Source organism: Harpia harpyja, chromosome 7 (assembly GCF_026419915.1).
Source record: "Harpia harpyja isolate bHarHar1 chromosome 7, bHarHar1 primary haplotype, whole genome shotgun sequence".
NCBI classification, from domain to species: domain Eukaryota; kingdom Metazoa; phylum Chordata; class Aves; order Accipitriformes; family Accipitridae; genus Harpia; species Harpia harpyja.
Window position 1 is genome coordinate 30,905,703 of NC_068946.1, and position 121,896 is coordinate 31,027,598.

The following is a 121,896-nucleotide window of genomic DNA, read 5'->3' on the forward strand; positions in this document are numbered from 1 at the left end:
GATAGCTTATGTCCATACATTTTGTATGGTTTGTTCAAACTTTTATGTTTTTAATATTTTGTACCTTCTATGAAAAGTGGTTTGCTGCTAGGTGACTGTGCAAGTGAGATTTGATAAATGATCATATATTAACATTATGGTTGAAACAATAGACAAAGGGTAACCGGGGAGATAATTACAAAGTCTAGTCAAGTGATTAACTAGTAATTATTTGTAAGTTTTGCAGTTCTTTGCTCTTATGACTAGATGTTCCTGTACGCTAGATGAGAACAATGTTGAAACTGACCACATGTGATTGAAACTGCGTTAAGCTTCAAGATCAAAGAACAAGGACAAGAATAAAGACTTCAAGGACAGCCAGCAAGAACTTCAAATGGGTCGGTGGTCGCAAAAGCAGCCCTTCGACTCAAATGGATCCTTCATTGCGCATGATCGGATGTAGGCAGTACCAAGATAATCAGTTGCAATTATTTTTATGTATATGTATACTAATCTGATTAATATGCAATTAGTTATTCTATATAACCTGTTAGTGCTAAAGCTGTGGTATGCATACTAGGTGGAATTATCCCCCGTGCATCCAGTGCTGCAATAAAGAATGCCTGCTTTCTAAAACTCCAAAACAAGTCTTAGAGAGTTTCTTCGACCGGCTTTTCGGTATCAGTAAGAATTTAATTTACGATGAAAATATTTATAAAAATCATGTGGTGTTAATAGGTGGGCTGTAAAGAAGTTTGGGAAGATCAAGCTCATCCTTTGAAGGCAGTTAATCAAATATCCTGCAAACAGAAGAAATGTTAATACAGCAAGAAAGAATAACTCAGAGAAAGGGGTTTAATTACAGAATACTTACTAATATCAGATCAAGTGAAAAAAAAAAAAATCTCTGCACACCTGTGAAGTACTCTTGCATGCTATTTTTATGCCTGGAACACTGAAAGCAAGGTTCTAAAACACAGTTACTGCAGATCCTGCTGCATTGACAAGGGATGACTTAAGGTACATCATCTATCTCTGCCTTCTGAAAAGACTTCTGCGTAATGAAAGGATGACAGAGGACTCCTCAAAAGTTTCTATTAATTTAGGCCAAGTTCTGGGATTCCTCATTGAAATGTGGCTTTTAATCTTTCAACTCTCTCCTGGAACTGCTTATGTTGGATTTCAAGCTCTGTGGGGTTAAAAAATGGAGGCAGTGAAATAGTTTATTTTTAAAACTTTCTCTTGATTTAGCTAAAGATATAGAAAGCCCACAGTAATTGTATAACTGGAAAAAAAAAATCTGAATCTAATATTCCATCTTGCAATTTAAGAGAATTATTTAAGATTATTTTTTTAAAATCTGAAGAGTACTGTAAAACTTATTGCATGATTTTAATGAACGAATGCAAAACCAGACAAATATGAAACATTAAAGATTTGCAAATACATTATTATTATTATTATTATTATTATTTTAAATTTATTTGATATACATCCCTTTTATCTCAGGGCCTGACACGATGCCTTAAGAGTAACACCCTTATTTATGGTTGTTTGCAAATTAGAGGATAGGAACAGACTGGAGCAAAACCTACTGCACAGTCAGTGACACAATGATATCTTCTGTAAACCTTTTGTAAAAATGTCAGTGTATTTTTAATGTTACTAGTCAAAACCTTAATTTGAAAGTTGTTATTTTGCATTACATGAATTTTACCTCATTACTCTAGCAATGTTACTGTTGCCAGTGAGGACACAGTACTGTTCTTGGCCATAACATTCAGGCAAATTAATGTGATGTCTGAAAGCGTATCCTGCAGGACTCTGCCTCAAGCATTCTAATATTGAAATTGTGTTAAGGTTAAAAACAAAACAAGAACCTCTGTGGAATTTTAAAAATGTAAGAAGCTTACAGTTGGACTTGGTTTGACATTTTCTTTCTCCCCCCTCCCCTAATCCCATTACATATAGAGCGTCCCCAGTGTAGCTTTGTGTCTGACTGCAAATTTCAACTATAGTGCTTGCCTGCCTTTTCTTACACACTGTGAGGAAGATCACAGGAAATTATACCAGAAAATCTTGTATCCACCATATCATTAAACTTCAATTTGTATCCTTTTTCAAACAAAGATGGTGATTATTGTACTGGGCAAACCTATTTTCAAGTGTGAAATTTAAGGTAATTAAGCAATGGGGATCCTTAATCAAGGCAGGTGACTGCGGAGTTTGCTAGCAGGCTGATACTTCAGAAGAAGCTAGTTTGAGAAATTGGAAAAAGTGGTTAAAAAAAAAAATTAATCCACAATTCAAAGGAAAAGACTTTTGTCCTGGCAAAAGGATCCCTTGACATGTTACTGGATGCTCTGTGACAGATAAAGCTCTTGGAAAAAATACATCTGAGAAACAGGTTTGTTGGCGTGATCAGCACTGATGCTGATGGCCTATGGTAAATGTGTATCTGTAAAAGGGTCATAGAACCTATACCTTGCAGGTCTAACACTGACAGCAAGGTCACAGATGGTTGATTTAGTGATTTGTTTTGCAGCAATACTGCAGTTTTAAAGTGAACTCCTGACTGTGTTCATTCACTGCATATTAGTTAGGCTCTCAGAGCATTGTTTTATTAGACACAATTTAGTCTTTAGAATAAAACTAATCTGGAAGCTCAGATGCAAATGTGATTTAAAATGATCTGACACTTAATGTGACATTAGGTTCCTGACCAATGTGTGTGTCACCTTCCCACAAGCTGTTTCAGCTTATACCCAACACAGACATATCAGTAGCAAGATCTTGAACAATGTGGAGCTCTTTCAATACCCTGACATAGTTCTCTTGCTACAAAGGGACAAACGCCATGTGTGTCTTTGCACTTACTGTTGATTGTCAGTCCCTAATTCATTCTTGCAACTCTCAGCTTCCACTTTGTCGTTCATCAAGACTTCTCCTGGTTCTCTGGTCCAGTCTTTTGTCTTCCATCTCCCTGTTTGAGTTCCTTCTTTTTCTTATCATCCTTTTTTAAATTGTCCTTTCTCCCATTTTACACTATTTTACCATGGTGAAAGCTACATCTTCTGCCTCCTGCTGAATTCCAAGAGGAGAAATCTGAGGTCCCAAGATGGCTGATCATTAATCTGTGTGGTAGAAGAACCAGAAGCTGCTTGGAGCAGACAGCAGAACAGTTCAGCGGCTTTCCTGAGGGTTTGCTACTTTCATGACTGCTCTGGGGCATAAGAAAGAAGCAGTGCTGTGTCAAAGTCAAGGGAGTGAAAGCAGTGTTCTTGAAGACAATGATTGCACCTTGGGCGCAGCATTGCAGCCACACACCCTGTATAAAGAGCCTGAAGAGTCTGTCAGATAGGAACATGCTGCCAAGGTGGGCTTTCAGATCCTGAGATGACAACGAGGGAGACTCCAAAGGAGTGTGCACCCTCCAGATATGATCCAGGGTCCTTGTCCCTGGAATCTGCAGTAAAATCCAAAAAGGACATGCTGACAGACCACTTTTTGGTTTTTTCCTACTACAGCCAGGTAAAGATACTGATTTTTCTATACATATCTTTGGGGGAAGGAGAGCTTCTGGTGATATTACTGCACTGATTGCAGTGGTGTGGAAAAGCGACACCCAACTCTGGTTTGACAGCATGGGCTGCTAGGCTTTTGAAATCAATTCCTTCAGGACCTTGAGCTGTGACAGAAATCTTCCTGTAGCAGCTCCCTGTTGCATAGCACTTGCCCAGGTCCTACGCTGTGTGGGATACCTGGTCCTGGTGCCCAAGTGAGCCAAATGTGCAGAACACCAAGATAACATAGCTCTCTATTACTTAAGGTCCTGATCCATGGACTATTTGGTCCTCTCATGGGAAAGGGCATGAGAACATCTTGGTTTCTGGCATGTTTGTGTGCAGAGAAGGGGCGATTTCTGCAACTGTAGAGGTCTAGCTGTGAGGACACTCTGGAGCAAGAAACACGGGCAAAGGGGACTGATGGCCCATCACGGGTTGGAAGAGCATTGTCATCCCTGAGTAGTATTTCAAACAAAAGCTGAAGCCTGTGTGTTAAAAATGAGAACTTCTAATCTCTCCTTTCTCCTGTCACTTCTCTGAATGAACAGCTGCAGGCTCTCATGCCTACCCTGTCCACACCAGCAGCAGAGAGCAGACAGAGATGGCATCTTTTCAGTAACAAAGACCTATGGAGCCAGTGGCAACCCCTCAGAAGAAGGCAGAAAAAAAACCACTTTTCAGGTTCTGGAAGAAATCAAAAACACCAGCTAAGACACAGGAAAGGTGATGCTGTCCTAAGGATGATACGATCTCACCAGCCTGCACTCAGTTTCCCAAGCTCAGAGCTTCTTTGCCTGGTAGACTGCAAAAAAAGCCACTCCAGTAGAAAGGAGTACCAGAAAAACCACTTTGCTTCAGTTTTTCCTCAAAAGATGTCCACCAGGATAAGCATACATTCATTCCAGATGATCTGCCCATGGGATTAAGTCTACTGCTCCCCACAATGGTGTCTCATAGTACACAATGCCATGCAGACAGCTTGGTTATCATGGTGTCACTTGGAAGCAGCATGAAGAACGGTGATATATATAAAGAGTCTGGGTACCAAGTTTCTACCCGTTAAACCTCTCCTATTGCACTGAACCACCCGCTACTGCAGACAGCAGCATTCAGATCAAATGAAGTTTGAGCAACTGGGCCCAGAACAAGGAACAAATCACCTATTCCTGGTGATTGTACAACAGCAGGAGTTTTTGCTATGGATGGCAAACAATGGCTCTGAAGCATGTAAATCCATCTTAGCTGCTCTTCAGTTAGTGTTGAAAGAGTACTGAGGGGGAAAAAAAAAAAGTTTTTTTTTAGTTATAGGCTATGCTTCCTAAATGTACATGGGTCTTGAATTCTGAAGTGTTATGTGCTATCCTTTGTAGAGTGTGAAGGGTCACTTAAACAGGGAATGGTGAGGGAGTATCCTGTGGTCACACCCCTCACCTGCTTAACAACGAAGTTTCAGACAAATAAGTGGTTGGGGGGGGGCAATATTTCAGTACTTCCTTCTTTTTAACCTCTGCCAAGTATGTCCCAATTCAGCTCGCTGTTTGAGGTACCATGATCTGGAAGAGGGAAATGTGTGACTAGAATATACAGAGGAATGCTCAGCAGCGTGAACCTTCAAGCAGCAGAGTTATACAAGATGGACTTATCTTTTTAAAACAAAACAAAGCACTGCTATTTATAACTTCGCTGATAAATGACTTTTTTTCAAAAAGGATTCTAAAGCCTCGTGGTTCTTTAGCACTTAAAATTCAACTCCCCTGCTGAATTTTTCTTTTCTAGATAAACCCTCCCCAATATCAGATGTCTAAAGTAATGTGCTATTAGACATGTGGCTGTATAACATACTTCTGAACTGGTTCTAAATTTAGCTATAGGAAATTTGGGTCCATTTAAATCAACTCTTCCAAACAATAGCAACAATACAGCTTTAATGTTTTGGTGTGGTTAGTATGATTATATCTATTTAATTAGTCTCCTGTTAAATGAATGACTCATACTGATCTTCTTGTATCATTGCTGGCTGATTACTTTTGATAAGATTGAACAGAGATGTTTCGCTCTTAAAGGATGATCCGAAGAACCCGGTTACACTGATGTAACTGTCTCTTTGAAGAATCTGTGATTTTTTAACTGATGTTTTTATTTCACAAGTTTAACACAGACATCTGTATTCATGCATAAACATTAAAAAATAATTAAAGGGAAACAGTCTTTTAATACAGTTAAATTGTAAATGTAAGCTAAACACAGAAATTAGTGATACGGGGCAAAACTGTCATTGTAGTTAACTTATTAGTGGGACAGTCTGCAGCTGCCTTGAGACTCTACAATCCACATCTTAATCTTTCTTCTTTACAGGGAGAAAGTGTAGCCTGTCTCATATCTATTTTTGGTGCAGAGTGCATATACCACTGTGCTAACACACCACATCAGGAAGGAATTTCAAATGCTCCCAAGGAATTTAGTAACAAAAGTCCTGCTGGCTTTCCTCACGTGCACAGGCGAGGGAACATACTAATCCTGTAATAAACTGTTCTCTTTCTGCTGCTGCTGCTGCTGGAGCCTGAACAATGGACTAACTATCTAATGTCTCTTCATTCTCCTGACAGAGTTGAATACACTGGGCCACCGTTTTGTTTGTTGACAAGCTAGCGATTGTAATGTTACGTGCCATCTCCTGAGCTGTTAAAACTGCTTCACTTCTGTATTCATCAGAGTACAGCTCCATAGGCTGTGCAGCATTTGTTTTGGACAACACCCAGTGAGACAGAAATGTTGAGCTCCCCCAGGGGCACTGATGGGGTAAGTCCACTCTCCAGCTGATTCTGAGGAAACTGAAGTGGAGATAGCCTCTCTGCCATTTCTTCAGTAAACTTAAGAGGACATGGTGGTCTCTTCACCCGGGATGTGAGAGAGAATGAGATGCGATCACTTTGCCCTTCACGCTTGTGTATTGTTTTCTGTTTTGTTTAATCTTTTCACCCCATTCAACAGTTAAAATTTTCATTGTTTATATTTTGACATTATATTTACACTTGTATAGTCATCAAATCACTTTTTTTTTTTTTTCAGTCTTTCCTGTAGCTGTCACTTTAAGGAAAGGTATAAATCCCACTTGTGTTTTTTATTGGCTGTGACAGCAAAATAACATTAAACTTGCAAAGAAAAATTATACCAAGTAATTAATGTGTTTGGATTTGGAGACATCTGTTCAGATGAGTTGGCTTAGAGGTACATCTGTTAATCAGAGCTGCCAGTGGCTCCAGAATTATCACAGGCACCTGTGCTCCTCTCTCCCTCTCTTTCTCTTCCTTTCCCTAAGGTGCTTTTTGTCCTCTTCCTCCAGTTTGTTGTTGTGTGAAACCTCCTCAAGCTTATCTGCAAGTAAAGAATCTAAAGAAATAAATTTTTTGTACACTGTTCCATTTAACAAGGAAAGGAGGTTCTTTCTGAAAGCACTAAAGTTTTAACTCATTCTCAGAAAAAGAAATTTGTTTTGCTGCAGGGGTTCTTGAGTAGATATCCCAACACCTCAGTTCTCTATGCTGCCCATCTTGAGTCATGTGCTAAGATAACAAGATAAGAAGAAAGCAGATCAGATGAGCAGGTTACCACCAAGTTTGGCTTATTATTTCTATATATTTGAAAACAATCAGGGTGATTGTACACTCTTCAGGAATTAAAGTAACATGATGCCTAGTGAATAAAAATGTAAGCAGTCCCTGTGTGTCAGCATTCCTCTTTACCCTGTATATAAGCCAGGTAACGAACAGGAAGACAGTTCTTTAAATAACAAATGCTAGAAAGAATGGTCTCTGTTTATATAACATTTAGAAACTGGAGTTCTAAATTTAAAGGCTATATGAGCTTTCTTAAAATAAGAGCGGTGGCTGAAGTGATATAACATGTGGTTGTACGACCCAGTTAAATTTGGTGGATCTCTTCTATCATTTAATAAATAGTAGGGATTTAGGTACTATTTTAACAAGTGCTAGGTACAAATAGCACGTATACTTTGTGGAAATCCTCTAGGATCCAAAAAGAGGGATATAGGGAAGAGAATGCTTTGGGATGAAAGAGTGGGACATGAAAAATTAATGAGCAGTGGACTGAACTGTATCAGCTGTCATCGCTTCCCAGGTCTGTTTACTGTATGGGTTCTTTTTTTAAATGTTGTTGTCCTTGGAAGCAAACAAAGAGTGATTCTGCTGTTATCATTGCACTGAACTAGCAATGTTAAAACTGTTTGCCGGTTTCTTGATCTCTGATAGGCTGTTGGCTTTACCGTTAGCAGTGTTGGTTTTTTTCTTTCACGGAGACATATTCAGTGTGACAGGGATGAATGAGGATACCTTTGGTTTTGGTCTTTTCTCTGCTTCATGTGACAATGCTTTTTAGGTAGCTTTTTCTTTTCATGCTGTTTTCTTATGGTGGTGTCTTCAGGACTGGTGGTGAAGGAGCAAGTGTAGAAAGGTTTTTGTTAGGGTGATGCACAGGAAGAATGGGAAGATACAAGCTGTAATGTTTCATTATACTTATAAGTTTTTAATTAAAACGAATCTGGGCACTATCAAACAATAGTCCAGGCAACACGGACCACGGTTTGTTCTTACCATTTTTCCTGGGTGGAAGCGGAGTGTCTTTTACCCCTTGGGCACTCTTTCACAGCTGTTTCATTGCACTATACTGAGACTTCTGTGCCGGCAAAGACAGCACACAACCCTCTTTTGGGGGCCACTAGGGTCCTGGGCTATTTTAAGGCTGCCTTGTCTTAAGTTCATGGACTCTAAGCTGACAGGGAAATGGTTTCCGCCTGTGCTTCAGCTGTTACCTACCTGAAATTAATCTCATTTACCCTGGCTGGCCCTTTCCCTCCCTCTTGCAGATAACAATAACCTCGCTTTTGGGAGCGGGGGGAGTTTCCTCCCCTCTCGGTGTACCTGCCTTGCCTCAGTAACTTTGGCAGCAGAAGCTCCTCACGCTCATGAGGGGAGTGAGGCTGGGCTGCCCTTCTCCCCTGGGTGGTCCGGGGGTCGTGGGAGGACAAACATCCGTGGGCTGTGGCCTGTGTCTGAATCTCATAGGGCTGCTGGGGGCAGCGGAGTAGCTTGTGCTATTCCTTGCTCTGCCTCTGGGTGCTAGGCAGTTAGTTTGTGCCTGGCCCCCACTTGTCCCGCCTCTCCAGCCCTGAGTAAAAGGGCGATGTCTGCAAGCACCTCTGTTTCCTTCTGTTTTCTGGCAGTCTTCATAGTGCGGTTCTCTGCAAGCAACACTTCTTTCTAATTAAGTGTTACGGAAGAGATGGTATTACAAGTTACTGTTGCGTACGTGCCATTCACGTACTTTTTGACCTCTGGGAAGAGGCATCTCTGTTTTCTGCCTTCCTCCCCTGATGGCTATTGGTGCTGGGATGGTTTTTATCACACGTGGTTTTGGTTTTTAGGAATGACAAAACTTGGTTAGGATTTCAACCGGGTTGTCATCCTAGAAACTTACTCAACCAGTGTAGGGTAAAGAGGAGCCTCTTCCGGGAGAAATACCTACCTCCGGCTCAACCCTCGCCCTTGTATGTGACCTCCATGGCTGCACAGTCCCCTCTTTATGAACCTGGGGAGACTTACGGACTGCTTGCTTTCATGCCTTCATGCCATCATTCCTGACGATACCTGAAAATGCTGCCTACTCAAAAGGTAAGATGGTAGGAGCCAGTAAAAAGCAGCAACCAGAGACTTGGAGAGGTCTGACATCTTTTGTCACTCATTCAGGTGGGGCTGCCAGAGGGAAGCAGTGTTTATGTACCCCTTTCCAAGGCACACAAACCCCATAGGTTTGAGGCATGCTTCCTTCCCTCCCTTGCTGTGTACACCTGCTCTCCCAGGCGTGAGACAAGGAAATGAAAGGAGACCTGTTACATTTACAAGCCAGTCAAAGTGAAGGACCTCACATCTTTGAGGCTGCAGGGAGTGAACTATGTCTCCCCCAGGGGCATTTTCATAGTGTAATGACAGGTCCAAATCTCTGAACAAAAAGCAACTTATCTCCAAGAAAGATAGGCCCTTTTCCTATGCATAACTGTCAAAACTGTGATTAGCACACTTCCCTTGCCACACGCGAGAAAAAGCTGCTGATAAGACATGCTCCATGTTGAAAATGAAGTGAGTTTTATCACATTTACCTCTCAAATCCTTTTTACATACTGTTATTACAGATAATACCTGACATTATTTACACTAGAGAGACTTGATCTTTTTTTCTGTTTTCCTGAGATTGTTTCCTTTGTTCATTTGTTCAGTTTCGTTGTTTCTTATGGACAGCTGGTGAATGCTAGTTTCCTCTTGTCATTCTTACTCTCGTCTTTCACACAGCACAAGCAAAGGGAAAATATTTCTCTCTACTGACACAGATAGCCTGCCTGCTTCTGGCTTCTAGCAGGATTTTTGTTTGTTTATTTCAGACAGAGGAACAGATAACAGATATGTAAGTAAACAAGACTGAGAAAGGCATGCTTATTAAATTTTGTTTCCCTGGACACAGCTGAAATGGAATGCCAAAATTCTCAGTTTTTTCTCCCAAAGTTGTGCTATAAGATCTTTTCTGATACCTCGTTACCTTTTCTCTGCCTGCTACTCTGATGTTGCCCTGTCTCTATCTTGTATGCTTAGCGTAAGCCAAATAAATACAATATCCACGCATTTCTTATCAGACATTTTGAATCACTCGGCTCAGCTGCTGCCAATCTTGCTTATGGTCAAATTCTTGAGTGTGGTGTTTTTCCATGATTTCCAGCTGTCAGCACTATGAAAAATGATTCCTCATTTAACCTGAGTGAAAAACAGCTCTTATGTCTGGCTACCCTAGTGAGATGATGGATTGGCGCAACTTGTGCCATGAAAAAGTACACTTAAAATGTGCTTCTGAGAGAATAAAAACTCAAGGACACACTTTGACATAGCACCAATATTGGTTTGTAACTCCTTTTATAAGACTAACGAGGTCAGGCTGTTTTTTTTCCAATCAGTTTTTCCAGGAGTCAAGTCCTGCCTGCAGGGTGAAAAATCCAAAGTCACTTGTCTTCTGGAATGTTTTTTGGACATCTTGACTTTTTAGCAAGTTTTGTACAATGGATCTATCTTCTATTCAAATCAAAATAGGGCGCTCTGTTTCAGTTTTGAGATTTTCTTCAGGGCTTCTACACTCCAGTTTTTGTGCGGCCATTAAATTTCAAATGTTTTCTGCCATACCTATTACACGAATACCCACATGAGTCTCATGCGTATCTAGATAACGTTTCAGTGGTGGGGTTCTGTGGGCCTCTCACAGGTGTTACAAGGAGTTTCAGAAAACTATATGACATCTGTTCCCTTGTTGGCTGCTTGAGGGTTCATGATTCTGATTTGGCACAAGGGATGGAAAAATTGTTTTGATTTGCCAAGCCAATCTAGTTCAATACAAACCACTACAATGCACTTCTGGATACCCCATTTGAAACTCATGGTTTGAAGATGGGGATCAGATTAAGTTTATAATCTGCCAACAATTGGAGGGGGAGGGAAATGAACAAACAAACAAAAAATACCAGACCTTGACACATCCATTCAAATTCCCTGTAACTAATCTAAGTTTCTTCCAGTCCAAAGTATTTTAGAATTTTCTTCCAGATCTTGGTTTCATTGTAGGTGTGTCTGTTCTAGTTTGCAATTAGCAAAACTAGTTTATATAAAAATGTATGTAAATGTTACATATTCTTAAACAAATCAAGCAAGCAGATGCTTAGAGGAGAGTTATGCATGTAGTTTCTTGGGTGGAATTGTGTTTCCAGAGTGACCTGCAAACCTAAACACCAGTGTCACTTTCTCAGCTGTTGAGTGGAAGGAAACCTAGCAGCTGCTGTCTCCTACTGTAGGCTACTTGTGGCACGCTCTGGACTTCTGGTAATAGAATTAATATGCCAAACCAATGCTGTGATTTAAATGTGTCTTTTAATTTCTCTGCACTGAATAAAAAACTTAAGTGGAGTTTAAACAATTATTAGAGAGGTCTTCCTTATGCTCATTTAGAACAAAATGAAGACTATAGAAGCAATTTATGATTAAATTGAAAAGCAGGTAAATTATCTTAATCTTAGGCAGGAATAAAACACTCCTTAAGAATTCACACAAAGCACTTGGTTTTCTTCTCTGGTTGTTAAGGTCACTATACTTTTAAATATACTTTTAAATATTTTTGGACCCAACGGTAGAATTATGTCAAGCAAATATATTCAGTAACTAGTAAATGAGAAAATATTTTACTTGTAGAATGTGAAAATGTAGATTGTATAGTTGCATGTTTTGAAACCTCAAAACACTGGGTTTTTACAGACTCAACAATAAATTTTTTTCTAGCTGTTTTAATTTGAGAATCTCTTTTCCTTCAGATGTTCATGAAAGAAGCCCTTCACACTTCAGATGGTGACAAAAAAGAACAGGCAGCTTAATGCTACCAAACTAGGGGTGTGTCAAATCTCTTTCAAGAATGATAAACTCAAAGGACTTGTCTATTTTTAACCTCCTGTTCTTTCCTTTTGGCAGACTAATCGGTGTTAGCTGAGCTGTTTCACTGAATGAATCCAAGCAACTCTGTTGTTTTCTGAAATGAACAGTGAACCTTGCAAGAGCATTTCAAGTCTGCTTTAATGTATGAAGTCCCATTTTGAAACACCATGTCAAATGAAGCCAGTTCGGAGCAGAAGCTTTCTACGACAACAGTCAGTTCTGTTGCTGTTCAGGCTGGGGATGCCAGTATTGTTATAGCTGTACTTAAGGTAAGGCAGCAACTGCTAACATGTGTGTGGTTGGCTTTCTGCTACTCAGTGATTACTACTTCTTTTAAATGTTCTGTGGAAATGAATAGTTAGCGTAAAATGATAAGGCAAGGTCATTTAATCAGTTAGTATTTCATAGAGCTTCCTTGGGAGTTAACACTTGTGTCTGTTCAGAATTTCCATTTGTGGTTTCTTTTTTTTTTTTTTAAATAGAATAAATAATCTGGCCAAAATATGTAGGCTTTTAGAGGCAAGAAATTCCTCTTACTCTTTTTAAAAAGAGATAAATGCAGAGTGCCATGAAAATGTGTTAATTAGCCTGATGTTACCTTTAATCGTAGTTGAGACTCCTCAAGAGTTATTTTTAAACTATACTCAGCAATAATTTTACATAATAAGTAGTCTACCAACTCCATAAATGCAGATCGTGTGTCATTTTTTAAAGTATTTGCTGGGGGAAAAAAAGCCTAAACCTGATAATGAGTGGTTTATTTTTGAAAGTGCTGAATTCATATTCCCATGTGTTTTAGCAGAAGCCCTTGTGTGTATATAGTTGCGCTTAAAAGCACCTAAAGGCCTGTTCTGTGAGCTAGAATCCGCACCTACAGCTTGCACAAAATTTGGCATGGGGAGTAAAGCTGGATGCCTAGGTACTGAATCCCAGCTGGAATTTACTGGCAGTTTGATTCTTCGTTCTCCAGGCAACTTGGAGTACGTGCTAGCCTCAGCCACTAGACTTTGTAATGCACAATAAGGTGATAGTGAGTTGGGCTGTCACCGAATTAGGGTGATTATTCAGGATGGGGTTACCTCAGTTGTGCCGGTGCGAAGGTTCTCTCCTATCAGTTCTCACCCTTCCTGGGAGACTCTGTCTGCCACCACAGGGGAGTAATCTTGTTGCAAGGAGACTTAAGTTTAGGGCGAAGACATTTATTTTTCCCCTGCATGCTGTGGGAACCATACTAGCCTCCAGTGACCTCGCTGCTTCGTTCCTTATCACCATCCTCGGCGAGTCACACTTCTCAGGCTGTAGCAGTTCCGCAACACAGTGAGGAAAGAATTAGCTATGCATTGCTGTCAAGCTTCCTTTCTTTGTGTATCCTCCAGGAGACAATGGGACATTGCTGTCTGGGCTCTTATTCCAAAGGCTACTAAGTGTCCCTGCTGCTAGTTGTGCAATCTCTCCCTGTATATATTCAGTATACAGGTGTGTTGGATCTGCGTGATAGAAATAAGATTTGGGGTTATGGTCTTTGCATCTGCTGGAATATATTTGTGCCTTCTGCCCACTCCACCACCCACCAAGTTTCCTTAACTATTTATGTGATCTTCAGCTGAAAGGGGAGATGAGTTGGAGAAACCTTTTTGGCTCATTGTGATAATCTTACTCTTCAGAGGCAAAACCAAAATCACAGTAGCTATTGGATAAGACTAGAGTCTGGGATTTTGATACTTGTTTCAAATGAAGTGAAGTTTCTATTGTATCCTCTGTGTCTTCATTCTGCAATTGAGTACATGTTTATGGGTCCCTGTGCTCCCATTACCATGGAAAGTATATGTGACCTGAGAGTCTGTGTGAGTAAATAAATGAAGGAAAGCTTGTGTTTTCTGAAGGCTGTAATTGTTTACTTGTTACAGTGTGGAAAATGGGTGAAGCTTCAGCTGGCTGAATCAACACCGAATTTATTAGAAATTGGCAGCAATCAAGATGAGACTAAAAAACTACTGCAGGATCACGAATTCCTCCTAGCTAAACTTAAGGTAAGATGTGATAGGACCACACAAAAATCCATCTAGTCATTCTAGTTCAGGTACAACAGTTGACATAGCTGCCTGGGCCTCCTGTTGCGACGTGGTTGCTAGGTTGAACTGCCCATAGAAAAAAATATGTTCGGCCTTTGTCAGTGTAACAGATCAAAGTTAGGCCTCTGCGCTGGAAAAATAGGCTCAGTGTTAATTACTATTTTCTGACAACAGCAATAAAGATGCACTGTTTTTTCCACTTTATACATTACTGCCATGTCAAGTGAAAAATTCCTATAGCCCTCCGTAACTGCTAAATATAACAGAAAGTCAATTTTTTTTTTATTTTATTCTCCAGTCTTATGAAAAGTTTGATTACTTTAGAACAGCTGTAAACACAAGCAAGCTCTTCATAAGTGTGAAGTAGATATTCCAGGCATGTTTTTATTGAATATTAATTGATCTAAGTTACAATAAGAATGATATCGTAACATTAAATATTCTTGTCTTGAGCTAGGAAGATTTTAGCTAAGAAACAGACCTAAAATCAGATTTTAGCATTCTTAAGAGCAGGTTATAACAACAGTGGCATTTGGACACAGAGTGACATGCTTGCTTGAAAAAGCTGAATTATTTTAAATGTGGATGTTTAACACTGAGAAGAGTCTAAAGGCACCTAAGAAGAAATTTTGTTTTCATGTTTTGATAGGGCAGATTGAGTTTATATCTGTAGACAAATAAATTCCTCTAAAATTTTGGAGCTGTGCACAGCAACTTATTTTCATAGATTCCAACTATTTCATTTTTTTGAGATTACATACAATTCAGATCTGAAAGAACAAACATGATCTGGATAGGATCAAGTGCATTTGATTTAATACTAGAGAGTATGTGCTTCCCCAGTCATTATAAATCTCAAATGTATGTGATCTAATTGAATACAGTATATAGAGAATGTAATCTAATATGGTGCATAATGTGGATTTTGAATAATATGAAGAATAACATTACCAAAAAAACCCAAGCCATCCCAAACCAAAAAAACCCACCCAAAACCCAGAGGGTGGTTCTGCTATCTTTACTTATGCAAGTGCCTCATCTTTATTGCCATCAGTGCTACACTCAGGCATTCTTGGAACAAGCTGCTGTATCCTGTTTGAACAATTCAGAATTAGCTGAGTTCTTACACAGGGACAACAGGAAGAAGCTGAGTTTTGTCTCCTAATTGTCAAAAAATAAATTTTAAAGAGTGGAAAAAGAAAACATAATAATTCCAATCTTTAAAAGAAAAACAAAAGTTCAAATAACAGTTTACTATCAAGTCAAATCTTAAGTGTTATGTATTTATATTAAACATTGTTTGCTATGGGGAGGAAAATAATATATTGTTCTAAGAGAGAGCTTGTAGGTGTTACTGAAAACTTGTGAGGACATGAATAAGCACAGTAAAACAATGAAGTCCTCTCCATAGACTCCAACTGAAATCATTATACTAAGAAAACAGGAAGGAAAAAAAAAAAGTGTGATAGATGAAATCTCTAGATGCATCCCCAAGCTTCTATTCCATTTTTGGTTTAAAATCTTTAAACTAAAATTAAGTTTGGGGTACGTTTCTTTTCATTAAAAAGCTACTTAAATAGTGAAAAAGTTAAATAATCCAAAAGCATTTCATGCTTTCTGATGCTCATTCAAATGTTTGCCTTTCTATTCCTATTAGTCTAGATGCATGGAACCTTAAGTTTGTTTTTTGTTTAGCAGAGTTTACCTTGTTTTCTGCTCACAATAAATAGTAAAATAATAAAATAATCACAAATATTTTAGTTAATATTGATGAAAATGCTAAAATTTTTCACTCCTATTTGTGAGGCCTTGTGACTGATTGCTTGAACCTAGGTGACTGATCTTTATTTGGATCCCCAAAGCTTAATAGATTATATCAGATCAGAAAATTTATTATGCATAAACTGTCAAAGAATGCTTGTCATCCAAATATATCAGGAACAAATACTTATTATTTCATGTTTTATACCTGATGTCCTTGCAAAATTCAGCATTGATTAATGAACATTCTATAAAAGGATTAAGTTCAAAATGACTATTTTTTCCTCAATAATTTAAGAGCTGCAATTTCATTATAATTTGTACTGACTGTGCGTTTTTCAGACATGACATTTTCTGTCTTATAGTAAGCTGTTAACACTTGTCAGTAATTATTCAGTCTTAAGTAACTAAATCCACTCATCAAAAGTTTTTACAAGAATGATTCTCAGACTTTGAAGCAATTTTTTCCACTTAGCATTTGTTAATGAATTATGCATTAGTTATGTGAAGATGGATAAAGAGGTAGTAACGTTTCAGTCTTCCACATTTATGGACACAAAGATTTAGTTACTTATGAGAGGACAAAAAAGAATTTAGAAATGTGGGCAGGAGAGGGGTTGAAAAGATGACACAAAATTGCAGTTGTTAGATGGTCCTTGTTTTGATGGTGTCCAGTATATGCAATTCTATTTGATCTTTTACTCTCAGTGAGCAACATAATTTTGAAAATTTTAACAATGATTAATTATACAAATATATGAACATTCTCCCAGCTGTGGTTTTATCCAGTGCAGTTTTTAATTCTTCCATATCAGCCACAAGTTATTCTTTTCAGTGACTACCTTGTTCCAACTGACTCTATCAATGATAGTCTATGGCAGCTTATAATGTATTTATTTCTGCTATTAATTAGATCTTGGCATTTGGAATGCATTATAAATAGTCTAAAAAAAGGTACAGATAAAACTAACGTCCTGTGGACAAGTAAAACTTGTTCCAGTTATGTGGCAACATTGTGATATTTTATCTCAGGTTTACGTATCTTTTTAAAACACTTATGTGCAACTGTATTAATGTAAATAAGGCATATAGCAAATCAGAAGTATGTTGTTAGAACAGCACATATATGAAAATGATGTCTTCCATAAAATAAATTATTAATATCCTTCAAAAAAAGAACTTTTAGTTCAAAATAGGGTATTTATTACACTTAATATTTGTCGATCATGATCTGAATTGCTTCAGTGATTAAACTTGTATGAATCTGAAGAGTTGCCAAATACCATATTAACCCCATTTGTTTTTTATCAGTCTGTAACTTTACAAAGTAAGAAGATTAGAAAGTTAATTATAGCAAGAGGGGAAAAAAAAAAGTTGTGGGTTTTTTTTTTTTTTTCTACTATGCTTCTTTAAAAAGAAGTGAGGATGGAATCGTTATGTTTTTTAATTTTAAAGCTAGAAATGGCTTACAAGTGGAAAACAGTATAATTAAGAATTTCCCCACTTGGATCCCCAGGAAATAGATACAATTTTGTATATTGTGAAATTTTATTGTTGTATTAAAAAAGTGGAAAATAAATCATGTTTCCTGACAGATACCAGTACTGGATATACATATGCTTAACTTTGCTGATTAGTTCAGTCCAATTCAAAGTTAAGCATTTGTGCAGGACGGGCACAAATTCCTGAACCAGCAATGATTTGAATGTGAAACTAGTCCTGCTTAAGGGAAGAATTAGATGATTAATACTAAATACAACTTTGGAATCAGTGCTGAAGAACCTATGGACTTTTAGAACATAATTTATGGAATAGTTGACCGTGCTGGTATTATGCCATGTTATTTTGCAATCTTATTCTGGGTTTTGATCATCCTTTTTATTTTTAGCTTCATTATTCTTATCCCAGTATAGGTATTGTAAGTTATAATGAAAATATTCAGGCCAAATTCTTTCATTGACTTCATACATTGAGGAGTCACAGGTGTAAGTAAGGACAAAATTTGGCACGGTGACCAGTGATCAGTTTATAGTACTTCTGATGCTAGAGGAAAAGGCATGTAATCCAGCTCACTACTCCAGGGAATTGTTTTTGACTCAGCAATGTTAACAGGAGTTAAAAAACCCTATACAACCAGTATGACACTCAACAAGGCACATAGTACTTTAAAGGATAATAGGAACAGACTTGTTGAATAAGAAAACAGTAATTTTTAGAACATTTCTTTACTGCTTTTAATGTTGAGAATTATTGTGATAAAAACTGGTGTGTGTACTTCAGGGCATTAGGAGAAAACATCTGAAATAGGTTCCTTTGATAGAATGTACTCTATCTTACTCATTACTGATTTAAATTTGTTCCATTGAATTTGGGCATTGGGAACAGCCTACTATTTTAATAAAAAGCAGTGCTCTTGAAATTTCACTTATATGTATAATATTAATGTACTTTATAGAGAAAATGATTCTATTTGGTTTTTGTTGAATTGTCATACTGACTGCTAGTAGCCTGGAAGATTAATGAAACCTGTTTTGCAACAGTAATTTAAGAGGTAAACTGTAGTTCAGTTTCTTAATTTTGTTCAATGATGCCTAATTGATGAGGAAATTTTGTATATGCTTGTCGTCATTTGTTCTAGGCAAACTTAAAGATTTGTTTTCCTTTGGTCATAGATTTGGTGTCTGTGTTAAAGAATTACATATTCTTTTATAATTGATGAATTTATTTGACAGGTCTAGATGCTGCCAACACTTACATGTATTCATTATTGCCGGTTCCATGAACTGAAATAAAATGTTTCTTTTGAACAGGGTTAAGAATTAAACATAAATATTTTCAGGTTTGGAATCACAGCCTTTTCTCTTTGTGATTTGACCTTTCAGTAGTCTCAACTAATATGTTCTGATTCTAAACAGTTAACATTCTGTTTTGCTAAATTAGACCATATCAGCAGTAACAGTTTTGTTGAAAACATTAACTTCTGTGATTTCATGCAAGTCGCCTTCCCAACATTTGCCTCATCCTTGTTTACATGACCTTCAACAGGTTTATATGTTGTGGAAATGTAAATATATGTATATGTATGTTGATATCTCATTCTTTACAATTTCAAAAAAACGTGAGAAGAATCAAAACCAGAAAAACTTGAGAGACAAAGCTTCCAGGAGGTAAAATTATATTGATTGCATTGTGCATACACCTTTCTCTGCCTTTTTTCTGTTTCTGTAATTCAGCTGTTTCCAACAGAAGCCCTAACTGGAGATAACATGTTGTCTTAGTGTTTGAATCTCCCAATATTAATGCTTTCTGGATCATTCTACAAAAAAAGACTGTGTGTGCATGTGTGTTGCCACGCTTTTGGCTATGACAATGTTAAAATCCCCACTAAGACAAACAGCAGCATTCTTGGTTTGCTTCCAAAGTTCTGGTTTTTATCATAAAAGAGACTGTGGCAGAACCGCCACAAAACATGAATAAATCTAGCCTATAAGCGTAAGTTTAAAACCAACACTGTTATTAATTTGGCTCATGAACCTGAAGATTGCTCCAAATTATTTTATTTACTTCAATTCACAGAGCATAATTGCAAAATAGTAATTTATATGCTAATATCAAAGAAAAACAGATTAAAAAATTATATTCTTCAAAAAGCAATAAAATAATATGCTCATTTTTTACATTTGATATCTTTTAAATAAGTCTTTCAGTTATTTCAAGTAAAAATATTTTTGTAATGCTTATTTTTCAGTGAATTTGTTATGGAAGAAATTATTTGTTAATATCTTCTGAATTATTTGCATTTAATTATTGGTGTCCAAGAGTACAATTAGCAGTAAAGTTCAGCTGCATTTTCATCATAAAGCAGAGCTGATTTTTGCAAGTGATTTGAAAAAAAAGAAAGAAGGGAAAAGGTAAGATTTAATAAATATTTTTTTCAATGTTAGTTCAGCTCACTCACCAGTTTCAATATTTGCATAAAAAAAGTTCCCACTGAAATAGTATTTGTCTCAAAATAGTTTTATGTCTGCTTTCTGGGCTTCAAGTTAATAACTATTTGTGTTGTGTAATTTTAGTACTACCTATAAACAAAGATTAATTCTAGCAGCATCTCAGTGAGGAGGAAAATTTACACCTCTAAAAATTCCAAGTTACAATATTCACTGTAAGAATCTGAAGCTGGACCTTTGGACTATGTAAAATATGAGCTAAAGTGTGAAATTTGGCCCAAAATAATAATGAAAAGAAATATAGGGAAGGAAGAAGGAAAGAAACCACTAAGCAGGATCTGGGTTTAAAGATAAACTCAGTATAATTCCATAATTATGAAAGAAATGTGTGATCCAGCCAGCTGCGCATGTAAGTCTGCTCAGTTTGACAAGCCCTACCTGTTTTTCAGACAATGACAATGACAGAGAGAAACAGAGGGAAAAAAGAACAAAAGGCAGAAAGTTTTCCAAAGTTCTCTCCTTCTTGAGCAATCCGATACCCAGTTCTGATGAGAATATTGCTTATTGGGAGCAATCTGATCATGAACTTCATCATGAAATGGTGAACCTGAAGTGAACCTGATCATGAAAGGAAGAGGGTCAGGAGGAAGCAGATGAACTTCAGTAGTATAATAACAGAAATATTATAAAGTTCAACAATCCAGATATAAGGTCATGAAGCTAAAGTGAATAGTAAGTATTTCTGTTGCAGCCTTAATTTAACTACTTGATTGTGGAACAGCTGTTAACCACCATGGCTGTGGAAACAGTCTAGGATGTGATACTTGCAACTATTCTGAAGAGAATTAGAAAGTATGAGTGGAAATTTAGGATTCTGGTCATCTCTACTGAAAAAAGCCAACATCAAACTGAAGGTAGGTGCCTAGTAGGGATATCAAAGGGAAGAGTATTATCTTATTTCTTAGAGTGGACTAAGAAAATGGTTTTTTTAGATTAGCAGAAAGACAGATTCTTATAAACACATTGAATGGGTAAACTTGACAGGAGAGCAACAGCTTAAGTTGAAAGCCACTGCTGGCATAGGAATATATATAGCACATGGAGATCATTAAAAGAGGTAGGCTGGAAAAGGTTTCTCATTGTCAGAGCAATGTCCCAAAATAGATTTTCAACGGGAATAAAAGGGGCAAAAATCCTAGGTGATTTTGATTGGCAATAAGAAAAATTTGTGAAAAGGACTGTCTGAAATTATTGTTTCTAAGACCCAGGTGCCTTAACTTGATGACCCAGGTGTTGTGTAATCTTAACAGAGGATGAAAATTCATGAATCTTTGTTTTATTGGAGTTCTTCACTTGTGAGATCTTGATTGTGCTATAGCTAATAATTTAAATCTCTGTTGTTTGTGTTGACATAAACTACTGAAGATTGTGAATTTTAGTTATGAATTAGATTGATTCAGGAGCTGCTGTCTGTTTAAGAAGAAATATTGGATAGTATTTCAGAGGGAAAAGCATATTTTATGATGGCTGGATTCAGGGAGAAAAAGATAAAAACTTTACTGACATGCAATTTTCATTTTTTTGAGATGCAACTCAGCAAAGAAGTTCAGAAAGAGTGAAATCAATTCTACCTATGAAATTGGCTGTACCTAAAATATTTGCATCTTTCATTTTTTAAAATAATTTGATAATTTTTTAACATGAACAGGCATACATTCTTTTTGTAATGAGACTGGTAGAATTAAGTTTTGCAGATGTCTGCCACTCATGAAAATTAAGAGTGCAAGTGCAGAATTTGACCTATTTTTAATTTATATATTTTCATCTAATACTCTTTTTCAGTTCTATGATATGCTAACTATAATTCTATGTTATGCTATATTTGCATTCCTAGTTTTAGCTAGGCCTGGAGTATAAAATTATAGTAACTTTGTACCAAAATACAGTGGCTCCAGTGTTCTTTAGTACTGCAGTAACTAAACAAATATGTAAGCAGTGTACTAAATTGTGTATATACTTAGTCATGGCTACATTTCTTACTGTGGTAAAAACTATGAAGACTGCAAACACAAGCACTCAGAACCAAAGAAGGGGCAATTTTAATTCCATGCTCCCTCAGTCCGGAGGGTCTTCCAGCCTCTGAAGACCCTTGCTGCAGATTGTGGGTGCTAGAGCTCCTCAGCAAAACTTGTACCTTGTAATGATGTGTTCTTCCTTCCTCTTATTTTTAGAACTTATCAATTTTTATGTTTTAGTTGAAAATTTCCAGAAAAATCCAGTATGGCACAGATCCTGTTATGTGAAGTTTCATTCTACTTTGGCAAATTCATAAGCAACAAAGTCTTACAATGAAAGAGAATCATAATTTTAAGCATTGCAGGCTGCATTAGGATTCCATGAATTAATGTTAACATATCACGACTTTGAATTTTTCCTTCAAGTAAACACACCAACACCACCAGAATGGTTGTATAGAGATGTGTTTTATTGTAACATTATTGCGCTTGTAAGTCAGCCTTTCTCTAAACCCTGTCCTCATAAATCTCATCTTTTCCTTTAGTTTTGTCCTGACGTTAGCAACTCCATGTGGCTTTTTGGGTTGCAACATACTGTGTGCTACACCCTCTAGTTCTCTAGGAAGTTTATGTACTATTTGTATCTAGTCCTTATTTTCCTCAGGAGTTTGCCAGTCTCTGACAGTACTTCAAGCTCCCTGATTGCTAGGTGTCTTCCTCTGTCTGCTTTGCTTTGCACTCCAGAAGCTTTCTGAATAGATGGTAAGAATGTACTTAAATGTGTATTCTAGAAGGCCAAATTTTGTTTCCCTCCAGAGAGGGAGGGATGCTCAGTGTACAACAGTCAGGAAAGGCAAAAGATCATTTTCCCTTTTCTTTCCATACTCTTTTAACCGAACATAAAGTACCCAAATAATGGGCTGTGAACAAATGAATACAAAAGCTATGCTACCCATCACAGCTTACATAAAAAGGTGTTTCTAGACCTTCAGCTATTCACATTCTGTCTGCTACAATATCAGACTCAAATGTACCCTGAAAATGAGTTGGGGGAGAGTTGTGTGGCTGCACAACTGCTGCATTACCAGACAGAGAGCATGCATGCTGCAGGCGTGGGATTCTATCCCTGTTAGTTTCCTCTCAGTAAATCCTAACCAGAATGTTGCTCCCTTTAAGCTACTAATGTGTTTTTTTGGTATAGTGTTGTGGAAGTGGAAAGGAAAAATAGTATCTCGCATAGAAATTGAAGTTAGCCTGTGGTTTTTAAGAAAATGCTTTTTTGACATGGCTTTACTGAGACCAACAGAAGTTGCATGTTTGTACAAACTCCTTTTTGACTATGATGTTAGGCATTCCTTATAGTATCAAGCTTTGTGCCAGCTCCTCAGAGCCCAAAGAGAAATGTACCGTTCTATTTTTTTGTATTCACAGGGAAAGGAAGTTCATAAAAAGAAGAAAATGACATACGATGTGCAAAGTAATCTAGACATGTTCATATCACATAGTTGTTAATTTGAGAAATAACAACACCACATACTCAGAGCTGGATGCATTTCTGTTCTTTCCCCCATCCAAACTTGAAAAATAAACCAAACGCAGAACCAGACTTTTCCAGGAAACACTATCCTTCCAAATTTGTTTCTGCTCCATTGAAACAATAAATACATTTTTTTATGTATTTATTGAGAAATCATGCCAAAAGAGAAAACTGAAACATCTAATTCCAGAAATAATTGAAATAAAGTTAAGGCTTTACTGGAAAGATCTATTAAGCTAATTAAAATAAAAAAACCACCTCATCAAAATTCAGGTTTCTGTGAAATATTTTGCTTTCCATGAGTCATCATTTTTTGATGGAAATACACTTTTTTCCTCTTACTAAGTTTGCTTCTAGGACAAGGGACACAAGTTGGAAAAAAGGAAATTCCAATTAGATATTAGGGAAAAAAAGTTTGACCACGAAGGTGGTTAAATTCTGGAACAGGTTGCCAAGAGAAGTTCTGGAATTTCCATTGTTGGAGATGTTCAAGACTTCATGGGATAAGTCATTGAGTAACTTGAGCAAGGGGTTGGGCAGATGACCTGCAGAGTCCTCTCCAGGCTAAATTATTCTATGATTCTGTGTTGATAAAAAGACCATATTTCAAAGATGAAAAGTATAAAAATAGTAATATCAATATCTACTCCATTTAAAAATAAACTAATCCCATATGTAGTATATGGAAACTAAAATAGTTGAGGATAAATATTTGAAAAGTTCACAGTAACTAATGGCTTTGGCAGTTGTGGAAAGCATAATTTCAATCTCATGGCAATAAAATCTTAATAGCACTCTGAAGACCATCTTATGTATTTGAACTCTTCCTCAAAAAAGTAAAGCTTCCTGTAAAATATTTCTCTTTTTTTTACTAGTCTGTCTTCTCAAATTGCAACTGTGTTCTGTTGCTGGGGTAACACACAAAATGACAACTGTTTTGATACTGTATTAGGTTTTTGTAGTATTACAGGAGCTGTTATTTTTAAAAAAATAAAGTACACAGCTGTTTTAAATGTGTGAACCATTTTCAATAGACATTAGAGAAAAAATTAATATTAAGTCTATATTTCAAAATTTCCTTGAATCAGTTATAAAAACTACAAGTTTATAATGAACAATTTTCTAATTATTTTTTGTAAATTTATGCACACGGTTTTTGCATTTCATTAAATATGGCAGTTTGCTTTAACTTTCAATTTTTCTTTGGTTGGGTTCGAATTCATCACACAGTTATCAAATGAAAAAAAAATTGCATGAAGCATGACTGATAGTTTTCTAAAGTAATCCCAGTTTTCTCTGTGTCTTAGGGATTATGTGACTCACAGCTAATCAATTACTGGAAAATATAGCATACTGCTCAGGTGCAAATGTTAATTAACAACCTGTTCAGAAAAAAAGGCTTCTAAAAGATGGAAATCTACTTCTGGACCCTATACCAATTTTACAGTGTCCATACTGAGTAGTTAGGAAAGATTTAACAACTGAAATGTCTTTTTTATATGTCGAAGCTGATGTAATATCAGGATAAGCGCATGTCTAATTTTATTTCAAAATATAAAATAGTCAGCTCCTTAAAAAGTCAGATTTTGCCAAGAAATTCCAAATGGAGCTACCTCAGATGCCACCTGTTTTTTCACAGTGTATTCAGGACAGCTGTGAAAGTGGTATGATAATTTGGGGGAAATTAGCCTACTAGTGGCAAGCAATCTGTGTGTGAAGCTCTGAAAATATTTTACCTTTTTTTTTTTTTTTTAACATGTCATTATTAAGTCATGACAGTTATTTCTTTTCACAGATTAATATCAAGATGTTGAATTAGTAAAGAGACTATCACTATCACATAGTCATTAATTCCTGTTATACTGTCTTTATTAGTTACACAGCTGGTCCAGAATGTTAAGAAAATCTCATGCTGGATAATTAATGAATGCCACTACTTTCATAGAGTTGTTGTGCATGCAACTATTTTATGCCTCAGCAAGAAAGAAACATAATAATGGCTTCTCTTGGTGCTTTACTTATCCAGTAGTATTAAAATGGCTGTTTTATAAGTAGCATTTATTTTTTAGACATATTGATATTGTTCAACAACTGCACTCTCAACCCATTCTCTGCCCTTTCATGTCAATGCTACTGACAGATGAAATAAGATTAGATATTTGTTACTGCATTCAAAATTCTCTGGAAGAAAATACAAGTGTTTCTTGCTACACAGGAAATGATGCCTCTCTATATACCTAAACTTATGGACAGAGGCTGTGAATTAATTGCTTCTGTTATGTTAATTTTATTAAATAGAGGCTGTCAATATCTTATCTTGGAGATGTGGTATTTTAGTGGTAAGTGGACAGATACTCAAAAAGATAAAAATGTTTCACAAAGTCTCCCTTTAGTTGTTTCATGAACTAGCTTCTCACTATGTTTTTTCCTGACGGTTCAAACATCCAACATGACTGTGAAAGTGACTGAATTGCTATTACCTGAGTGTGAAAAAATGCTGAGGACCAAATTCAGTTTAGAGCCATAGCTATTCCCCATGAAGTAAATTCAGATCCTTGGGTCTTCAGTAGTGTGATGGGAGAAGTTTGTAGGACATTGCCTTTCCCAGCGCATGTGGGAATCTTCTGAATTTCCTCAGCAGGGTCTACCAGCATGGGTCTTCTAAGGCCCAGACACAGTTAAAGTTATCTTTAGTTCTTTTTCCTTTAAAATAGCCTGTCAAAGGGCAGCATAAATTCTATCTACCTACTGCTGGGGGTTTGCTGGGTTTTTGGGGGTTGTGAGTTTTGTTTTGGTTTGTTTTTTTAAGTTCTGGTTGTGGTCTAACAGAAAATGAATCCTGTGTTTCCTTGAACCAACTTCAGTAAATTTTCAGTGAAACTTTTGATAAAATTAATAAAAATAAGAAATTAAGCAGATGACAAGCTGGTTAAATGCTTCAAGGTGTGTTAGCTTGCTCTAGCCTTTTTTGAAGTCAGAGGGGAGACCAAAAGAGCTAAAGCAGCATTGATTTCCTTGCACCCTCAGGATGAATGCTTATGCTTTGGAGTGCAAATAGACTTGTGAAATATTAGGATATAGAGGTAGGAGAGTGGATTTGCATATGCTAGTAAACTTTGTTATTTGGCCGTGTTCTGCAAAATAAAAATACTACACGTAAGCCTGAAAAAACTTGTAAGGACCATGGAGCTATACATGCAAAAAGTGATTTTCAGTTAACTAATGACCAAATTCCACATCAGATTTCTGTAAATGGTTGCAATAATTATGATGGGAAGTTTGGTTTTTTTTAAAGTAATTTTTATTCATCAGTTTAATTAGCTAGCATAAACAATGTTGAATTGAAAGTACTTGAAGATACAGCACCCCATAACGGTTGCTTAGTTTGAGAGATTCACTGACTATCCTCCTAATAAATGCCTCCAAACATTTGTTAGAAAAATGATTATTTGTGCAGAGTCTGCTACAAGCAGTTTATATTTATAAAAGAGATGCCCAGGAGCAGCCTTGCATGAGCTACCCAAATGACTCTGCCATTATTTTTTTAGCACTGTTTCTGAGTTGCCAATGCAAGAACGCAGTGATTTATTCTGCCTGTTCATCCAGTACTTGGTACTTTTTTGAAGCTATTGAAAGTCAGACCTAGTGTGAAGTTTTGCCATCTCAAGAAAAGCAGAAATGATCAATGTGTTTTCATTGGCCAGGAAGGGCAAAATGCAGCTCATTGCACACATTTTTTATTATACAGGAAAACTTTATTGGTTTGGGAGAAACTGCTGGATATTTTTAAAGAGCTGTTTAAGTTAAACTCTACATAAAAATATGAGTGAATTGAACATTAGCAGGTTTACTGAAAGACAAGTTTTTCATATAGCAAAAAAGATACCAAACCCTATAATGATTACATAAAATTACAGAGTAACAGAAATATACTTTAAAAATGCATTGGGGTTTGTTTTTTTTTTACCACAGCTTTACTTGCTTTGACAGGTTTTAAGGATTTTTTAAATGTGGTGTACAAAGGTTAAAAACAAGGCAGTTCCTTGGCCCCGGAGCCAAAAAAGTGGTTTGCTTGTTTGGTTTTTTTTTTTTTCCCCCTCTTCTACAAATAATATATACTGCCTGAAAAACATCTCATGAGCTGTGGAATGAGCATGGATTTGGTAAGAACTGCAGTATAACTTTATTTCCTGCACTATATTTTGGGGGGCTATTTTAGCTAAATTGAATTTTAGAAATTAAAGTTTATGAATTAAAATTCAAATTGCACTGAAAGCATAAATAAGGAAATCCAATTACAGTTAAATAGAGCAGGATTAGGTCAAATAAATATATTAATAGTTCTAGCTGTATATGCTACAGTTATACAACTTTAACTATGCTAGTAACTTTAGATATTCTTGTATATTTGCGTGTAACTGATTGTGAGCAATAAACAATTTTGTAAGCTCAGGACAATGCCAAAACTCTAATTGGATTCAGTACTTAATCTGTACACAAGTGAATGAAGTGGGACCATGAAGCTATTCAACCAGAAATGATAAGGTAAGGGAGCAATTGATAGGTGTCTGAAGAAGTTACAGTATTGTGTATGGTAATAAAAAACTTCTGGATACTTTGCTGCATATGGGTAATATAGTAATTGGGTTATTAGAAATCTATGTTGTTTCTGTTTTGAATGTTATATTCTGAGTTCTGACAGCAGGTCTGTCTTATGCTTACACCTTGTTTAGACATCTGTGAATTAACTTAAAATCAACTAGCTCAGACATAGGTAGCAGTGTAGCAGCAGTAGTATGAACCATGATTACCTGCCGCTTCCACTAAAATAATCTGCCAAACTGTAGTTGTATACCCTTAGAAACCTTTCTAGGAATCATTCTATACTGTCCTGGTCTCAGCTGGGATAGAGTTAATTTTCTTTCTAGTAGCTGGTATAGTGTTATGTCTTAGATTCAGTATGAGAAGAATGTCAATAACACATGGATGTTTTCAGTTGTTGCTAAGTAGTGTTTAGACTAAGTCAAGGATTTTTTAGCTTCTCATGCCCAGCCAGCAAGAAGGCTGGAGGGGCACAAGAAGTTGTGAGGGGACACAGCCAGGGCAGCTGAAGCAAAGTGACCAAAGGGGTATTCAATTCCATGTGACTTCATGCCCAGTATATAAACTGGGGGAGTTGGCCTGGGGGGGGATCACTGCTTGGGAACTAACTGGACATTGCTCAGCAAGTGGTGAGAATTTGCATTGTGCATCACTTGTTTTGTATATTCCAAACCTTTTATTATTATTTTCATATTGTTATTATTATCATTATTAGTTTCTTCTTTTCTGTTCTATTAAACTGTTCTTATCTCAACCCATGAGTTTTACTTCCCCCCCCCCCCCCCCAGTTCTCTCCCCCATCCCACTGGGTGGGGGGGAGTGAGTGAGTGGCTGTGTGGTGCTTAGTTGCTGGCTGGGGTTAAACCATGACAGTCCATTTTGGCATCCAATGTGGGGCACGAAGGGTTGAGACATACGTCCATCAAGAACAGGGTTTGTTCATTTGCAGCTGGTGCATTTCTTGTGCTCAAAGCCCTATAATGCTTAGTTAAGTTCCAAGCATCCTGTGGCAAGAAGTGGTAAGTTGCAGTAGGATTGTTCTCAGATCTTTTTTGAGCAACACTGCACTGAAGGATTTACAGTGCAGATGGCAGAAATGCTTGGTCCCAGCTTTTAGTGAAGATACAACCTCAGTGAAAGCAGTAAAAACAACTTGAGAAGTAAATACTGCACTAGGACTGAGTTCTAGGCTACTGACACCACACTGAATGAGTGACTTAAAATTTACCTTAGGCATGTCTTCACCAGCTGCACTCAAAACAGGTACAGGTACCATAGTGTAGACTTACCCATTGCTGCAACATTTTCTCTGAAACAATACTGTTGCAAACTGGCAGCACTGTAGATAAGCATGCTCAAACTGGCAAGGACAGGAGACAAAATTAAGAAACAGGAGAGAGCTTGATTAAGCTAGAGATGGCTACAGTTACAGTAAATTTAGTGTTAGGGCTTATTATTATTGTTGCAGTAAATACAGTTCTTGGAATATATACTCTTGCATAAAAGTGTGATTCTTGCACGGTGCCATGAGTTTCAAACAGTTTATGAATTGTTGTAGTACAATTTTGTCAAATATCTCACAGCTCTTCCACCTGGTAATTTTTTTTTTATTAGTGATTCTTTGGGAGTAAGCTTTGCATGTGAAGAGAGGTGTTAATTTCAATTTAATGCAATACAATGAGATCTTGGTGATCTATATCGACTTTAAAAAAAAAGTTTAAAGATAATCAGCAGTAAATCTTTATGAGCAGTGGTATTCACCATATTGTTAACTCATCACTTTGATCCAGTTTTGTGGTGAGGTAATTTGAGGGGAAGCTCTTGCACCTGCCCCAAGTGTTGCTGGCTCAGAAATGCATTTCTTCTTCTGTCCCAGGTTTTCCCACCTGGCTCAGGTTTCCTCTCTCCTTTTCTCAGCTGGGATTATCTACAGCCGGGGTAAAAGTGAACAGATGTTTACAATGCACAGAGAAATGCCATTTTCTATGTAACCCTGACAAGATTTTCCTGTACTCTTGAGCAGTTCCAGAATATTTGACTATGGAGCAAGTTTGACTTGACTTTTCAGGCTTGATCAGGCTATATGATATTTTTGGGTTTTGTCTTTTTTTATTGCTACATAAACTGGCTTGAGGAGTTTTAAATCCATAAATTCAGTAGCTTTTCTGTTGAAGATTACAGTGAAATGAAATGTGAAGATCAGATGCACATACTTCAGTGCAACTTTTTGCAGCTCTGCATAAGATTTACCAAGATTTAGAAATATTGTGACTAGTTCATGCCTTGGTATGCTCCTTGCAGGAGAAAGTCTCATTTTTTCCCTAAAGCCAATCTTAGCTACATAACATTTTATAGATAACGTAGTTGAAATAAGATAATTCTGTAGCAGCTGAGATATACAAATATCTCAGCACGTTTGAAAGCAACTTTGTAGCCTATAGACTACAAATAAAAATGCCTACCTATAAATAAGAGGGTAAACTCTGTGTTATAACATGAAGTAATTTTAACCTAGTACTTAAAATAAAATTTAAAAATCACATGACCTTTCAAACTCTTTAGAACCTTTGGGGGTAAGAATCTGTGGTGAAGCACAGCACTCATAGCCAAGAGGGAAGTAGTTTGGGAAACAATAAGCTGTCTTTGGCTTATTTCAACCCTGGGCTGGACCATCTGCTGAACTGACCTTGAACAAAATGTGGAGGGAACAAAGAAATGGAGGACAAATGGCTTTTTCAGTAATAACTATCTCTGAGGCCAAGTGGTCTGTACACTCCACACTGCTTTATGTTTCTGTCCTCACCTGGTAAATGGCTGCTTCAAGAAACAGTCTCATGGTTTCCCTCTTCACCAGAGCCACACATTGCAGGTTGGAAATAAACCAGGTGCTTTCAGAGACTCCAGCTCTCTGCAAGCCTCTTGAGTGGCTGGAAAGTGGGAGGATGAGAATCTCACCCATGGTATCAATTTTTAAAACTGTGGGTTTGGTTTATCCCTTGCCTGTTGAGGATAAGTAGCTGCCCAGAGAAGCAAGTATTCTCACCAGTTTCCAGTCTTCTTGCCAAATTTTAGAACAATCCAAATGATGAAAATTTTAACACTGCATAAAAGCAAGTTGACATTTAGTACTTGAACTCTGACAGGAACTTGCACTTCCTACTGAAAGATCGTACAAATGAATCAAAATCAAAGAATCAAAAAGCCACATTGAGGTAATTTGTTGTAGCACATAGCCCTAAATTTTAGGTCTATTTTAAAACAAACTTTAGGACATAACAGCTGTTTCCTAGTGTTGGGTGATAAATGACAAGAATGGAGAATGACCCAGTCTGCACATGAAACCTTTGTTATTTTGTTTTCCCTCCCATGGTCTCTCCATATGCCTTCATTTATCAGTAGTTAAGCCATTGAAAAATGAATGACATCCACAAACCTTATTTATTTTCCATTTTTATAGCTTTTTAAAAATTAATATCTTATTTCCTTATTAATGATTCTTCTAGAATATTCTTTTTCTAAATGTAAAATAGTGTTAGTGCTGAATTTGGGTCTTAAGTGCTATCACTTTGAGTAAGCTGAGCTGTTAGGAAAGAGCGAAACATTTTTCTGTGTCCTGCAGACAAGCAGAGCTCTAGGCATTTCATGTTATGTTAGCATATGTAGTTAGAAAATATTTATGATTTTGATGAAATTGGACAAAGAACAAAGCAGTGTGACATGGAAAATTAGTAATAAATTCCTCTTATGTGTCTGAAATCTAGTCAAATTATTCTTGACTGTGCCTTCATGGTAACAAGAACATTGCTTTATACTGTGGTAGCCTTTTAAAACCATCTTACAAGCAGTCTGGCTGTGTTTTCAAAATACATTTTGAGCATCAATATCTAGGTCTGTTTTGAAGGAATGTAAATGTCATATCCTGCCTTTATATTGGCTGTGAAATGTAATGAATGATAACAGGAACAGCTGGCATTAGAAATAAATTGGAAGACTAAAATATATTTATTGAATGTATAGACTACTTGAAGAGCAGCATATTATAGTTATGCGTGCTCATTTACCTATTGGCAAATGGCTTCAACTACAGAAATTGTTCATTAGTATTCCTGGTGCAAAAGCTTAGAAACAAATTTAGTGGCATAATTAGGAGGATGAGAACGAAAAAGCACATGAGTCTAACTACCAATTTTGCTAGCATTATATAACATAATAGAAATGTGACTGCACTGTCAATGCAGGTTTGCCTTTGATGTGCTTGATCTGTTTTTATTGTGAAAATCCCGTGTGTCTGAAGTTAGCCTACAAATGGGAAATAGAGCATGGGGCCTGAAAAGGTGGGTGAAGTGGCCTTCCAGATGAAGTAACTTCCTTCTTCCTGTTAGTATTGTATTGACCTTTGGAGATTTCAAGACCTTACCTAAAATGCAGTGTTCTCAAACAAGTGAACAATGTAGACAAAGATGTGCCCTGTTACTATGCAGCCATCATGCCTGTCAGTTTCTTCTGAAGGTAATTACCAGTGGAAAAAAACCCCATAGCTTCATTATTTTCAGTAAACTGTAATCCGTTTTTTTAGAGAGGTAGGAATGCTATATATTACCCTTTTGCTAATTTCCCAGTTCCTTGAAAAATATCAGGGAAAATAATCCCTGACTCTTTGTCATTTTTAACTGAAAACAATGACTGCTAGCATCTTAAATCTCCAGTTTTGTTTTCTAGCCATCACTTAGCTTTAAAGTGAGCATTTTATTTTCAGCAGAATGATTTTGACTGAACATTTAGAATTCCAATGTCATTTTATGGAATATCTATTTCAGGTGTCTTATAACTTCATTCTCCACTAAAAGCCAATATTCCTTACAGGATTGTTTCTCCAATAACAAGACATAGTCTCCTTTTGCTAAACTCCTGTAGTATCCGAGAAAAGTGTCACCATTAGGAAACCCAACAAATAAAGGAAAGCGGACATAATGAATGGAGTAATGACAGCAGAATTTTCCACGTTTTTATTTTTTAGCTTATGACATTCACTTTTTCAAATGAAGTCAAACTTACCTACTAAAAGCAAATGCTTGGTATTAAGAAGTTTGAAAATAACTTTACATCAAAAATATTGGTAAAGCATTTTCAGCTATATCTAGTAAGCACTCTGAAGTATGTCTACATTAACCTCATCCTATCCTGCCATCACAGGGCGATGAAGTCACATCCTTGTGTATTTCATTTGTTCATCTTCTGTCATGATGTTTCTTTTATTCTACACTTTGGCCTTAAGGCTTCCACAAGACTTTTGCAAGATTTTTTTCTTCTAGGAAACAAAACAAACTTCCTTTAGATCTGTTAACCAGGATTCATCCAACACAGGCAGCACTTGGCAGTTAGTACTTGGAGTTTAGCCTTTTTCTGAGGTTGAACAAAGAACCAAGGCTTTGCTGGGTCTGAAGAGACTGTGCACATATTTAGGAAAATAGAGTATTACATGGACAACATAATTTTTATAGCTTTGACAGTATAAAAATAGCTGAGAAGTAATAATGCAAACCAATAAAAGAAAAACCAAGAAAGAGTTGAAAGAACTGTGTTAAAGATTGCAGTGAAAGATGGATTTTCATTTAAATTTTCAGGAGCTTGGTTCATTAACTTACCTTTATCATTGTTTTGATGAAGCTGGGTTTTAAATTTTATGAATTGTACAACCATATAATCTCCACAGTTTAAAAATTGTCGTGAGTCAGCGTTGCTCTTTTTTTATTTCTAATAATAAGGACTCTGACTGCTGCATGTAAGACTAGAAAAACACCTGCAGCAACCCTTAGTTACCTTGTCAGCTAAATAAATATTCTGGAATAAAAGTTGACTGGAGTACTTTGGATTAAATTCCCAAGGCCAACTGTTTTTCCTGATCTGATTCTTGTCTCATTGTGGTATAATGGAGATATAAAAGAGTTGCTATCGATAGTTACATCAGAGTGACAGTATCCACTGCATGCAAATGACCTAATTTAAAGTCAAAGCATCATTTTAAATAAATATTAATTAGATTTCTACTTAAATACAGAACAGGTAGCATTTGGGGGATTTGTGCTTTTCTTCTCATATTATGAGGCAATCAGGATGGGGATTCAACAGAACAAAAAGAACTAGTTTTATAGAAGGATTAAAAAGCAGAAGTTCCCATTCCTGGTATTCAGAAAATAAAAAGGAGTGTGTCTTGTTCTCTAGAACACTGGCTTTTAATCGGATGCTCTTTTTGATGGGTTTGTCACCATACAATAAGCATGCATTCATGTTGCTGATAACAACTTTTCTATATACTGTAGAAAATGATGGGTTTGTTGAAGCTGCTTTTATGCCTGTTAATTTTACCACTGCTTGTTTTCATAGCTGGCTGTCTGTAAAGTTAAGTTAAAATAATTTCATTCTGTTTTTTTTTGAAGAAAGAATAAAAGCTCTGTGGTTTATTATACTGTTCTCACAGTACTGCTTTTAGAGAGGACTAATGAGCCTCTTCAGTTCAAGCTGACATCTTTGTGTAGTATACAAGGTCTAGGGAGGACTGAAGGTTGTGGTTCTGTGTTTAGAACAATAAAGTTTTCTGCAATTTCCTCTTTTCAGTTGGATCTGTGAGGACAATTTGAAGTTTTCCAATTCTTTAGCCTTTGTTAGAGTCTGTGTCACGAGTATGAGTTATCATAGATTTTAATTTGCCTAATATAGATTTCTTTTCCCATTACACATCCATATGATAGCACCTGTAATAACAGCAGAAATTGGCACTTTATTAATTCATGCTTATGATAAAACCTGAGATGGGGGAAGAAAAAAAAGAATATAGAACAAACGCTAATCAATTTTTCTGACACACTAAAGATTTTTAACATAAGCTGGAAATGGCCCAGTAATTATCTTTCTCATGGTGAGATTAGTAAAGGGAATAAAACACAGTAGAATTATTTTCTTGACAATAGAGTGTTATTATTTGGCAGCCAGCTTGAGCAATGCAGCAAGCTGAACTTGAAACATTGCATAAGTTTGGTGTTTTTCTGGAGAATACATGCTTATGTTCAAGCTACTCTCCTCTGGATTGCATTGAAGTCATCAGAGACTTATGAGTAAGTTACCTTACAAACTTTTAAAGCTTGTAATGTCAGGTAATGTAATATGACGGCATATGAAAGAAGATCCAAAATATCTGCATTGCTACCACTTCCAGGAAGATCTATGTTTAAGAAGATGTAAACCCATTTGAATCTAAATGTTAGAGATAGAATGATAAATTCTCTTAACACTTGTTTTTAAATGAAATTTCATAAAAATATTGCTTCTTCAGTGCAGATGGAATTCAGAAGCTTGCTATGAAACATGCAGGAACTAGGAATCAGAAATAAAGCAGGAGTAGGAGACTTGTGGGTAGTTTATCAGACCCACTGAAAAAGTACCCTGACTCCAGTATCAGCACAGTCTTTTGGATTCTCTTTACAGATTTCTTCTTCTTTTATTCTTTTTTTTTTCCCTTCCCCTTAGGCTTTGGAAGACCAGGTATGGGACCTGCTGCATGAAGCAGACAAGGCTGCAGAGGAGAACAAAGAAAAGAGTCAGGTTTATGATGCCATGGCGGAGACCCTTGGGGATGCATGGGATGCCCTCATCGTTATGTTAGAGAAGCGACAGGCACTTCTGGAACTTACTTCAGTGTTCTTTGAAAATGCTCTGGAGGTTTGTATTTAAATCAAATGATTTGAAACTTCCCACATCTTACCGGTACTCCGTCTACTAATTTTACTCTGTTATATGTGTTTGTTGCACTCCTAAAGGTTGAAGCAATTAAGAATATAAAAATCACTAAATGCATCCTTCATTTTCCACCTTCTGGATAGTTCAGGATGAAACTGAACAAAAAACCATGTAGACATTAAGAAATATCTTAGTCATGATGTCTCCAAAATTTGTACTTGACAGAAAATGACAGTGAAAAATGGAACTGGACCAAAACCTAAAATATGTAATTCAGTAGCTATGGACATTCTGCAGAATATCTTTCATTCCTTATGATTCAAATTATTTGGTGTTGAAAGAACTAAATTCTGAGATGCCTTCACTAATGCTTACTGAAGACTGGCCACTGAAGGTTTTACACTGAAATATCCATACAGCTATTGTAATTATGCAAACTAAACATTAGTCTAACTTGCCAGTCCTTTACCTGAGACTTCCATGTGCAGATGTGCACAAAAGGACAATTGTGTGAGCCCGGAGATGGATTTCAGAGTGTTTTTCCCCATTTCTCTGTCTCTTATCCTAATTCACTGATACACAGGGACCTAAAGCTGAGAGGGATTCCATGCCCTGCAGGTGCGTGTTCACTCTGTGTAGCCTCACATTCAGTTCTCCCCACATCCCTAGAGCTTTGAAGATTTTAATAATTCTCCCTGATAATTTTGTTTCTACAATAGCCCAGTGCCACCTATAAATTACAGAAGCAACCATTTTACTGCTAACTGTCCTAAGAGCTCCAAGATTGACAATCTACTAATTATTGTGTCCTGGTGATGTGTATTATACAAAGAAATTAATACAGACTTGATATAAGTATCACTATGATAAATTCAGTACTACCAAAGGTTGACCTAGTGCAGACTAAATCCTTAAGGGGCTAGTTGAATTGCCCCTGCAACAGGCTTATATCTTTAAAATAAAATGCAGCAGCTGGAGCACGGCACAGATCACACCCATTATACATAGAAGGGAAGAAGAAATGCAGTATCAATTTAAATAGGAGTTGCTGAAACTTCTTATGGAAAGGCTTTTCTTTAAATGGCCGCCTGTGATTATGGAAAACTTTGTTTTATTGTGATAAAACACAAAACGTATCTCAAGAATAGTCTTTAGTGAAAATCAGAACTCAAATCTCAAATGTTGATACCTAATGGATTTCTTTTATGGCATGCAGATCAAGAGCGAGAAGAATGTGGAACAATGGAAAAGACAGGAAAAGCAGGGTGCTTGCTTTTCATCTTCCTTAATTTCACCATAGGTTTCAACATCTTTGCTTACACTGAAACACAAGTTTCTACTGGCTTCTTTGTTCTTGAAATGAAGCAGTAAAATTGATAAAGATTGGCTAAGATGCAGAATATGTGTCTCAACTCTGTCTGAGCTACTCATACTTGGAATTGCACCTGCAAAGGTGGAAGCTAAATAAAGAATTCCGATCTTAGTTTTAACAATCTCAGCAGATTACCAAACCTCCCTGAAACACAGTATGTTGCGATATTTAAAATATGGAGCCCATGGAAAAATGACCTATAAAGGACTAACCTAACTTCAGTCTTCATTGCAGAGATGCTGTTTCCCCACTATAACTAATTACTGTGTTTACCAGAATATTAGTTAGCTTAAATTTGCTACTCATTTCTGTCTTCAAAAGACTGCTTTGAAGATTCTATCTCTCTCTGATGTTGCCCCTAAATGTTTTTTTTCCCTCAATACTTTAACATTAGAAAGAAGTTCTGGGAAGGAGACCTAGGGTAAAGGGATATTCATTGATATTAAATGATTTTACTGAAGGCTTTGAAATTAACAGATTCTTCCATAAGAATTTATTTTCAGTGGGTCTGAAGGTTATGTAGGAAAGATGATTCCTAAAGTGATAAACTAATTACAGAGTATGCCAATTAAAATTTGGGTTCCCTCAATCAATGAGAAACTTAAAAAAACCAGAAGGTATGTAGAGATCACAAAGCATCTGTATCTAGCAGTCACTAAAAATGCCTTTTTCCAAGAATTTACAAATTCTCATGAACTTTCCCTATAATACGGAGATTATGATGGAGTTCTGCAAAAGAAAATTACACCGTGCTTCTTCCCACCCTTTGTTTTCTTAATGCAGTTTGCTGTTAAAATTGACCAAGTTGAAGATTTCCTGAAAAATGCCCAAGAGTTTGACAATATTGACTCTTTGAGAGAACTCCTTCTGCAACAAGAGCATCATACAAAAGGTACGAACAGTATTCCACTCCTGATGGTGTGTCATTGTGTGCTGACTTCTTGAAGGATGATTTTACTCTTCCTGTGCATATTAAAAAAAAAAAAAAACTTAGAACAAATATGAAGATGTTCTATTTGGAAAAAAATAATCGTGAAATAACTCTTTGTCAGGCCTCCTGAAAGATATGAAACGCCTGCTTTTGAGATGCTGCAGAGCAGCTAGTGATAAGCTTGTATTCTGATTTCAAGGCAGTCCAGGTCAGGTGAGATGCTAAGAAACCAAGCTGACTTTTCATGCTGATTGGCAAGCAAGTTCTAAAACCATCCTTCTGTTCCATGAGAAAATTCATCAAAGTTATCATAGCTACCAATGAATTAACATTTTTCTGTGGAAAACTTTCCATTAGAAAATTTCCAATCACCTCTAGTAACATTCCCCTGCAAAGTCCTACAGTTTCTTGAGAGTGGCCAAGGGAGAAATCTACCCTCTGCTTTCATTTGCCTAGGGATGGGGTTTGAAGCAGAAGTGGTGAAGTGAGGGTGGGAGCTATGAGATAGAGGTGGCAACTAGCCAGCTTCAGAATCTATTTGTTTACAGTGGTTCCCTGCATTTTGCTTCTGCCTTTGAGGAGTGGGGCTGTGTTTCACTTCCCCATTGAATTGTCTGATCTGTTACAAGACGTTCTGTAGCTAGAGCTGTTAACACTCTTGGAAAAAAGCTGCTCTCTCCCCTTCCACCACAACTTTCCTGCACTTATGTTTGTCTAGAAAAATTCTTCCATGTGACTTCTTTTAGTTTGTTCAAATTTTCATGTGAAGCATCTTCTACCACGTTGTGGTACTCTTAATTCAAAAAGAGCAGATTTTTTTTTTCTCAAAACCAATCTCATTGTGTGGCTACTTCAGACACCTTTGCAATTATGTATGGTTCTGTATTTTTTATAAGACTTAAGACTCCATCTTTGTAATTTTAACCAAATTTTGCTATAAGATTACCAACAACTGGCAGAATATCAATTTTACTTTATTAATCACCGGTGGACTACCAGGTTAAATATTTTTAGCCACCTTGAATGCCAGGTATTCTTCTCAGGAGACTGAATAGAGAATTGAACTCAGGTAACTCTAATGATTTTTGGGGCTTCCAGTTCAATCTTCATGGGAGGAAAGTGCTCACTATATAGCAATTTTAACCTGAAGTATCTAGCAGTAATTTATTGCTGAAAAGAAGGTCTATAACTGTAAGATGAAATGGTTTGCCAGCAAAAGACTGCTTTGATGGAGATAAACCTTTCCTTAGATGGAGGGAAGGGGTTGCAATTGATTGGCTTCTTAATCTAACTTAACCACATCAAATTTGGAAAACTGATATTGAGCTGTTTCATAAAAAACACTGTTTGTATTGCTTTCCATAAGAAGGATACTATCTACCCACTCCAAAGTATGGTGGCTGAAAATATGACCTTTACAAAGTATTGGCTCTACCAGTGACGAGTAGCTTATCACAAATGTTTATCACTAAAAAAGTTTTGAAACAAATGCATTTCAAATCAGAATAAAAAAGGTGAACATATGAATTATCCTCATTTATCCATTTTGTATGTATTCCATTTTGGATGGACTGAAATGGAACATTTCTGATTAATACCACCTTTCTGGAAGGCAAGAAATAAAATGGACAGGCTCGTCGCAGTGAGCTCGTGGAAACTAAACTCTCTTGTTAGCCTTTGGTGGCTGGAGAAGGAGGCATGCCACTTCTGCATCTTCCCTAAGTGCTCCATATGAAAGGTGGAGCTTTAGGGTGCTTTGCCTTGAGTTACCGGTACATGTAGTCAGCTGGGAAGATGAATGTTTCAGCTGTTTGCTGCTTGTTGTTGCTTGCTTCACTAGCAGCTCTGCCTGTTGTTGGTTGCTTCACTAGCAGCTCCTTGCAAACATTCCTTTCTTATAGTTTTCTTCATGCCTATCTTGCCTCTTATTCTGGCTTGGCTCCCCTGCCTCCTCATTCTGTACCTAAAAATTTTCCCATTTCATTTCAAAGACCTATAGATACTGACCGTTGTCTGTTCAATAGATTTTGTACTACATGGCTTTAAGGAGCTGGAACAAAGACAGACACATGACTAGTAGGTCATTAAAGTGTACTAATCCACTGAATTTTAACCCTGAATATATCTAGGTAGAAGTTATGGAAAGAAGGTAAGAGTTCCTGATATTCATGACTTACTTAGTCATAAGGCTATAACAGCCCCCAGACAAGAAAACTTTTTCTTCCAACTTCTGCAAGGGACATAAAGACCTAAACTTAACTTGCACCACTAATGAAAAACTACAGAGGCTGCTGACCCATACAGAAAGCAGGGTAGGAAACTCCACTTCAGCTTACCTGAGGATTGGGAAACCATCAAAAAGAGCTCAGATTTGAGAAAACAATATCAATTCTTGGTTTTGTCTCAATGGGTCTCAATATACCATTATATGTATATTTATATTATACGTACCATTATAGGTACATATATGTATGTGTATACATGATTACACCTTTGTAGGTTTATATAGCAGCTGACCAAACTGAAATATCTTAGAATATATACCTTCTAAAGTAAGTATTTTTAACCTCTTCATGCAATGCATGAAAATACATTCCACTCATGTATGCAAATAGATAGTTTTAAAAATACTTGAGTAATATTTGAAATACGCTACTAGAATTACAAAACACATTGTTTTTTTTCCTATGAAATTCTATTCTTACAGAGCTTTTGGAAAAGTCACTTGCACTTTTAAACAAAAGCCAAGAGCTAACTGAATTCATAGAAGAATTCAAATGTGAAGGGCCAAATGCAAATCCAGAGCTGATTCAGGGAGCCCACAGCAGCTGCTTGAAAATTGACAATCTCCTTGAAATGCTACAAGACAGGAGACGGCAACTGGACAGATTTCTTAAACATCGGCGCCAAGGACTGGAGCAGGTTCTGCAAATTTTTTTGTGGCATCAGCAAGAGAACCAGGTAAGACATATGATACTAAGGGAAGTCACAGTAAAAAAAAAAAAAAAAAAAAAAATCTAGCAACTCTTTTACAGTAGAGACTATTACAGAACAGGAGCTTAAATACATTTATTAGGCCAATATCCCTGGGCCACTTCTGTTTGATGAGATCCTAACTTTTGAATAGTTGACTTTGTAACTATAACATCCTCATAATTTATTTTAATATAACTTTAATGTCTTCAAAAGCACTATTTCCATTATGTGGATCCCTCCTGTAAGTTATCAAATGTGGTGCTTCAAACCAAACTAAATTCCCTTCATATTGAATTTCCAGCACAAACAAACCTCTAGTCACATGAGTGATAACAGTAACTGGTAATAACAATTACAGCTGCAGCAGGCTGTTTCTGGACTAGTCAGTTAAAGAGAAGATATAGCAGAGTTAGCTAGTTGGTGTGTCTGAAAGCAGAGGATTTTTTCGTTCTTGGAGTCAAATCAAAATTCTTTAGGGTACTGTAGTGTTGTAGGTTTTCCGCACCTGCAACCTGTTTCTCTCTCTTCTTTCTCCCAGCTTAGCTCCCACCTCTTACTGAATTTCTCAAATGCAACTTGGTTTTGTACCTTCCTTTCAGAGCTTAGGTACATTTAAGTCTTACTCTTTCTTTTCCTCTTTCCAGTCCTACTGCTCTTTCCTTTTCATTCCTCATCTCCCAGCATTCAGGTCAGACAGCTTTTCTCTCTTTGTGCTCTGCATTATCAGAGAAACTTGTGCAATGTAAGACCCTCTCCTCTCATTTTCCTCGAGAAACTTCACCAACTTGTCAGAAAAAGGATACAGGGAGAGTCCTGCTCTGCCTCTTTGGATATTAAGTATGCTGAGAAGGAGAAACCTATGCAAATTTAACTGCCAAAGTCTAACAAGACTAAAGCTATTTTCAGTGCTTTGTAAATAGGCTAAAAGTTTATATGGGCCCCTGACAGTACAGTCCTGATTGTGATACCTCTGTAAGCTTCTGCCTTTGCCTCCGAAATAAAGTTTCCCCCTGTATCGGAGGAAAATGTTAGAGGCTGTTAGCAGTAGTCTATTCTGTAGGCACTAGCTTTGCCTGTGAGTTTAAGATGAGAAGCACCTTATTCAACAAGCAGAACTCTTTGTAATTTTGCACAGAGACAACAAAATTGGTGAGGTACACAAGCAAGCTGACAGCCTTATTTCTGGAGCACTAAATATCAGCAGCTGCCAGAAACAGAGCAAGAATTACTTATTTAATGATTAGGTAGAAAAAAAAGAGATAAAAATCGTATGGTCTTACGCAAGTGTTGTAATCTCAGTATGTAGTTTTAAAATAACAGCTGACAAAAATACTGAAAAACAAGAACTACAATATAGGAGGCTGTATCCATTTCTGTGCAAATCATTAGAAACCATCTAGCATTTGGTTAAAGATACCTATTATTGCTGCTGTTACTGTTTTTGATTTTTTTTTTCAGTATCACCACAGAGCTATACCATAAAAGAAAGATCCTCAAAACAAAATGTTGTTTCAATATAATGTATTCTAATAAATTTACGACAGCTACAACTGAACTTTCAGTATTAGTCTAACTCACTATATTGGAAATATGTCCTATTTCATCTAGAAAAATGATCCTTTCTCTACATTAAAAAGTATTAGATGTTACTACAATTACTTGATCATGCCAGTGTTATTCCATAGTATACAAACATGGAGGAACATTCAAAACGGAAACATTTTGGAAATAGTTTGCTGTTGAAGAGTAGGGGATAAATATGTGGGGTCTTTTCTGAAGCCAAGCACACTTCTTTAAAAAAAAAAAATAAATAAAGAAACACATTGCCTGAGATGTTAAATGTCACGATTTCATAAAATTTACAGGGGATTTCTACTTGTCCTTATCACGTAAAGGATAAATATTTGGGAGTAACCTGCTAGAACTCACCCTAATTTAGGTGGAATTGAAAATATTGTGCAGTGAATTTTTTGTATGTATGTTTCCGTTTCCTCTCAGGTATGTGCTCACATCACAAAGAGTAAGTATAGAAACAGTTTTCTATGGGCAAGTTTCCTGATCATCTGAAGAGACTGGCCAGTATTTAACTACCTGATAGGTCATACCTGCATCCAGTTTGAGGCTGGTATACACACAGGGGACAAATTCAAATAGTTTTTATATCATGCTTACCAGAATATACTTGGTTAGTATCTGCGTTAGAGTCAAACTTGGTATAATATATGATTTGTGCATTTATGGAAAATTAATTTGCATGCATCATGGACAAATACTATATTCATATGTAAATACAAACACTGGAAAATTAACTTTTAGAGACTTTATGTGAAATGTCTTTCTCTGGGCTCTAACACATTATGCATGTATTTCTGCGTGGTGACAGAAATTAAACTCTCAAAGCCTCTCAGCACATCTGAAAACTAATATTCCATTCTCTATACATGAACTGAACTCCTCTTGATGTCTAATGGTGCTACATACGCAAGAACAGCATATTGAACTCCCACTGACATTAATAGGAGTTCAGGGGATACAGAGAAAGCAGAGTACTGGAGATGAGCTTTGCTGTGTATGATCTAAGAGTGGATTTTTGCTCTTTGTATTGCCTCTGTTTTGTTAGGCATAATTATGTAATGCAGAAGGCTGCATAATCTGTGCGTTGCTTTTTTAAAAGGAAAGCCAAGCAGCTGTAAAGATCACTACTTATTATGTGGTTCTGAAGAACTAAATGCAGCACATTCCTTCTGATCTCTAATTGGAATGTGATGATCTGATAGTTACGATTGTAATATGTAACCTGTTTCTTTTTCAGTATTTTCAATATGTGAAAGTGTACTTATTTTACATTTAGAGAAGGTTATCTGACCTTCCTTTATGGAAGTGTCAGCATCATATTTTCTGATAATCTCTTTCATTAATGAAAACCAGAGGCAGATTGGCCTATTTTGTGCATAACTATTTATCTTTGGAAGAAGATTTATGAAAGTGATTTTTCTTAATCGATCCAATCGTGCATATATGAGACAATTAAAATTATTCATGGTACTTGGTCACATCAAGGGCAGAGATAAGAGCTGAGTACAACTCAGGGGACAGGGGAGTACACCCACATTTGCTATCTAGACAGATATATGGGAAACAAAATATCTTGGTATAAGTCACAGTTCTCCTTTATATTTAATCTTCATTAAAGGTAGTGTCGTGGTTTAACCCAGCCAGCAACTAAGCACCACACAGCTGCTCACTCACCACCACCCCCCCCCCCCCCCCCCGCAGTGGGATGAGGGAGAAAATCGGGAAAAGAAGTAAAACTCGTGGGTTGAGATAAGAACGGTTTAATAGAACAGAAAAGAAGAAACTAATAATGATAACACTAATAAAATGACAACAGTAATAATAAAAGGATTGGAATGTACAAATGATGTGCAGTGCAATTGCTCACCACCTGCCGACCGACACCCAGCTAGTCCCTGAGCGGTGATTCCCCCCCCCCCACTCCCCCCCCCCCCCCCCCCCCGTTCCTATACTGGATGGGATGTCACGTGGTATGGAATACCCCGTTGGCCAGTTTGGGTCAGGTGCCCTGGCTGTGTCCTGTGCCAACTTCTTGTGCCCCTCCAGCTTTCTCGCTGGCTGGGCATGAGAAGCTGAAAAATCCTTCACTTTAGTCTAAACACTACTGAGCAACTGAAAACATCACTGTGTTATCAACATTCTTCACATACTGAACTCAAAACATAGCACTGTACCAGCTACTAGGAAGACAATTAACTCTATCCCAGCTGAAACCAGGACAGGTACTTTAACTGACACAAAAAAATCAAGTAGCGTAGCTCAGTAAATTAAAGGCTATCTTTGGATTTTACCCCCAAAAATGCAGGGCATTCTTTGCTTGTAACCTTTACATAGTAAATTGAGAGGTTTATGATCTTTGCCTAGAAGAATTTCTGTATGGTAGGGTAGGCAAAGATTCTGTTGTTTCTTTGCTTGAAAGCAAATTTCTGTAACGAAAAATGGAGATTTTCATTATACCATCTGATAATGAGGATCTGCAAATCCAAATGTGTAAGTGCACATATATGAGAGGAAATCCACAGCAGTAGCTAATGTGTAGAGAATTGTCTAAACATGGACTACATCTGCTGGTGGTGTGCTCTTTGCTGATTTTTTTCCAATAGCTGTACTCAGCGTACTGCAGCTACTGATAGCTAGAATAAAAACATTCAGTTTATCTCAAACAGTTTGGAGGCAAATCTGAAGATTGTCATCTAATGCATAAAACTATTTGAATCATCAAAACGTTGTATGAAGTTCCTCTGTGAAGTTTTGACTTCATGTTTGATTCCAGCACATTCGGCAAAGGCATTTTTCATAAATATCAAAAATTGTATTTTACAGTGAGTGCTAAGACATTTAGACCTAAATGGGTTTAAGTTATTCAAAACTCTATAATCGATCAATTTAAGATTACTTCTGTGCTAGCTACTTCTGGTGAAATAGTGGTGCCAGTGAACTTAGCAGTGATTTTGCCACTGTCTTAATTATGGCCAATGCTTCTCTTCTTGTGTGTTTCCAAATGTCTGATCTCCTGCCCCGTTTCTCCTCATAGTGATAACTTAGTTCCTCTTACTACTCTTGCATATATGGGTCAACTTCATAGAATTTCCAGATTTTGATCCTGTATAAAAAAAGCCCCACACATTGAAACCAGATGAGTTTCTGACATCTTGTCAAACTCACTTCATTGTTGGTCAGTCATAATCTTTCCTGAGAGTATACGTATTCTTGTTAAAGAGTGCATGTACTTATATGATTACTTGGTTTTAATATTTCACAATTGCAAGCATTCCCTTCGAAATTGAAACAATTACTCTTATTAGATAATATTCTAAATAACTTCTGCATTTGGGAACATTGTGTAAACAAAGTCCTTTCTTAAAAAAAGGAGGCCAAAGAAAAAGCATACACTGCTTTTGTCTACATAGGCAAGAAACATCACAAATGAAAAGTACTGTTCCACTATATTGGAACTTGAAATGCTTTTGTTGACTGGTATACATCACATTTAGTGGTGTTTGCTTTTTTTAGTTCCATGGTCTTTTACAGTCCATCACAAACATGGTATACCAAGCCACTAGTAGCTACTCTGGGACAATGCAATACTGATACTTAGTTCTTTTCCCATAAAAGATTATTTTATTATACCTCTTCTTTATAAGGCTGTACTTGATCATAGAAAAATCACTAAAGCCTGGGCTTTAAATTGAAGTGCTGCATTTTTCTTTAAAAATGTGTCTGTGGTCCTATTTTGCCCTAACTTGTTGATTATGAAATTAGACAGGGATGCTTCACTAGCAATATTGTGAAAATAAATGCATGGAGGATTAGGGAAGGCCTTAGGTAGTATTGTTATGAGGAGACCGAAATGTCCCCAAGATGAGCCAGGGCAGATCTGTATTGTCATGATGATGCCTTCACATACTGATGATAAAAACATTATTTGAGATTTAAGACACTAACTAAAGCATCAGCCACTCAAATACAGTGATTATTGTGATGGAAAAAAAAAAGCCCAAACAAACCACACAAAACCAAAACCTGCCTGGTATTTAACAAAGTCAGCTTATTGTGAATGCACTGGAGTAATTATTTGAGAATAGCTCATCCTGCAGTTCAGAGTCGGTATGTCAAAATACATAGTGCAGGCTGCTGAAGTTCAAACTGCCTGAGGTAAGGTCAGATCTAATTTATGGCATGTAAATATGTGTGTTTTAATACACACAGGAAGAAAAGGAGTGAAAACACAAAGTTTTTCTTAGTGGGAATAATTTCTAGAAAGAAAAGTGTGTTACTTCTTAATTGCTGTTCTCTGCTATATTTGCTCCTCCTCTCTATAGTCTCACATTAGTGTCAGATTGTTCAAGAGGTTTGGTAGAGCCCAGGACAACGTATTTGTGTACGAGCTTTGAATTGGTGTGTGCAAGAAGTCCCCCCCTGAAAATATCCCCGGCTACACAAGTGTATTGGGTGCCAGTGCCCAGGTCTGGCAGCCTGGGGCTACAGGGGTGGGCAGCCTCTGTGAGGAGAAGCTGGACCTGCACCAAGGTGGACACAGCTGGTTCCAGCCGGCTCTGCAAGGGCTGCACTGCAGAGCACAGCTGAGCCCGTCAGCAAGGCTGGTGGTGCCTCTGTTAAAACATATTTAAGAAAGGGTAAAACACTGCACAGACATAGTGAGGGGAAAGAAAAGAGAATGAGAAACAACACTGCGGACACCCAGGTCGGTGAAAAAGGAGGGGGAGGAGGTGCTCCAGGCACTGGAGCTAGTATTCCCCTGCAGCCTGTGGAAGTTTTGGAAGAGACCACACCACGGCAGGCATTTCCCTGTGGCCTGTGGAGAGGACCATGTTGGAGCAGATATCTACACTGCAGTTCATGGAGGAGTCCATGCTGGAGCAGTTGGATATTCCCTGAAGGAACTGTGGCCATGCAGAGGCCATGCTGGAGCAGGGTGTCCTGACGGGAACTGCAGCCCCTGGAGGACCCGTGCTGGACTAGGGGAAAAGTGTGAGGAGGAAGGAGTGACAGAGAGAGGAACTGTTCTGTACTGACCATAACCCCCCCATTCCTCATCCCACTGTGCCTCTTGGTGAGAGGGGGGGCTAGGTAGAGGAGTTGGGAATGGAGGAGTGAAATTGAACCTGAAGAAAAGGGCTGGGTAGGACGAAGGTGTTTTAGTTTTGGTCTTTGTTTCTCACCAAATCTATAATTGGCAACAAATAATTTTATTTTCCCCAAGCTGAGTCCATTTCACCTGTGATGGTGACTGGTAAGTGATATCCCTGTCTTCATCTGAACCCATGAACTTTTCATTTTATTTTCTCCCCCTGTTCTGTAAGGGGGGAGGAAGAGTGAGAGAGTGGCTGGGTGGGTGTCTGGCAGATGGCCAAGGCCAACCCACTACAACAAGCTAAGCTACACTTTTGGTTTGGTTCCCCCCTCCTCCCCCAGTTATTTGTCGGAAAACTTGCTTCTGAATTGACAGTGAGAAATGTAGGAAGGCAATGGAAGACTATAAGCATTGAAATCACTTGGACCATAATCAGTGCAAAATGAGCAGTTTAGCAACCTGAGAAAAATCTTGAAGAGCCTTCGATTTCTGATGTGGATTATTCATGGCAAATGGAACAGATAATTATTGTAAATGAATGATAAAATCTAATTTTTTAAGAACAGGAGTGATTTTAGGTTTCAGCCAATCAAGGAAAACCACTGTCTTTTTCAAACAGATATATTAACCTTCTTTCCGATCCCTCCACCAAAATCACTGAAAGTAAGATTCTGCGGGTTTCTTTCTTAAAAAGCAGTTAAATATTCCCAGCTGTTGCTTCAGAGCTAAGCTAGCACAACTGAAATCACTCAGAGGTATTAGCTGTAGTGGAAGCCAACTGATTAAACTCACTGTAATGGAAAGAAGTATTGTGAAGTGGTAAAGGGGTGAACACTTTACAGTGACAGGGTTAAAGAATGACTTTTTCCTCTGCCTAGCATTACAGAAATACTAGTTTGTTTTGCTAAGCAGATACATGATACAGAGAACAGTCCTAATTCACGGAGAAATTTTTCTTTCCTTTTTAGCACAGTTTTTATTGTCGATTCCATTCATTTGTATTTTGGTGGACCCATAGTAAATGTTCTGTGAAAATGTTCTTCCAGGAAAAATGTTTCAATCAGTAAGTACACATCTGGAGGATATGCTTAAGAAATGAAGGTTTGGTAGTAAAATAACTTGTTTGCTTTCCTAGCTGTGTTGAAATCCTGAGATTAAGTGCCCAATTTTTTATTTGTAACTGAATGTTTCCAACAGATTTTAAAGGTTCTTTCATTTTTAGAATTGTTTAAATTTATTAAAAATAGCTGCTACATGAGCAGATAAAAAAACCCAAAACTGTAGTGTGCTATTAAAATCTGTAGTACCTAGAGTACAAAGTAATTCTTAGTATGCCATATATAATTTAAGTGTAGTGGTGATTTTCCAGACTGAAAAGGTTGGAGGAAGTCTCCTTGATACTAATAACTCATTCTGACTACTATTTGAAAATGCAAAGCTTCACTCAGGAATTCTTGCCATGTGTTGTTTACAAAGAAAGTGAGAGGTACCTACTGTGAATCAAGCAGAAATAAATGCAAGTCATTCTGTGCAATTTAGAAGATGTACTTGTATACTGCATATGTTTGCTGCATATACTTGCTGAAGTAAGTCTAGTAAGATATAGTAATTTTTTTTTTTTTTTAAGCTACTGAAGATTATTCCACATACTATTATCTCAATAGCTTAACTGAGTTTTTTCAAGCCAGGGATGGAGAGGTTCTATTAGGTCATAAGACCCATTTAGCCTGCCCCCCCCTTTTTTTTGGTATTCTTACAGAAGTACTTAGACTTATAGTCTTTTACTGTATGCAAAGGGATATTTTTAAGTTAATGTGATTCTAGGAAAAATGTGCAATATCTTTATTGTGTTATAAAACAAGCATTTATTCTGTGTGTGACTATAACTTGATTTTTCTTTTACTGTGTTGATTTATAATTTGATCATACTTGATGAATACATTTTTGTCTGTTTTGTTATATATATGTTTGTTTTGACCACAATCCTTTCCTTCTGCATTTATTAACATTTAAATAATACAAATGCAAACGTTTGAATAAAAGCATGAACATTAGGAATGAAAAATGAAAGGAAGGAAAATTAGGTCTTCTTTTGTAGATGAAACTGTCTTGTACACAATGGACAGTTGCTTCTTAAATTTTTCACTGACAAGTCTTTTTATTATTTATTTAGGTAACATCTTGGTACAAGAAAAATATCAGAGATTATTTTCACAAGCAAAACTTAGGCTCATCTCTATTGGAAAATGAAGAGTTACTTCAAGAGCTTGAAGAAATGGAAGTCAAAGTGAAAGTAAGAAATATGATAATTGATCAGTGAAGCAACTTTAAAAATGAGTAGCAAAATGTGAACTTGGGCATTTAATAAACACATATAGGAGTAGATACTTGGTATGTGTACATAAGATGTGTATTTCTATATGTCTAAATGAGATTTTTTTAATTTTACTTTTTTTAATGCAGGCCTCCATGTTTCTCGGGGTTTTTCTCATTTAAAACTTTAAAAGCTACTGATAAGGTAAAAGAAGAGTAATCCATGACATTTTTTAGTTGGTTTTTCAATCTAGTGATCAAGTTCCAGACTGGTAGTTTACATATTAAACCATCTGCAAAAAAAAAAAACAAACCAAAAAACCAAACCAATTTTATTAGAATATTACCAAATTTTTAATGTTCATAAAGGATAAAAAGCCAGCCACTTCTACCATAATTCATTGTCACTGAACTGTGTACATCATTGGAAGATGTATTTGTCCATTTATTTCTTGGGAATAAAAGTAACTGAAAATACTGTTTTCATTGTGAATATCAGTTTTCCAGAGAATAAATCTGTTACCATCACTCATAAAAGCAAGATGGGATGAAAGAAAATGTTGAGATATATATATATATATATATAAAGGATATTTGTATGATGTAAATTGCATATATTTAGAACCTTTTTGTAGATACCTCAATTGTGCTATCATCATGGAAGTGCTGTTGCTGGGTCAGGATCATTCCTCACTGTAACATTTTCAAGCAATTGTATTTGGATAACCCAGATGATGAAGTAGGCCTTTTTCATCCCAAACCCATTCTAATAGAAACAAATGCCTTTTTAAAGGCTGTTGTATTGATAGCAACTAAGAGGTTTATGGTTGTTCACAGTTATGTTTTCTTATAAGCTTTGTAGTTAAATGTCACATGTTTGCCTGTTTGCATAATTTATAGATAACTGCTTCAGGGTTGTCATGTAAGAAGAATACAATAATATTTCTAATGCTTCTCCAAGCAGCACATCAGAAAACACATTTTCTTCATCTAGGGAAGATAAGTATGAAAAACTAAATTCTGTTTCAGAGCTTGAACAGACCTTTGGCACAAGAAAAGCAGAAGATAAACGGTAAATGAGTAAGCTGTGGGCTGTTCCCAGAGAAACAGGGACCCACAGAAATATTGGAAGTGTCCTAAAGCATTGCTGAATTTTAAAACTAGCCAAATGACCATTAATCTTCCCCACGTTCCGTGTTGAAAGGCTGTCCTTGTAATTTGTTGTCTGAATTAGAAATGATACTGTAAGTGCAGAAAGGAGAAAAATATGCATTTTCATTTTGTATAAAAATCAATCCTTTTCATGGTTGATCATCCAGAAACTTACAATGATAACACTTATTATTACAGTTTCACCTAACAATTCTTCTCCCGTACATTATGTGATAGATCATTCATATCATCTTACTGAATTGCTTTTTTTTTCTTAAGGTCATATAAAAGTGTTTAGCATTGAAAATTTTTGTTACACATCTGTGTGAATTATGATTTAGAACATCTTACCTTTAGTCTTCTGCTGTTCTTACTAGAAGCATGTTCTAGCAGAGGGAAAGGAAATTCTTGAATTGGATGTTAATGAACATGTTGATTATGCTTATGATGTGCAAAAAGAGTGGTCAGGTTGAAATGCACACTGCAAATATATTTCAGAAAGCTGAGTTAGGGGGCTTTGTGCATTAGTTTTTACAGCAGGTGTTGAGACCAGAATAAAGGAGGAGCCTGGCATCTTGATTTTAAAATTCAGATAAAATATACCAATCAAATGTGTATTCCAGTAAATATTTGTTAGACAGCAGAGATTAATATTAGATATCATCACTGCACAAAGTAGTGTTTTATCTGTATGGTTGGAATACACTGAAATATAGGACAACCTAGAAATGAACTTGCCATCTTTGCTCACAGACTAAGCAAAAACAGGCTTATAAGATATATCATGTCTGCACATGAAATTACCTAAATCTTTGGCAACTCACAGGCCTTCAGCATCTGATCACTGAGCTGAAGTATTTTGGCTTGGTATGTATTTTGGAACTGCAGTGCTATTGTGTGGAGTATTCATTCTGTTTGAGAAGCTGTTGACTAATTCCATGCAAAAGTTCAGGGAAGGCCAGTGAAGAACTGGGTACAATATTAAAAAAAAAAAAATCATTTTACTAGTCCTGGAAACAGAAATATTATTTCCTCTGTATTCCCATACATGGGTGCACAAAACTCCCTTAAGACAATTTTCCTGTAAAATTTTCATTTCAGTTGGTCATACAACATGATACTATTGTGTCTACTTTCTAGGATACAATCTTTCATCCCAGTAATGACACAAATTCCTGGTAAGTCTGAAATTACAGGTAGCTGTTTTTGTCAAATGAGTCTACTTCTAAAAAAGATCGTACTCAATCTCTATAACTGACCTTTCCTAATTATTACAGAGTACTCCGCTAGTTTTTGTACAACTAGAAGCTTTATTAAGCATTGATTTTATATTTTCTTCTGAATCACCTGTGAAGTTATTTAAATATAATGTGGCAAGAACATGTTTAGGAACAGAATGATTTAAAAAATGCGATACTACAAATTCATCTAGCTTTCTGTGAAGCAAAAAACCATCTATAATTCTCAAAATATGTTTTCAGGCTGCATTGAGAGCAAAAGAATATTGTGATGTTTAACAACTCTGCTACATCTGTGCAACCTAATGTACTTTGCAGATAATGATAGTATCACTGTAAAATGACACTGAGTACCTTGTAACACAATCTGCTATAAAAACATGCAACATGTTCTGCTCTTTGGAGCTCTAGTTGGCATAGATTTTATACACATGCATGTGATCACCACATATTTGGGTATTTGCTGGGCACTTCTGTGGTGCGGAGTCATCAGAATTATTTTCTATTTGTTTGATTTTTGTCATATGAGATTTTTTCTGCAAGGACTAACTTTCTCCCTGAAATCAAGAGTCATTATATACCTTGACAATAACTTGTAATATGTGACAAAATTGTAAAATACTCATAAAAATACTGCAGGGTTTACATGGAAGGGGGGAAATAAACCCACCACAAGCCCCCCACTATACATAGCTATGGTACCATTCCATGTTATTTGGAAAATCTTAGAGTAGAAATTAAGTCCATATTTTCAAATAAAAGGACAACTAACTACTTCAGTGCTTTAAAATTCCTCCACCTCTATTGAGCAATTTTTTAATATGTCTGATTCTTTAATGTTTTATCGAGATACAGACACCTGATTTTACTGTGTATATATTGGAAGCTATCTCTTTAGCAATAGGAAAACCACAATATCAGTTTTTCCTAGTAACATTAAATCTATGTTTGGAATTACCTTCCCTTCAGGAATCTCTTTAGTGTCCAACTTATGTTCTAATAAATAAAAAAGTGAATATTCTACATTAATTTCAGAGTAAAGTGTAATTTCCAGAAGTCTTCAGAAATTTTTTCAGTTCGGTTAACTATTTTATCAGTTTATGTAAGAAAATATGGAAATGGTTGTGAAGAACATGTTCAGGAAGAACACTTAGGAGTACCTTATACAGTAATTGGCTAATTAATTAATTACATGCTTTTTCTGTAGCTTGGTCATTGCTTAGAGCACAGCTGATGTCTGCTGTCATTTGTCTAGTTCCCTCATGCCAAAACTGAATGTTTCCAAAAAAGCAATTAGGGTCTTTAAAATACTTTATTTACTTTGCTGCAAAAATAAAGGTAGATTTGGTTAGCGTCTTTCCCATGCTGTCTGAATGGCCATGACAATTTCTAATGGCATTCTGTTAGAAGTAATAAGGATATTGATAAACTATTCTTAAACTACTTTGAGATTTCTGTATTAGGTTCTAGAGTGCTGTAAATGAATCTTTGCAAGTAACATTTCATCTGTATACTGTAGCTTTGAGGGTATGGTGAAAAGTTTCTGTGTAATAGACATGCAGGGTAAGTGTAAGTGTTCTCATAGTGAGTAAGGTAGTGGAAAGTTCTGGTATCTGAACAGTTTCACACAAAGAAAATACATGTGTTTACTTACACGTGCTGTTGCATTAGGACGAACAGGACAAATTATTTGCTTAAATTGTTCAGAAGCTAGCCTAAGAAGGATTTACAGGATTAACACCTTATTTATGTGGCTGGGCTGAGAGAAGAAAGGAGCATGGTTTATTATGTTCTCAAGTTGATATCTTATCTTGAACCTCACCTTGCTAAGAGGTGAAACCACTGAAAACATTATCACTATCTTGTACAATAATCAAGACCAGAGATAAAACCAAGGATTCATCATTGGAGAAAAAGCCCTCAACCCTCCAAAACATTAAAAGCACACCTCCCCAGGATTGAAGAGAAGAGGCAGATTTAGGAAATCAAGTTTCAATGTTGCTGGCACTGATTAACTCCTTGCTGTTACATTTCTGTGTGTTGGAGGTGCTTGGCATGGTAAAAAAGAACTGCTAGCCTGCTAGCACCACTTTGTGGCCAAATAATTTGAGAGATGAAGAAAATATTCTAAATTGTTTGCATTTTGTCCAGTTTCTGCTACTTTTCAGGACTGAACAATGCTGGAATCAGTCCTCCGTTTGGTAAGGATTAGTAGCAAGATGGAGAGTACTTCTCTGTTTTATAGAACTGCACGCTTATTGGGTCTGGAGTAGCCATGCTAGGTAATAACATGCTCTGATGAGGTTTCCAGATCGTTCTTAATGACCAAATTAAATATCACTATCAGTGCTATTAATTGCTATATTTGTTGACATTAACATAAGGATCAAGAATATTGTATTTACCTGCTTTTTTCCCCAGATCTCACAGCTAATGCTTAGATGCACGGAAAAGTTATTTCGCAGTTAAATGTCTGGAGCTCTATTGTCTCTCTGGCCTTCCTGGATGGCCATGCTCCTTCACCACTCTCTGCATGGTTGCACACTCAGCCTATCAAGCTTTTCTTACCAGTTTTGCTGAGACTGGCATTCTACTGAGGAGTTTGACAAGTATTGCATTTCATCTGCATAGCAGATTTTTTAACACACTCCTGTATTTTGATAGCTAGAACAAAGCATGCAAAGAAAAAGAATTTTTCTTTATGGGCAATTTCATTTTTACCTAAACATTCATCTTTCATGTGCAGCAGATGCAAATTGACACTCATCTATCAGGTTCTTCTTACTATCTGATTTTCCTGTAGTGCCATCTTACTGCCTTGGGAGACCGCTCCTTTTCTATCTATTATTTTTCTGTTAATGATTTGGGGTGGGTTGGTCTGGTTTTGGTTTTTTTGGTAGGTCCCTCTCTGTCCTGGGATTATCTTTTAACATCTCAACAATTTTCTGGGAGATGATTGACTTTGAATTACTTTTTCCTCTTTCTGCCTGTTGATTTTAACAACTCACTGTTAATATGCTGATATAGCCATCCACTGAACTTCCCAACAGACAGATCATATGGTAATTGTCATAGCAGGTCACAATCATTTGCAGTTCTATTAGTGCACAGTGTTTTATTTGTCATTTGAGGGAATGATATGATTATATTGGTAGTTAGTTATACTGCAATGTAGTTATTGAAGGTAAAAGCCTTTCAAATACTCACAGGGGCTAAATTATCAATGTACCAATGTATCCAATGAATCAATTACAGGCAGAAGTTAGGCTCAGAAAAAGTTCAGTTGTGAACGTTTTTGCAGTATGAGAGAAGGGGCTAATTTATCACATATTCTGAAAGATACATATTTTTATACTTAATTCGCTTGTGGTTTAAATGCTACTTTGTCTACGATATGGATAATGATCTGAAGTCAAATAGTTGTGTTTCAAGGTTGTCTCAGATTAACCCTAGAGTATTCCAGTAAAGACAATTTTACACAACTTCTCAGGTTTTAATCCAAAGTTAGAATTTTTAAGTAAGAAATGTTTATGGTATAGACCAAAAAAGCCCTTTTATCTCACAATAGCTGTTTAGTAACAAGATAAAGTTGTAGGTATTTCTACTTTTTTTTTTTCTTTTTCTTTTTTTTTTTTTCCCCTCCAGTCTTGTGGTGGGTATTTCTGAAGGCAGGAAAAGTTCAAGACTTTTACTTAAAACCACAATAATTTTACTTCATCAGTTTTAACACTCTTGAAAAATACGTGATTAATCAAGGAACCTAGAAAGAGCTCATTTTCCCTGCTAAATGGAATAGTGAAAGCTAGTGTTTAAAAGACTTACTACTGTGAGGAAAAGTAAGAATAGTGACATGAGCTAAGGAGACACATTGCAATGTGTCTTTAATAGGTCAGAGGCATTCACAAGCATTTCATGACAAATTGAAAAGTCAAGGTAATAGTAGGGTTTGTGTTCCTTTCAGGGAAAATGAGTAACAAATATTTTAGTGTTAACTGACAGATTGTTACAAATTTAACATGTAGAAGGCTGAAGGACAGGAAAAACTGATAAAGATTTTTCCACTGAGTTTGTATGTTCTGTTGATGGAAAGTATAGGCTTTTTATGTGTAGAAACATTTCCTTATAAATAGAAAGCTGAAAAGGAAATTGTCGTTAGCTATTTTACATAAAATTCCACCAAGTTTGACTAATGATAAAATAGGACAGGAAATGAGTCTAACTACATTTAATACCTTCAGAGAGTGTGCAAGGTTGCAATGTTCATAGAAAATTTTAAACTATAAATTATTCTAATAAATTGGTTTTTTGAGCTTGTGTCAAAGGTTAGAGAAACTTGCCTCAGTGTAAATGAGGCAGAGTTTAACCTGTGCTTTAAGATCACCTAAAAGCTGTTATTGGGCACCTTGTACCAAACAGATTTATGAATGTTGTTACAGTGAAATCCTCTTATAGGAAATCATTTCACTGCAAGTTGAGTCATTTTCTTATAATTAGCCTTGCCTGCTGTAATTATAATTTACACATTGCAATACACTGAAACAATTCAGAACTTTTTTGGTTTTCTGTATCTGCTTCTAAGCTAACTATAGGCAATTTCTTTTCCTGTCACACTAAAATAAGCATTTTTCGTTCTTGCATAAAATATTATTTTTAATTATTATACAAATAGCCTATAATAACAAAATGAGAATGAATGCATTCAACTGCACTTTCTTTGCCTTTTTTCAGTTGATTACTATTAGTCCCAGTTAAAAGCTCCCAACTGCAGTGTTGTTTTCTAATTCTCATTAACATCTATATGTTTAAATGCAAGTGAAATTTTGATTAGAATCTGACCATGGAATGCATTTGGTACCAGTCATTCCAGCTGCAAGTATTGGAAGATGATGACATGGTGGTGTTGATACAAATTGTTAGGGGTCCACACCTTATTCATAAATAGGCGAATTAAGATTTGTGTATGGAGAGACCTCCTTACTATTTTTTCCCAAGATTTCCTTCAGGTAAAAAGGAACAAATACAGCACAGCAGACTGTAATTTTCCTCAAAATCCTCATTCTTGCTGAATATTACTTAGGACAGAGACAAAGACAGGATTTTATGAAAGGGGAATTCTGCATTAAATAATACAGTGCAGGGTTTCATTTAATTAAAAGTATAGGCTCAAGATTATTGCATCCAGATCTCAGAAGTGTTCATTAATTTGAAAGAAAAATAAAGCAAAAAAAAAAAATTGGGAAGATTTTGCTATAGTTGTTTATCAGTAATAGACAAAATGAAAAAAATTGGGGAAAAAAATTGCTTTTATTGTGCCCCAGATTAACCTCTTCTTATTTTGCTAGGAAGCTGAAAGTGTTCAGTTCAGGTCCTCAAGAAATACTTGGGGGGGGGGGGGGGGGGAGTTGAGTGTTTTCTTGGGAAGTGGTGCAATTTAATTGCAGGATATTCTAAACCAGCAGTATTTTTTACAAGCTTACAAGGAAATATCAGTGGGCAGCATTTGGCCTTCAGGTGCTTGTTTGTTGAAGAGCTGAACTTGAAAAATCTCTGAGAAGGCTTTTCATAAGGGTTCCTTTATGGAACAAAAGAAAGGTTAGCATGAGTGAGACAGGTTTGCATCTTTGTAGGCATACAGTGCAGGTATATTGAAGGATAACCAGAACACAGTTCTTGATGGAATTCTGGAATTCTGACACATCTTTCTTTTTCAAAATGAAACAAAGCTAAATCTGTTGAGAGATGTGGAATTAGTTTTCTTACCATACCACTTAGAATCTGGTTGAAACTTTTTAACACAATTAAATTATTTTATGCAGGCTCTTGGGTTGGTTTTTTTTGTTTGGTTGGTTTTTTTAAATTATTATTATTTTATTTTATTGGTAATACTATAATAAAAGTTAAAAGCAAAAGTAGATTTAACATGAAAAAGCTAAGTAAGGCATTAATGCAGATCTTTCGATTTTTACAGCTGCTTAGGTCTTCCATGGCAGAAAGGTGAAGAGTATTCACCACAGTGGAAAAATTACTTACAAACTCAGCAGGATTGCCATAATTTTCCTTTCCCTGTTCATCATATTTTCAGGATGAAGGAATATGTTGCATTGCACAGAAATAGGATACTGATCAAATAAGTGTGTAATCTGAGACATTTCTACTACTTCAGTGAAGGTGTTAGCAGTCCTTTTATGTTTATTATCATGAAGTCTTTTTTTAAATTTTTCTCCTCAAAAAGCTTACTTAATACCTAAATAAGCTTTAATATCCTTTTAAATTGGTTTTAATTTAGTGAACATTTGCTTGTTAAAATCTTGTTTAGATTCTCATTTATCATATAAAATATGTATCCTTTTTTCCTCAACTTTGCTAAAATATTTGTCTCTGTTTATAACCTGCAGCAGTTAGTACCACAGACTAATTAACACAGAAAGGTTCATCACTTAATATACCTTGGTAACTGTTTTTTTGAGAGAGATTAAAGGTATTTTTATATAATTCATGATTTTGAGACTATTGCATTGCTATGTATCAACATCACACCAGGCATCACATTCCTTATTCCCATGGGTTTGTTCATATTTTAAAATTACTTTTGTTACCCACGTCAATACCCTCTGTTTCAACCTTAGTTCATGTGCTGTGAAGCTGCAGAAATGAATTCAAAGTTCAAGGCAAGAACATACAGGCATGGTCTGAATGCGTATGTTTTCTATTTGAGGTGTATTTTTCACTGACCTGTGAGTAATGCTAGATCTTTTTCCTGAATGGTTCAAGTTAATCTAGAATGCAGCAAGGAAATTAGTCCTTTCCATTGGAATTGCCTTGTACTATTTAAGGTTGGCTATGTTGGGCAATGGGTGTGCTGGGAACTGTAGGGTGTCTCTCACTTGTTAGTCACTGGTCAAGATCTAGTCCATACCAATAGGGAGGGAGAGAGAACTGTATCTGGTGGAGAAGTCTATGTAAAATAAGTTGCTGATCTTTTTGAACATGTGTTTTTACCATACCAGTTCTTGTCACAACAATGGACAATGTCAGAAAACTGAACTACATAGAACAAAATAGCTCTACTCCTGCTTACTGTATTTCAAAGAAGGATGAAGCAGCATGGTGGGACACTGTGAGGGAATTAGAATTGCTGCTGTTTGTGAAAGATCTGTGAATAACGAGACTACTTCTTTTGGCAAAACTTCCAAAACAGCATCTTTCACTAGCAATAATTTCACTAAAAAGAAACAACGAATGTGAGGCTAATGTTCTTTAAGCAAGCTGAAAATAAAGGAACCTACCCTGTAATCTTATTGTACCATGTGCACACTTTGGAGTGTTTTAATGAAAAAATTTGTCTTATTTTTAAATATTTTTCTGTCTGCTTTACCAGCCATTTGATACAAATCTGTGAAAAGAAATGCTAAATAAATTTCAAAAAGGTTCTTCTCTTATTTAATTCATTACCAGAAAAAGTGGACGAAACACACTACCTAAGGCATGGGAAATTGCAGTATAGTATCAGATGCTCCTTTTGTATTGAACAGCATAATAAGGCACCAATTTTAAGTGTTGACAAGCACAGCAGGGATAAAGTACATTGTGTAACAGTTTTACTGTTTTATAGTTTTCTCTATAAAAACACAGCAAAAATGAAGAAGCAACTAAACACCAAAGCAGTAGTTGCATGACAGGAAGAGATGAAATGGTGTTTTTCCCTTGACTCTCTTAAAGATGTTTTCTATTTGGGATATCTAGTCTGATATGCCTTTCAATACCCCTTTATAACCTAAAGAAGATAGTGGGACTGAATACTGTAATAGCATTTATCACAGGTAAAAATATGTAGGGAAAAGGTTTTATTCATGACGGTTTAATCCCTAAAGTTGATCTATAATTTGGTCAGTACACTAGAAACACAAGTCAGCTCAGCATGAATAGTTGAAAAAAGAAATAGGAGTAAAATAGACAATCAGTTCTGATTAGCTAAATATGCTTCCAAGTGGTACGATGTAGACAGAATATCTATATGCAAACTTGAACTGATTCATTTGAATCCATTTTAAAGCACTTTAGTTTTAAAGTACCTAGCTCAATGAAGTGTCAGTAATGTTTCTGACTCTGTGGCTTGAAATTCTGAAGTATGATCTTCCTTTTAAAAACATCTCTCCTATTTGTCGCTTCCACTAGGAACGTTCATGGTCAGATAAGGCAGAGACATGCTTTGAACAGACTTGTGTTTTTGGGCAGGAAATCAGGGAAAATGGAGAGTGTCAAGGATGATAGCACACCTCACTGTTAGGGAGAGTCGTTTGATTTAATTGATTACCAAACAGCTCTCAGCAGAAATTGTCTCACTGGAAGCAGCTATTATCTAGGCAATGTTTTAATTTGTCCTTCATTAAACAGTTGGGCTTAAAGGGCTGTTTGTCATGGGAGTGTGGTCTTACCCAATAGAAGTTTCTTGTCTTTACGTTACCTAGACCATTTTTCCCAGCAGACACACTAATAACTGCTACTTCCACCTGTGCAACTGGGTCAAAGAATGTAGAATGCCACCACTTTAAAACTCTGTCACTAAAACCATAATTTGCTGAGAATTCCCTCCTAGTAGAAATATTGTTTTAAATGGTGATAACTTTCAGGCCTATAAATGTGATACATATTTTCCAATATTTATGTTATTATTGTGCGCGTATATTACTTTTCTATGTGTAGTTGATTAAAATGGAATTTTTCGTGTTAGGAATGGAATTCTACTGTGGAACAATTGGAAACTGAAGCACTTAAGATCTTGCTTTCAGAGGACTATGCAGAAAAAGACCATCTAAAGCTTTCAAATCAGAAAATCTGTCTGTTGCGAGAAGAAGTGTGCTTCCACATGGAAGAAAGGAAAGCCCTGCTACAAGAGGCCAATGACTTTTTTCATACTGCTGGCAAGGTTGGTAAGAAGCCAAGTCTCTAATAATAACCTGATAATACAACTGTCAGTATGCTCTTGAAGACTGATATATGTGGGATTACACAAACAGAGTTTGCTAAACAATTTGGAATGGAAAATTACAAATCTGATTACCCTTTAATATGACTTTTCGCCTCAAACTTCTATCCAAAAGGGCAAATGCATTTTGAAAAAACATTTTTTTTTTAAAAAGTATATTGAGAAGAGCACTCAGTTTCCAATATAAGGTATTTGGGAAATATTATCTGCCAAAAATTGGACTTCAACATCATGGACCCTGTCATGATGGCATAATGCTATATGAAGATACAGGAGCTGCTCTAAAATACCCAAACTGTTATAGTCTAGTGTGGATACCAGAAACGATGTCTATACTTGCAGTGGTCTCCACAGGGGCTAATTAATAATCAGACATAAGAAAAATCAAGGACAGCATACAATTCCTCATACTGGGCACGTCATATATCACACAGTCTAGACATGATATAACACCAAAGTGTCCAGTTGAAAAAGCACATAACTCCCTTAGTCACAGCAGAAATGATGAATTAAGGCCCATACCTATACTGAGGTCAGCAAGATAATGTGTAGGCAATCATTACCATCACTGATGTGCTCACATGGAGAAGCAGTGATTCAGATTCCAGAATTAGATTGTTGCAGCTGTCACAGGAGAAGGCTAAGAGGGGCCTACCTGTCTACTGAATTGTATACATTGCTTGTTTTGTGGGGGTTGTGTTTAGGTACAAGCAGCCTTGACTAGTATGTCTGTTTAATTTTCTGTCTCTTCCTAAACTTATGTGATGAAAATGAGTAAATCACTGATGACCAAAAAAAGGAATATTTTAAAACTAAATTTTTATTTTTTCAAACATCAAGTCCAGTAATAACTACTTGTATGAAGATGATTTGAATAAATTTGGTCATTAATTTTTGTTACATCATACTTATAATACCTTTTTCCTCTATAAGCTTTTTATCATACTTGAATACTTTAATATACTTTCAAGAGTTCTGTTCATCACTTTTCTTTTTTTTTCACTGACTAGTGTGAGCACGTAAAGAATATTCTTGTAGAATTTCAAATCCCTATCCCAAAACAAAAATATCAGATTTTTTTTTCTTCAGTCATTTTCTGAAGTTGTTTTAGACTAGCCATCATGTAGTTGTATGTGGGTTAGATTACTTTTGATATTCTTGCTGGCTCAAGGCCTAAGATCTTAAAATTCTCTTTCAAATGCTATGATATTACCGAGTAGCACTTAAGCACAGTTAAAAACAACATGAATTTTAAATTAAACTGATTCAATAGGGAATTTTAATAGGTCTTCAGTAAACAAATGTTGTAAAACTTATTGTTCAAGTAAAGAAAAAAGACTAAAAAAAACCCCCAAAGAATGGAAAAAAATTGCTATATGGGAGTACAATACAGTCAAGGAAATGCATGTAGAAAGGAATAAAATAATAATGGAATAATAGGTATAATAGAAATGACTTGAGATTCAACCACCTTCTATCAAGTAGCATTAAAATGGTGAAAGTGTGCACTTATGTGGAAACAAAATAAATCTTCAGGAATCCATTGTCTTATTCTTTGCTGTAAAATGCTCCCAGTTAAATCTAAAATATTTATAGGCTGGTTAGTGAAAGTGTATTCACTTGTGTTGCTCCTGAGACTTTCTCTTTTGAGAGACTAGATTGAATTTGGAATTAGTCTTTCGAAAAATTAAATGATCCTCTGAACAGTTGTCCTTGGTATAAACAAAATGGTTATAATCCAGTTTGTAGTGGATGTTTGCCCATATAATAAAAATCAAACCCCTGTTTCAATGCTAATTTGGCAGTAACTTGTACTGTCTTCTAGAAAACTCATTGGACAGGTGAAAAATAAGTTGAGTAAGAAGATTTTTCCCCTCTTAAGTAGTGGTGCTGTAAAATCTTGAAAACTGCTAATTTCCCCCCAAATTGTTAGAATGTTGAGGTGGGAAGAGGATGGCACAGTTAATTTAAAAGTTTTCAACCTAAAATCAGGGTTGGGCGAACTCATGGGAATAGCCAATAGAAGAGTTGATTAATAAAGAACCGAGGGAGCTTAATATTATTAGTTCACATCTATTGATATGTGTCAGGTTAACAATAGTTTTTTATGAGAAGACCAAATAAGGATCAATAAAGGTGGAAATAGTGTTATAACAGACTTCTGTAAGGTTATATTACTGCTATTTCATGTGTTGATTGTGAAAGTGAATAACACAAAATCCGCAAGCCGCTTTAAGCTGATTCAGAGCCAAATCTGTTTTAAGACTTAAAATGGGAAAACAAGTGGGGATTTTTATCAACAGATGAGCTTCCAGTGGAGTATTGTGGAATGATTGCTGGTATTTTTCTGCTTATAATATTTGTAATTTGTGTAAGAGTAGTAGGTAATGAAGACAGGCAATCTATAAACACCTATATGGGCAAGGAAATTTTAATAGCATATGATTTTTCTACCCAGCAGACAACAAAATCCACAGACAGATGTCAAACTTTGCCAAATTCCAACTAGTAACAGAGCACATTTTTTAAACAGTGAAGAAATGAGCTATTGGAACAATTTACCACTGTTGTATTGTATTTTTCATAACTGCAAACTGGATGATATTCTTTAGTTAAAGCAAGAAGTAATTTAGTAATTTGTTTGGCTTACCTTATAAGTAAGTTCTGTTATTACATTCTAGTATTAATACACAACAATTTGTTAAAAGAAATTTATTTGAGTTAGAGCAGAAGGATTAAGCAAAGAACCCTCTATCTCATCAGTCCTAGATGTCACTAGAGAACTTATTCAAGCCTTTTCCAGGTGTGTGCTATCAGATCAGAGAGTTACGTTTCAAAAAATGGGTTCTCAATTTTCTTGCCTTGATTTGGGGCATAGAACTTTTGAAACATTAGGTCTTTAGCCAGTGGTGCTGACCAACTGCCTGTTACACTGAAGTTAAAGAAAACAAAGGTTTGTGTGCTTTTTGGAAATACTAAGTGCTTAGACTCTTCTATCTGAAGGTGTCCCATTAAGTCTTTGATAATTTTGAAAATAAGGTGCTACATCTGAAAATTTTCCACTGAAAAGAAGGACCTCAACAATAAATACCAAACTTAAAATGTGAAATCTCTCTGTTTCCATTTTACAAGAAGCTTGTTCTTCAAGGGCACATACATCAAGTAGTATTAGTAATGCAAACTTTTTTCCAAAACCTTTTAGTTAAAAGACTAGTTAGAAAAGTTTATATTTTAAGGTGTCCAAAGACAAAACGGTCTTTTTGTATTTTTTATGCATATTTTTTGCAGATCGTTTATAGAAGCTTTAAAACCAGATCATTTTCAAGGATAGCTCCAACAACAATCTTCATAGCTCTATTAAATGTGTTGAAAAAACAACCTAACCTTAAGACTTTGTCTGCACTAATTTTTGTTTTGAGCACCAGGTGGGGCTGTAATCACATTTGTCTTTAACCTGTACCACGTTCCTTTGGTATTTTTTTAACAACATGTAAACAGTACTTCGTGTTGAAATTATTTACAGAACCTTGAAGTGAGATAGACCTTTTGCTCTAATAAATCTGATCTTTCTTGATTGCATTTATAAGGAGGAATCTGAGACGGGCTAATGGAAACAGTGTTAAAACTGTTGCTGATAGTCAATCCCTTCTAGTTTGGACAAGGGGCTACACAAGTATAGGTCTATTGCTTTGATAGCAAAGGTAGCATCTTTTCAGAATACAGGGCTGCGCTTTGTGGAAGTACCTGCTGAAGAAAGCACTAGCTCAGGTGTGTCTCTGTAGCATGCCATCACACCTGTTATGTGTAAGAGTGAACAAAACACTATAGTTGTTATAGTTCAGAAAGGAGACATTTTCAGTTGTTCTCAGGGTATGCCCGAACCTGTGGACAATCTTACATATGTAAAGGGCAAAGGAGCAAAATAAAGCATTAGTTGTTTTGAAGTAACTCGAAGAGAACTCCTTTTAGATCTTGTGTATCTCATTGTCATTTTAAATTTTAATGAATTCAAGAAAATAAAACCACAGAAGTATTGCACTTGCATTGTGTTTATTCTCTTAGGTTCTGGTGTACATTTGGCTGCATTCTGTTGTATATTTCGCTCCATTAAGCAGTATTTTTCTGCATGTTTGCAAGCTGTTTGGCTCTTCTGTGATCATGTATGTTCCTTGCTAAGCTTTCCTTTAAATATCTATCCATTTCTGTGTCTATGTAGTTACCTTCAGTTTGACTTTCTGCAGGGGGATCCGTGTGTAGCAATCCTCTGAGAATACTTGGGAAATGATATGTGGAAGAATCTGAGATTGCTTTGGTATGGCAAAAGCTTGAAAGCATTCACTTCGATACTTTTAAGTAAATAAATAAGGCTTTTACTGAGTTCAGTATGTTTGCAGATTCGTGTTTTAGTTAGCTGTGGAGCATCTTGTACTTCGGTGCATAAGTTACTTCAAAAATCACCTTTTGATTTTGAGCTCCAAGACACACATACTTTCTTCTAACTACTTTAGATGTTGGGTTTTTTTTCCTCCTATATGCCATTGCAAAATTAAAAATCATTCAAGATAATATAGATAGAAAATAGCTTTAAAATGAACATACAGGAGGGACTTAAGTGATGTATTCTCTGCATGGAGCTGTGGGGATTCACACCTCTGCATGATCCAGTGAAACTTATTTTGCTTATCCTTCCAGTCTCTCTTTTTCCTTGTTAATGGATTTTTCAGGTTTGTATATGTCATTAGTCAGTGATTTTGTGATGATTGGTAAAAATAAATACATACATACATAGAGGTCCATATTGCTGAGTAAAAGCCTTGCTGAAAAATCCTTTACTTTCTTTTGATCTTGATACTTAGTAAAGCATAAGGAACTACAGAGAAAAAATCAAACAGACAAAGAACTTTGAAAGCAAGACAACTATATAGAGCCAGGTGACAATAGAGAAGCAGAGGATGTACGGAGGGATTATATCTTTATTTCCTTGAAAAGATCTCAAAACTATGATAAGTGGATGAGGAAGACAGACTCAACTAAAATAAAACTAAAGCAAAATCAAAGAATTAACGAGGAGGAGAAAAAAGAACCACAACAAAAGTCACCATTCATATTCTGTATATGCACAACCACAAAACCGAGCAGACTAGGAAAAACGCATTGCATGATTTTTGTTCCTTTTTTAAAAAATTACTTAAAATGGATCCCAATCATGAGGAATGGTCAAGGTAACCATTAACGAGGAAATTTAGAGAGAAATATTAAGATCCTTTTTGAATGACCTTTGGATTTATTACAAAGTGTTTTTTTAATAAATGTCCAAAGTGGCTCAGGAAAGAGGGATATTATTTCTGCCTGTAGGAGCTATGCCCGTGTTATCTTCAGCACATTGATGTTCATTTTAATTACAGCTTGTAAGGTTTTGCTAGCATAACTATTGTTTTTCCCTGCTAATCTTCCATGCTGAAATAAAAAAACCCGTCATTAGTGTTAAGGATGTAGATCATTAATTATAACTCTCCTGCATCTGTAACTTGTGAATACATGTTGCAAAGTATTTTTGTGTTATCAGCCTGATAGATCAAATGATACAATTTCTAAAACCATATTATTTAATTTACGCTCTTGTACTACAGTTGCATGTACACATGATGCTTTCCTCATATTCTGTTGTCTATGCCATAATATGCTTATGCCATAATATGCTTATGCCATTAAAAAAAATTGGAGATATACACATATTCTAATTCTTGAAAAGAGTCTGAGATACAAGTAAAAGGCTGGCTTTGTCTGGATTGTTTAACGTTGATTTGGTTGAGCTCTTGAAAGTTTGAAGTTAGGGCCTGATACTGCTATTCTGAGCAGAATAGGAAGGGTATAGAACTGCCAATGACTGCAGCAGCTGCTATAGAAAAAGTCAATGCAGATAGTAACTTGCTGTAACCAGGCTTCCCACGTGCAACTGAAATTGAACATGAGGGAACATAAATCTTTGCTCGTGGCAGCATCCTTAATTGATCGAGGTAGCAACAGCACTGAAAATGCAGGCAATGTAACCCAATAAAGTTGCCTGTCATCCTTGAAGGTGCAGATTGATGAACGTACAAGGCACTCAGATATGTTTAGGAAGACAGCTGCAGAGAACACCTGATTTTTTTAATATTTTGGGTTTTTTTCCCCCATCCTTGTTCTCTCCTAAATAGCCTCTTGTCCAGTTGCTGTTCTGCTTATGTTGCTCTTTGATAAATGTAACAATGGCAGTAATATATACCTTTTTGGTTTATTAATTTTAAATTTCCCTATTGCCTTTTAGCAAGACTCAAAACATGTTCTTACATTTGCTGCTTACCTAGTTAAGTATGCTAACTAGTAATACTTATAATAAGTCTGGCTTAGTGGTTAACTCATTCTGAAATCGTTATAAATCCATAATCATTCCTGAACACTATAACTTTCCTCTGACTCTTTAATTTAATATTCTTAAGTATGATTCTGAAGACTGGAATTCATTATACAGAACCTATTTGTCATGGTTTAACCCAGCAGGCAGCTAAACACCACACAACCGCTGGCTTACTCCCCCCTGCCAGTAGGATGGGGGAGAGAACTGGGGGGGGTGAGGGGGAGTAAAATTTGTGGGTTGAGGTAAAGGCAGTTTAATAGGACAGAAAAGGAAGGGAAAATAATAATAATAATAATGATAGTAATAATAAAAAGCATTAGAATATACAAAACCAGTGATGCGCAATGCCATTGCTCACCACCCACCGACGGATGCCCAGCGAGTTTCCAAACAGCGGTCCCTGGCCAGCTTTCCCCCTAGTTTATATACTGAGCATGATGACATATGCATGGAATATCCCTTTGGCCAGTTGGGGTCAGCTGTCCTGGCTGTGTCTGATCCCAGTTTCTCGTGCCCCCCAGCTCACTCGGTGGTGAGGTGGTGTGAAAGTCCTTGACTTGTTGCTAAGCAGTGTTTACACTAACTAAAACATCAGTGTGTTATCAACATTATGCTCACCCTAAATCCAAAACACAGCACTATACCAGCTACTTGGAAAGACATTAACTCTATCTCAGCTGAAACCAGGACACTATTACACAAAATAAATAAAATTCACTTAGTTCCTGAGTTCATGTGAATGGCCTCTATTTACAGAAAACATCTTTGAGATTTACATAGGTCTGTCAATCTATGAGTTTCCCGAAGATGATTGTAATTCCTGTCTTGATCTGAAGTTTATGGCCTTTTTATACTTAGCGATGACTAAAAGGATTTAATGTTTTATGAAAAGTGTCCTTCCTGGGTACCTTCAATTACACTCCTCCTCTGATGGAGTATTCTTGTTCTTAGAAATTTTTCTTTCTATGGTCAGGATATCTTTTTTTTTTTTCTTTTTTTCTTTTTACGTGCTGAATCCTTTATTCTGCAAGGAAAAATAACCTGACAGAGACAATAAAATAGTATGCATGTCCTGTTTTAATCTATTGTGTATAGAAGTTGAATTACCTTTGCTCATCATCTTTTCTTTATTTTCCTTCATTTCTTTTGCATAGATTTTAGTTGTTTGAAGAGAGTTCAGGCATCTTTCCTTGCTATTTTGAGTCAGCAATATAGGGTTCATTCTCAGCTGCTGAGTTCTTGTTTCATAAGTAATAAGCCGTAGTAAGCTGGATCATATTGTCCCCTGAGAATCTCATGGAATTTTCACTTTTTAGCTTTTTATGAATGTAAAACCTTGCAAAAGTCTTTAAAGTCAAATTTAGTATGCCTCAAAGTTCTTTTTCTCTTCTGATGTAGCAATTTTGAAGTTGACATAATTAAGGATAGTATTTTAGCATGTACGTAGTTTTGTTGTGTCTCAGAATCCTTCTCAGTGATGAACTGAGGCTTCAAAAGTAATGTATTTTCAGACTGTAATTCTGCAAAATTATTCACTGAACTAAAGCTTAAAGTATATATAGAGATTTGCAAAGTCAGAACACAAGTTTGATGTTGTACAGTTGATTTGCTTTTAAAAATATGTATACAGAATAGTCCATGTTATAGTCATTATATTTTTAATTTCTTACATAAGTGTATATGTTCAATGAGACATTAATGCAATCAGACATTGTCTACTGATTTGCTTTATTTGGATTTCACATTTTCCTGGTGTTTAGAGCAACAAAAAAATCTGTGTAGGAGAATATGGTGTTACTGCTATGATGCTAATTATGCACAGTAGGTTTGGGCATATTTCTATTTTACTAATATTAGTATTTACTAACTTTAATAATGGAGTATTGCAATGTTGTTCTTATTCTGTCTAAAAGGACAGGACTCTTTTTAGAGTACTTCTGAAACTCCTGCTTGCACTAAAGGAAAACAGAGAATTTTAATAAAAATATATTTAAATATAATTTACTTGTTGGATATACATGTGGTATTTAAAACACTAAAAAGAAGTTGACTTTTTGTAAAACTCTTTAAGAGTGTGCTTCAATAAAACTTTGAGTACTGATGTGCTGTATTACTGTTATTTTAGTTCTGCTTCAGTATGTCAAATTGGCCTGATTACTGCTGAAAAAATGAAATAATTTTAAATTCAAAGAGTAATCATGATTTTGCATCCCCATACTGATATTAACTTCTGTTGAATTATACCTCTGTTGTTCTGTGACCTGTAAAATCAATATCAGGCCTTAAATTAAAATATATTGCTTTTCATTTCTGAAGAAATGTCAAATATTACATGTCTGTTGATCATCTATTTATGTAAAAGAATGTACATGCACAATTTAAATAGAAATATTGACAACAGATGCTTTTTTTTTTTTTTGCAGGTATTTGATGGTCTTGAAGGTATTGAGAATTACCTTAAAATCTTTAATTCAGAAGGCTTACATTTGCCTATCTTGATAAAGAATTATGAGGAATTACAGGAAGCAATTAAAGGTTGCACAGCGACTACCTTGCAAAAGGGACAAACTTTAGTTAATAAAGCAGATTCTCACAGGTATTCCTTCCGTTTTTACATGTCTGCTGCATTTCTCCATATCTATCTGTTGCTTTATAACTTGACTAGCTAGAATCAGACTGCATTTAGAGCCAGTGTAGTTAACCAAGTAGGTGTGCATTCAAATGACTTGAAACTCAAAGTTTCTGCCATACTTGCCTGTTTGGTATTTCTACAAATCAATCTCTTTAAGAAAAATCTTTAGGAATACTACATGATACTTGTAAGAGCAGTGTCAAACAACGGAATTGGTATGTTAGGGCAGTGTTCAGAAACAATGGTTTCATTAACATTTTGGAAAAGTAAATGTATATAAATGAAAATTAAAATATTGATGGCTATAAACACTCCCTGCTGCCCAATGTAATCCTTTTAGACCTTTTTGAAAGTCATAATTAGAGCAATTATAATGTGATTTGATGCAAGACAAAAACACAGGTGTTAAGCCAAGTGCAGAAAATATGGAAGTTTCTCCACTTCTTAGTATTTTTAATTCATGAATCAAATAACTTTTTTTTCCTTCCAAAGCTTTTGTTAACTACAGCAATGATGTACTCCACAGATATGATTTTTACACTGATGTAAAGCATGACTTACTTTAGAATCAGTCCTAGTGGCTTAATATCTCTTACTTTTCAGGTCTTAGTGGGAGGCTGGTGCAATAAGAATGAAGACTGTTTATACTAATGAGTTTTACTACAGACAGAGCAGATGACCATGGCTGATGGCTGGCTAGTGGTCAGCTTAGCTCTACCTTCCCATTACGTGCTTATGTCCTGAATTTTTCCTGAACTTTGAATAGCTTTACATCAACACAGCAACTGAAAGTCTAGATAAGACTTTCATTTAACCTCATGACCTTGCAAAAAGTTTTATCTAAAACACCTTCACCTGTCACCCCACATGTAATTGGCTTGAACCCAGGAAAGGGAGAAATAGAAAATTCAAATAGAAAGTTGTTTTGGGAACACATGCAACTGGCTTTACAGCTATTGTTACTGCTTTAGCATCTCCTGATATTTTAATTAAATGGAAAGGAGAGGGATTTTCCTCAGTGAAACTTTGACTTTGATTCCGAAACCAACCATAATTCCAGAATGCATGCCACTGTTCTCTAGGACTTGATGTTCTGCTAGACGTTACCTCAACAGAAGCAGATGTTGTGTTTTAAATTATGTCTGCACAGCATTGATTAATGTTAGGAATGCTAAAGACCTTCATAGAATGAATTCCTAAAATAAAAAGTTATTAATTTTCTTCCTTCCTTATTAAGAGTTTTAAAAAAAAAATTTAAACAGTCCAAATCAGCAGTGGGATAGTAAGATATGATCAGTACACATCACGAAGAATGGGATGAATTTGTCAAAATAACCCTATCAGTCATTTCTGGTAAAATTCAATAAAAACAGGTAATGCCACAGGCCAAAATGCCAAATGCCTATGTGCCAAACTGCTGCTCAAGATATTCTATAAATAAATAAAGAAGGTAAGATTTCTGCCTAGAAGACATTATAATTTAAAAAACGGCAAAGCATTACAGCTGAAGCAGCAGCAACTTAGAGAAGGAAGGTGAAACTTAAAACAATATCAATAGGCAATCTCACTAGAAATGTGTTTTGCTGTTTCTAAAGAACAGTGAAAAATCCCAGGTGCTCAAATATTTTAAATGTCTACTTGCATCATAAAAATAAATAAGTCCCTTTCTAAGAAAGCAAACACAATATTATGGCTTTTCAGTTTTTCTCCGCTGCCTTCAGGCCTCGTTGCCCAAATGTAATGAATTTGCCATATATTGCAATGAGTAGTGCTAGTACTTCTGTGCAGGTGGTACACTTTATATTCCTCGGCATGGGCTTGAGGATTACAATACTGGAATAATTTAAATTGGCAAGGAGCTCTGGAGGTCATTTGGCACAATCCCTTTTTCAAAACCTGTCAGGTTAGGATGCTCAGAGCCAAATTTTGAATATCTCCAAGGATGGAGATTCCATAGTCTCTCTGGGTAACCTGTTCTAGTGCTTAAGCACTCTCCTTGTGAAACATGTTTTTCTTATATCTAGCCAAAATTTCTGGTGCTGCAACTTGTGAGTATTGTCTCTTGTCTTTTTGCTGTACAGCTCTGAAAAGACTCTGATCCTGTCTTTTGTATAACCCCACTTCCTCATAGATGATGAAAGACAGCAATTAGATCACCTTTTCACCTCATCTCTACTCTGAACAGAGTTCTGTCAGCACCCCCTTGTACATCATATGCTCCAGCCTCCAACCATCTTGGTAGCCCCTGCTCAGTTCAATTCAGCTTGTCTGTTTTGTACTGTGGGGACCCAAACTGGACAAAATGACCTCCAGATGCAGTTTCACAAGCCCTTAACAGAGGGGAGTAACCTGCTGGCTAGTCTCTTCCAGATGCAACTCAGTGTGGGGCTAGTCTTCAATGCCATGAGGATGAACCTGACTCACATTTAACTTTTTGTACACCAAGACAAGTCTAGGGGTTTTTGCCTAACCCATGGCTTTAGGAGATACCCAGAATGATCCCAGCCAGCTCGTAAGCCTAGTAATGGTGACACAGTTACCATTGTTAGCAATGTTAGCTAACAGAGTTCTGTTAGCAAATGTGGTAAGGTGTTATATTCCAGAATATTAATTTCCCCAGAAATGATCATGTTTTGAAAGAGGAAAGAGAGAGGCCTCTCTTTGTCATGCATAAGCCACTGTGCTATCTTTAAATGCTGGCCAGTATTTAGCCCAGTGATTAACACACATGAGACAACAAGATTTGTGTGAACAGCTAAGGGTCAAAGGAGGAAGATTTGGACAGAAAACAGAACTATCAAGACTAAATTCTGATTACTATTTTGTTCCACTTATTGCACAGTTCATTGGTAGACTTAAATGCCCGTACAGACTTCCCATTTCCTTTATCTTACCAGACTGGAAATCCTGAGGGACATGGGCAGTCACCATTTGAAGGCGGTGAAAGGTGTGGATCTGAAAAAGTTTAGGTATCTTTTCAGAAAGCTGCTTTGCCATAAGACAGGCAAGAAAGTATAATCTGACAATGAGTTACATCATAGCTGTTAAATGTTTGCAATCTGGTAGGATTCTTGAACTACCTGGCACCAAGTAGAAATTTGTGTGGAATTTGAAAATAGCTGCCAGCTCCTTGAAGGAGTAGTTGGAGCACAGTAATTTTAGAATATGACTTCACTACTTTTAAAAAAGAAGCCTGATTCTCCAGTTTTTCAGGCAATATATTTATTCATAAATAGAAGGAATCATCTGACCTTGCTCAGGTTGGCTGACACTTTGTTGGTTTTGATGAGATGATGCCTTGAATTGCACTGTGTCTTCTGAATGAGGATACTGGAAAATGCATTTTTAATGCAATATCAAAGTGGCTGCCATGTGTAGTACTAGTTTAAATGCACCAAGACAAGACAGAGTACTTGAACATTAAGAGAATTAAAATGTAGATGGATTTCTGTATCTGCATTTTTTTGTTACTTTCACTTTTAGAGTACCGAAAAATAAGCCAGGCAGTTTGTATGCATATGATAAGACAGCTCTAGTAGTTTATGATTTACAAATCTAGTGTTGATACCTCGCATTGAGGGAGGACTATGTTTAAGGCTAGTGACGGTGACTTCAGTGCCATAATTGGAAATGCAACTCACGGTAAAAATGGAGAAATATGATGTTAATTCTGTTCTACTTTCAAATCTTCTTGAGGCATGTTGCAGCCTTATACTAAAAAAGATAGTCCAAATAAATGAAAACGCTGAAAATGTTCACATCTGAAGAGGAATAGATTATAGAAAAGTGACAGAAGGCAGCTCGGTCTTGTAGTTGTGGTGTGTTTCAAAATGAAAATATTGGTAAGTCTGATTTTTGAGCGCTCATATTTTTAAATTAAAACCAGCTAGAAAAAGAAGAGCAAAAATTTATATGTATTAAGTCTAAAAAATTATACAGTCAGTAAGTTTTGCCCATTAAGAGAACCCTTGTTACTTTGCCAGCCAATTAGCTTGCCTATGAGTGTAAGAACTGTCTTTATTTTACTGCTATTATAAATTTATTGTTAACTCATAACAAACCAATGATACTTTCAAAGATTTTCTTGAGATCTAAATTATCATTTTCAAAAACTATAAATCTTGTTCTCTCTCTCTCTTTTTTTTTTTAAAGGAGCGGTGCTAGTAGAAGTTTTTAAACATACTTCTTTTTAAGAAGTACTGAAATAGAGGAGTGACATTTTTAGAATTTAAGGATAAAGCACAAACTAACAGGTTGTTAATTTTTGAAAGAGTAATTTACAAATTTGAAACCACCTACTCCCTGAAAAGGATTTAAAATTTGGTTTCTCTTTGTGACCAATTCTTGGATCAGATTCAAAGAGAATAGTCTATTAATACCATAATTCATATTAGTAGTGTAGAGTAAGGTTTTTCTTTGAGGTTGCAGAATTTAACTCTCTGAGCCTGATCTGAAGTGACGAGAAAATTTCCTTTAATTTTAGAGGACAAAGGAGGAAACCTTGAATAAGTACCTGTATTAACATAAGTTTCTGATGAAACTAAAGTAATGGAAAAATACAGTTTGAGCATTTGTTTTACAAAAATTCTTATAATGAATACATTTCAGTAGTAAGTCAATTCGTACGTGGGTTTTTTTTATCAAATCTGCAGATCTAAATTGTATGTGGTAACTTTACAGTTTCAGGAGGACTGCCTCAAGTATTCAGATTGTGAATTGTTTCTCTGATATTAAATGTTTTAAGTTATAAGACAAGCCATTGTTTTGTAAATTTATGTTGTCTTTTCTCCTGTTAAAACAATATCTTTAAAGAAACGTTGACTTAGAATGTATATGACATTCTTTTTTCAGCTACTGTAAAAACACTGTAAAAAGTCCAAAGAAAACATCCTTTCTAAAGTAGAACTGATAGGCCATATATTTTCACTCTTTTTTAGGCAGTTCCATTTGTGGTTTTAGTCTTTATTTATACTATCTAAAGTCAGAATTATTTGTGAAATTAGGTATTTCTCAGTGAATCAGAATATCTAGCATGTGAATCTAACTTATGCACTGGTCATAAATAATTTGTTTAAAAATGTCATTCCTGTGTTCTACTCATTACCAATTTTGTTTGGATTCATTTTAATATTTCTCTTGGTTATTTTTCTTTTAAGGGTCACAGTTTAAAATTCATGAGTTACTTGTCATACAAATCAACAGAAAATGTGTTGGTTTTTTTTTTAATCATTATCATCCTGATTGTTGAGCAAAAATGAGAAATAACAACAAATTCTTCTTTTCCATTTTAGCTCTTGGGTGACAGGAATTCAGAAAATGATGGCATACGTTCAAAAAAAAGTAGATCAATTAATCAGGCAGTGTCCAGATTACAAACTTACCTTGAAGAAACAACAATGGACCGCCTCACTTGAAGATTGTCTAAATAAGGTACATCATAACGCATCATCTTCTTAATGCATTCATGAACAGTGCATTGCATTTCCATAATTTAGCTATGTGAATATTAAAGTTGACTCAAATAATTACAAATAACATATTGGTTTGTTAGAGAGAGCACAGTTGTAGTTAGAATGCTGAATGCTGTTATCAGCACAAATGAACCTAAAGCTGTTCTGAAAAATGCAGCTGTTTCCATGAGAACATTTTACCAGTGATCTTCAATAAAGCATGGATTTGCTTAGATAATGAACTATTATAATTTTGGGGTTTTTTTTGAAAAAGAAGTGAGCCATCAGGACTGTGACCTGCAAGCAGGTTTCCTATACTGTTTCTATGTCGTTTCATTTGGTTGAAGATAAAAATAGAAGCATGGCAAAACTGAGGGTTAATAAGCATGGTGACTGTGAACCACAACAAATTTTCAGTAAGGCTGAAGGAGAGTAGATTCTGTTCACTATAAATATTCCCTTTATTCACTAAGATAATGATGCATTAATGACATCACAGCTGCCTTTAAGCTGTTGAATGTTCTGTAGTACTGCAGACCTTTTTTATGACTTGTTAGAGGTGGAATAGACACATGGCTCCTAAATAAGGTTCAAATGAAAAAATATAATCTTTTAACAAGGTTCGTATGAAGGAAATCCCAGAGCATAGACCAAAAAAGTAAATCAAATTTAATGACTGAATAATTAAGTCTGTAATCTGATATTTTATATTTGCATGATGTTTACAACAAACTATTCTGAATCAAATGAGAAGTCAATTTGCCATAAATTATTCCCTTTGCATACAATCTATGTAGAAGAGGCCTTGTGGTATTAGAACACAGTGAAAATATTGTTGAGTTTAGCTGAAAAAAAAAGATTTGCTAATAGCTGCTGTTGGTCTTGTAGAAATGATGTCACCAGAATATTGTGAATCTTAAGCTAAAACTTCAATTATGAAAGTAATTTTTACTCAAAATGTAGACCCCAATTTTGACATACAGTTTCATTCCGCAGTTTGTTCTAATCACTTTGTTCCCAGTCTTGCATTAGAGAACATTTTGAAGATTTGAGTCATAATACGTGATCCTTCACTACAGTGAACAGTACTTATTGTTATATTCCTACCAAGCAAAACACTTTTCAATTCCAACCTTTTGCTAAAGCAAAGTATCCCAAAGAATCTGGTGCTAAATTCAACTGCCCCTGAGCTTCCTTTACTAAAGTTTGAACCTCAATCAGCAGCCACTTCTTAAAATATACGGTACATGTGAATTCACATGTCTAATAATAACTATGCATACTATGTCTGGTATCATCTGCCTCTGCTCTTCATAATCTGTTTTGTTATCATCATGCATATATAACATCTTACTGTGACAATGAAATGGAGTTGTGTACATGTATCTGCACAAAAATAGGTTCCTTGGCTTGCAGAGAACCTTTAAATGCACTTTCTGGGGGAAAAAAAAACCCCAAACCCAAACACAAAACCAGAGCATAATAAAAGTATTTCTAACAAGGTTATAATATCTAGATTATAATGCAGTTGTGCCTTTTTTGAAATAACAAGCCTGAGATACTTAGGATAAAGGAAAGCACTAACAACAAAATGAGAGCAAACAGGAGGGATTTTTTCTCAAATACTGACCCTACCTGTTAGAATTTTCTTAGGAGAAATAGCAGAATTTTCTTCCTCTGTATTTTCATTCCGTAGTTTTTCTGATTATACAAAGTACATAACCTAAACACCGACAGACAAGTATTACTTCACTTTTTTCTATATGAAGTGATGTTTTATACTGTTTTTATAATGTCTACTTGTATAAATTAACTATGTAAATAATGCTTTCAAATAAAGGTATCGCAGTCAATTAAAAAAATCACCCCAATGCTTGCAGCTGATATGGAGATTGGTTCGTATTTGTCTGAGTCAGAAAGAGTTTTGAACAAACACCTTGAACTGGCTAAACAAACAAAGGTAAAAAAAAAAAAAAGAAGCTTTAATAATGTTAAGTACTTTTAGAAAGAAATGCATGCTGTAGCTGTATGTAATTCTAAATAAGGTGGGATGCTGAGAATTTCTTATATATTCTTGGAAAGAAAATATGTCTATAGTTGAGTTTAAAACTGTAGTTAATGAACAAAACCACAGATAACATTACAAGGCATTCCTTCTTATATCATTGGTTATCCCCGTTGTGTCTACCTCATCGTGTTATTTGTTACTACCTCTCAAGATCCCAGTATCAACCCTTGATAGGAAGACTCTTCAAATGTGGATTGCTACTCCAACCCGAGGCACCAAGTTTAAAAATAGTCTGGATAGTCAGAGGCACATAAATCTCTTCTTGTGGTTTATTATGCCAAATAAAAGGGATGAATCAGCAAAAAAGAAAAAAAGTATTTCCCAGGTGGAGAAACTTTGAAGGGGGCTGTAAAGTTTCCGTTTCCGTCAAATATCCATTGGTCATGTTGGGAATGCAGCCATGGTATGAAAGCACTGCGGCACTCAACTCTGTAACACAGATAAGGCTATTTTTAAGTCACAGCCAGGGCCTTTCCAGCTCCCATAGCAGTACTGCAGTATCTGAAAGTGGCTTAAAACCAGCTGAATCCCCTCCATGGTCTTGACACAGGTGCATATTTCATAGCTAAGCTGAACAACATGGCAGTAGAATTTTAGGAGTATCCTATGTTTTAGGAGTTCATAAAACTCCATTACTCCTATGGAGTTCTTTTTTATTTCAGGCAACACTTTATGGAACCCAAGAGCTGGATCTGTACAGTGTCTGTGGAAATAAAATTCACTTTGAAGTAATTCTGGAGAGCATATAGTAAGAATATAAAAAGTTCAGCAGAAGAGCAAGAGCCCCTTTTTGTTCCACAAGACTGTATAATAGTTTTTAGTGTCTTTTCTGCCAAATTTTTGCATGCCAGGGTGTTACCTTTGTCGCAGTGTACAATTTGCCCTGATAATAGTAACCTCCACTACCTATTCTTTCTGTGGATTGCAATTTGCTAGAGTTTGCACTGTTGGCTGAATGCCAGAGGTAGATATGCTAAGTGGTATTGAGTTAAACATATAAAAGTAGATAAGTACATAGACATAGATATAAGAAGCTATAAGTTAAGATAGTGAATCTGAAAACCAGAATGCCAGCTGAATCATGGAAAATGTTAGTAACTCAGCTCTTGCTCAGACAGCATACTGTGACTTTCTTCTGGGTCCGAGCAGTTGATGCAGCAACAGATATGACCCACTATTTGATCTCCATCTGATTTCTGCAGGTTTGCTACATGCAAAAACATTGGCTTGGGTTGGAATGCAGGGCAGTCTAGCTTGATGGGTCGGGACTAGTCTGGAGTTAGGAAGCAATTATTGATTCAAGAATGAAGGCATGAGTGGAACTGATTCATAAGACAAAGTGCTACAATGACAGGCCTTAAAACAATTACAGCAGTAGCCTTATGAGGACCCAGAGCTTCTGGAGTCTCACTCTAAGGTGGACACTGAGTTCTTCTATGAGAATTGAGTATCAGACACACAGTTAAGAGGGATTTAGGCTTAAGAGAATCAGTTCAGAAAATTGGGCTGTATTGTTTATTAAAGGAACGGTATCAGTTCTGGCTATCGATGTTCCCATATGGAATGCTTCTGTTGTTTTCATTCTTACACTGTGAAGTGATTTACTTAAGCTGAATACTGAGATTCCTACTTTTTTTTTTCCATTCAAAATAGCTATTTTAATAACTACATCCATAGTTTTTAGTGTGAAAATGTTACAGGAAAGAAATGGTTATTTTCAGCATATAATGTCCATTACGAGCTCTTCTTCAAATAAGTAATTGAATTTATACATAAGAAAGTAATATGAGTGAAAATTAACAACGTGATATCAATATTCACAAGTCCTTTTCAGTCATTATACATATTGTTCTATGCTTGTACCCTCAAAGGAAACTTCACATGAACTGGAAGCAGCTGAGAGAATCATCAAAGATATGGAAGAGTTTGAACCTGAGCAGGTGGCAGCTTTTTCTAGCAGAGCTGACTTTCTGAATGAAGAACTGAAAAAAATTGAAAAAAATATTAGTTCAAAACTAGAAGTTCTAGAAACTTATGGGGCCTTTTTAAAGTCAGCTATGGAGGTACAGATTACTTATTTATTCTTTGACTAGACTGTGAAAACCTTACAAGTGAAACATGTACTTTAAGCTAGCTAAGACAAATCCTGTAGATGCTGTGCCATGGAAGCACTGCAAGTCTTTGTAAGCTCCTTTCTACTTTAAAGGAGATCTGTTCTATCAGGGCAAGCAGCCCTGATCATTGAACTTGCATCAACATAATGACTAGTCTATGTACAGGTTTTCTACTGATTTAAATCACTGTTGTAGGAAGTGTTATAATTGAAATTTTACTTTTTCTCCTGTGCACATGCTGCCTCATTATATACATAATAAAAATGTTTATGTGTATGTACTGACTCTTAAATTTACTGATTTTGCTTCATATAATTTTAAAAATATTTCATATAATATGTCGATATAGATATTTACCATATTATAATATGTTCATATAGAGAGAGATATATATAAAAAAAACTGTCTTGCACTACTTCCACTGAAGTGCTAATTTGTCTGAAGGGTTTAAAAACTAAATATAAACCAGCTCTAGCTGAAATCATAATCAATTCAATACCAACATAATTTTGGTAGCTGTGTTGATGATGCCCAGGGCAGTTAATTTTCATTTTTATGTAATGCTTGTTTTAAGATTCTACAACACTGTTGTTCTTTTATATTTAGAAAGAAATTGAGGACAGAATAGAACCTGTCAGATAAAATTAGCCATAGGATTTATTTGAATATAAACTGCCAAAAAATTGGATTGTATCTACTTCTGATTATTGCTAACTTCAGTTACTTCATAGTAAACAGATCTGTGAAAATCATTGCATTGATACACTGGTATATAATATCCATGTAATGATATGTGACAAATTGCTACCAGCTGTCTGCTTACCATCTACTGGTTTACAGGTTATTTAAAACTTCTGTATTGTTTAGTATTTGTATAGATTTTAGGGAGGATGATAGATCTGAAAACCTGGAAAAGATTCAGTGGCTGCTATTCAATTTTATCATGTCTGTATACCTTCTGATTATAGCAGCTCAATTTTTGATTTGTTTTTTGATGCTTATTTTATGTCTTTCTGTAGGTGAACGATGATATTCAAAATCTGAAGGAATTCTATAAATCGGAACCACTACAAACAAACAGGGAGGCTGAAAATAAAGTTGCAATGGAGTCATCTAATATTGAGTGGCAAAAGGCTATAAAGAAGATTTTTTCCACCCAAAATATGGGTTGCAATTTTCTTAATTTAGTAAATATGGTGAGTATAATCTGATAAACTAAACTACTGAATATTTGATGTTTGCCTGTGATGAGGTCTAATCCTAGTTCTGTGACTGATGGATTGTGTTTTCTCCAGTACCTAGTTTTAAAGAGACTAATGCTGCTATATACCTTTAAAATATGAAAGTATTATTTGAGTGCTAATGGTATTATAAGTAATATAAAAATTTTGTGATTAGGGATGACAGAGCCCTTAATAAATGATCCGGTACATGCATACAAATATAATACATGCACATATCTGTTTTGTTCCTGTTGGAAAGCAGCATATATGCAAGTACAGTATTAACTTTATTTTACTTCCACTAAGAGGCAGTCTTTACTAATTGAGTGTATGAAGTTCTTCTAAAGAAATGGGTGCTAGAACTACTTCCTTACAGATAATCTTTCCTGGTGTCTTTACATTATGTCTTGGGTTCAGTTGCACTGCCTAGGCATCCCTATCTAATTTTCCAGCACCCCTTCATGAGATGATCATTTGAGATGTGCAATCATTCCCTAAGCCACTCTTCCTAAAGTGATCCCAATTAATGTAGACAGCCTGGATACCCAGCTGTTCTTTCTGTTTTTATAGGACAGACTAGGGAGCAGTTACATTAAGGTGAGAAGGGGGAGTTGGCATTGATAACATACAGCAGCATGCAAGATGAGCTGGAAAAACCTATTTAAGGAGGGAAAGTGCTCAGGCAGTTAGTGTGGGCAAAAGTGCTGTCACAGCTGGATGCAGCCAGGCACAGATAAGATAGTGTAAAAGCAAGCTGAATATGTGTGAATATGAGGTTGCACTGCAGTCACTTAGTCTTAACATATCTTCAGATGTTATCTCTCTAAAGACCTAGAAGTGTGTTGCCACCATGTTTTCTGCTACTCTGTTCCCATGATATTCTTAGGTTGTAGCTTTTAAGTATCTGGAAGATACAGATCATACAAGTAATTTATGAACACAACTTTTCTTAAAAGAAAAATTCTGAAATCAGGAAAGCAGAAACAGCATTACCTGGTTTTCTGGTATTTCTGATATGGGCTTTATTAAAAAGAGGAAAAACCACCAAGTGTTCAAATGCTAAACACTTTATCCCTCCCATGCTTTTGTACTGCTTTGGTTATCAGCACAAAAAAGTAATCTTTTCTTCATCACTTCACTTTCTAGTTGCTATTCCCCAAAAGGCTGTTTTGGGTAGTTCCGTCTATTCAGAAATTACTTTATTTTGTATGAGTGTTAAACAGCCATCAGATGACAATAATTCGGTCATTACTGACCTGTTCTAGGTTTTAAACTTGAATGTTAGCCATGTCCTCAGTACATAAATTCTGTGGATCTATGCTTATTTCTAAGAGAACAGAGTATTTGAAGACACCTAGAGTAACAGAAATTTTCAAAGAAGTTATTTTTCTATTAAGCTTTGTTGATACTTTAATATTATGAGGTTTTATTTGTATTTTATAAAAACATATGTAGAAAAAATTGTCTGTTTATTTGCCAGGTAAATAAGAGTTTAATATTAAAAGTAGAAAAATCTGTACGAGTAACAGAAGATATCATTGTTAATCTGAGTAAAGAAAAGAAAGAGCTGACCGATCTTTGGGCAATCTGGAATTTAAAAATTGCTCAAGTAAAACCCATCAAGCAACAGTGCTGGATATTTAAAGAGCAACTAAAAATTGTAAGTAAAATAGCTAGGAAGAAAGCAACTTTGGCAAACATTCCTAGATTGTTATTAGTTTGTTTGTGACTCTCATCAACTATCATAGGTATCATTTAAGGAGGAGAGATGCTCAGTAAGATACTTCTCCATATTCTGCTCTTCAGATAGCCATCAAGAAACATTTTTTTTTTTTGATCTTTTTTGCCCTTATTCAAATACATACAAGTCCAAGTCCCCACTTCAAATTTTAAGTTTTAATCAAGTCCATATCCTATACTGGCAGTGATTTAGGGGGGTTTTTTATTGTTGGTTTTTGGGTTTTTTTTAAAGCACTATTTTGTTGTGACTTAATAGTTACTAAACTACACTGTGTCCTAATAGTTACTAAACTCAAGTCCAACCATGTTCATAAGTAAAGAGGACTGAAACCTCCTTGGCACAGGGACAGTGTGCAGTGTTCCTTAAAAGCAGCACTAGCTAGGTTAGTAGCAGAGCTAGCGGTTTGTAGCTGCTGGCTAGTGCAATTTATCACTAAACCATGACATCTGTTATCACAGAAAATACACTGTGTGTATGGGTCCTCCGATCTCAGTGTCTAAATTGTTTTTGCACATTGTCTTAAAGATTTCCTATCACACTTGTCAGTCAGAGAGTTTGAGACAGAGGTTTTACTGACAACATTTGGATGTCTGGTTTGGGAACGTCCTTGTTACAAATTTAGGCTTGAGTTTAAATTTTTTTTTTTATTATTTACTACAGATAGGAACACTGAACTGTTTGATTATCTTTTAGACTACCCATGGATTAGAGATTCTTCAAGAGGCACTCCAGCTTGCAGCAACAGTTGACCTTGGAAGTGACCTTTCTATTGTTTTGGACCTACAAAAAAAGCTTAACCAAATGAAACCACAGTATCAGGTGAGAAACCAAGCTGGTGAAGTGCATGGTGGATCAAAAGCTCTGTTTGGTAAAGATTCACATTCACATTGATGCCAGACAGAGTGTCTGGGGCCACAGTGTTTTATGTTTTACAATACTTTTCTGAAAGAAAGTGTTTGTGTGTGTTTATAAGGTAAGGGAGAAGGCATTTTACCTTCAGCGTCCAGAGAATGTCTTGTGCAGTGTTAGCTGCATATTAAAGTGACACACAAGCACTTGGGGTGGTGGAAGTACAAGAATATCAGCTTCATGCTTTTGAGTTAGAGGTGGTTACAGGCTGAGGTATGGCACACTGAGCTTCCTACCTCCTCTGAATACTGTCTCTGAGTTTTAGCAATTCAGTCTGCCACTCCCCTACAAGTCTGTTTGACTTGTTTTGATCCAAGGCTGTTTCTGGGTGATAGCTGAGATTCATGCCTAGCAAAAAGTAAAATATGTGGAGAGTGTTTTAAAGAGCATGGCATTGATTTTTTTTCCTCAAGGCAGTTTACCATTGTTAGGTTGTTATTTCATCAAATGTAGGGAAAACTTGCAAAGATATTTGTGTAATTCGAGTAACTTCTGCTGTTTTGCTAGCAACTGAATGCTGAGCTTGAGTACCTGATAAAACTATTAGAATTGCCAAGCCAGAAAGGATTTCCAGTGAAAGAGAATTCTGAGAGAATAAGTGAGCTTGTTCATTTCCATCAAACAGTAGAGGACACAATGACAGAATATGATGAGATTTTCAGCAAGACAGTCAAATTCCATCACATTAAAGAAGAAGTGAGTATAATCTTTTAAAATATACCTTCTTCTCATTGCAGTTAAACTCTTTTTGGTTTTGGTGCCTGTCATCTTTCTTTTTTTTCCCCAGACAAACAGCATTAACCTGCCTGGTGATCAGAATTAAAATTTTGGATTTAAAACTGCATGAAATTTGAGGAATTTAAAATTCAGATCTGAACTTAAATTTGATTACTTAAACCCACGTCAACATAGTTTAGGGTAACACATCATGGTTAAGGAAGGAATTGTAAGCTTCCTTTCACATTATTTTAAACACACACTGATTTTTTTTTTTAAATATATTCCAGCTGGAATGTCTGTCAAAATCAGGAGAACTGGACATTCCTGAAATATGTGAGGACCCTGAAAATGTGCACCATGCTAAAGCCTACCTTGTGAATGCTCAGGAGAAACATGCACATATCAGACAGCTATATAATCTGCTTATTACCCTGGGAGTGGATATCTTGTCTGCAGTGCAGCAACCTGTGAGTAGAACCAGAATGATTTGTGAAATCAAGGATAAATATGAAAGAAGACTATTGGAGCTGACTGACTTTTAGATGTACAAAAATTTATTAATACTCTGAGAAAAATAAATACAGAGCTTTAAGATCCTTTTAAAAGAAAGCAAAACATAAAATGTGAAACAGCTGATCATTTTTAGATTTCTACTTTTAGAGTTTGCAGATATGCAGCCATTAAATTAAATGAAACATCCAGGATTGATGAAACTTATTCTTCAGTAGTTACTCACATTACAAATTGCTTTTGTCAATTGAAAAGAAAAATTAATTTCTTTGAAATCTTATTTTAATTTTTTAATGCTTTGTGAATAGATTTTTACTCTGGAAAACATTGAAATAGATCTGAAATAGGGAAGAAATTAATCTTAAAACATCATCACTTGGAAAAAAAAAAGCATGACTTTCTGTTCTTTAGTATTCTTTGTGCAGTTCAAGGCCCTGTTAGTGATTTTCTTGAATGCCACATCTATGTATTAGACTCCTGCTACTTTGTAAAGGTTGATTTGCATATTTATTCTCTTATAAAGAAAGGATAACAAAAGATCAAAAAGGAAATATAATAACAGTATTACCTTATTAGGGGATTCAAGAGAGATTTGCATGGCAAAATGGATATAATTTTAGAAAGGAGTTATGTCATGGCCCTGTATTCATTCACTAGGGAGAAAGCAAGACATTCACTTATGACCTGCCTGGATTATCCACATTGCCAGTCTGCTCTTCAGACTCCATAAATCAACTGAGAGCAGAAAGAAGCTAATCTCCAGGAGGTAAAGGACTAGAGTAGGCCAATTCTTCTTTGTTTAGAGAAGACACCATGTGTGAGTTGTGACTTTGACCCCAAACTACTCCTCAGACTACTAGTGATTGAAACTGCTACGTATTTGTTCTTGTTACAGTGGAGGTTTAATAGTTTAGTCTAGCCCATTATGACTGATTATGCATGTTCTGCCTCAGAATGATTTTCATTTTAGATGGGTTAAATCAATACATTTCCTGAGTTTCATAAGTTTCTGTGTCTATTCCCTGTTTAGAATTGCTTGAATTTTTCTGTAAAGAATCTGAAGCAAGAACTTGCTAGATTTGAGTGTGATAGCATTAACTGGAGCTCCAAAGCTGATAAGTATGAGGAAGAACTGTCACAGCATTTCCAACACTACACCACTCAAGAGGAGATAAATGAGGTAAATAAGATAAATCCCAACACATCAAATGACTGTTTAAAAGGCTATTGTGTTCTGTAATGTATGTTACTGTTCACCATTCCCCTAGATGCTTCATATATATACAGAAAAAGTTGATTTTCATCTTAACAGCAACCTTGGATCCACGCAGCAGCAATAATAAGCTATGGTCCATACCTCTGCAGTTCAGCATTATATCAAGTTGTTGGGCTGGCAATAAAAGTACTTTCACTGTACCAAGAAGACTGGAAATAGAGCAGCTATATTTTCTTTGGTTTTCAGCTCTGTCAACTTCATCTGAAATACATGAGTCTCCAGATTTCTTTCTTATGAAGTTTCAAACAAAAGTAGAATTTACATATATTGCAGCTGTAAGGCTATTAGAAAACTTTCAGTCGTTTAATGAAACGTTCAGAATAAGTTAGCACTTAACATTTTTTTCAGAAACCCAAGATATGATACTTAAAAACCTGCTAGAAGAAAAGGAAATGTTATTTGGCACAGATATTAGAATTTAGTATTATGGAACTAAGGTTATGAAAACTTACTTAGTTAATATGATTATTAATTTAACATCTTGGTAGGCCAAATACAAATCCACTCACAACTTAGCAGGTTGAATTAGATAGATGTCTCAGCAAAAACTAATATAGGAAAAACATTCCATAGAATTAATTTTCTCAGAGTGATCCATTAAAATAAGAGGCTGATGGTCTCTACACTTGATGTTTTGTAGATTGCACTTCTGTGCATCCATGAAGTACAGAAACTGGATTCTTACCTGGAAGGATTTCACACTAATGTTCCCATAGTGTGAAGCATAGGTAGCGGAAGCAAAGGACACTGCATGTTTTCTTATTTTATCTTTTGCTAAGTAAATCCACACCTGAATAAAGAAAAACTGTATTTTCTCAAAATCACCAAAGTAGAGGTGATTGAGATTTCTGTCCCAACTATTTTTAATGAGAAAATTATTGTTTGGATTTGTTTTTCTTTTACAAAATCTTTTGTGTGTTTGTGAGAAGTATCCATTTTCACAGAAAGGTATTTTGAAATTAGAAGAACATGCATCAAAAAAAAAGGGTTTTTTTGAATCTTGGTTACAGTTCTAGTCCCTTGTCAGTTACAAGCTGAGTGTGTTTCACTCTCTGATCTTCTGTGCGTCAGTCTTCTGTGATGTAACTTCCGGGCCAATGGTAGGAGGCAATAGGAACAGCAGGTGATACAGGAGAAGCACTCTGGCAGAGGGAACCCTGCTGTAGAACAGAATGAAAGCACAAAGTATCTAAACAAGAAGTCCCATTATGCTTTGCAGTGGCATGGCAGAATCAGAATATTTGAGGTCTGAACTAAAGTATTTTAGGTTTTTACTGAAAACCCCTCAAATTTTCTGAAGAAAAGGAAATGTTCACTGAGCAGCTGTATGTAAGCCTGGCCATATTGAAAGACACACTGTTATATTAAATGAATCTCTTGTTTCTGTCCTTTGATTCTGGGATTATACAATGAAGGCAGGAGAACGTGACTCCTTTCTAAGAAGAAGTATTTTTCTATTTTTATTACTTGTTAGACTCCCAGTGAGAGTAGGAAGTAGAGGAAAAAAGCAATCTTCTGTCTCAAATTTAAATGAAAAGCGTATCAGTGACACCTATTACTCACCACATACCCTATATTGCAAAATGTTGCAAAATGTAACATTTTTAGCTTCTCGGAGTCAATGGACACCCTCTGCAAAATAATTACATAGCATATTTACAATTACAGTGTTAATTATCGATTTTTTTTTTTTTTAAGTTGGGAAAGCCGTGTTGGCTGGTTAAGTTAAAACCTGTCATCCCCAAACGTAATTGAATCTTGAATGTAAACTAACTGAAATATACTAATTTGGCATGTGGATACCTTTTTCTTTAGATTCCTTTTCTATTAGAAGTTAGCATAGAAGGTATTTCCTAAACAAATACTTGTCTAATGTACCTGTATATGCATTAATCTACTGCCATTTTTATTCTTTTTCATGAAATATTTATAACTAATTCTGTTTTGGGATCAAGAAACCAGACACTGAGTTACTTCAAGAATGTCAAAGTTATGGGTATTCACTTCAGTATTTTAAATTCTGTTAATTTTAACATCAGAAATTAGTCTGAATATTGCTAGTATCTAGCAGACCTGTCTGAAATAACAATTTCTTTACCATCTACTATGTCTAACAAATAAATATTTCATGTGCTAACAGCAAGCAGCAGCTGTTCATAGCTGTCACATAGTAAATAGCCAACCAGATAATTTAGTTGTGATTTACCAGTGTACAGAGCAAACTTTAAAGTTGACTGAAAATATTTGGAATTCTGCTGTAAATACTTAAATTAATTTACATTTGATGTGGTGAATTTAAGTGGGTAAATAAAGCATGTGAGCAAGGGCTTTGGTGATTAGGACGCACTGGTATTTGAAAATAGCGTACTTGGACTTGGCTAGCTCCCTGTGTGTGTAGCATATTAGTGCTTCTTTAAGAAGCAAGGAAACAAATACTTAAATTTCTAGCCAAGGATACATAGCATGAGTTTTGAAACAGTCTTGGAGGACAGAAGAGTAAAATGCATGCCTTTTGTGTGCCTTCTCTAGTTTAAAGAGAATTTGCAAAGGCCAAAAACCAGATTTATGCCCTCCACATCTTTGAAAGGTATAAGGAAAGCTCATATGACCTTTGAGATCTGTATTTGCCAGTTTGGGCTTCCTGCTTCACTAACTAGCTTGGGTAGCAGCCTCCAAAGCTGCAACTCCACTGCATTACACTGCAATCATCTGCGATAGAGCTGAGTCAAGCCTTAGGTAGCTGTAGCTTAATACTGCACTGAATCTGTTCATGGGATTATAAGTGACACAGTTATTTACAGAAGATAACTTTTGCAATGAAAAAGCCTTTCCTTTAGGTGGTCGCTTTAGAAATAACATTTATGCATGTGTGCACAAAACTTGCAACAGAAGGGTAACAGAACCTGAAGTAGGTTCTCAGGTCTCCCCAGCCATCTCGCTTCTTTCTTCTTCATCATGTCATTATTTATACACTTATGGAAAGGTATGACTGAAAGTGTGGATTTTAACCATAGAAGGCAATGAGCTATCTCTGTTCACAAGTCAGTAGGAACTGATACTACTTAGCACATTTCTCACCTTGTAATTTATTTTGATTGTGGTCCCAGAATTAAAGTAATCATTAATGACTTGAACAGCACCTTTTCTTTCTTCCCACTTACTGGCTGGCTGTTCTTTAATCTTTGCCACTTTGAAAATCTATTTTCATCAACCTGCTTTCATGGGCTGTTTTGATTATTAGTGCTACTAAAAGTTTTATGTATGAATAAAAAGGGAAAGCTAAGTGGCTAACAACACTGAAGTACATCCTAGAGTGGCTCACACAGGAATCAAAGCATTTTACTGGAACTGTACTGTTAACAAAAACATGTTTAAAGCAGCTTTATAACTTGCTTTTTCCATTTATTTTGAAGTTGTGTGATAAATCGCAGCAATTGTCACCTAAACCCCTCTCCTCCACTACCATTCTCCACCCATGACAGGCCAACTATAGTTAGGAACAGCTGCCTGATTAATGACTATGACACAATGGACAAGTTACAAAGTTCCATTAAACTTGTGGGCTGAAGTCACTGAAGTGTATTAGGGTGTCTAGTTCCTTTAGTATTTCTATTTAATTTTGCAGAAAATAGTGGAAAACTGAGATATGTTTAGATTTCTAAAAATTGGCAGCCATATATTGTCCTTTGTAGAATTGCTGATGATAACAGAAATTGTGTACATGCACTCTGAGGGGGTGATGTACAAGTCTGAGCTGAATCTGGTTTTTCCACTGTGGCTAAAAGAGAAGAGTGACAGCAGCTGCAGACCTTTGACACATGAGCCATCATATCTGAAACAAGGCGATCTAATTTCACATACTGCTATGAGGAGAGCCTCTGGCCTTATAAATGATCACTAGCGTATGTATGTGCATAAGCCAGTGAAATAAACTAAAATAAACTCTTGCTCATCTCTTCTTTTCCTCAAAATTAAACCAGCAAATAAGGCTTTTGTGTTCTGAATACAAAATATTGTTCTGCAGAGGTCGTTTTATTAACAGAGGGCTTTTAGATAGATTTTATTATTCTGTGTACTTAGGTGGGATAAAAAGCTTAAACTAATTGGAGATCACAGTGCCGGTGATAGAATTCCCTTCCTTTCCATTACACTGAGTGAATACCGTGTGTCTATTCACTGCTGAAATAATGTGGCAACATCCCACTAGATGAAATGAAAATGAAAAATATATCCCTTGATGGATTAATATTAATATGTAATAATAATAATAATAATAATAATGATTGATTGCTAGCTGTTCCAATAACAGTAGCTGCAAAATGAACATTCATTATTCCCTGGATTCTTTGACGAGGAGGGGGAGGGGGGCAGAGGGAAGTCTGTAGGACTTTTTAATATAAAAAAAGCCTTAAATATGTTAACCAAATGTGAAATTGCGTATGTGACCTGAACTTGCTAACACTAATCAAGTAAGATAAGTTCTTTTCTTTTGTGTGTCTGGAGGAACCGACACTAAAGCATTAGAACTGCTGCATTTCTTCTATGTTGGTTCCTTTGGATAAATATAATTTTACATAATTTATTCTACATTCTCCTAAAAGCAAAAGATTGTCAACCCAAAGAATGTGGAATTCTAAAAAAAAAAAATTCAGTCATTTTTACATTCTTCCATTTAAAATTTTATGAATTAATTATAAATAATTTGAAAATGTGATCATGGAATTGCAATGTAATTAAAATAGTACCTTTTATAAGGTATCAGAAGCATATTTTAAGCAGGTTTTTTACTTGTCTGGCTCTTGTATCTATTGCTTAAAGGCATTCAAAAGTAACTGTAATATCTAAAGTGATTTTTTTCAGTTGTAAATAAAATTGAAAATTACATAGCTTTCAGAAAAAAAAAATTGAAAAAATAAAATTTTATACTTAAAACTCATAGTCCTTTAAAGATAATTTGGCTGGGTATGTTTGATATGTTTATTTATATAACATTGCTAATGCAAAGAATGACATATGGTTTATTAAGGGCACGCTTGTAAGAGGACATTAAAGCAAACAGGTAATGGGCATTGGAAAAAAAAAGATAAAGAATATAACAACCTTGTATTATAACTAGTTCCCATGGTAAATAAATAAACACTTTTTTTAAAATTATGTTGATCATATATGACTCTTCTTTTTGATGTGTATTAAACTCATTCTGGTAAATTGGCAATGCATCTTATCCGTATGTGTGTAAATGAAAGTGTAGCTTCCTAGAGCTTCATCAGTGTCATTCCTATCATTCTGAATTTCTAAAATATTTCGTAGATTACAGAAAATGTAGCTACATTCCATCTAAGTAACAAAAGTTTTACAGCAAATTTAATAAAACTAAATTTAATAGTAGTTCTCTCAGCTGATATAAGTCCACCTGAAAAGTCTTGAAAGGCATGGATGCTTCATAATCAGGGCTACTAGTTCACCTTAATTTATGTTACTATAAGAATAATTTTCCCTAATGTTAAGCTTGCTGCACCAAGTCAGTGCTAACTGTTAATAATATTCTCACATGGTACCGAAACGATCTAGCTGTAGTTAGGCAAGGCTTTCTTTGGGTATCTGTTAGGCAGAATCTCTCTGCTACTATACTCATAGAATAGTTATTTGAAAGGCAGGTGCTTATGTAGTCTACATCTTGATCCTGCAAAGAGCTGGATTCATCTTTGTATGCTGTGAATAATTGTACTAAGATGTTTGGACTAGCACAGTGTATAAAATTAAGCCCCTGTGTAACTTTCTTTCAGAAGCAGGGCTTCTGAAAAAGGGGCGGGGGGGGAAACCCCAACAAAAAAAACAACCTAACATAAACTAAATGTTGTATTGTAGGAGAAAAGTACTATGAATAGACAAAAATCTGCTTGCCCACACCCAGTAAAACTATGTTTTTCTGGAAACTAAGCATGGGTATACATCTACATGTCTACCATCTCTACTAAATGGACTGGAGGATGTGAAGGACATCTACTTCTAGTTAAAATCAATGAAAGCTCTCGGATAGAATTTTTTCATAGATTGTTTGAGCAAGGATCTCACCCTTTGCCCCAATCCTTTTTTTGCCCCAGCCATTCTGGAAACAATACTCAGCATTCAGAATGCAAAAATGTTGATTTAGCAAGACTATTAGTTTCTACTACTGGAAAGAAATTCTGAAGAAATAAGGATGTTTTATGAGATGGCATAGTATTAATACACTTCTGTATTAAATTTTCAGTGTTCTGATTGTGGTCTGTTAAACAGCTCTTGAAAAAAACCTAAATTGAAGTGTGCTGGTTTCTTTTTTTAGTAACAAATATGCTTACTCTGTTTCAGCTCAGAGAATCATTTAAGGATCTCAAAAAGAAATTCAACAATTTGAAGTTTAACTATATGAAGAAAACTGAAAAATCTCGAAATTTGAAAGTACTTAAAATACAGATTCAGCAAGTTGATACATATGCAGAGAAAATACAGGTAATATTAGAAATTTTAGTCTTAGTGAAGACTTCACTGGTTGAATTGCTGTGACCTGTGCCAAGCAGATCAGAGGAGATGCAAAATGTATTGTGAGTTTCCCTGTTATTCAGCTTTATATCCTTCCCTGTCCCAGTCACTGACAGACATTTTTCACTGTTCTGTTCCCTTTATTCTTTCATTTCCTTCAGTGAAATGATCTTATCTCAGTTCCTGACTTCTCTGTGTTCACTCCTTTTATCCTCCATTATTTTTCTATTTAATCTTTTATTTTTCTTGCCTCTGTTCCTTCACATTGTGTGTGACCTAGTCTTCCCTCTCCTTAAAAAACCAAAATAAAACAAATACACCATCAAAATCAACAAATCAACTATAAAAGCCACATATATTCCCTCCTGCATCCAGCTACTTTCTTGTCTTTCTCATTTCATCATGTAGGTCTTCAGAACCTTTTTCTGCATCCATTGCCTGGAGTTGATCATGCTCATTTGCACCTTAGAACCCTCCTAGTCTCACTCATTCTTTGCATTCACCAGAAACTCTTCTTCCAAAGCCTCCGATGACCTTTTTAGTTGCCAGTCAGAACTAGCACTTTTTGTTTTGATTGCCCTGCCAGTCTCTTCCTTCGCAGCTTTTTTACTTGAAATTTTCAGTAGCTTCTATGATTCTATTTTTGCTATTTCTTTTGACTATTCCTTTTACCCCCCCCCCCCCCTTTTTTTTTTCCTTTCAATGCAAATTCAAATCACAGAATCATTGAGGTTGGAAGGAACCTCTGGAGATCATCTAGTTGAAATTCCTTCCTCAGAGCAGGGTCAGCTACAGAAGGTAGCTCTGTGTCATGTCCAGTTAGGTTTTGAATATTGCCAGGGATGGAGACTCCACAGTCTCTGTGGTCAAGCTGTGTTCCATCCTCAGAGTAAAAAAAGTGGGGTTTTCTTCTGCTTAAACAGAATTTCCTGTATTTCAGTTTGGGCCCATCATTGCCTCCTGTCTTTTCACCAGACACCACTGAGATGAGTCTGGCTCTGTTTTCTTTGCTCCCTCCCATCATGCTTGTATACACATTGATAAGATCCACCTTGAGTCTTATCTTCTCCAGGCTAAAAAATCCCAGCTCTCTCTGTCCTTGTATAACACATGCTCAGTCACTCAGTCACCTCTGTGACCCCTTGCCAGACTTACTCCAATATGCCTGGGTATTTCTTGTACTGGGGAGCCTGAAGTGGACACAGGACTCCAGATGCCTCACTAGTGATACATAGAAGGGAATAATCACCTCCTTTGACCTGCTGGCAACACTCCTCCTACCAATGTATAATTCTTACAAGTGTATATGTGGACAGTTCATGAAATACTTCCCTATTTTAAACCAATCTCTTCTTTTTCAAACAAAAATCAAGGACCTGTCTTTTTGCATCACTTGTAAAACAGCTAGCACAACGAAGTCTCGATGAACTATCAAAACTAGTGTTCCCAGGGTATAAAATATATTAATGTATATATGTATATCATCTTATCCTAAAACTTACAGGTCATGTTTATACCAGACATCATAAAGTTCTAGTATGAATACTTGTTCCCCTCGGTCTTTGGGATTATGCTAGATTGTCACTGATGTTGCTTACATCAATTCTTAAGCAATATGTTAATATTCTAGGACATAAATAACTGTGATGCTTAAATTGACTTGTATTTAGTCAAAGACTCCAAAGGCTTAGTAGTATTTTTCCCTTTGCAGATTCAATGAAAGTTATTTTGCTCAAGCTCCCATGTTTTATTACTACAGATGTTTATTTTTAAGCTGAAAAATGTAACTCGATTCCACCTTCAATAAATTTAATTTACATTGATTTTAATCAGCCTTGTAGAGGCCTGCCAGTTTCCTTTGATTTTTGACAAAGCAACTTGTAATTTTTAAAACACAGGACAAGAAGTAGGTTTGTGTGGTTTTTCCCATGTTTTTTACTTTTTATTTCTAAAAATAGAAACATTTTTGTTGTGGTATTTAACATTGCTACATCTTTTAAACAGATTCTTAACAAGAAGATGGATAATTTAGAGAAGAAAGTCATTGGCTCTGTAGCAAATGAACCTAATGCTAAAGTTAGAGTCCTCTTGGGGTCAATCAGTGACTTACAAAAACAGCTGAATGACTTTAGCAGAGTTGTGGAGGATTACAAGCAAAATCTGTATCTTGTGGAGCATCTGCAACAGATGATGGAAGAGGTACTAGTAAACCTGAGATCCCCCACTGTGCCTGTAATAATGATGCAGGAATGGGATAGATAAAAGTGCTTATAACTACTTCAGGCAAAATCTGTGTCTTCCCAAAGTAGTAGATTGGTAAAAATCTGTATTTTCTTCTATTTTTTCTTTATAACTTTGTGGAGAAAGGGGGGAAAAAACATGTAACATGACCATATTCTTGCACTACTATGCATACGATGGGGGTCTCCGCCTCCATATGACTTTCATAGTGATTCAGCATATCTATGATCATACTTATGAGCTCATTTTCTCTAAGTATATTCTGAGGCAACACAGAAAGTACCACAAGGCCCTCTTTGATAGCTGTCAAACCACAAGAGCCATCTTATCACAATACCTACTTTGTTAGTTGTCAGGAAGAGCTGTCTATGTGGTATGTAATCCTGGAACTGAAATGTAAAATATTCAGTTCCTTAAAAGCAGCGTATAATTTTTTTTAATAGACTTAATTGTTAAGTATATGTATATTTTTATTCTGAACTGCAGTCTAAGTCTTTTTGGAAACTTCTGTAAATTTATTTTAATGTGTCTGAGGACTGCCTCATGCATTGCCTTTTTTAAAAAGAAAAAAAAAATTGTTACAGTATTTTCCCTCTTGCCATATTGTGTTGGTGCATTGGTGTGAGGCAAGCACATTCCTGTCATCGTTGTTTATTTTTAGAAATAACACTGTTCATATCTCCAAAGTGATCTAAATGCATGACAAATAAATTCCCTTAATGATGGATCACAATACTAAAGTTTTGTTTAAAAGACGTTTTCAGTGTCCAGTGATTTGATCAATGTGTCATTTCATAAACCATCAGCAAAGCAATTTGTTACGATTTGTTGTGTATTTACAGTTTTCAACTCCCCCCTTACTTTGAGGGGAAAAAAATTATTTCCTATAGCTAAAATTTAAGATTGCTTTTTTTTACTCAGTGTAAAGTATTGCCTTCTACTCAACAGTTTTCTTTCAGTGAATAAGCAGAGTCTCAAATACTGACTTTAATAGCAGTTAAAAAAGGTGATTATTAGCTGCTTCCGTAATGATGCAAAACTGATGATACTGAGTGAACACCAGATTCTATCCTCCTCTGAGTATTGTTAACCAAAAATGTTTATTAAGGGTATGTTCTGAAGCCCGTTCTTGACAGTAGAAAGATTCCTAGCAACTTTAATGGTTGCTGAGACCAAAACCGCTGTTTGCTAGTAGACTAAATCTAAACAACCTTGCTGCCTTTACAGAGGTATAACTGTGGCCATGATACGAAGTTTGGAAATTACTTGATATACAAGGTGGGAAGAGCTCAGAAATAAAACCTCAGAACTCAGAAATGTTTGCAGAACCATTAACTAATAACCTCACCATGCTTTTGTAAGATGAGCATGGATCTAGTGTTTAAAGAAATTTTAACAGCTATTAATATTCAAAGCAGCATTGGTAATGAACAAATGTTTTTCAGGTTAAATTAAAATCAGAAAATTGAAGACATACTGTATGCCACTGATTCTGAAAAGTCTAAGAATAGTCCAGTCTATTCTACAAAATCTTGAACTCCTAATAATAATTCATTATAATGCAGCGTTTTTATCCCTTAGTGTCAATTTTGGTTTGAAGATGTGAGTGCAACAGTTGTTAGAGTTGGCAAGTATTCTGCAGAATGCAAAACAAGAGAAGCAATAGACACTCTCTACAAGCAATTCAACAAGTTTATTGAGCCTACAGTGCCTCAACAAGAAGAAAAAATTCAGCAGATTATAGACCTAGCTAAACGGTTATATGGTGAGGATCTGTCTGGTAATGTACTGTGGGGAAAAAATACAATAACTTAGGACAGAGGAAGCAGATTCCTAGATTTGTTCATTTAAGAAGAAAATCCCATGAAGATTGAAACACAAATGTTGTTTTAAAGTATTGACTAGAAGAGGTGAAGGATTTCAGAACAAATATTTAAAAAATAAAAAAATGAAAGCACTCAACAGTCTGGTAGTTACTTGGTTTTCCATATACAGCCTGAGTTCACCTTGAAATCAAACTGTGAATGTCCTTGTAATATTTATGAGCTTAGAATTAAGACTTCATGGCTTATGCTATCTCATAACAGGCAAGCCTTTGAAGTCAAAGTATATTACATTGATATACCTCAGTGCTGAGTGAATTTTTTATGTTAACACTGTGAAAAACTAGTGGTATTAGATTGCCAACTTTCTTAAGCATTTTATTAGCAAAAAATACAGATTGTTATGTAAATACTGTATTTGCAACTGTATTGATTTGGAACATTGTTGACCAAAAAGAACGAAGGTCAACAAACTTCAGGTTTTGCTTTTTTTTCTCCCACTTGTAATGTTTATATACTTGTTGAAGTTACTTTATCCAAAGATAAGGCGACCATCTAAATGTGCAAAGATATTGTGTAGCATATCAATTCAAGTAGTAAATTTGAAAAAAATTCAACAGTCAAACTGTGCTTTTAAATTCCTCTTAGTGTTGAAAAGACTATTTAGAGAGCACAGATCACTTCTTCTCTTCTCTATCTTTTTTTTTTATTTTTTTTTAAACCTTCTCAATATTTCCAACATTCCTATCTGTGGGAAAGGAGCTGACAATGGATTCTTGACACCAGCTTATTAGAAACACTGGGAGAAAGAAGCTGCTTTGTGTTTAAGTCATTACATGGGAAAAAGCTTCTTCATTCTGCCTTTGTTTTGTATTTCTTGTAACAGGGATCTAAATGCCTCCTAGTTGTATAATTAGGCAACTAGTTTAGGAGACATTTTACAAGGTCAGCATCTTTTAAAGCAGTATCACTAACCAGATAGAAGTAACTTTGTTTAAGGAGAAGCCTAGCAGAAGATCTGCAGCGACATTGAGGGCCCATCTCAAGCTAGTAAGAGGTAGGAAAGCACATTGCTGTGAATCACAGAACTCCTTCAGCAAAACAAAACACAGAAAAATGTTTAATTATTGTAGTATATTGGGGTTACAAAGTACATTGATTGTATACATCTGTTTGAGGCATTCTGTTCTACTTTCATGGTTGTTTTTACCTTTGTAGGTATTGAAGAAGGAAAGAAGTATGCTGAAAAAGCCATATTAAAGTACAAAGAAATCATTAATTCTATTGATCAGTTGTGTAGATCTCTGAAAGAACTTAAGGAGATTAAGGTATTTTTTTTTTTTTTTTTAAACTGGAGAATGTATTGCATCTGCATCAATTATCAGGTTTAGAGTCTGAATCAGTACTTTCAACTTTTAACTTAGAGGATCATCTATGTAGTATGAAACATTTCTTAATTGTTCACTTTTCCATTACCCTAGGTAATGATCGTAATGAATCAATGAAGTGCTACTTGTTTGTGCACTAAATATTCTTCCTAGGTTTCTTTTTCTCAACTTCTTTCAGAACTGTTACTGCTTTCAAGTAACCTTTAGGGGAAAATGTCACAATTTCTTTGAGTATCTAGACAAATACTTTTTTCACATTTCTTCTTCCCTTGGTACTGTAATATAGGTGTACTGTAATATAGGTAACTGCTAGATCTATAAAATACCAAACAACCTGGCTTGGGTCCCTATTGGAAAAATCATCCCAAAAAACAAGTTATGTTAGAACCAAAGTAATTTAAATTAGAAAAGCATGGCTTATAACGTAAATATTAAAGAGAACAACATTTTTAGTTTCATATTCTTGTAAGCTTCTTTAAGTGTAATTAAGTATAATGTATCAAATGAGGAGGAATTATGGAAGACAGCTGAGAGGGCTAGATTTCTGTAATAAAGACTGCCTACTCCACCCTCCACTCTCAAAGTTATACATCAAAAATCTCCCACATGCAGCAATAGCTGATGGGTTAATTCTTCTGTGAAGCTGGAAGAGTTAAGATGCTTAAATATCCTGCCCTTGTTGATGATGAATGTTGTTTCACTTCTCTTTGATGGAATTATACTATAAAAACTGATGAACACTCAAATTATTCATTAATACACTTAAAAGCAGTAAGAGATGCTAAAAATACAAATGAGTTCCAAAAGTCATTAGATGAATGGAAAGAAGGCTTTGCATTGCACTGTGACCATAAAGAAACTTCAATATAAATGCCAATTAGGTTTTTCAGAGTTCTCCTCCCCATCCCTGTGTTACATAAATGCTATTGTGTACAGGACAGTAGCCCCAGGTTCTGTCAGAACAGGGCTTGAACCTTTGATTTTTTTGCTAGCTCAATATAATATGGATCTTTTCAGGAGAAGTGGAATTTCAAAATAATTGTAATATTTTACTTTGACTAATTTTGCTAGTTGTAAAATTATCTTTGTTTAACAGAGTTGTTTGGAGAACACTTTTTTCACACAGAACCATTCATAAACTATTTACTGATTACTTTAACCTTTAATTTAGATAATTCTTTTTAAAAGTCAGTCAAAAGAAATTTTACAAAAGATGAATTTTCTGCAATAGAGAATTTTCTGCAATTGTTCTGCAAGTTTTTTCAAATGAAAGTTTTTTTTTTTTATAATATGTAGTATTCTGAGATTTTAAAATGAATATTCTTACTAAACATTCCCACAATATCTCAATAGTCGATGACTGTATCTTATGAAGAATAAATCATTCAGAAAATTATCTACACAAATAGGTGCCATGAGTATGGAATGCAATGACTATGAATTCAGTTTCACTCCCTGTCATTTTTAAAGCATAACAAATTAAGGGGAAATGTATTGTGCAATCTTTCCTGATATTACATTGCTGTTGAATGTCGGAAGAAAACAACTCCTGGATTTTTCAAAATTAAATTTTTCTTTTCTTCAGAAAAAAATAGATTGAACAGATCACACAGAATTTTTCACTTGTTTAATGCTAGAATGGAAATTAATAATGCAGCACTTTCTTATAAGATCTTATCTAAGACTGTAACTTTTTGCTGGACAGCTGAAGACGTGAAATACACAAAACTCTTAACTGTCAAACTTTTGGTTTTCCTTACATTGTGCCACTGTGAAGTCCTTTGAAATCTATAGATTTCTTCCAGGAAAATTTTAAAGGATTCATGATGTCTTCATAAAATACAGTATGGTTGTCCAGATTTCTGTTATGTAAGTACTTTGTAACCAGTCGTGGAGTGTTGAGGCTTAAGCTAGAAATAAATATTAGCCAAAAAGAATGGTAAAGTAGCCGATCGAAAGTACAGTTAACTACATTCAGAGTGGTTATGGACTGTCCAGATGGGAAGTTGAAGGAGGGAGGAAAATAAGAACAAATGCAAATTCTGTCTGGTTATGTTTTATGCTTAGAACACATTCTCCCCTTTCCACCTTTTAGACAAAGTTGAACTCATAAATGTTTCTTTCCTCCCTAGAACTGTTTTCCTGAAATCCTGACTTTTTTCTGGATTTGTTGTTTATCTTTTTTTTCCTAATAGTGTCACTTTCTTAATCCTTTATTTTCCCTTACTTATGCTGGGTACAAATTGGTTAATATTCCTCAGATTCTTGACCACCCACTTGATTTCTTCAGTCTTTGGTGTCCTATAATTTCCTTGCCTCAGAAAAGATCCCCTCAGCTTTGAAAAATGTTGTCTTTCCTTGTCCAGGAATGAATGAAACAGGTTTTGCTACATATTTTTGCCATAAGCAATTTACACCTGCGCTGATGACAGGTTTTAAATAAGATCTCACTTTTTTTTCCCTACTCTGTTGTACAGAGCATAAGTCAGCGTGTAGCTAACAATTGCTACCTTCTATTGTGTATAAGTTTACTTTTCTTTTCACATAGCAGAAAGATGAGTTTTCTGAAGAGTTGGTTACTGTTCAAAAAGAAGACAGAAATGGTCAAGAAGCGTATGAGGCTGATATTAAAGACAAACCAGAGGAACAAAAGCAGCAGGTTAGTTAGATTTTTTTTTTTTTTTTTTTTTAAACTAGAACTCTGTTTCTTAAAAGTCTTTATGCATTGCTGGAAAGTTTCTTGCTTTTCAGTCTTGGTGCCTCCCTTAAGATGGGTGTTATCGATGTAGTCTTGGTCATTTCTCTTTCAATTTTTTTTTTGTTACCCCTTTGCCTTCTATTCAATCCACATATTATTCCAGATGAATTTTATTTTTTTATCCATCTTTCTACTTGCCTATGTATTTCTTTTTGTTTTCTAAAATAATATTCTTTTCATAATCTTTTACAAATTTCCCTTTGGGCCTATTGCCACAATATTCTTAATGCAGACATCCTCTTTGTGACCATTCCTCTTTCATCAAGGGAGAACACATTCCGCTCTCTCCTTTGTAATAAGACTTAAGGGAGTATAGGAAGTAATAGAGGAGACTTCTGTTAGTATTTCCCAGAGCCCTAATATTCATATAACCTCTAGAGACAAGATATGAAAGTATTTGATTTATAGTAACATGCTACGAGAGAAGCCTCATAGCTCAGAATTTGAACGAAGTAACAGTGGAAATTATGATTCTTTGTTGAATCATTAAGGTCTTCATCAGGAAAAAAAAGTGTGTTTTAAACATTTTTCTTTCAGATGGCATCAGGTAAACGGCTTACAAATTCAGAAAACATTACGGAGAAGAGAAACAATACTTTGTCTCCTACCAACACTAAACAGGTATCTGCTGTTCATGTTGATTTAAATTTTTTTTTTAATCAAGTTGACAGGAATTTTTGTGTACTCTCAAAGGAATTTTATTGCTTAATTCATTGCTTCTCAAAAGTGATGGATATTGTTATAGCTTGGTGGGCTTTGATTGTCTTCTCATTTACAGTATTAGAAAAATCCAATGCAAAAGAGGCACAGAATCACTTCAGTTTTGCCACAGTGTGAATAACAGGAAAGCAGTCATAGCAAAAACATGATGGAACACAACTACAGATGTCAGCAGTTCAGTATAACATCATGTCACAGATACCCTGCTGTACTGTTGTTACAGCATGATATGTCAAATAAGTAACAGAACTCACCATCAAATGGTTGTCTTCACCCTCACCTCAAAACACTGATGTTACATTTCAGTTGCCAAAATTCTGTGTAGCAGAGAGCATAAATTCCAAACTATGGATTGCATGTTGAGGATAATGCACAAAAGGAAATTAGATAGCGAAAAACTGGATATGCATTTAGAGTGATAAAAATCCTAGCAGAGAAGCATGTTTTATTCATGGATATACAGTAAATGAATATGAAAGGTTCCAAACTGTCAATGAATAAATGTAGTCTTAGAAATACAGGCAATACAAAAGCAGACCTACGTTTTATGAGATTAGCTTAAAGAACATTTTGAAGCCTTGGGATCCTGGATGTAAATGTAAATAATTTATTATGTGAAATATTGTGGTAAATTGGAGTGGGTGGTAATATATTTCAGTCTTTAGAAAGGTAGGATACATTGGTAATTGATTTAGAGCTCTAAAATTTCCATTTTGCAAGCTGATAACATAGACCAATACTACAAGACATTTAAACAGCAACGTTTTGTAGAAATTCAACTAATATTAACATTCCCTTCAGTTCAATACAGAAAGTCCTATAATCTTATGATAAGCCAAAATTAAACCTAATTAATTTTGTTACCTCCTTTCCAAGTCAATGGGAGTTTCAAGATTGACTTGGAGCCCAGATTTCACTCAAAATTTTGTGACTGTTCCAAAGAGCCACCCTCAGGAGAATCACCTCACCCAGAAGATGTCCATAACCCTATTTCCTATTTTGCTAGGCCACAGCTTTGTCAGTCCTCGTCAGACTGTGCCTCAGCTGCCAAGGGGAGAAGTCAAGGGTATGCGAAAGAGCAATTATCAGATGTGAAGTATGGCAACTATGATGCCTCCACCCTTTTCATCACTCCATACTTCACTTGAAGTAGTGGATTCTTCTCACTAGAGCTTTTCTGTCTTCCATTTCCATCCTTTCCAAGGAAAGACCTGGCCCATCCCCAGCCCCTTTTCTAGTGGGCCAGCAATCTCTAATTTTGTCTGTACTTCTGTAAGCTAGTTTTGCAGTATTAATTTGCTTCAGTAATAAATCTCACCTTCTAAAAAGTGGCCTAGACCTTCTCATGGCACATTCATCCTCATGCTTCTTTGATCCCAGGTGGCACACCAGGGTTGAAAGTCCTCACGTTGCCAAAGCCTGTCTGGCAGCTTGCTCACTCACTGCCCACCTGTCATTCTTTTCCCCAGCATTTTCCCCAGGGTCATTTTCCAGCAATGTCTGAAATAGTTCAGTTCTGTGATATCCAGATGAGGTGACCATGAAACTGACAACACATCCCTGCACTAAGATCCTAGATTAGTCACTGGAAGATTCCTACATTGTCATGGCCTTCCTGTAGTTGCCCAAATGTATGCCACTGTGTGTACATGTGAGTAGACTCCTCAGTAGACAGAATAAATCTGGACCATTGATTTCATTCAGACAGTAGAGACTAGCTATTCAGAAATTTTGACCTATTTTTTTTAAATATACCTGCTCAGAATTTAACATTCTAAAGAATTTCTCAACTTCTTAATATTTCATCAGATTTGGTTTATTAAATTTGTTAGTGCAAGTCAGACCAAACCAGCCAGAATTTGCTGCTGAAGTGCCTATTAAAGCTTCATTTAAGAAAGACTTGCAAATTTGGTCAGGCTTAAAACTGAGAACAATGCTGATAAGGTTAAAAGAGCTGGGTGACAGTCAAATTTGTAAACCCTAGAAAAATATATTGTATGAGTGTATTGGAATTGGGCCCTAAAAATAACAATTTCTTAGGAATAGTTTACAATTAGTTAGAAACCCAATAAAAAAATGAATATGTGCAGAAGGAAGAAGTAACTCAGTATTTATTGTTTTCTGAGTAATTGGAAAGAGGAAGAATTGTCACATTTCACCAAATTGGAAAGTCATTTATAATTTATCATGTTTATATCCATGGTATATTCATACTGAAAGACACTTTGGGGGTCAGAGATCATCAGGGGATGTTTGTGGAAAACATATTTAATACCCAAATTTGAACTTCCTCTTACAACTGAATTGAATTATTTAGTAAAATAGATGCAGTAAAATCCCAACTTTCTTCCCGTCATTCATTCATGGATCTGGCATGAATCGCATGGCTTTGAAATAACAAATATATTAACTTGGGAAAACATCTATATTAAAACGACCGTATATACAGGACCAGGACACATATGAGGTTCTATTACTTCTTTTTACTTTTATTTTGTTAATTGTGTGCACTGATTATTAGGCTATATTTAGAGCAATAGCAAAAAGAAAGCCAAAAAGAATGTGCCGCTGCACTTTTGTACTGGATACTGCCAAAGAGACCTGGTGTAGAAAGCAATGATACCCAGTGTATCACCCAATTGATTTGAGTGAACAGTTTATAGGTGGTAGAAACATGCTTAGTAGATTACGTATTTTTGTATAGAACTCAACAATGAGAGGATAGCATGAGAACATTATGAACACCTTTGTTGAGAGCCCTGGAACAAATGAAATAGGCCTGAATATGTGATTACACATTTCTATAAAAATCAAGAGGCAGAGAAGTAATTAATAAATCAGATACTGTCTTTGGTGCTTTGCGATTAAAATTAATGCACTTGTGCCACATTCGATTTTTTTTTGGAAACATGATGAGAGGGATTTTTTTTTTTAATTCTGGATCCAATATAATATAAAAATAATGTTAACATTGATTTCTGTTTGTGTTTGGACAAGATCTTGAAACAGCTGGCAAAAAATTAGGGAAATATAAAATGCTTAGAAAATATCTTAAAGTTGTTGGTTTAATTCTGTAATTCTTGAACGTGAGTGGTGACTCTCTTTCTCAAAGAATCAAAGTCCAGTAACTTGGCTGTTAATATATTTTTATTGCTATGTAACTGTTTCCCATTTAGAGGTAATTAGGCCACCCCCTCCTCCACCTTCCCCTTGCAAATGCTCTTATACACGGCACCTACAGGAAATCCACAGCTTGTCCTTTGTTTATAGGAAGAGGTATTTTTTCTTTTATTGTCACTGTTGTTATAAATGTTTATATATAATTATAATAATATCTGCTAGAATCTATCCAAACAGTTTGAAATTCCAGTTAGCTGCTGCAAAAATTTCTGATGAATTACCCTTTTCCACGTATTTTCTCCTGCTTCTCAGAATACATGAAGCTTAATTAGAAGAAATATTTCAAATATTGTTGCTAGCTTCTGCGTGAAAAGGGGATGTATAGAATGATAACTCATTCTCTCTGTCTGTCTTTTTCTTTCCTTCTCTTCTTTCCCATCCTAATTTAAGGAGAGGAATAAATTGGCTGATATTCCAATTATCTGTCCAGCTGGTGAGGATCTTGTTTCACAGGATACAGAGCTGTCATCTTCAGCCAAAGAAGATAGTTTACAGACTGAATTCCTGGCAGAAGAACTACCCTCCGGAGATGAATATGAGTGTATATCACCTGATGATATCTCTTTACCACCGCTTTCTGAGACACCAGAATCCAACCTCTTACATTCTGAAACAGAGCTAGAAGAGCAGTGCTGTTGTAGCTCTCATAGTCTGCATGTCAGTTCCTATAGCTTGCAAATGCAGAAAACCACTAGTATTAAAAAAGCAATGGAAGTGTCTGATCTCTTAACAAATTCTGCTTATGCTGATACTACAAATAATAGAATGGAAAGCCCATCAGATCAGTCTGAGAAGTTTTGTATCTCTTCAACAGATTCTGGTCCAAAAGTCAGAGAAGTATCTCCTTTGACTAGTAGCTTACAAGGAATATCTGAAGCTAGCGCTGCTTCTTGCACGATAAATGCCAAACCGCTATATAGCATGATGAGTGAAGTGTGCAAAACACATTTGCAACACCTTGAACTTCATAAAAGCATGGCAGAAACACAAGAACAATTGCATGACTTGAATAACTGTACTAAAACCCGGGACAGGTTGCATGCTTTGCCTGATGCATTCTCAGGTTTCGTGTTTCAATCAGACGCCACCAGAAGCTGTCAGAGGCAGATGGTCACTCGAGAAGAGATTAAAAGTTCATCAGAAAAGAACAGCATGGCCAGCCTAACTGGACAGGTGCCTAACTTCTCCCAGCTTCTGTCTAACAAAACCGTCATGGAAGGTTCTCCGGTAACTTTGGAAGTAGAAGTAACGGGATTCCCAAAGCCTACACTGACATGGTGGGTAGCTTATAATGAGAAGTAGTAAATATACCTATTAGCAAGACACCTTGAACCACTTATAACCAAATTAATTAATTTATAGACTAGAATAAATGGCTTGTATCCTTTCTACTCCACACTTCTGCATGATTCCTACCTTCAAAATTGCTTTTGACAATTGACCTACTTGAGATAATCTCTCTGTACTTGATTTTATGAATAATGAGAGCATCAAACTACTGCAAACACATCCAAAGTTTTTTAAGCAAATACATCATGTGGTTTTTGTATTCTGTTATATGACATTCCACTTGTTCAATAATTTCTTAAAACAAATGCGCACTCTAGATTTACCATAAGTAAATTCACCTGCATTTTCTCAGGATCTTGGCACTATATATGAATGGACACATACACGTGCGTGCATGCTAAAATATTTATATAGCGACTACATATACCTAGACACACACATTTATATATGTGTGAGAGTCAGTTGTCGAAAACTGGAGAGAAGCTGCAGGTTAAAAAAACCCCAAACTTTAGTGTCTACACTAAGAGAACCAGTCTTATATTATATATTTGTGTGCATTCTCTATCTATTTCTGAATTGCTGTATGTCTAGTTAGATTGCTTTATACTGCATTTGTGAGAAATACAGATGATGTTTATATTACATCTTTTAAGATGACTTTTTAGAAATTCCCTGCCAAAGGGAATAGGGACTGAAAGAGGGGCAGGATTTCAAGATTTTGGTATCCTCTATGTGTTGGCATATTTTCCTAACATTTTACCTCATTTGCCATTTCTCCACTGATTCACAATGGAAGCCTTTCTTTTAATGTGTTAAAATTAGATATGCCTCTTACTGGAAACATTTTGATGTTAAGGTTATTATTACACATGTAAAGAATTAGGCAAACTATAAGCTTTTAGTAAGCTAAATTTTCTTTTATGGCACTGAGAAAAATACTGGACACTGCAACCTTGGTGCTATATACTGTGTTGGTATCAATAAAGTTACTTTGTTTTAAATCCTGGTATTCTACACTTTGAGAAGGATTGTTGGTGAAACAAGAAGTACCTTCAGTTTTATCATAAGAAAGCATTAATTCAGCTCAAAAATATATACACTGTTGATATTTGGTCTTTTAAAAATAACATTCAACAGAAAGCATTTTGCAAATTAGAAATTTATGAAAACGGAAAAAAAGTGGGCTTTTTGTAATTAAAAATTCACCAATACCATCTATTTTGTATCAATGTAGACATTTTATTGGATAAGCATGTGGAAACATATTTCTGTGCTTGTGTTAGGTTAAATGTAGCTTATGCTGAAACATCATGAGACAAGAAGACCCAGAATTTTCTCTTACTTCCAATATGTAAATCAGCAGTCAATATCAATACATGGTGACAGATCCTCAAGCTTTATAATATGACACCAGTTCTCTGAAATAACTCCTGATGCATTGTTCTATCCTGTTTGATGATGTGAACTAAGTAAAAGTTAAGTAGGCTGGGGTAGAAGAACAGGTCCTTGACTCTTCTTTATGCTGAAGACACAAGTTCAGAAAGTTTGTATGTTGCTTATGCATCTTAAGAGCCTATTCATGAGTTGAATGTGGATTGACTCAACACCTTACTAGCAAAAATGTTTCAGCACAAAACTGAAAGTTTTCCTAGGCCTTCATGCTACTCTCTCCCATACTGCAGTGAGAGAACTGTGACTTGTCCATTGAAAACCGTTTTCAGAAACACATTTTCTAGTATTAAGAATGTATTATCCAGCAGTTTGAATTGTTTAAATGTTCATCCATATTTACATATAACTTTAAAACTGAGGAATGAGAGCACAGCAGTGAGCTCTATCTCTTGCTGTCAAAGTAGTGTTATAGAGGTTGTCTGAATTTGTAAAGTTCTGCTTGGCATACAGTGATATAGATCTGACTTGAAAACTGACTCTCTGCTTCAGGTACAAGAAGGGCCAGAAACTGACTGCAGATGAGCACTTAAAGCTTTTACAAAAGGAGACAAAGCATACTTTGTTCATTCGAAAGGTGTGTGATAAAGATGCTGGCCTCTATGTTGTTCGGGCTAAAAATTTGAACGGCACTATCTCATCAAGTGCCATTCTCCACGTGAAAGGTAACAGGCCACCTATTACAATAATAGACTGGATAATGCTGTGTGTCATCTATATTAGCATATCACTAATATACTGGCTATTCACAAAATAAGTACAATATTGACTGTGCTGGACTTAATTCTCACATGCTAAGACAACATCAAATTTATTTTCTTACACTGCATCTTTCACAATCTGTACCAAACCACTTTTATGTCACACTCAATATATTGCTTGTTCTTTTTAATACCAGTATTATGTGCTTATTTTCCTTTCTCATAGTGTTGTTGAGATAAAAAAGTTACAAGGATTTTCTAGAATCTGAGGCAGAGTTTTGCTTTCTAAAAATGTTGGCATTACAAAGTGTTGGAAACAATTTTAATGGTTATAGGTATTAAATGTCAAGCTACACCCAGGTAGAGTGCTCAGATCAACTTATATTTTATGGTATGCTTTTTTGGGGGAGGTGGTGTGGAGGGTGTTGAAATGTTTTTTAAACATCAAATGTATTATTTCCAACCACCTTTTTCTCATATACTTTTAAAATAATTTTATTTGTAGGATAAAGCTTCTCAGTAAAGAAATTGTACCATTTGTGATTGCACTGGCATAGATCAGATTTGAATCTGTCTCAGCCCAGCAGATAGTCTCCACCAGTGAAAGCTGCAGTAGTTCCAATAGAGTTGTGATCATCTGCAGTACAAAGATTTGACCCAGAATCATCAGGATTGGCACCTAGCATACAGTAGACCAAAACCCCAAATGTTTACAAAATGAGACGTTCCAACATACCAGTCTGCCTTGGTAGATGCTTGTGATACTTCTGCCTTCCTATAAAATTAAAGATATAAATATTTCTAATAATCCACTAAATTGTTAGTATAAGACAAGAAAGATAACTTTATTAAGTGAGCATTTGTGCATGTTTAAAATATTTAGCACACTGATTTCAAACAGAATCAACCAGATTGGGAAATACTCAAAAGTGTATTCACACCAAAAAAATATTTGTTTAATTTCAGTCAAATAGGATTCTCCTATAACTTCAAAGCAGTAAATCCAAACCAGAACTTTGTTCACCTACATATTGCATTTCATTCTTGACAAGGACAACCACAAATACTATTTTTTATTAAAGTACTAATTTGTTTAGTTATTTGGTAATAATGACTTAACTGTGCCAGTGGAAGATTTTATAAATCCTCAAATGTAACTTCATTCTTTAGCTCCTGCACTTATTGTATTTGTACAGTAGAGACAATTGACAAACAGTTACATGATTCTTCCTGAATCTTTGATTTGCAGCTTTCATGGTACAACTGCATTGGTGTGGAAAATTTATAGAGAGGAAATATTTACTTTCTTTTGCATAATTTGCCAAAATGAAGTAAGCCTTTTACTGTGTAGCATGCTATGAGCAGAATATATATTGCAAATTGCCGGGGTCAGTGAGATTGACAACTGACGTTTAGACATTTTGGCCCAGTGACTGCAACTTTATTAAAATTCCTGTAACTTTGAAACAGGAGAAGTTCTGAAGGGAATATAATGTCACAGCAATATGAGAGGGAGCAGGAGGAGGAGGTGGTGAGCAGACGGGGGAACAAAGTAAATTCGAACTAAAATTGGTATTACCCTTAATGAACAACTTCCTAAGTTCAGTCATCTCCCCAAAATGTTGATTCATAAGAATTCTCTCAGGTATAAAAATCACCTATTTTCCTGAAGTGTACTTTCCATTTCACAATAAAGCTAATTTTAATAATTAGTACGATTTTGAATGTTTCAATTTTCATAAAAGTAAAATTCAGTTCAGTGGTTTTGTGCCCTTGTGACTTTATGTAAGATTGTTATAAACACACAGCAAAGAACCTGTGTGAGCAAGCTGACTTGCATAAGTGGTACATTAAGCAATATTGTGGTAAGAACATACCAAAATGCCTCTCTTACAGGCTATAAGGTTTTGCCTGCTGGAGAGTTGCCAGTGCTTGATAACTTTATCCTGTTCATAACACTGATTTTCTATTTGAAAATGAGTCTTCTAGGTGATGGCTGCCCTTCAATCCTGTTTTGACTGAGAGTTGCCATCATTCAAAAATTAAAAGTAGTCATGGGTGTTCTTTTGACGTGTTCTGAGTAACTTTATATAAATACTCAGGTCACTTTTTCAGGCATTTTTTGCCTTCAGTATTGAGGCTAAGTATATGCACACAAAAAAACAGGACTGAAAGCAGACATGTTCTCTTTCCTCTTCTGCCTTGCCTCTGCCAGAATTAGGCCTTTAAATTAAGCATTAACTGTGATAAGGCTTGTGACAGAAAGAGTCATTGTAGTTCTACAGGTGCTGGGCTCAAAGCTGCATCTATTTTTTAACTTGTGGATCCTTCATCTTGAAAACTACGGAAAGTTCAGTGCTAGAATGGTCATTGTTCTGTCTTTTTTTTATATGGCCAGTGTGTGAGTTCAGAGATATGCATTTGACCTTTTTGGTTGGAGGGGAGCCATTTGTTGATCAAAACAACACTGTGAGGTGAGTCACTGTCCTTCAGAAGGCAAAGCTAGTGCTAGGATTCCAGCCCAGCTTGGAAAAATTTGTCCCAAACTCATTTGTAGTTCTATCAAAGCAGGAGAAAAAGATGTGAACTTTTTGTGATGTCATAGAGCAGGAATTGGAGGTAGCTTGGATCTAGACTTGTAGTTGGATCTGATTGCTTGCTGGCACTTACAGAAAGACCACTCACTATTCATGATAATCAGCTCTATGAGTTAAAAAGGCAACAGACACAGCACTGCTGGGTGAGTGTACGCAGATTGTGGGAACAAATTCTTTCCCCTCCCTCGTACCACTTCCTTGTGTGTATCCAGGCTCCTAGGGTATTACAAGGGAGCAAGCATGCAGACCTTCTCCCTCATACACATTTGAATTAAATCTGTTTCTGTTAAATTTATCTAACAGGCTTAGAACAAGTGGGAGAGATCTCAGTTACTTGGTTTACCTGAGATTTGACAGCTAGAATACAAGGCCAGTTTACAAAATTGTGTGAGAGTAAGAGATGCAGCTTTGAATCCAAGTGGGATTTATTCCATCTTTTTATTAATATTCTTTAGAAGCTAGCCAGTGATATAGCCTTTTATTGGAGTTTGGCTTACACTCCCAGTTCTAAGCATAACAAGGAGGACTGTCATCTTTCCTCTAAGAGGGGAAGAGTTAGAAAGAAGCCTTGGAGAGGGAGTAAATTTTATTCCAACATTTATAAATCCGTGCTGCGTATGCCTATGAACAAGTGCATTCTGCCTTTAGTAAAATTCTGAGTATGTATCATGCTGCATATGTCTAATCAAGTATCCTTATGTTTTGCCCCCTTAGCAGGAAAACATTTAAAATCAATACAATGCTGATTTTTTTTTCTTCTGAATTATGGTTTAAATAGTTCAAGAAATGACTCTTGTTGCTAAAGTTTGTATTTTCCTTATCTCTTTTTTCTCTTTTTTCTTCGTATTTTAAAAGTACTGTTGGTAGTTCATGTGCTGAACAAGACATAAAACTGGTTTATCTTAATGGACTTTTTCAAGGCATTGCTATCCGAGATGTGATTTGGGATTATATGCTCCAGGAAGGCTTTCCAGATGAGGAAGCTGTATTGACATCATGCCCTTGTAACTGTTCACTGCTATGATGTGGTGTTGAAATGGCACCCGTGCACAGTTTTTTGGCTGGAGAAGGACATTTTTAAGCCACTTCTATCTAGAAAGTCACTAAAGAAAAGCTGCCCTCTGCCCACAAAACTACAAAAGGAGAATGATAGTGAAATGCCACACTTGGTAAGCTTAACACTCATTTTCCGGTTTGAACCATAAATGTCTGTTGTAACTGACAAATTAGGTACCCCAGATTTCAACAGACTTTCACAGAAAAAAGATGTCAAGGGTGATCTTGTCTCCAACTATGCCAAGACAAAACAAAATTATTCCACTGGGGAAGGGTAGATTAATGAAGAGTTCTTTGTACACCCTGATTAAAATTATATGGGTCTAAAGCTTATATGAAAGATCCCAAGAGATTACCTGTCACCCAGGGAAGCCAGCTGCCTTTCTAAGGAAAGTGAGCCTCAGTTTTGCCATTCAGTTCAAAAGCAGCTGAAGTGGCTTATGTATGGCTGCTCTTGTGCCAACACATCTGCTTTCATTTTTACTCAAACTTGTTATCTAGGAAAAGTAAGCTTCCTACTACTGGATGAAATCCTAGAATTGAGTTCCTACTTAAATGTTAAATAAGATCTTTCAAGTTTGGCTTGTGAGAAGAAAGTGAGATGCAAATGAATCCAACTTTTAAAATCTAAGAATGCTATTATTTTCAAGAGTACACACAAGTATGGCATTCATGCTATTGCTATATAACAGACACCGTGAAATAATAAAAGGTCAAATGTCACTTCTGAGAATGTTGTCATTTTTACATAGTCAGCTATTATAATTATTAAATACAAAAAGATATAAATATAAGGCCAGAAATCACCTTAGCACATCTATAGACCTTAATAAATCATTGTAGAAGTACATAATCAGTAAACCTTTCCTCTGATAATTTGAATATCTCTGAAATTTAGATTAACAAAACTTGATTTTGTGACTATGGTATTGCATTTACTTTAAGTCAGGAGTAGTTTTAAATGCACAGTTTTTAATGGGGGTATATGGATACCAGCCACTTATTTTATTGTTGCAAGAAACAAGACCAAAAAGAGAGAGAGATTCGAGATTCTAGATACACAGTAGGATACTGAAAGTGTCCTGGTTTTAACGCTTTGCTTTGTAAACAGAGGTGCAATCAATGTTAATTACTGCTGTGTTGGCATTCTGGGTTTAAATACTCTTTATTTAAGGACTCGAATGCCCAAAAAATTTTCCCGGAAAATTTGTGCTGTTTTCTGTTCAGATAACCTTAAAAAAAAGACTAACAGTGATATAGTCTCATGATACACTAATATTTCTCTGAAAGAGAACCACATTCATTCTGTTTCAGCAATAATTTCAATGTAATTCTGCCCTGCCCCCTTTTATTTTTATAGTTCATGTTATGCATGCTTCACTTCCTCCTTCTTTTAATCATGCTTTAGAAGCTGGAAATACATCTAGGTGTTTGTATTGTTCTGGTTCTGCTACTTTCTTGTTTTATGGTGCTGACTTCCCCTCATCACAGTCACAGTTTTGAACCTATAGTTACTTCAAGACCGCAACACGTTTACATCTTCCTGACTGGTCTCTTAAAGAGCAGATTTAAATCTCAGTCTCTCTAGCCTTTCAACAAAATTAATATACTTAGGCATCTTACTAACCTAACCTCCCTTCCTCCTTCCCCATATGCAGGCGCCCACTAAGAAATAAAGTGGTGAATGAGATTGCTTGACTACAGGATGTGGAGTTGTGTGAAGCGGTATTTACACAAGGCGCATAAATTCGGAGGGGAAAGGGATTAATTATTTTCATTTCTCAAAAGAAGCAGCCTGTCTGAGGGCCCAGGTGTGAGTCAGTAGGCAAAGGGAGGATGAGGCATTCCCCTGGTTGGCTTTGGATCAGATGTGGCTGGAGCTGCAATGGAGACGGTGTCTTCCTCTCAAATGACTGGTAAGGTATGCCTATTTCTGGACGTTTCTCTGGAGACTTTGGTAGGGTAAGCTAGTAGTTTTTGTGTGTCTATATCTTTTGTGGCTCAGAGGGGCTGTGCCTTTAAAAATTACTGCTCATACTTCCTTTAATGAGGCTACACCATGGTATTCAGGGAGGCTGGAGCTCTGGATTATGGATATTTCAGATCAATTGGGTCATGAGACCCACTTGGTATTCCTTAATAAAATTCCTTCTGATTGTGTTAGGAGCTTGACTGAGACAAAATCTCTAACCAATAAAGTGCAGTATCTTAATTTAGAGCAATGCTGAGTGAATCCAAAGTCTCTGAGCAGCATGGTGTGAATCTCAGTCTAGCCTAAATTTTTGGAGAAGATAGGGGGAAGCTGATGAACTTGCTAATATCACATTTCAAGACATAAGAGATTGGAAATTACATGCCCAGTGTAAATAGATTAAAAATAACTGTAAAGCAAAGTAATAAAAAATGGCTGCTGAAAACAACTTGGCTTGACCTGGTACTATCTGTGCGTGAGAGAGACTTGGGGCAGTGGTGAAAGCTGTGTGATAAAGCCAGACGCAGGCGATCACTCCACCTGCAGTTTTTACATTGCTCCAGACTGCTGTTTTCCTTGCTGGTTCCCCAGTTTGCAGGAGAACTCTACTGGTTCTTACAAATATCTTACGTAATATTTAATATTTGACAAACTTCTTATCTGAAGCTATCAGAGTGGGATTTCAGTACCACTGACAACCTGAAATATTTTCCCTCTACAATGCAGGAGAAAAGATCTGTTCCTTCTAACCTTTGTGGTTCATGGGATGTCCAGCCAAGAAATAATTTTTAATCGACAATTTGTCTTAGCATATTATGACATCACGCAAAAACCATCAGTGAAATATAACCATCCATTCTATTTTGAAGGTTGCTGTCAGAGGATGAACTCTTCTTTTACAGCAGACTTTGTTTCCCTGTTGAGTTCTAGCCTGTTGTATTGGCTTTGTGTGGCAAGGTTTTGGTAGCGGGGGGGGGGGTTACAGGGGTGGCTTCTGTAAGAAGCTGCTGGAAGCTTCCCCTGTGTCCAACAGAGCCCATACCAGCCGGCTCTAAGACGGACCCGCCGCCGGCCAAGGCCGAGCCAATCAGCGGTAGTGGTAACACCTCTGTGATAACATTTTTAAGAAGGAAAAAAAGTTGGGACAGACAGTATTCGGCAGCCGGAGAGAGGAGTGAGAACATGTAAGAGAAACAACCCTGCGGACACCAAGGTCAGTGAAGAAGGAGGGGGAGGAGATGCTCCAGGCGCCGGAGCAGAGATTCCCCTGCAGCCCGTGGTGAAGACCATGGTGAGGCAGGCTGTCCCCCTGCAGTCCATGGAGGTCCACGGTGGAGCAGATATCCACCTGCAGCCCGTGGAAGACCCCACGCCGGAGCAGGTGGGTTCCCGAAGGAGGCTGTGACCTCGTGGGAACCCCACGCTGGAGCAGGCTCCTGGCAGGACCTGCGGATCTGTGGAGAGAGGAGCCCACGGAGCAGGTTTTCTGGCAGGACTTGTGACCCCGTGGGGGACCCACGCTGGAGCAGTCTGTGCCTGAAGGACTGCACACCGTGGAAAGGACCCATGCTGGAGCAGTTCGTGAAGAACTGCAGCCCGTGGGAAGGACCCACATTGGAGAAGTTCATGGAGGACTGTTTCCCGTGGGAGGGACCCCACGCTGGAGCAGGGGAAGAGTGTGATGAGTCCTCCCCCTGAGGAGGATGAAGCGGCAGAAAATAACGTGTGATGAACTGACCGTAAACCCCATCCCCATCCCCCTGTGCCGCTGGGGGGTTGGTAGAGAATCCGGGAGTGAAGTTGTGCCTGGGAAGAAGGGAGGGGTGGAGGGAAGGTGTTCTGAGATTTGGTTTTATTTCTCATTACCCTACTCCGGTTGATTTGTAATAAACCGAGTTAATTTTCCCCAAACTGAGTCTGTTTTGCCCGTGACGGTAATTGGTGAGTGATCTCTCCTATCCTTATCTCGACCCACAAGCTCTTTGTTATATTTTCTCTCCCCTGTCCAGCTGAGAAGGGGGAGTGATAGGACAGCTCTGGTGGGCACCTGGCGTCCAGCCAGGGTTAATCCATCACACCTGTGCCTTAAAGAGTTGTAGTAACTGTCAATTCATGGTTTCTTTGCACGTACTTTTCCCTTTGCTCTCTAGAAACTGGTCATTTTAGTTTTTGTGTTCTGCTGACTTACTGATACAAAATCAAGATAGGATCTGATCATTATCACCGTTCCACTCAGATGATTTTTCTTTTTTTTTTAAATGGTAAAAAGTATCCTGGTATGAGATGCAGCCTGACTTTGCAAGGTATTGCAAACTGCACAAGTAATGGAATCCAGCCAAAAATATCACAAGGAGTGGCTGATGCCCACTTAACATTTTCCGCTGGAATACAAGCTAATCATGCACTGTTTGTGACTTATTGCCAGCTACCTGCAAAAAGGAGACAAGGGTGTAAGCTTGGTTCTGTTGCTTGACGTGAAGCTGCAGATCCCAAATTTCTGTGCTTCAGGTGCATGCAATGCAATGGTGGTGGCAGCTTGCTCTTGCTCAATTTCAACAGCTAAGAACTGAGTTTGAGCTGCTGGGACTGGACTAATGTAGACCTTAGGTTAGAAAGAGAGAGAGAGAGTAAAACTCATATAATTCTGCTCTATATTGTGGCCTCAGTCCTACAGTACATGGGAACAATGTAAAAGCAGCTAAGCTTGAAAGCTTATTGCAAGTAAGAACTCACCTACACAGTGGATTTATTAATACAGCAGGTGAAAATGTCTGCCTCATTATGCTGACAGTCCCACATTTGGCAAAAATAGCCATGGGGTCAATGTATTTGGGTTTAGAAGTTGCTGGGCACCTTTGTGAGGTACACTGATTTTTGTTTCACAGTAGCATAAAGAAAAAATTTTTGTCCTAAAACAGTGGAGTAATGCTGACATAGTTGAGAGCAGTTTCAAGCTCTGTTATTTATCACACATTTCAGTAACTTTCTGTTTCTGAGAAACCTGGTGATTACTTCTGTTAAATATTATGGACACATGGTACAATTTATAGTAAAGAGGAACAAGAATATATTCTTTATGTGCTAGGAATGCAAAATGTTCATTTTTGTTGTAGTATATGCCTCTGTGTGTGCTTCTGTGTGTTAACATCTGCTGCTTTGGATTCCCTGTATCAAGAATACTTTGAGTTCTAAGGTTGTCATCTTTTTTACTGTTGCCCTGGAGGTAGAATATAAGTGGAACCTCAGCTAGTAGTACAGTGATCCAGTAAATCCAGTTTTACAGCTCATTAAGTCATATGTCTCATGAAGCAATGCTTTGATTCAGTACAAACTGGCGCTGATGATTGAAACTTCTTCAAACAATTTTGATGGGTTAATTTGTATTAGCCAGGCCTTATACTGGCTCAGGTGTTATCTGTCATCCCACAGTTGGCATGAAGCCAGCACAAATTCAATCTCATGTGCTCTGGTTATTACAATAGAAATGCAATTGTTTGCCCATCCTTGATCTGAATCAGATTTGTACTGGATGATCTGGTAGTACATGGTTTCAGTATTAATGATGGCCAAAATAATGATCTTGATCAAAGTTGTAGAGAGGCCACATGCTGGCCTTCATCATTGTTGCAAATATAGATCAATCTTTTTTTATTTTTTCAAGAACATTTTTTTGACTAGAACAGTAGGGAAAGAAAGTGAAAAAAGAGCGTGATGTACAGCAATGCACTAAATGCAAAAGTTTGCTCTCTTGACTGTGTCACTTTGTGTGGAACATTTACTCTTCCACCTTCACTGGAACACAATAATCCACATAGACTTGACTACTACCTACACAAAGAACATGATTCTTTAGAACATGATTCTTTAGCATTACCATGCAACTAATATCACTATGCTGATGCATGAAATTCTTGGGTGTTTAATATCCATGTGTTTTGACAAACTTTATATTATATAGGTAAATGATGTCTGCCTACTAACTGTCTTGCAAACAAGTTATCCTGAGTTCCAGGCATCAGTAAAGGCTCTCTTTGTCATGCAATGTGGTGAACTTTATAATTATGATAGCAGATTTTTTCTTCAGTTGCTTTAGTGGTGCCTTTTAAAATACAGTGATAATTTTTTTTCAGTACAAGGAAAACAGCCAAACTTCATACAAAAATTTGGACATACAACTCTACAAGAAGGAGAAGATTTAATCCTGCATTGCACTATACATGGAAAGCCCAAACCACATGTCTGCTGGATGAAGGATGATATCCACATGGTATCCGGAGACATCAGTGTATGTTCTAATATTCTTGAAATATTTCTCGGGAGAAAGATAATATATTTTGCTTTATGGTACTAATAATCTCCTATGTGCATTCTATTGTTTTACAGATTGAGAAATTAGGAGATACCTATTACCTTTTAAAAAGAAATGTAGTCCTTGCTGATACTGGGAAATATATCTGTGTTGCCAGCAATGAAAATGGAAAGGCACATTGTTCTGCTTTCGTAACAGTGATAGGTGATTCATCCTGCCAGCTGCATGCTTTTAGGCATGCTGTTGCCATATTAAATGAGCACCTTGTTTCCACTTCCTAACGTATGTGTTTTGTTTCAGAGAAAAATAAAACCCCAGAAATTTCCACTGTAACTCAGGCTAAATCAGAATGGGAAGATGGATACCTGTCAGAAGTGAATGTCACCACAACTGAGCTAGTACCAGCCCATGTCACACATTGTGCGGGAGATCAGAAGCCAGTGGCTAAACACCTCCCAGTAAGGTAATTTGCAGCTTACTCTGTGCTACTTCTTGTAATACTCCAAGAGCTGTAAGGACCTTAATTTACAAAGCATACATCAAACACACTTCCTAATCCTATGAATTTTTGCATAATGTAAATGAAGCGCATGATGTGTGACTGCCTTTTACACTTAATTCTTCATCAGAAGATAGGCAATTCTGTTAGATGAAAGACCTTGTAATACAACAGAAAATGGAATTTGTGCAATAAGTTATTTAGTTTAGTGAAATAATTTTTTAAAGTCTAGGTATCTTCATGTAGATATTAATGTAAGATTGTACATCTCAAAGACACAAAGTATTCCAGAAGTTTAAAATGATACAACTACATGAACTTGAAGTTTCAATAACAGAATATGTAAACAAAGTTTTCTACTAGGTAAGCATCTTCTTTGGAAGCCTTAATAGCACAGGAACAGTCATTGTTCATTAATTGATTAAAGATGACAAAACTTCCCACTGTGCAATTTCAAAAGGTTATGTGAGATACATGAAGTCAATAGACCTTGTGGTGACTTCTCGCACAAGGTTAAATCTTGCCTCCTGAATTTAGGCTATCAGAGCCTAAACACTATTTTATGGTGCTGGAACTGCCTGTCTTTTGAGTAATGTATTCAGGGATGAGAGAGTTTTTATACCCTGTGACCATTACTAATCTGGTTTACTATTAGTTCACTGTTTCACTGGAAACATCAGCTAAGATGAGGTAATGTAGGAATGTAGGTGGAGGTTAGGAAGAGATTGTGCACATAAAAATAAGACTTGCTGTCAGAGGTTTTCAATAGAAAATACCTAAACAATTCTATTGATTATGTTTATTACACAACTCTGAAATTGGTAAGGTTGTTTTATGGTGAAAAGCTGGTTTTATGGTGATACAGTAAAATAGCTTGCTTTCTTCTAGAAAGACAGACAGGTATGTGGAGCAATGTAATGGAAAAGAGGCTCCAGGAGTCTAATGGCTTTAAAGAAGTGATGGTTAATGTGACCTGGAAAACTGGTTGAGAATCTGTGGGATTGCTGTCCAGCTAGTCTTTGACAGTCTACTCAAAATATTAAGTTTACACTGGTCACATAAAAATCAGTTGTTGCCTAAAACTGTCTGAGTATTTTCTGAGCTTTTCATATGTAGTGAATTCTATGTCAAAAAGCTATAGAAAGAGCAGTGTTCTTTTGCCTTTAAGTTCTGAGGTTTGTCTATCTAGACGTAGAGCAACATGTAAAAGGAAAGGAAAATTATTGCATGTGTTGATTCAAAAGCTGTTCTCCTTTCATCATAAGCTGCCTGCACACTTTCCTTCATGTCCAGCTGATCAAGCATTGATCTCATATCTTTTGTTCACGTTTTTTCTTGTATTGCTGTGAGAAGGCAGATATTCCAAAGCAAAAAAATCAAACGCAAGATCATGTTAATTTTACTTAGGGCACACAGAGAATTCGGTATGCTTAAAACATGTAGATCATACAGAAAGGTCAAATTTCGCCTCATTTTTCTCATCTCTTCTGTTCTTTATAACTAAAGTGCCCTCTGGTTATTTGTTATTGTCAGTAAGATGAGTTTTAGGATATTTTGTGTTCTGTCTGGAGTCACTCTTTATTTGATCTCTAACCTTGTATTGTCTCAAGGCCACAGACAACAGTCTATGCCAACCACCACAGTGTTGCTTATGAAAGGGAATGCTGCAGCTGCCACCATTAAAAATATAGGCAATATTAACTGACCTTTTTTAAACAGGTTTAAAGAGAAACTCTGGCTTCAAGGAGTGTATCTTGAACTTGAGAGGCCACAAGAGATTAGCTTCAATTTGGAACATGATCCTGGTCTTCTCCCTGCTGCAGAGGATCAGAAGATGGACTGAACTGCAAGGTGCCTGATTCATGAGGGTGTTCATGTTGTCTGCTGTGTCCATTAGTAGATATTGGCCATGTGTGAGGAGAAGAAGTATCTTTGAGTGCTATTCGATTTATATATAGGTTACAATTTGTATTTGGTTTCTTTGTAAATAAATCATTAATAAAATTCACCTTTGCACAGCATTTATTAGACAGTGACTTCTAATTTCTTGTGGGTTTGGTTTGTTGGACAAATTTAATACAAGAAGATGATGGAAAAAAGAGACATTAGCCTTTAAAATTATAGATCTCTCTGGTGATTCATCAGTACCCACCATTTTATTCTTCTACAAATTCCATTAATGCTATCAATTCCATCAATAGTTCTTCCCACTAGTTTATATAGAGAATTCAGATGCAAACAAATGAGGACTTAAAATTAGTTCATAACTACAGAATCCTCTGTATTTAATAAACCAGTGTTTATTACCTTATTTCTAACAGCTTTGAGACATTTTGAGGAGGCTGGGCATCAAAAGGAGTGGTTACTAGCAACAGCAAACCTTGTTTAATGCATGCTTAGTACCAAGAATGTCTTCAGGGAAGAGAGAGTCTCTTTAAGGCAGCATAATGAAGTCTTCTGCTATATTGCTTCTGCTTTCAGGACTGGATTAGTGTGATAAAGTAGTCCATTTCCAGTTGATGCATGTCATTACAGTCCAAAGGAGTGGACTGTGAAGTGATACCTACACCAGTTTCAAAGCACATCCTTAGTTTAGTCAAGGACTTCCCAATGATAGAATTCCTCAAGACCCACAGCATCCATTCAGGGTATAAAAAACCCCTAAACTGCAATTGAATCTTTTGGATTGTAGGGCAGTCATTAGCATAATGAAATTTTTGTCTCCATCTCTTGAATTCAGAGTCTAGGTGTCTTTTTCACTTCACTGCATAGCTCTTTGCAGACAAAGAGGTGGGCTTTTGTACTATCATTCATTTGCAGCATTGAAAAAAGTAGTTCAGAAAATGCCCCATTTTGAATGGCTGTTTGTCTGACACAATAACCAACAGAACATCTAGTTAGACTTAGGAATAACTGTTCTTCAGCTTGATCCTTCTGATTCAGATTTTCAAAGACCTATCTAGCAAATG

General features: G+C 36.1%; 1 protein-coding gene across 3 annotated transcripts; it reads left to right on the forward strand.

Moving 5' to 3' along the window:
• Nucleotides 1-12,140: 12,140 nt before the first annotated feature.
• CCDC141 (coiled-coil domain containing 141) lies at nucleotides 12,141-120,935 on the forward strand. Of its 3 annotated transcripts, XM_052793348.1 has the most exons (30): nucleotides 12,141-12,345; nucleotides 13,984-14,106; nucleotides 35,535-35,726; nucleotides 37,900-38,008; nucleotides 40,755-41,008; nucleotides 49,867-49,986; nucleotides 61,128-61,322; nucleotides 70,203-70,375; nucleotides 75,703-75,841; nucleotides 77,702-77,821; nucleotides 79,801-79,992; nucleotides 81,063-81,239; nucleotides 82,747-82,926; nucleotides 83,701-83,826; nucleotides 84,424-84,612; nucleotides 84,924-85,103; nucleotides 86,177-86,326; nucleotides 92,774-92,914; nucleotides 94,949-95,143; nucleotides 96,767-96,950; nucleotides 98,227-98,336; nucleotides 100,948-101,055; nucleotides 101,692-101,775; nucleotides 105,445-105,595; nucleotides 106,136-106,331; nucleotides 108,286-108,458; nucleotides 118,250-118,404; nucleotides 118,503-118,632; nucleotides 118,729-118,891; nucleotides 120,647-120,935. In XM_052793348.1, exons 1-30 carry the CDS (start codon nucleotides 12,244-12,246, stop codon nucleotides 120,768-120,770), a joined length of 4,635 nt encoding a protein of 1,544 aa, XP_052649308.1. In that variant the 5' UTR covers nucleotides 12,141-12,243; the 3' UTR covers nucleotides 120,771-120,935. The 3 variants fall into 3 exon arrangements, 2 of the variants coding, with proteins under 2 accessions (XP_052649308.1, XP_052649306.1); XM_052793346.1 differs by having other exon boundaries at nucleotides 105,445-106,331; XR_008236093.1 differs by lacking the exons at nucleotides 108,286-108,458; nucleotides 120,647-120,935 and having other exon boundaries at nucleotides 105,445-106,331; nucleotides 118,729-118,841.
• The last annotated feature ends 961 nt before the right edge of the window (nucleotides 120,936-121,896 follow it).

Bases quoted from the DNA above. Each gene is read 5' to 3' on its own strand.
- CCDC141 (XM_052793346.1), top strand. From the start codon at position 12,244: ATGTCAAATGAAGCCAGTTCGGAGCAGAAGCTTTCTACGACAACAGTC. The intron at 86,327-92,773 runs GTAAATAAGATA...ACTCTGTTTCAG, and splicing joins CTCAAGAGGAGATAAATGAG to CTCAGAGAATCATTTAAGGA. The intron at 108,459-118,249 runs GTAACAGGCCAC...ATTTTTTTTCAG, and splicing joins TGCCATTCTCCACGTGAAAG to TACAAGGAAAACAGCCAAAC.